Here is a 144179-nt window from a genome sequence, read left to right as displayed (position 1 = left end):
ATTTTAAGCACCGCTTTTGTATATATGAAGTTTTACAGTTCAAAATTGCTTGGAGGATCTTCAAGAAGGGAAGGGAAGATGAACTGTAGATTTTAATAAACTGGTGTGTTTTTGGTTTCTGCCTCTATCTTATTTGGTTGCTAAGTATATGGCGAGAATAAATGAAGATAGATAACCTAGGGGAAAAATAATTGCATTGCAAAAACAGTTCAGCCAAGCTTTATTTTTCAATTGGCTAAAGAAGCTGCTTAAACTTAACGTGACCTAGAAACTGCACATTCTCCAACGGTCCCAGCAGCCCTAATTAGTTGAAGAAACTGAAGCGTTTTACCACATAACCTTCAAATCATCTCTTTGAATTCATTCTTTGCCTCTAAATCTCACTGGTTTCCCAAGTGTTTCCTTGTCTCATTTCATACAACTAATGAAACAACTCAATCAAGGAGCAGGTTTTCATATGTGAGCAGATTCTGTCTGCATTCTAAAGGTCTGAAATTTGAAAGAAGTTACCACTCTTTGTTTGTTCCTTAAAGCAAAATGAGTGTCAGCATCACATCCTCTTTCTGACCCACAAATGGTTTGTCAAGTACTTCACCTCCCTCTTTACTCAGAATACTTTCACATCCCAGGAGAAGAGTTTGGGCACAGGAATCCAAAATGCTGTGTTTCTCATGTACAGCTGCTATTTGAGACATGTGACACCTCTAGAGCTTTACCTCTTGAGATTGGGTATTTTGCTCTGTACCTTGCAAAATATTTTGTTAACACAACACAATTCATACTTCTCAAGGCACTGATATTGCCAGACCTGGCACATACATATAGAAATAAAATTTTATTCAGGGCAGAGGGTCAAGGGGGCATCCTGTTCACCAAAGGCCTCTCTTCCTTTTTTTCCTTCCAACAGACATTCAGAAATTATTTGTATTTCAGTGACTCTTAGCCAACTTCCAGGAACAGACCCCTAGCCTAAGTCATCTAACGTAAATTGATGCAAGTAGTGTGATCCCATTCCAAGGTTTTGGAAATTGACCCCCACAGAGGAAGTCTGGAATTTGTGCAGCATTCCTAGAGCTTCTTCTGCCTTTCTCCTTGTTTTCTTTCACTCTCCTGTTTTCACTATGACTATGACAAATACAGTTAAAATTGCTATTAGGGTTATTGCCATTGGCAAATCCTCTACTAGGGGAAGAAACTGTTGGAGTTCAATCCATTTGAAACATCAGTCAATAGTATTAAGATGGTTAGAGTGTTCACATCCTATAGGTACCTTCACATCCTACAGGTACTTTCAAAATCTGGGGTCTAGTTGGCTCATACAGCTACCCAAGAATCCTCAATGTGGTCACTGTTAGCTTCTTTCACACTTAAAACTGACCCTAGTTAAAAAAAGGCACTTAGTCAAGAGATTTATAAGCTTATCTAATCAGTGTTTTGAGGACAGCTGGTAAGCAAAAGAAAAGGAAATCAACTAATACACAAAAGAATTTTTAATGCTACTTTCTTCTAAAAATATTCAACTAAAAGCTTGTTTAAAATATGAAAAAATATTACTGGATTTTCACTAAAACCCATAAATCTGTTCCTGCTAAAGTTGTGGGGTTTTTAGAATAACTGAAGAACATTGGGGGTGGGAAAGTTTTGGTGAAAAAAGTTTGGCCAGCCTCAACAGACTCCTAGAGAACTACTTCCTTTGTTGCTCATGCAGGAATAAGTACACAATGGGGTAAGGAAATTACTGATCAGCAAAGGCTCTTACCTGTCTGCTTTCTGAAACAAATATACATTCTATATTTGATGACTATAAAAACTATAGAATGAGAATGCAAGCCCACATTCTGCAGCATTATAACCCATTAATGCCAAGGCACAATGAAGAGAACAAAGGCAAACAAAAAGGGAAGAGATGAAAGAAAGCAGGGCATAAAAATCTCACCTCAAGAACCAGCCGGGATTTTTCCATCACAAGGATTCCCTGATGGAAAACAACTTCCACAAAAATTTAAATTGCATTTTTTATAGTAAATATTTCAACTCCATAGCAAGGGAAATTGCAATGGAGCTATGTGATTTCAACAATATTCAACATTTCCGATCCTACTTTAGGTCAAAGACAAATGCTCAAAGATTGGAATATCCCTTAGGAGAAAAAAAAAAAAGTCCAGATTTGCTCACTCACTTTGACCTTCCTGGGTAAGCTTTTCTTTGACAACCAAATTCCCATCAAATGGAAGCAAACCAATGGTTCAGTACCAGCTGAGATGCCGTTCAGCTCACCTCACAGCTTTGACAACTTCTGCTTTCCTGGATGTTCTTGGAGTAATGTTATTCAGAGCAAGTTTGCTTCAGATTGCAATTCCTTTTAGATGCGCTTCCTTTTCAGATTAACTGGGGACACAAACAGAAATCGACACTATCAATAAATAACCTATCCCTGTTCTTCTGTACCATATTCTCACTTCCCACAATTGGGTAACAGAGTAGGCTATTTGCTGGGCCTGTTCAGTATCACATAGACATATAATTCTTCTGCTACAACTGTTATTCCTTTCTTAAGGCTGCTCATTTTCTTCACGTGCAAAATTTCACAGCTGCTTGAAAATGTGCTTATGTTTCTGATGCTATTTTTGCCTAGTAAGAGATCCACTCACACAACTAACTCGGAACTTTGCGAAAAATGCAATGGATTCTGGTTTTGTGTCAAAGTTCAGGATTGCGCACCTTCCCCGATGATTATACTAAAGAATTAGAAATAGCAACACTTAGAATTATCAGACACTTCATTTACGTATGTAAGAACTGAACTCTGCTGGAAACCTAGCTCTGTGATGCTGAATTGATGTTCTACCAGATGGTTAATTAACAGAGCACAAGACAGTTCTGCAGGCCAATGAACTTGTTATGCAACTCCAGCGCTCACCCTTCTGTTACCTGGTACCGGTATGTTTAAGCAAACCAAAAAGATTTCTTTAAACACTGTTTCACCATGAGAAAAATTTACACTGCAGAAACTTTCTAACCCATTTAAAATGCATCTGAAGTGTAAAGCATGACTAGTTCAAGGGCGCCCAGAAATGCAGCTCTGTTTCTTTCTCATTCTAACTCAAACCAGTTCGGCTTTGCCTACCTGGGCTTTTGCAAACTGAACCGGGCTTGTCCTCACCCCAAGGTTTCCAGCCCAGGGACAGGAGTTAGAAGTTGGTATTCCTCCAAGCTGGAAGAGCAGTGCTGGAGCTGGTGGACTGCTTGCACCACCTAGTGATGCCTGCGGGCTTGCACAGCCCCTCCTTCCTGCCTAAAGCACAAGTGAATGCTGGCTGAGGATGCTCATCATCTCTGGAGGTAAAAAGGGGAAAACAACACTTAAAACACAAATATTGAGACGAGAGCTAGTGTTCTCTCCTCAACGTCACCATTTTAACTGGCTTTTCCCGTGACACACCATGTAACACTAAGTTAAGTACATCTGCATCACATTTGTATGGGTATCAGACGAACTACATAGGGCTTACAGGGCACAAGACAGTGGTACTGGACTGAACTGGAGAAAGCAGGATGCAATGGGGACGGTCAACAACATTGCCACGTGCATTTTTCTGTTAATCCAAAGTTTTCAGGCAAAAAATACTAGAGGGTCATTTATATTCCCCAGAAACAACTTTCTATATTAAAGAGACTTTTCTGTGCAAAAACATTTTCACCACTTTCTTCACGCTTGTCTATTAAGTGACCTTTCTCCAGAGATTTTCCAGGATCCAGCTCATTGCAAGGTGGGAGCCATGTCTACATGGATATGAGACTTTGCAAAGAGCTAAAGTGCACTGGTGTCTAGGGGATAAAAGGCTGTCCCCGTTGAAGCAATAACTTAGTTTGGCCCAGGAATTCACGCTTACATTGCTACACACTTTGGTGGGAACAGCAGTATGTTATAAAAGGCAGAGATTTCTTTGATTGTTTTTTTAATTAGAAGTGAGACACAGGAGTCCTAAGTCTCAGGATCTGTGCTGTAAGTTACTAAGCACTTATTTTAACTTGAATTGTATTGCCTGTCTCAGTTGACCATTACATAAAACAAGTGTAATTCTTACCTTTATTGCCACAGTATTTCCAGGCTTTGCTGTCTCATGCTTGAAAAAGGCATAGAAATCTTTGAATTGAAAATTCTGTAACACAGAAATTCAGGGGATCAGAATTAAAACAGAACAAGAGCAAGGGCAATTTGTGCAAAAAACCCCATTTCTCTAGTTTTGCCATGGGGAGTAGGGAAGCTTTTCACCTAAAAATGAGCTTATAAGCTACTGGTAACTTCATGGCGATTCTCCTTTCTGTCGAGTTTGAGAGCAGGGAAGATGGGAAAGGATGTGACCAGAAGTGAGGTGCACGCCATTTTTTCCTGGTACCATGTTAAAACCCAGGTTGAATTTGTGTTCCCAAAGATTAACTCAAGTACCAACTCACAGTCCAATCTTTTATTACAATTATCCAAAGAGGTTTCACCTGAAGAGTTAAGTTGCCCAGTGACATCTATATATGAGCTGATATGCACTTTTGGAGTCAGCATTGGTCTAGTAAAGAGCCACGGGAGCTTTTTCATTGCACTGTGGGCTATGAAGATACACACTGCCTTTTCTCTTCCTGAGCATTTCTCTGATGACTAGTCACTTAATTCCATTAGCAATTAATATTAAGCATTCTCCCATCTGTGGCTGCAAAAATGAAAATGCTATTACTTCAGGCAAGCCATAGGTAATTGTGCCTGAATAGCAACGGGGGGAGGGTGTGTGTGTGTGGGAGTGGATTTTCTGGTCTTTGTTTTACTTGATGGTCTTTTCTGCTCTTAATTTCTTTGGTTCTGGCATTTAAAAGGGCAAGCCAGTTGAGCTTTAAATTAATCCTTTTTTATTATTAACTTGCAAATCCATTAAGAATTTCCTATGTTATTTGCTTTTCAGGGAGGGCATTATTAAGAATTAAACTTATGCCTAAATAGAGCAGACTTTTCAGGATCCTCCAGCAAACACAAAACCAGACAATATTAACACTACTCTGCTTCTCTTAATACAAAGCCATTCTATTGCTGTGTTTCAAACTAATTGAATGTTTATCTGAAAGCCTTCATTATGCTAATATTGATAGGATCCATCTCGATGCCAGCTTCTACTGAGATGACTCATTTTAATCTACATTGTTGCAGAGCTCCATTGCACAGTAATATGAATTTAATGACAGAAGGGCCTCAATTAAATCTCTGAGGTTTCCAGGAACATCTTCAGCTCTTCAAAAAGTTATTATCTCCCAGACACATTGATTGGCCACAGATATTTTAAAGGCAACCTCCTCCCCCACCTCATTACGAAGGCTCAAGTAAAACTGACATCCAAACAAATGGTGGTTGGTGAATCAGCCTTTTTGTAACGATAGCAAGAGTTAATGGAGTTTGGACATCTTGATTTTAGCATGTCCTTTGAGATTCATCTTCCTTTTTCTCCTGGCTTTGCCACTTTGATGTTGACCTTCCCTTGCTGTCATTGTATCATTCAACCTCATGGGTGTTCCCATGAAGCACGTACTTCTCACTGGTGTACGTCCTAAGAAGATTTTGTGCATTTGTGTAACTGCCTGAGTGGGGTCTCCAGTTACAAAAGGGAATCCTTGACCCCACTCTTCTTGAGCTCCAGAGTCTGATTACTAAAGCCTCCAGCTCTTAATGCTTACCCCTCTGATTCATTGGAACAAGTGGGGGACCTCAAGACCTATCTTCTGCTAGCATAGCTCTTGTGAAGACAGTGGATCTGTGCCAGAAGAAAATTCCAGAAGTGTTAAATATCAGGGACAATTAGGTCCTTTCATTTGACCTCCTTTACCAAACTCAAGGACAGAAAAGAGCCCAAATATTCCCATTATTTAAGAACACAATGCTCAGATACACATCTGATCTGAGGCCATCAAGTAATGGAGAAACCCAACAAAGATTCTCATACATTTTTAGTTGTTAATTGGCCTCACTATTAATAGCTGACCCTCATTTTTACATTGGTTTTTTTTTTAATGCAAAAGTACAGTGTCTTCCTAACCTAAATCAAAGTTCTTCACCCCCACCCCAGTTATTTCTACATTATTGCCAAATCACACCTCAATCAGCTTCATCCTTAGCAGAATAAATTGTCTCCCACTTCAATGCCTATGGATATAATTATAACATGCAAAAATAGTATTCATTGTTAACATTTCTGCGTCAATAAAACATGGGTCTGCTTGACAACTACTGTAATTTCACATCAAGGATCTGAAACTTGCCCTGAGACTGCTATACTTGAAGATGAAGTCAGGTACAGTTTCCTCTCAACATAAATGGGATTTGTCTTGAAGATGAAAAATTCCCAGACAAGCTCTGCTGTCTGTCACTCCTTGCCCCACACACCTTCTAATGCAACTGCCTGCATTCAAACACCAAATCCCTTACTACTGTGCTTCACAACCGGTGGCAGATGAGAAATTCCATGTCAGTCAAGAGAAATATGAATAAATGCCTTGTCACCACTGAAAGCAAAGCCTGATGCATTCAAATTCTTTTACAAAGGCCAGAGTCATGTATGAATCAAACTGAATGAAAGATTTATCATCTCTATCTGCATTATATACACATCTTCCAGGAGTTATACTCCTTTAAACATATCTGTCACGGTATTTCTGTCATATGCAGGAATTTTATATCAGTAGTGACATCTGAGTACCTTCAGAATACCACCAAACACTTTCAAACCCGTGCATTTTTATTTGACATTGCCAGAAATAACTTGGTTTCCAAAGACATTGCAAGAATGTAATTTTCTTTAGGTAGCTGAGTGGATTTAGCCATCCTCAGAATCAAGCTCCGCATGAATACAGATGCAGCACCTAGAGAGAGACACGATGGGCTTGGCTTCTGTTCAGTCCTTGGGTGGAAACTTGCACAGACACTTCAGGTTGTATCTACACACGTTTACCCAGAACCTGAGTGGTCCCAGCTCTTTCAGTTACTGCCACAGTTCAACAGCTGTTAGATAAAGATGTCCCTGCTTATTGCAGGGCGGTTGGACTAGATGACCTTTAAAGGTCCCTTATAACCCAATCAAAATTTATTTTAACTGCAATCTGCATTTCCTATACATAGGCAGCAAGTGTCTTCAGAGCTACCGGGGTTTGTATGAGTGACAGTATTGTAAAGCAGCAGAAGCAGGACTAGTGCTGAGTGTAGATTTAGTGGTGCTTATTACCAGTAAGTCCAAGTCATGACCCAGTAGCAACTGCTCAGTCTGTACAGAAACATTATGTCCACATCTCTTCTTTGTCTGCCAATTGGTTTGCTTTAATGTGTGGAAGAAGTGGTCCTCAACCCAAAAGGTATGCGAGCAGTCCAGCAGCAATTCTCAGTAGGCATCTTTTGAAGAAGCACTGGTGATCTCTTTTTGCCTTTATGAATTGGACTGGCATGGACCTGAGCATGCAGCAGACCCTGTTTCTAAAGTTGGTTTGAAAATGGCTGTGAACAGTTTCAGGACCCTCAAGAGCTTTGGAAGTTTCCAAATCTGTGCCTCTGGAATATTTCAAATTACAAGCAGTAACAGCCCTAAAAATTTCTCAGGCCAAACAGCTGCTAGCTGTCATGTTTGCATATTTTTAAAATGGTTCTGGGGACCACTTATGACCAGTGCCTTGCAGTCTGGCATGGAAAGCAGACAGGGAGCTACTGCACCTATGCCAGCAGGCATCGGCTGGTTGCTCCATTATTTCAGCACAGACACTCTTGTTGAACTGAAGAGCTTAACAGGGACAGAAAGCACAATATCATTGTGCTACCCACAGAGATGATTGATACCTTCGAGAGAATGATAACTCAATCTCCCCTTATCCGTTGGAAAAGCCATGCTGGAATGCCATCCATCTGTTTTGCTAGCAATTTAAAACCGACTCTGCATAGGCATAAACAACTTAATAAGCTATGAAAGGACAACATTAGAGTAAGACTGGAGATTTTTTGTTATGCAGTTAAAGATTCTTGGCAGCTTTTATGCTTTTACATCTCTTACTTATACATACCAAGACTTTTACATCTACTTGAAGTATTCAGTATTTTTCTGTGCTGCCTTAAATTCTACTGTTACTTACTTACTTACATCGCTTCCACAGGTGGAGATATCAGGCACCCTGTGGTACAGAACAAAAAATTCCTGCCCAACAAGCTCAGAAAGGCCTAAATTTCTAGAAGAGTCACTAAGAAAATAAGAGCCCTCCACAGTGACCAAAACTCTGCAGCCCAAAGCAAGCAGCCTTTCCACAACACTGTCTGCAACTTTGAGACAGCAGCAGATGCCTTCATCAACCCGTCTTTCAAGAGCCACTGTACTGCCAGGGCAATGGGAGTATTACTGGCGCAGTTAGTGGAACTTCTCTCTTGCAGAAAACAAACTAGTAGTTGTGCCCTGTGGGCTGTCCATTTTACAACTGATGCACCGCTGAACTAAACGGGGCCAGATCCATCCTTATCCATGCCTTTCCATAGGCACTTATGACCATGGTCACAGGAGCTTCCCTCTGTGTCTGCAAGTAGCAGTAAATAAAGTCACTCTCAGTGACTGCAACTGCTACGCTGTAGTTGGAGGCACAGAAAAATGAGGTCACACAAAAGGTTCAAAGGCTGAGTCAGGCCACCAGAGCTGCTATTTTCCAACTCTCAGTCCAGCAGCACAATTTACCATGTCACACAACTGATCAGGTGAAACTGAGTGCTGGGGAAAACCCACCTGCTCTGACAAAACACCCATCCAAGTAGATTTCTTGGAGAAACTCTGAATCATCACTAGTGTGGTTTCTCCAGACCCCTGCAAGGCTCCCCTGTGGGTTACATTCCTGCACTCCACAATTCAGACTGGGACCTCAATCTTTTCATCCTGGATAAGTACCCTGAGCCAATCTGAGGCTGATCTCTTACCCTCTCCCCCAAGAGTTGCATCACAAAGCATACAAAAAAGAGATTTAAGCCTGAGACGTCACAGCACAGTTTTGGATCTCTTAGCACAGCAAGTCACCAGCCTCAGCAGGTGCATTTTATGACACCCGCATCAAAAGAACAGCCAGTTACACCAGTCACCCTGCAAAGCGTGCCCATGCGTGCTGGCCACATCTGCCTGGGTTGCAGCCTGGATCCCACCGGCAGAGCAAGACCTACCCGATCATCAACACAGCAACTGACGATATTGCCAAATATCACAATTTTATTACACATATTATGGATTCTCCCACTCCTCTCTCCAGAAGACAACATCTGATTTTATGAAAAGCAGTTAGGTGGCTAATCATCATCACTAACAGGAAGAAAAGTCACTCAATCCTGTGCAGGTTTCATGCAAAGTTTCAGCTTTCTTTAAAACCCCCACCTCTTTTGAGCACTTAGCTGCAGAAAGATGCTTCCAAGTGGCATGTGTTTACACTTAATAGTCAATAAAAAGAAACACTGGAGTTTCCTTTGTCAGACAAAGCCCCCAGTCTCATTACCGGGTGATGATTTTCAAACAGCTAGGCTGCATGACTTCTGGGGGTGGTACTGCTGCACTACCAGCCTTCAGAACAAGGAAAATGGGAGCACACCAACATCCTGAAATGGCTGTGCAAACGCTAGACCAGTGACCGCACTAGTTACAGCCTCTTCCCTTCTGAGGTGCTTGGATGGCTGAGTAGGCCGAACAGCAGGCACATGTTAATTGCTGATCAGCAATTGCTATGCACAAAAAAAGTCTGTTTTGGAGGTGATATTCTTATGCATTAAGCTACTATTTGGCACACATTACACCTTATGCAGCAAGACCTGTCTATATACTGCTTTATTCTATAGGGTATTATAATCCTTTTAATCTGATTTTTTTTCAATGCCTCTTCCTCATGCTTAAAGGCAGGTGACTGTATGTACATTTCAGCGTTTTAGATCCTCTGTCATTTCCCCTCCTGAAATATATTCGTTACAGTCAACACCTGCAAGCCAAACAGGGAAGCAGCATTTGATCTTTTTATAAAGCAGCTGGGATTTTCTCCATTTGCTTTCTTGATGTCACATCAGCCAACCCCCTGCTAGAATTCAGAATAAACGCAGGCTGCCGAGTCAGTTGAGATGAAGGCAGCAAACATCTCTAGGGAAGGAATTTTGGGTACCTTGTTACCTAAATTTTGATAGCATCCATTCCTTTTTAAGAGTACAGTATTTGCAAAATAATTTCAAGCCTAGGAAGCATTCGCATGAATGCCTGCAGTATTTTTACAATTGTCTGTTAGACTGTATCACAGCCTTATACACCTTTTCCTCATAGAATCTTTATGATTGGAAAAGACCTTTAATATCATTGAGTCTAACAGTTAACCTTGCACTGCCAAGTCTACCACTAAATCATGTCCCTCAGCACCACATCTACACATCTTTTAAATACCTCCAGGGATGGTGACTCAACCACTCCCCTGGGCAGACTGTTCCAATGCTTGATAACCCTTTCAGTGAAGAAATCGTTCCTAATAACCATCCTAAACCTCCTCTGGTGCAGCTTGAGGCTGTTTCCTCTTGTCCTATCGCTGGTTACTTGGGAGAAGAGACCGACCCCCACCTCGCTACACCCTCATTTCAGGTAATTGTAGAGAGCAATAAGGTCTCCCCTCAGCGTCCTTTTCTCCAGGCTACGCAACCCCAGCTCCCTCAGCCGCTCCTCATAAGACTTGTGCTCTAGACCCCTCACCAGCTTTGTTGCCCTTCTTTGGACATCCTCCAGCACCTCAATGTCTTTCTTGTAGTGAGGGGCCCAAAACTGGACGCGGTATTCGAGGTGTGTCCTCACCAGTGCCGAGTACAGGGGACGTTCACTGCCCTAGTCACAAAGGCCATACAAGTAGTTCGGTTACTTGACTGTGGTCAGATAGCAGATCTGTATCCGACATGGGAATGGAGATTCAGCAGTCCTTGTAGGAAGGCATTGATGTTTTCTTCTGCCAGCTTTCCATACGGAAATAAAGCCTCCGTCCATGCTGGCTGTTTTTTGCCTTTCATGAAAAAACCCACAAACATCACATGGGAAATGGAAGTGTTTCAAAAACATTTACTCAGAAGCAGGCACTCTGGATCAAAGCCTGCACCAGGCCCCTTCTGGGCACGACGACACCCCCACCTCCTGCCAGCCACTGGGAAGGCGGGAGGGGCGGCGGGGCCCTGCCGCCATTACAGCTGCACCACACGGACACCTCCCCCCGCCGCCCCTCAGGGTTGCGGCCGCCCCTGGCGGGGCTGGGGCCACCTTGCTCCCGCGGCTCCCCTTGGCACGGCGGGACGGCTCTCCACACGCAGCCTGGGCTACTGGCTCTGTGAGGTGCTTCTCCTCCTTCCGCCCCGCGGTTTTATTCCCACGACGTTATTTGTCGCCCGGGCTGTAGCAGAGGTGCGTTCCCCGGCTGCCGCCCGCGGACGCTAGAGGTCACTCCCGCCCCACGAGAGGAGCGCGGTGGTGGGGGCCGGGCAGGCCGGTGGAGCGGCGGTCGCTCCGTGTTCTGGCCCCGAGGGCCATAGGGGAGGCCGTGGAGGGGGCTCGGATGGCGGGGTTGCCCGGGCCCAGCGCCGGGGAGGAGCGGGTGAGGATGCCGGGCTAGCACGGTCCGGCCAGAGGAAGCTGGGGCTCCTTCAGAAAGGGCCTTTCCGCCTCCATCGCTCCTTCAGTGCAAGGGCTACCACCGCCCTGAGAGAGCTCAGTGAATTTGTGCCCCTGCTGCATGCAGAGGTTGGCCGGCTACTGCCAACGGGAGAGCCAGCACCTCCCTGTGCGTAGCACCTACAGGCCTTTTGCGTATCTGAAGGCCATTTGTTTTGCAGTGGACTGTAAAGTGAAAGGAAGGTTGGTAACTAGATTTAAAAAAAAAAAAAAAAAAAAAAAAAGGTGAGACCCCCTGATCCATTATCATTTCTTCTCATTCAACAGGGAATTCTCAGTACCAACTGCTACTACATCTTATCTTGATGTGATTAAGGTAAGATATTGTATGCTTAGGATGAAAGTGACTAAACTAACAAAGTGTCTTGCTGGTGTAGCAGTAAGAGGTCAGATTTTGATCTTATAAATACCAGAATAGATCCAGAATGACTTCAGTGGAGGGCCCCAGACTTCATAGGTGGAAAGGACAACAGAATTTGGCTACATAGTTTAATTTCAGTTCCCCATCAAAAGCTGCTAAGGATTTATGAGCAAATCCATTAACCGTAGGGAATGCATTATACTTCTCTCTTTTCTTCTCACTAGTAAGTCAAAGCATTGAGCAATGCTCAGAGGAAGCCATGGGAAGAACAACTGTACTTTGGCAGGTTGGGTGCAAGGGAAGCAAGTTTGACAACAAACCATCAAGAAGAATCCCTCTTCTTAAAGAGAACATTGATGCAGCTTCATTTTACAAACAGAAAATAGCCTTCCAAGCTTTCCAACTAGTCAGGATGATGGATGTTTTAACATTACTCACAAATAACTGTAGGCCATCTGTTTCCAATGTTTTGCCTCTCAAACAGCCATAAAAATAAAGATAGCCAATCATAGAAACTGCCATATAACTCTGAACAATTTTTCCAGTTCAGTGTCTTCACCTTCCTCCGAGTGGCTCATGATAAAGTAGAGTTGAAAACAGCAGCAGAAAAGGTAGACGCGCAGGACTGACCATAATTCAAAAGATGTCACTGATCATAGACATAGGGCACACTCTCAAATGAGACAAAGTGGCAAGAACTACCATTTATGGTTCCTTGGTTCTCTATATGAAACATTAGTGTACTCTGGATCAGTAGAGATATTGCAAATGAAGAGAGAAGACAAAAGAATGAAGCATGGAGAATCAAGAACTATCGAGGCCAACGCCATTAAAAGTAAAATTGTTCCTCCTTTTGTACTTGCACTTTCAGAACATTAGCTATTGCCATTAATTCAATCTAAAATGACGTGGTGCTTCACATCAACCTAAGGATCTGTCTAATCAAATAGCAATATGGAAGAAGACCGAAACATGATTTGGTCTCAGAGGTGCTCTAGGAATGCAAGTACAGAACAGGTGCAGAAACAATGCATTATAAGAGGAGTTTGTCTACAAAAGGAAGAGCAGAAAGAATGATTTAATAATGTAGCTGATGAGCAACAGGGTATAGTATGTAGAACTGTCAACTGATTTGGTATAGCTGAGCTGATAAGCCTGTGTGATGAGAGGATAATACTTTTATTTTAACTTGATTCCATTTCAGGAGTGTTTTACAATGGTGCATTAACATGCACCAAAAAGCCTTATCCAGTTTCTGAAGCTAGAAAGCTGCTGGGGAGGTGCTAATTAACAGAGAAAAAGCAGCTAGTCTACTGCAGGTCTCCAAGACCTTTTAAGTGCCTGTTCACTCTTTTCTGCAGGGTGCTATAATCTTGACTGTTACAAAAAAACCAGGAGCCACCATCTTAGGTTATGGGATGTTTTATGGCTCATGGGTAGTGTTTGAAATACATGAAAGGGATGATCTACAGATCTTTCAGCATTAATAGGCTGTTGCATGCTGGCCTGTAATGGCAGAGAACTGGAGTCAGTAGCCAACGTGGCCCCTCCTGGTCCTTTTTTGCTGGCAGTGATCCACACACCCAGTTCCCTCTCCTGTGCTGTGTTAGGACATGCTGGTAACTGAACTTCTGCCATATTTTCAAGGGGGAAAAAGGGTTGGAGAATGGAGATATTAAGAATTAGGGTTACACCTGTAAAGAAGTGTAGAAAACTTACTACACTGAATGACCCTGCCAGAGGGAGGTTGGATTGCTGGCTGTGACATTCCCTACAGCTTCCTTAAGCTGAATACCAATACTGACGTCAAGGGACCATTGCATCAGCCTGGAAGTGTCATGCAAATTTCAAATCCATTTTCACTTTTTTCTAAAGGAGACTTCAAGAGCTTTTGAGTCTCTAATCAATGCAGTAATTTTATTCTACAACACATTTCAAAAACCTATGAGGTCTGTGAAAGGGAATATGATCCTAACATTTGTGTTTCAAATATTCGGTTCAAGTGAAGAACAGTTCTGTAATATCCACAGCAATGCCTTGTTGTTAAATTCATTGAGTGTGGATACATTTTAGATCTGTAGATATTTGCATAATTAGCGTACTTGATAAATAATTACTAAGTTACAGTTAATGGTCCAATTAATTATGAGAAAATAAATTTGAAAATTGGAGAAGCATTACAAGTTGCAATAAGAAGACTGAAGAGCAGATGAAAGGAAAAGGTAGATTCGATTAAAATGTCATCTAAGTCAACTCCATCATGTTTAAGACAGTGAAGAGAGGTGGGCAATTTCCATCCTACTGCTGTGCGATGCCACTTCTCTGCCACTGAGATTGCTGACACCATTAGCTCTGATCCTCTGAACCTTTGCAGGGTAGCTCAACCTATGACATAGAGACCATTAGTCTCACTGAGCTCTGGGTCCGCTTTCCCTGAGGAAGGTTTACACACAGAGATGCTTGAAAGCTCCTTGGTTTAATAATACATTACTGGGAAGTAGCTTGCTATGATTCGGAGTCTTTTCATTAATTTTTGCAAGCTCAGCATAAGGCTTATAGCAAATAAAGCTAGATCAGGAGTATGTATGCAATGCTGCCTCTAACACAGCCTTCAGCTTTGGTGACCCTTCTTTGATAGAGCTGTTAGCAGCAACTTCAGACCAGCTTCTACAGAACGCAGAGCCTGGGCCACGCTGGGTGTACAGGACTGTGCATCACATTATCTACACTGAGGGGGCGCAGAGAAGCTCATTTAAGGTTTGCTTTTTAAAGAGGAAAGAAAGAAGTCAGGGTGTTAGAAGAGAAAAGCTGAAGAACAGAGGGTAAATTGCCCTTTCTGTGAGCATTGCAGTCACTCGAGCCTGACAAGACAGAAGGACTGCTCACCGCGGCAGGGGGAGGCAGCAACTTGGAAGAGGCAGGGAAGTTCTGATGGTCACTTTCTTTGACCACCTTAAAGCACAGCCTCTGCTTTTCACATGTTACTTCCCAAGCCTCCCATGTCTTAGCTGGGCTTTCACCCACCAGCAGGTTTACTTTTCCAACAGCATTTGAAGTGAGGAGACAACAACTGCAGTTTTAATAATGACTTCTTTTAGATGCGTATTTATTTTTAGTGAACACTCTGTTCTTCCCTCCTTTCCTTGCTTTCCCAGGTAATTGGGTACACAGCTCCTACTAAATTACCTGTTGTTCTTTGCCGTTGTTCTCTGATGAACTTTTCCCCGTCACTCTCACCTCCTTGGTAGTTTAGAAAGTCCGCCAGTATGTTTTACTGTTTGTTTTATGATACTAATACTGAAACTCACTTGTTTGGTTTTTCCTTTCCCCCAGTTTTCCTGGTTTACAAATTACATACCATGCAAATCCAGTCGCTTCAAATCTTTGCAAAGTCTCATTTTTTCCTGTAGCCCTTCAACTATTGGAAGCAATGCCCCCATATTTGACATATAGTGTATGGACATTTCCTCTCTTCCTCTGCTTTCCTACCTCCTCTATCTCCAGCTCCGTGTAAATACTGGTAATAAAGACAATGCAGGCCCCGGCTATTTCAGCATGCCGGTGTTACACGTGCTCCCCAAGAGGTAAATGAGGGCCCCCTTTATGCTCCTGTGACTTTTTTGCCAGGGGAGGTTGCCTGTGGGTGGGAACACAAATACAGACAGATATCCCAGCTCAGCTGACCACGGACAACTGTATCGAGTGCAAGTCTTCCCAATTAGTGAAAAAGAGGAAAGCTGGACGTTTCCTGATGCTTTTGACAATGAGAACAAGCTGCTTTGGAAAGGCGGTTTGTTTTGTTCGCTTTTAGGAAATAAATGATTGTGGTCCTGATTCAAACATCTCTGTGTTGCTAACCACAAATTACTGATGCTCTCCAAACAGTCCTTCAGTTATTGCTCATATTATTCTTTTTCCTTGACATTTTCCTATTGTGTTATTTCAAACAGCTGTGATTGATTGCCTGCTGACCACACGCTGTTTGATTTAGGGAGTTGCACTCAACACAACTGCATTACCTTTTTTCAAAGGAAGCAGGCAGTGTTGAGATGTGTTTAACATCAGGCAATATCCAGGGAAAAATTTGCTTAAGAGTGAAGTTCAAGGTCGCCATAAGAGACATTGAGCCTGGTTTTGCAAGGTAACTTTGTCTCAATAATTTTAAAGAATCTTTACCAGAACGTTAGCCAAGCAGAATGTTACTGTTATTCATGGTGTAGGACTGTATCAAAATGCTGAACACCTGCTCTATCTCAGTTTGTCCTCTTTCACTCAGCAAATATTGGAAAGTTCTAATTAAGATGGAGAAAAAAGAAATCAATGGAAATTGTGCAGCTGAGATGAATGCAGCATCAAGCAAACTCTGAAAATCTGGAACAAGTGCATTCGCCAGAAGTAGTTCTGCATAGGGTAATATCTGCTGCTCAGCTCCACCAGAGTGGAAAATGCTCTGGTAACACATAAGTGCTATATATATACACACACATATGAGATAGAAGCAAATATATGCCAGGCTAGTCTGAAAACTAGCAGATCTGCATTATTATGCTCTTGGTCTTACCATCCACTACACCTGGGGCTGGGGAAACAGTGGGTTTGTACAAAGTATGTACTTGTATGCTCTGCGGCTAATTGCCTAGTACTATATTTGTAAAGGTATTTAGGGGCAGTTAACTTCTAGTGATTTTACTGAGTATGGGCACCTTAGCAGCTCTTGAAGTATGACCTTTCCCTTGTATGTGCTCAAAATACCTGGATGTGAAAAAAAAAAAAAGCAGTAAAACATTTCCTCATAGTAACATAGGGTTTGACATATTCAGGTTTGAGATACTGAAGTAGTTTGATGACGGAACGGGTGTGAATCCCTCAGAAATCCCCAAGGAGGATTCTTTATGTACCTAAATTAATCCCTTCATATCCCTGACCCCAATCAGACATTTCTGAGCCAAACTCATTAGCTCCAGCACAGCTGGAAGTAATGCAAGGTGGAGAATGGAGGATCTCCTGGTGTCCCCATGTAGGCTTACAGGTCTTTCACCAACAAGGCACTACCAGCAGGTCCCAGACGACAGTGGCAGTTTCCCTTCCGGGCTGCACCAAAATCAGCATCATCTGTCTGAACAAGCCATGCTGCTCATCAGCTCCTCAGAAGGGTCATTTAAGAGCTGCTTTGTTCTGTTCCGTGGGACATACACCACGCTGTAAGATAATTAGGGCCTTTGGCAGTCTTTAAAAAGGTAAGATTTTTATATAAGCCTGTTCTAAGAACCTCAAAGCCTGTGGAATTAATAGACATTCGCCCCTGTAGTTCTGTGCCCAGCAACCCCAGCCATAGAGCTCTTTCCCACCTAGTGTTATGGTGGCACGTCAATATTTGTCACTAGTTATTTATGGATAAAGTGGCATTTCAGGGCACACGAGGTCTCCTGCATTTAATAGGCTTAAGCTAGAGGATCAGTTCTTTGCCAAGCTCTTTCTTGCTGTACCGCTTGATGGCACACTTGCATTAGCAACTGCAGGCTGAAGGCAGGACAAATCGACAAGCAAATCCTGTCCAAAGTTGTTCCACTTAATTTGTTTTGCATCACGAATGTACCTGTTTAATTGATTAAAGGAATCTTACACTGTAGTAGTGAGTAGGAATAAGCAGAGCATACAAAATAATTACTCCAAGAGAGCCCTATGTTTTGCAATTTTAATCCCAGGTATTGCCTGGATAATTCATTACTCCTTCATTCTTTCAATAAGTTTGTCAAGAAACTTGCTATTGTTTTACTGAGCCTTTTCTTCCAAGGGTGGCAAATTTTCCTTGTCCAGTATTTTCTTTTCTCTATCAGAAGGTTTCAAGCAGGTTTGTTCATTGCATGTGTTCATGCATGATTCAGGGTTTTCTTTTGTCCTTTCAGGTAAAAAGCAGCAATTAATTGCTACTGAAACTAAACAACAATACCTTCTGTTTGGCTAGATAGTAAATCAAAATTAATTTATGTCCTCTGAGTAATAAAATTGTGATCCAACTTTGTATCAAAGGAACATTCTCCAGTGGGCTATATGAGGGTATGAACTGTTATCACATGTACCACTTGTCTCTGGATGGTTATAAAGACATCAGTGAATGGTGCAGATGGTTACAGGCCACAGGTAGAAACAACTTGCTGGTCTGTTGGATTTTATGACTTCGTGAAGAATGTATTAAAGCATTTATTAGCTCTTTATACACAGAATTTTAATGGCAAATGTAAGTGACCAGGGTCTGAAGTTAAAATGTTTCAGGGACTGGGGTGAAATCTTCAGAGGGTGGCTGACTGTCATATGAGCATCTTCTGTTCAATGGCTGGGATCCAAGTTCTGAATAAGAACCTCAAGGGGAAAACTGGAAGCACCTCAGTACAAATGACTGAGTGCCAGATGACCCTTGGATTTACCAAGGCCTAAATCAAATCTCACAATCTTTAAAAAAAAAAAAAAAACAAAACAAAACCAAACCCAAAACTTTACCTGGTCCACAATGGAGTTGCTAACAATCTTTCCTGCCCATGATTTTAACTGTCTGATTTCTTACTTTGACACTTCATCAGCTCCCCTGAGGGCTAAATTAGTGAGTGCAGACTTCTTGCCTTTGTTCTGTAGTTACCCTTGTTTAACTTTTTGAATTTGTTCTCCCCCTCCCCAGTGCTTCTTCAAATGCATGGGTAAAACATGGGCTAGTGGTTTAAACCAGGGAGAGCTCATGCTTTTTATTCTGCCTGGAACAACGGAGGAACAGAGCAGGAGCCTCACAAATAAGCATCATGGGTAGGTAGCACATGAGAGGTTTTGAAGCATACACTGTCCTGACTTCCTCCATTACCCACTGAATTGCATTGGCAGCAATAATTGCAGCTCCAGGAGAAGTAACTGCTAAACAATGATAGCAGTAAAGCCCTGCAGCCTTTCTCAATTAAATTAAGTGGAAATTTAGTCCTTGAGTACTACTCCTGAAACTGGCTGAGCAGAATAAGAGGAAGCACCCTGATGTGTTGGAGGATAGTTCAGGGCAGGAGAAAAACTGCTCTCTTTGCTCTGTGACCATCATTCTTATGGCCCCCATCTGAAAAGTCAGTGGCCACCTCTGCCCTTTCTCTACTGTTGGCACAGGAATAAAAGCAACAGATTGCAAGTTGAATCTACTTTAGCAGAGGCCGCGTAAGCTGGTGAATTTCGGGGAGAGCCATTGTCATCTTTGTAGCCATCGTTTCTCTTCTGTTCTGCATCAGCAGCTTGTACTTCCACCATTATTCATCTGTCTGTGCTGCGACCTCTTGATCTTGGAAGGCTATTTTGGTATTGTTAGTATGTCCTTTCTACCTCATTTATTTCTACCCTTTCTGCTTATCCTGGTACTTGTGGTTTTTATCAACGCCATCTGCAAACATCTCACATTTGTTAACATGTCTTACAAACTTTAGTCATACAAAATAGATCTTTTTGTCTCTATACACTCCTGTGTGAAGGGGAATTGGAGTAATTTTTTGTAACAAAGGAAATATTTTTTACACTGATTTGATGTAAACTACCCAAAATGAAAGAATGAAGCAAACAAGAAGTCTTTGTCATAATACTCAGTGAATCCAGGAGATTTTTTGCAAATGATATCTAAGAGCATTTACTTCAGCCTTCCTATAGGAAGGGGAACTCTGCCTTAATGAACATTATTTGGGATAAAGATGGGATGGGAAAGATAAGTTTTTATGGAAGACAACAGCCTGCAAATTGATATAGCCTTTTAACCTCTTACCTCTTTAACCTCTTTCTGCAGTGCTTAGAAACAAGCCAAATCAGTAGAAAGGTTTTTAGCCAACCTTTACGTAATGCAACTCTTTTAAGGAGTGCTGTCTCAGTGATGCTGTCACTTTAGTACCTATTAAATGAAGACCATGCAAAAAAATAAAGGTGAGGTGAATTTAATGTTTTCTATTGCAACTGAAATAAGGCTTTCTGCAGCTTAGAATATTCAGTTGTCTGTACAGTATGCAAGATAGCATGTGGTTTGCATTCAGATTTTGAGGTTATTTGTATCAATGCAAATACCTGGAGGGAAAACAGCAGCATGCGAGTTGGTAGGATAGGCAGCAGTGGTATAGCAGAATAACAGTGACTTCTGAAGAGTCTGCTCAGCATGCTGGAGACAGAATTTATTCAGGTCAGTCTCCAGGGGACATCTAACTAGTGCTGTGGAAAGCTGGCTAATTTCTCCCCTCCACTTCCTTGTGGCATACCTTGGTTAAGGGTCCCTACCCGTGGCACAGAGGCTGTCTGCAATGGCAAGTCAGGAGGTTTTATCCTAATAGCATTTTTGTCAGGGGACAGTATTAGCATCCCAACTCACATGCATCAACCCTTCCACAAAGCACAGAACTGGTTGGATGCATGCATCTCTGCTGCTCAGTGCAAGAGTGGGGGGATGAGGACACGGCCTTACACTGTCTCCCTTAGGTCAAGCAATTCTTATTCACTACAGTGCAGTTCTTACGTGAAATATCCGGGCACAGATTTTCTGTATCCAATTTGCTCACAGTGCTTAGAGAAAAGCTATCTAAAACTTTGGAAAGCAGGTAGACACAGCACATGGCTGTGACCTAAGAAAACTGGGTGCATTCACCTTGTCTACCATCCAAAGCTTGTCCACTGAATTGAGTTTGTGCAGTTCTCCCCATAAGGTGACCAAGCTCTTCACAGTGCTTGGGTCTAACCTGAAGTTTCCTTTCTCTCTTTCATCATAATTTCTTGTGCCAGTCCCCCATTGCTTTTGGTGTATTTTGAGCAGCACTTAACCCCAGCACTCTGTGACAGGCACTTTATCAGTGTAACAAAGCATCTCTGGTCTTTTGGGAAACATAAGTCATCATCTGTCTGGAAGCGGCCAAGACTTACTACAGGTTGTCATGCAGAGTCAGAGGCTGAGAAGAGCGAACTTGTCAGCTTTACTTTGATAAGCCCATGAGTGTGAAAGACATGCCACATGCAATTTCCATTACAGAGATCACCAGGAATCCATGAGAAGCATGAATGAGCCAGAGGAGTCAGGCATGTGGAAAATTATTCGAACTAGAAACCTTGGGCAGTTCCAGGTGCATCTGTTTTCCCAAGAAATCAAGAGGCTTCTCAAAATTGTTTTACAAGATCAAGAGGAGATCATTCATTACAAAGTACACCAAGATAGCAAGATAACATTTTCAGATTAACCTTCCTATATTTTTTTCCCCACCTTAAGCAAAAAAGGTGATAAATTCTCTCCCAGGAGGAAAGCAGTCTTAGTATCATCCAAAAATGTTTTAGTGCTTTTTCACTTAGTTAGGACCATCTTACTGGTTTCACTTAAGAGCAGCATACTATGTCTTCCTTGTCTTTCCCTGACACCAGCAACTTCATCCGCAGGTATGAGCATCCTCTCCCTTTGTGTTGGAGGAGGGATATGGACTGTTGGTGGAGTGGGATTTCAGGGGCTGAAAACCCCAGGTAACTTTACAATGAGAGATCAGAAATGAGGATCCTGTTCTTTAGCAGCATCTCAAATTTTGTAGCTGCGTGAGCAACTCACAGCAAAGGAATTGGCATGCACTATACATGGAAGATTCCATCCAGGAGCTCACTGCAACTTGGCAATGAAGAGGACTGGCCATCAGCTGGACCCCTACCACTCCTTCTTCTCCCTCCAAAGCACAGCAATGAATAATGATCTACAGCAAATACTTGCACTGTGGCACCATTGCCAAGCAGTAGCAGATGTCACATGCTTGAGCTTGGGATTTCTATCAGATGAGACGTCATGATTTGCAGCATGTATTTGTACAGCAGTCTAATTCCTTCTTGCACCAGCCCACAGTGGAAGAGATCACGGAAGGAAAGACCCCAAAGGAAGTCAGGCCAGTCAGTGGGCTAAATCAGGTGTTGTCCCCCGCATACACTATACACATGCCCCACAGCTGGCCTTTAGTATCTTTGCAGCTCAGCAGCCTTCTTGCAGCTGAGATGGGTCCAGCCAGGAGATTAAGGCTCATCTTCCTGAAGTTGTCTGTTTGCTGTCAGCTGGGGAAATGCAAGGAGCCATGCAACTCAAACACATCTTTGTGCTTGGTTTCCAGGCACCAACTTTGTTTTAAAAGCTGATTACAGTTAAGGAAGGAAACAAGCTTTTGTTACTTGCATTCACCCCCTCACATAAAAAGCTTTTGCACACCTGGAAAGTAGTGACCGCACAGCATATTTGTACAAGTGAAAAATACTGTTTCACTTATGAAAAATAATGCCCTTTTGAAGACCACAGTAAGTTGAAAAGCAATGTAATATGCATATAAGCTCTTTCAGACCAATGTTACCTCTGGACAAAGTGCTGCTTCATCAATACAATGCAAAAATTCAGCAGCCTAGTTTCAAGAACTAAAGTCAGATAATGGTTACTTTTGCAAGACAAGTAGAAGCAAAGTCTGCTTGTGTCAATCAGTATGAAAATGTAATTTAATTCAGTGCAACAGAAATCAATTTTTCTCCTAGGATCTAAGATAACCAAATATCACACAGTCAGCTTAATTAGTTTCTGATATTTGTACAACTTCACCTTTAAACTCTGGAAAAAGCACAGTTCATGTGTTTGTTCTTTATAATTCCTTTCTGTTCTGCTTTACTGCTTAGAAGAAGGCAGCTTACAAAGCTTCACAGTAGCAATAAAATCTTACTCCAATTCAGACTTTCTTTTGGTGACCATGAGATGGAATCAATGCTCCATCAGATCCATGAGGCCAGCTCACTTGTATCACTAAAGCGCACTCAACAAGAGGAAGAACACAAAACCAGAGGTCCTTAAACCCTTCAAAAAGCCTTTTTCTCATCAGTTGACTTCCCTAGAGAAGCAGCAGCACATAAACTGCACAAAACCCTCATTCAAGCAATTGTCTGTTCCCCAAAAAACGTATCTGTCCAAGTATTTTTCAGTATCAGTGGCTTCTCTTAAAAAACCCTGCTCTGCCACCTTGCAGGCCAGCGGCACCCAGGTGGGAGCTCTTGCAAAGTAACCCAAGTTTCTCTACTGCAAAGAAACTAAGGGTCCTGTGCCTTCATGTTGCCCTGCCCACACATTCCCGAGCTGCATTTTCTGGTCCCTCACACCACACAAGGTCCTGCAAGGAGCATTACATTACCAACACAAGTTTTAGTACCTGTGTCATGGGCAGACCTCCTGCCCCAGGGGGTGCTCAGCCAGTCTCTAGTGCACAGGGCACTTACCTCGGGGGTAGGAGACCAGCAGCAGTTGCAGGAAGAGCAGGGCTGCTCTGATGAGGAGGACAAACCAGGACACACAGGGTTCCATGCCACAGCAGCTTCACTAGTGACGGACACAGTGCCAGGCAGCACAAGCAGAGCAGGGTTGGTGGCAATAACAAGTCCCAGCAACAGCCTAGTCAGACAAACATGCAAGGATAAAGCAAGTCCCAGGGCAAGCTAGGAAAGCTGGCTTGCTTATGAGATTCAGATCAGGCTCAGCAGAGAATAAGGCTAGGACAAAACCCCCTCTAAAACACAGCGCGTAAGAAGAATGGGGGAGATGAGACCTGAGCTTATATAGAGCTTCTGGGCTATGGGTGGAGGCTGGAGGTGCTAGGAGAGGTTGATGAGGGTAATTAGAGCCTATTAGCACCCTCATGCCCTGTCAGCTGGCTCTTCTCAGGCTGGTTTGAGTCAAGAATTTTACCACTGCTCCATGAGCCACAGTAGACACTTTGATTTCCAAAATTCAGACTGCAGTTCCTCAGTTAAAAGAGTTTTACTTGTTATAAATGTTTTAAGCAGACTCCTGCACTCATCCCTCATCCAGGATGAGGTTTGTAATGGTTGAACTAAATTGGCTCTTGCATTTAGGTTTGCACCTCTAAGCTCAAGAAAAGGGTGATTTCTGAGACCCTTGCGGCCTCTCTTTTCCAGTTTGCCGTGAAACACTATGCTTTTCCCTCCTACACCCTTCTGGCTCTGTAGTCCTTCTCCATACTTATACACTTGCCATGAGCACTGTCCTTGAAGAACAAAGCCAGGTCTGTGAATTTCACAGGCATTTGGAACAGGCATGGTCCTGCTGTGCCCATAACTCAACCTGAATGGCCCAAGGTCACACAGGTAGTAGAGGATGAAGCACAGATTTCAAACCCCCCCCATATGATTAATGTCATGTTCTTTAGACCACAATAAGCACTTTTATAAAGCTATGCTCACTGAAGGGGGCTTCACAGTATACTGTAGCTATCCAAAATTTTCTTGGCGACTTGGTTGGAAAGAGAGAGGATGGTTGCTTTAGCAGAGCTATGTGCTCCTTTAAGTGCAAAATCATGATGTGATAAAATGAAAGATGGAAATCTGCATGGCTGTGCAACGTGCAGTGATAAAGATGATTATAACCTCCAGTTCTCTTTAAACTTACCAAGGGCAATGGGGTGAGAGCTTAGTTAATCAATCCTGAGGAATCCTTTCCTGCTATCTTTTCCATCAGTGAAGGAATGAAAGCACAAATGATGAAGATGATTCATGCCCAGCAAACAAAGGCATAAGAAGCTCAAAGTGCAGTTGGCTCAACACAGCTTAATTAAAACAGGCATTGTAGGAGACTGGATAATGCCCTCTCAAATATCTTCTTTTTGAAGTGGCTGCATCCCAATTAGATAAGGTCTTGAGGTAAAACTGCTCTAAAACGGAAAGCAAATAGTGTGTCACTGTTTGTCCTACCCCAACGCTTAGAAACATTGGGGCAGAAGGCAGCACTAGTATTCCAGGCAGGGTACATATGTCAAAGTTGTATTGGGATCACTGTGGTTTTGCCACACATGCAGCCGCTTGAGGCTTTCAGAGGGCTTACCTGAGTGAGAAGCGGGTTAGTGGCAAAAGCTGAGGAACAGTATAAAAACCACAATCCTGCCTTCAGAAGTTCACAAGTCAGAGTTTCATTGACTCTTGGATTAGTTATAGGATTGCAGAGGTAAAGATGTTGAAAAAAAAGTACATGCATTGTGTGTGTGCATGGACTGATTGTAGAGGGAAAGTGAAAAGCATGAACATATAAAAATTCAGATTGGCAGGGGAAGCAAGTTGGGGTGATGCCAAGCCTCTGCAGAACGTTTAATTGCCAGTGATGGCAAGAATTCTGTGTGTGGTTCAAAATCCTCACCTTCATATTCCCATTGGGGTTGATCATAACAGCTAAAATGTAAAAAAAAAAAAAAAACACCTTTCTAGAATCAGGGCTCCAGTTGTTCGCTGCTAAGGCAGACACTGCCCTACCAACACAGACATTAAAAACATCACACATGAGGCATCAAAGATGAGAAGCCTAACTTTTTGTTTATAAAAGCTGATACTGTAGCATAACCACTTTACTCCAAGAGGTGGATTTTTCCAGGAAACCTCAAACACCTCAAAACTTGTAAGGTTCAGGCTTAAATCTCTGCAGATCTGATTTACAGCACAGGATGATTTTGGAGAAAAAAACAATCATGTAGCCATAATGGTCCTTATTATTGTGAGCAACAGAATTAAAACAGGTTAAGTGATGAAAAACAAAGGAAAGATCCCCCTTAGGAAGACTTCTGTAATAGAAAACATACTTCATTTTGCCTGTATTTCATTAGTTTAAAGGTTGGCTAGTTTCAAACTGCAGCCTTTAAAGTCCAGAATAATTTGCAGTGCAGTGCACCAGCTTGTCAGAACTTCTGATGAGAGCTCGACTCAGGTCTAGGTTTGTCTTTTCAGCCTTACTTGCAACTTTCTCTTCCTGTAAATTGCTGGTCCAACTACTCAAATTTCAACTTTTTCCTGTATTGACTTGGCTCTTATCCTCTTATATCATTAATTTTTCACATTTACTGGGAACTCGGCTGGACTCTGCTACATACAGCCTCCTTTACGCTACTCAAGGAGCCTGAATTCAAATCACAACTTCCATGTGGATTATCCTTGGATTAGAAAGACATCCAAAGGTTTTGCACATTTCTCAGATGGAGAAGAATAAGATTTATGTGGGATTGGGAGATGTTCATGTCAAGAGTTACTAACAGCATGAATTTCTGGATCGCAGTAGCTGTACCCATGTTTGGCATAGATCAGGGCCAACCGTTTAGTGTCTGAGAGCAGAATTGGCCTTTGAGACCGTTACTAGAACAAATATTAGCACCCATTGTAATATTACTTGCATCTAATAATGATGCAGAAAAAATATGCAGCCCATATAGAAGGAAGGTACACATCATATCTGTCTGGGACCTGCTGGTTTTCTGCACTGGTGCTGTCTATGTTAAGATCCCATATATATGCTACAGCCCCAGAGCAGCTTTAAATGATATCGTGGACAGGTTCCGCACTTGAGAATCATTGCATCGGGAACAGCTTTCTCATAGTCTGCTGTTTCTAATGTGTTAATCAGTCTGCCTGAAGAAGCTGACAGTGTTCAGTCTGCTGTATTTGAAGGTAAAGAACAGGATTTTCAAAGCTGTCATGCTTACTTTTGGTTATTTAATAAAACATAGCAAGGAGTTGTCTAATTAATAAATATTGCCTGATACAAATTGTCCAATACCAAACCTCTGAGCCCCTGTCTTTAGGTAGCATGAAGGGCTGTGCTATTTCCAGTGTGTCTGAGAAGACAGTTTTTATTTCATTAACCCGCACATAGGTAATTCTCAGATAGCCGTCCTGTTGTTCCCCTGTGGGGTAGATGTATATAGTTTATGGAATACAAAAGGTGTTCAATTTTAGTGTGGAATGGCTTCTCACCCTTCAGAACTACAAACACCCTTCAAACCACAGTCGCCTTTCTAGAAGCTGGCAGTCACGCCACTGTCCCTTATGTTGCTGTTCTGAGAGAATGGGTAGGAGGTAATTCCGTTAATCTCGCACAGAAACTACTTGGCCATGTTGACATTTGCAGCCCTCTGGGATAGCCCCAGCTACTGACCTGTTTGCTAAACACTAGTTCAGCTGTGTCAGTTCTGTCAAAAACTATTTCTTGGCATTTGTGTTCAGCTCACACTATTTTGCAGTACCCCAGCCATGATTGTTTCCTTTCTTGAGGAAAATAACCTCTCTACTTAGGCCATTGAAAACCTGGGTGTTAAATGCCTTTCACGTCTTTTATCAGCACTGCGTGCCCGCCTTTTCTGTTGTGAGAAGTCATAGCATGTCCATTTGTCATGCTTCGTGTCTGCCGACTGTTAGCGGGGTTGTCGCTGAGAAGCTGCATTGCACAGAATGACCTCTGGATAGTCTGGACTGTGCAACTGCATTTATGCTTAGAAGCAAAACTCAGGAGCACCGTCCCTCACGCAGCAGAAACAGCAACATCTGCCTTGGGCTGGGAGGGAAGCTGAGTCCTCAGAGGCACAAAAGCCTAAAGCTATTTCCTTCTGTCAGTTATTCAACTGAAATCATTGGGAAATTACTGAGGACAACACATCTAATTAGAGAGATCAGTTCTGCACATCATGACAGCTCTACGCAGTATGCATAGTTCCTTCAGTAGCAAGCAATGAAAGTTACTCACGGGGATGCCTGCAATTCTTTGAACATACTCACACTGCAAGCAGCATAGACAAGGACTAGCTTTCTGTTTGCATAGCGGTTAGATAATAATTAAAACTGGAGGACAGCACTTCGACTTCCTTCCTCCAGCTCTGTACTGTAGACATCTGTAAGCTCCACAGATGTTCCCCACATCTCTCCTAGTGAGCGGGTTTGAATAGGTATTATGCCATCGCATCCCATACGCTTAACTGGCTCACGCTCCAACAAGATTCATTTGGGGCTTATGTTTTAATCAATGAGACAAACAGACCTGAGATTCTGTGATTCAACAAGAGAGAGAAATGTGCTGGAGCAGGAAAAAACTACAAAACTATACATGGAAATGAGTTAAGTTGTATTAAATTATACCTTTTTCCAATTATTTTACTGAAAACATCCACATGTATGCAGCACAGGAAGAAAATATTGAAGGAGACAGAGAGTCTGATAGTAGACCAGAATCAGAAATTGGTTTGCAACCCATTTAGAAAAAGCCAGTGGCAATCTAGGCTGCCTTTACAAAAGTACTCCAGTGCACTCATTTCTTGAATGTCGTGCTGAGTCTGGGTATTGTGTTATCAGTATTAGGGAGAGGTCAGACCTGAAAGAGAAAAAATTGATGAGCAGATCGTTGACTTGGAATGAGCGACTTGTACAGTATGAGAAAGATTAAAAGTACTAAAGTGATTTATGCCAGCTGAGGATCTGAGCTGGCTAGTTTAGTTTTGGCTACTAGCCAACCTAAAGGGTGAGAATGGAGCTCAGCAGTCTGCAAATAGCTGAAGGCTGTTAAATACCAAGGAGGAAATGAGATGATTTAATGAAGCACACAAAGGTGTAACTAGAAGTAGTTGGACTTAATTAAGGAAGGGAAAATTGTAAATGAGTATCCAGAAAGCTTCTTGCTAATGAAATAGGATAGTCTGCAAAATCACCTTCGCCTGAGACTTTTACAACTGGGTGTGACAGAATACAAATGTCTTGCAGGTCGAGGAAGATTGTGTGCTTATCGCATAATAATTTATAGTTACCATGGGGCTAAGCTAGCTGAGGCTTCGCAATCTTGGGCTCATCATATTTAAAACTTTCTAACAGACACACCAAATAATATGCGCATCTGACCTGTTGTACATCATCATGTACGTTTGAGAGTCATAAACACATACCCAGTATATTTTTTTGCTCCCTTTAATGTGTGTCTGCTTTTCTCACTTCTAAAAAAAAGCACCCAAACCCTAGCATGCTTAGTAGTGAACCGGTTTTATAGTTAAAGGGAGAAAAGTGATGATATGATAACTATGTGGAAGAGTAGCCAGGATAGCCCTCGCTAAAGTTCTTGGATCAAAAGATGTTTTCTGAGCTGTCTCAAAATTCTTAGAAAATGTCCACCCTGCCCTGAAGGCACTGCAAAGGGGCTGCCTGTGCAGTCCCAGGCAGGAGAGAAACTTGAGCTCAGCTGGAGCATTTAGGTACCTCTATGATGCAAAGAAGAGGTATAGAATTGTTACTGCTCCCTTGACATTAAAACCAGTAGCAACAGAGTGGGGGAGTGACACTTCCATTTGTGAACAAACTGTGAATCATTAGCTCAGATATTTGAGAGATGGAGATTATTCTGAATTTGCTAAAATGGCCACATCTGAATTTATTTCACAGCTCATTAGGGAGCTGCGTATAATAAATTACCCAGCATGTTATGTTCAGCTAACCTGCCAGCTCCCTGGTTTGTTTTATGCTGTGGGTTGCTGAATGTGAATAAGCGAATAGTGCCTATCCGACCAGTGTTTCATTGTGGAAATGACAGAGACAGTGACTTGACAGCTTTTTTTTCTTTCCATCAAATCAAAAATGGTTTCTCACAAACCTAGAGGTGATTTCCTGCACTCTACATACATGAGGGCTGTTTCCAGTTGATAAGAAAGGACCCATTAGCAGAAGGACAGAGCCACCTAAGGGCAGGAGGGTCTATTTTTCTTTCCTAATTGGCACCCACAAGGATGGTTCCTCTCTGCCGGTAATTTCCACTGCCCGGTGGGCAGGATTTCCAGACAGGCTTGAGATGTCTTGTAGAGCTCAAGGACATGCTGTACACAGGCTCAGCCTCGCTGTTTTGTTATTCACTTTGGGCTGTGGTTTCATGTGGCTGCTGCACAGCATTGGGCATAGGGAAAAGGCTTCACTTCAGTTTCCATCTATGTGGGGTTTTTTTTGTACTTGACTACGCAGTCCCAATTTGCTTTGTGGTCCCCGCTTACCATCTCTAGAGTTATGAGAAGCCGCAGCTACTGATGTGGGGGAGAGTGGCAAAGCAGAAAGAATTCCTGTGTGTATTTTTTTTAAACAATTCAGCTTTTCAAAGAGGAGGGGCTTTTATTTTTTAATTTTTTTTTTTTCCAGAATTTGAACCCTTTTGGCAAGATTTTCTTATTTTTACTTAATTTTTTTTCCTTTTCTGTGTTACAGTTTTTACCTAAAATAGGTCTCTACAGAGTGAGAAAATGTTTCATTAATTTCTTTGGTGCTTCCAAGGAAAGAATAGTTCATTACTGGAACTAGTAAAATATATATATATATGTATGTATGTATAATAGTATTTATGCTTTCTCATAGCAAAAGCTTTTGATGATGAACAGGGAGCTTTTATGAGATGTTTCACTGTGGAGTGTTTCCATTTTCTGTCAGCACCATTCATCGATGGGATTGATTTTTTTCACAGACCGGCTGTTCCAGGCCATAATGCTGGCTGTATGAGACTGTGTGGGGACAATTCCTGTTTCCTAGTCTCTGGCATGTTTGCATTAAATCTGGTCTAAACACAAAAACTGTACTGACTGTCTATGCAGATTTCCCAGTTGATGTCATTAAATCAGCAACATCCATGACTTTGATATGTATTTTAGATTGGAGAGTGCTTTATTCAGTGTTCTGTGACTTCTTAAAAGGAAAAAATCACCCAGACAAGCACTGAATGCTCTTATCTCATATAAAGAGTGCCATGTGGAAGAAAAGTGTTTTTACCAAATCAGATTTCAAACAGATACATGAAGATTGGTGCTTAGAGGGACTCAGATTCTTCCACAAAGTAAGTCACAATCTAGACTTTAATTTACAGGCTGGTGTTAAGGGATCAGTAACATTCACAGGTACATGACAGCAATACACAGGTGTTAAGGCACCTGAAACCAGTGGCCGCATTTTTAAAACCAGACACTTCCATCTGCTGGGCTGAGACCAAGGTTTTGTCCACTCCTGTGATTGCGCGGCTGACCAGTTCTTGCACTGAGCTGGTGTTTGAGAACTGCAGGCGCCTCACAGCAGGCAGTAGCTGCGAGCGTAACTGGGGGCAGACTGTGCCATGCCTCTGTTTCGCCAGCTGCAGACAAGGAAAAAAGCGCACTCACTTCTTTACATGTGCTTTGATGACAAGTGCTCTGTTAGAGTCAGGTACTAGGGCTAAGAAACTGTCTTTATTCCCCTATGCAACAGGTAACACTAAACATCCACCTCCTTCACACACACATACACCTGAATAGCTCTGCAAACTTCTGATGTTTTCTGACACTGACCTAAATAGGGGATGGAAACAACCTGCTCTGTGCAACAAATCTGAGGGATTTCCATTTTCTCCAAATCATACAGTCTAGCTTAATTGCTTTCCTGTAATAATATAGTGATACGCTGTTGGCTCTGTATGCATAATTCAGGGCACTAAAATGATAAAGTTATCAACAAGAGATGGCTTACAGTGATTATTTAATGCACTTCATAGATATTTCAAAGACAAAAAGATATACCTGCAGGTGGAATGTGAAATACTACATTGAGAATGCGTACAAATGTATTAACTGTTACTGGGGTAGAGGAAAAATAAGAGTCAGATGAAGATAGTGAATAAAACATTTTTATATTCCCTGAATGTATGCTATCTTCTTCTATTAAATAATGAACAAAAGATCTTTGCAAAATTCAGATAATCTCTTGTGCAATAGGTACACTTTAATTTATGAAAAGGAACGGGAAGACTTCAAGAAGATACAGGACTGTCTTCTAGTGGGCTGGTTAATAAATGTTGCACTATGTATGCAGCAGCAATATATAAGGGGGCAGATTTTGTGTGGACTACACATATCAGAGGGTGCTAGGGCTTTACATTAGAAAACATGACCTGCACGCAAAAGTTCTTCTTTCTTTGTCCCCCTCACTCCCCAAGTCTCCAGGCACTGCATGGTGTGGGAGTAGTGACCCATAGTAGTAACTGAAGGCAGGTTAAAAAATGAAGATGAAATGTTGGAGCTCCAAGCTCTCAGGCTGCAGTAGTGTTTTGTGCTGCCTCTCTGGTTCTGGTTCAAGCTAGTGCTAGAACCGAAGGAACTGAGGGAAGCAGCTTTTCAGAGCAAAACCCAGTGGCTACTAAAACCTGCCAATGGCTTTAGCTGTGCTAACAAAGGTGAGTGATGGTGTGAAGAGCAGGCCACCTTTCCGTAGGTCCCCAGTTCCCAGAGTGGAGCGAGCCTGTGTGTTTTGCTGCCTGCTCGGAGGATGGGGAAGGAGAGGAGCCTCCTCAAAATGCATACCAGGATGGCCATCTCGTGTGCTGCTCTTGCAAGCCAGCCACCAGGCAAACAGACAAAAAAAGATGTTTTATCTGGGAATCGTCCTGCATGCCGAGTCCTCACGTCTGCACCACCCCCTCAAGGAAGGTGATTTTCCCTTTCAGTGTCCTGATATAAGCATTTGGAGAAGCAGGGAATGCATGGTTGCACATTTGGAGAATTGCCTGAGGCTCTTGGCAGTTTGCATCTTCAACCGCTGTCTCTGCTGTGGAGGCTCAAAGCACTGCGGTGTATCCATCACTGCCCCGTACCGCCCCCTCGGGAAGCTGTATGGGCACAACCAGCCTGCTTAAGAGAGCTGCAGGCTTTGCAGCCTAGACCTTGAGAACTACTTGACTAAAGACCACTGCTTATCAGCTGCTGTGGAGAACAAAGACTGTAAAGGTGGAGGCTTTGCGTTTTTAGGGACAAGTCTCAAGTCACTTTTAAGTTTGGACCACAGTTTTCTTTATTGTAAATCATTTATCCATGCAGTAAGGTTCCTTGTGTCCATTTACCCTTGAGAAGTGCAAGCACCACTAGAGATCTGCCCCTGAAATAAGCTTTCAGATTTCTCTTGCATTAAGTAAATTGCCTTGTTAAATACATCTTCCTTTTTTTTTTACATTCCTCCTGATTTAAAGCAAGTTAAAGAGGCGTCTCCACTCTTCGGTATCTGAAAAAAAAAAAAAAGTCTTGACTTAATTGTCTTTTTTCTTTTTCCTCCCCATTCTATTACCCTTTACACTTTTCATTTACCTGTTCACTATTAAAATAACTATCTGATGGTGGCATTACTTGGTGAAATGATACAGATATGCTAAGTGGAGTGTGACAGATGAATTCCATAATTTGAAAACCTGCTAGCTACGAGGTGGCAAGCATTGCCTTTTTCTGTCTTTATTGACTATTAAAGCTCCATTTTGCAGCACATACTGTTCCAGTGACATGGTTTTCCATGCAAAAAGTCTTGATTTTTTTTTCTGAAACGAAAAATCTTCCCTTCTGAGTTCGGGTGAGCTGTGTAATATTGGGGTCATTTATTCAGGCCAGAGAAAATACTTTGTTTTGTTAATAAAATGGCTTTTCATTAGCTTCCTAGAGTGTACTTTGTTCTAATAGGTAAATTAAAACCTTGCTTATTAGTTGCAGAGCATGCAAGTGCCATTGGCATTCTTTCAGTATACCCGTGCCAAAGCTGCTGCTGCCCAGGATGTGACAAGGCAAAGGGAGAGATCTGAGGTTGTATGAATCCATCTGGTCTGAGTGATCCTGATGGGAGATCTATCCACAAATCCCTCTTAATTCCTTTCTGTGGTTGCTTTCTGCTCTAATTGCTTTGTGAAAAGACAGAATGATTGTCTTTTTGATAAGATGACATACTTTTTCAATTGAAACTGTAAAGTGTTTTCCTTCAGTGCAGGCATCCACTTTAATGGGCTAGGAGTGCTTACAAACTCTGTTAGCTTATCTCATTGTGGCTCAGTTCAGTTCAGCAACGAACAGCTGAGGAGTAACTTCATTAAACGTGTGCTGTGTGGCAGGGGAACACTGCTTTGCCAAAATCTATACTTATTGTGAAGTATGTTATTTTAAAAAGGGAAAGCTAGGATTTCATTATACATTTATTCCCATAGTAAAGATAATTGTATTTGTCTCTCATACAGCAACTTTCATGCACTTCAATAAACATGAATTAAACCTAACCATACCATTTACTCTGCAAACAAAATGATAAACCTCCATCTTTAAAAATCAGCTTTGAAAATAGGCTTTTATTTTATGTATATATCTGTTGTTATTCGGACTGCGTGCTGAAAATGAAAGGCCAGATCTTGATCTTGCTTACCCACAAAGGAATGACAGTGAACGTGCTGGGGCTAACAGGTTCATGCAGATGTTTTCATCGTACAAAGCTTGTCTGCAAGTGTTAACGTTGGAATGGTGGCCTTGCCCTTCACTCTCTGGTGGCATGTGTGCTCTGAGCACTCTCTGGTGCTCTGAGAATGTGGTAGTAACTTGTCTTACTCCTAGTGAGAGTCCTGTGCTACTGGAAGGCTTTTTTGTAGCTGATATCTAAAGTGCAGTTTCTAAATACCTGCAGCTTGACTGGATCCGTGCGTACCTTATCTGAGAAGTCTGCTAATCCCAAAATTTTAGGCCACACAATGACAAAAGCAGATCAGAAAGCAGAGCTTTCATCCCTTGTGAGTTTCTGATGGTGGACATCTAGAAGGATATTCAGAGGGTCCAACCTGCGTCACACAACTCCATGGAAAAGGGAGTGGGTTTTTTCCCAGGCTTGAGTTAGGTGCCTTAATTTACCTTCTGTCCACTGACTACGTATGTAGGAAAGGTATAAAAAGCAGTTTCCTGTGCTGGATGATGTGAATAGCTGCATTTTATCATTCTAAAATCATTCTATGATTTTATTCATTTCTAGGCTAAAATCATCTGAATGAGACAACGACTAAACTGAAATCTCTTTAAACCTTTTATCCCATAAAATGTTACTATCTTGCTTAGTTTTCAAAATATTTCATTTTTTTAAGTGCTTCATTGAGATACTTTTAAGCAAGGACACAAACATGCTGGTGTTATTCAACCAAAACCAAAGAGTTTTATTTTGGTTTGTGTTATTTCTGAGCTCAGCCTCCAGGTCACTGTCCACTGAGCCCCCTGAGACCTGCAGTTTTTTGGAAGCTCCCTCTGGCCAAATGCCCAATCCGTGCTAATGCACTTGCTGTGATTTTCAAAATTCTGCCCAGATGGTCTTTTCCTCTGGAATAGTTTGCGATGCTCAATCTCCCATTTTCCTCAGGGGAGAAATATGTAATTTAATTTGTGGGTTTCAGTAGTCTTACTAATGACTTTCTGCTTGTTCTGTTGTTTTTAAGTAGTTACAGATGCTTCACTGGCACTTTTATATTGTCCTGTATTGTTTCCATCAGTTGTTGGATTTCAGGAGGGAGAGATGTAAACTGTACTTCAGTTTCTTTGAGACAAAGCTGACAGAGCTATTAAAAATGAAGCACGTGCTGCTGCTGAAGATTTTGTCTTTTTGGGTTGCATTTTGCAAGAGAGCTGGAAAAGCAGATCCATGTGAGAAACTACTCATACTGAAATGCTTGTCTCTCAAAGTCTAAAGTGCATCAAGTAGGAAACCATTAACTTTTGGCTCACAACTTGCCCTTTAGCAATACACAGAACATTATTAAAACAACCTTTAAGGATTTTGCTGCTGAAGATGTCTGACTACTACTTTATCGGCATGTCAGCAGTGCTAACTTGAGGCGTGGGCCTGAGGAGCTCAGCCTGTCTCCTGATCTGACGGGTTCACAGGTCTGCACGGTGCCCCACCGGCAATGAGTCCAGCCTGCACCTCCTCTACAGCTGGGGACCTGCTGGGCTGCCTGTGTAGTATTCCTGGGGCCTCTACTGTTCTTAAAAAAACCTCTCACTTTGTTTAGGAGTGTTTTAAAATGGTGTGCTGCAGTAGTTAGCATATAATGACAAAATTTATACAAGCAGAACAAGCAGAAATTATTTCATCCTTACCTTCTGGTAATCTGTGCAAAAGTAAGATGGAAGATTGGTATGTTCATGTTCTGGCAGATTTTTTTTTACCCTTGAGTGCTACAGCTAGCTGAAAACAGAAATGTTTTCTGGGAGAAACTTTGAGAGACACTTCTTTTTTGGCCCTGTTCATTAAAGCTGGCTTTTTATTCTGGCTGAAGAACCATTAATTCAAGTTTAAATGGGTGTTAGCCTGCTAAGGAAGTGCTCTGAAAGAAATATTCCAAGGTGGAGTTTATGGTTCCCTCTACATGGGTAGCTCTGTGCTTAGCTTACACCAGTGGTCAACACCACCACCAGTGGTCAGCCTGCTTTGTTCTATGTGCCATGAATTCAGGGAAAAGCTACGAATTCAAATATTCATTAGAAACCTGAGGCTTTGCGATATGGCCATTTTTTTTAATACTAAAACTGTATATACCAACAGTTCACATTGCAGCTGGGTGCTCTAATAGCTAAACCTAGAATGAAAAACTGCAACAGACAGTGATTAAGTTTCTTTTACTATTTTCCATGCCTGTTCTTGACTGTTGTGCTTTGGCATGTAAAATCAGCTTTTTTGAGAACAGAATGAAACTCCCAAATACCCCTGTATTAACAGCAGCAATGGCAAAGCAGGTTCTTTATCTGTGAAGAGGCTTGCAGGCACAGCCAATTCCTCTTGGGCTGACATGACGCCAAGAGCTCTGGCACAAAGACCGCTAAACTGGGTGTACTCAGATACAGCATCTGCGGTACTTGTGCATGGTTTGCTCGCAGTGGAAAGTCGCAGCAGAAAGCAAGGTGAAGCAGGGTCTTTTTATGGCAGTGATAACCACAGTTGTCTGCAGCTCTGGAGAGAGAGAAAAAGAGACAGAGGCTGTGAAGCTACAGCATGGCTGTCAGGCATGCAGAGCAAGTAACCCTGGTCAACTCACACCTCCCAGTCAGCAGCAGACAAGGATTATTTCTAAGTACATCTGCAGCATTACATGGGTTGCCAAATGTCTGACAGCTTGAGGTGCCAGGCGTATGGAAAAATAGCTGATGATCAGGAAAGAAAAAGCCAAGCTGTACCTCGTTGCTCTTCAGACAGGACACTGGACCAACTATTTATTAAGGCTGTATAGGATGTCTAGCAACCTGGCTGATGACAGTGGTCCTTTCAGATGCAGACAGATACTCCAGTCTCCTCCAGTAAGATAGCATAGGTAAAGCAGGGTTCTCGGAGAGTTTCCCTATTTGTAAAAAAAAAATAAAAAAGAATTTATGTATCTCGTCAGCTTGTGCAAATAGCGATAACTGCACCAAGTACCACTAGGCAACTGTGGATTTTCCCTTTCCGCTGGTAAATTTCTAGCCCTGGAAGATTGCAGATATGATGCAGATAACGATTGCAGATATGATCTTCCTTCATTTCACCCTTATAAATGAGCAGCACCTTCAGCCTTTTAGAGTACTTCCTACAGTTGGGTATAGAGGAAGGACATTGTTTCTACTCAGGAGATTTATTTTACAGCATTTTTAAAGCTGAGTTGCTTTCTGCTACAGGAAGTCCTGGTGAAGCATGCTGATATCTTACCTGTAATCCTGCGGCGTTGCTTCCCAGACTGTTAAATGCCACGTCTCTCCTGTCAAATCTATCTGTATGACCTTGCCCCCAGGATGGCTATGGAAATTGCAGGAATGCTTTATGGAGACAGTTGTCAGCCTACAAACAGCATCAGCTTTTTTTTTTTTTTTTAAAGCAAAGATAATTCTGACAGCTGGATGTAACCACACGGTGGTTGTCCTGACATTGTTTGCAAGCTGGTCACAGTCATTCCTGAGTAGGAGTTGTTAAACTGGAACTCAGACTCCAGAGGTGTTGAGTGACATGCTGTTGTCCTAATGCGTCAAGCAACAAGTGCTGTCTTTTGGCAGCCAGAGTTTACATATCGGCTCCTGTCAAGGTTTTAGAGTCTACTGCGGCAACCGTCTGCTTTGGCTTTGCTTGTCCTCAGAGCCAAACTACTTACTGCTGAGTTGTCACATGCTAACTAATATAAGCAGCAAGCCTCTCTCATTCCTGATTTGCTACAGGACAAGGGAAGTCTGCACGTTGCAAACTTCACACAAATTAGTACACTATTCCCTGCCAACAGTGCTGTAACAGAAGCAAATTTTTTGATTTAAAATGCTTCTGTGACAATGTTGGTGTGATAAAACAAAGCATGAATAAATTAGGATATGCTAGCAACAGAACGCCAGGTGGAAAATGCTTTCTTCACTCGGAATGCAAGAGTTTCACAAGGAGCCACAAAAGCATTTCTGGAGCTAACAGTACAATTTTTCTTTGAAGCTCAAGTTTAAAACCCTGTTCTTCTCAACTCGTTCCAGGCTGCTGTATGGTGTAATACCATTACATAGATGAAATGCACACTTGCTTGTGCCTGTATTTCTTTGTGGTGGTTAACAATGGAAGTGAGGGGAGGCCTGGAGCTCACTTGGGCTCCATCCTCTCATGTGTGGCAGGATGCCCTGACGCTCTACTGAGATTCACTGACTTCCCCTACAGGTCAGTTCTGCTTTCTCCTCAGAGTACAAACTCGTGGCATGCAGCATGAGAGCACAGGCCAGGTCCTAAAAGGGACCCTAGTGCTACAGCACTCTGCTCTGAGGCAGGCGGGTCCTGGAGAGGTGTTCAGAGTCCAGTGTTGAGCTGCCAGGGCACCCTGTACCTATGTAGGGGGGGCAGGTGTCTCAGCATGGGGAACCTATCTGGATCTCGTCCTTTGGAGGGATCTACAGACTACAAGAATCTGATCTGCTGGGCGTTCTCCAAGAAGAGAGAGGCAGTCAGGAGGCACGCCTTTCTCTGCCTGATTTCTGGAGCCTTATCATGCTTAGGCATGAGCAAAAGGGACAGGTTGCTCAACTAGCGTGAGAGAAAGCCAGCTCTCATGATTCAGTGTAGCACATGTGGATGTGCCACGGGGCTCCCCATGGAGCTACTGCTTACTGTGATTCTATCGGTATCCTCCAGTCTGGCTGGATTTCCCGATGAAAGGCAGGTTTTATTTCAGGGTATGTGGCGGCTAGAGGTATGAGGATGGCAGGTTTGATGAGGTGGTGATCTTGAGCGCACGATCCTGCTAAATTGGAGGTAGTACATCAGTGACATTTTCACCTAAACCTGCTGCAAGCAGAACTGGCTGGCTGAGCACTGCTTTCCATGCCGGACCAGGCCCCAGCCCTGGCAGAAAAATGGTCTGATCTCAGGTGAAACCTCTTTCTGCTTCTGTAGTATAAATAAAGAGTGGATTTCGTGTAGTGCTTTAAATATGATAGATTTTCTGTACTGTTTTAAACAACACCAGTGAGGAGACCCAGGTCTCTGATGCAGCCTTGGCAGAAACAATGGCCAAAACATGAAACAGAAGGCACTATCCCAGAACAATACCCAAACTGGGGTAGGATCACTTCTTCATTGGGGTCATTACTGAGAATGGTAGTAGTCTGGGGGGAGATGATTTAGCTCTATAGGTAGAAAAGTCTAAACAGGAGAAAAAAAACTATGAAAAAAAAAGAGTATTTCAATCTGATGAGCATGCTTGCCTTTGTTTTTTAATTTTGCTGCATGGAAGTATTTTTCCACACATTTCAAGCTTGAAAAAACCTGGCACTGAACAACAGCTCTAGTGAAATAAATAAAATCCTCTTTTGTTTGCCTGTCTAATTCCAAGTTTTCAGGAATTCTGCTGTTTCTCAAAACCATACTGCTTTGAGAGAAAAATGTCACAAGAATACTTTTTAGTCACAAAATGAATGTAAAAAAAGACTGATCATTTTTCTTTTAGCTCGAGAATAATTTTTGGGCTCAGACTGAATATTAAAAATGTCATACTAAATAGCAACTTTTCTGAAAACTTGAAAGTTTGTGAAAGAAGGAGGTTATGCTGACAGATGTTTCAGAAACCTAATTAATGAAGCCCTGAAATGAAAAAGACTGAGAGCAATTTGACTTCTTGTATGAGAAGAAATAACACATAACATTTCAAAAGTAATAAAAGACCAATCACCCCAAGAACTTCAGACAAAAAAGAAGTATTGTAAAACAGGAGTTAGGCTTCTTTTTGTCTTTCTTTTTTAAACTTTTTAAACACATCTCTGGGTAGAACTGTCTGAAAGACCACGATTATATTTTGTGACAATTATTGAGGTTTCAGGATTTTTGTACACTCTACATTAGCAAACAAAACCTTTTGAATATTTTTATGTTGAAATAACTCCATTAGGAATCTGTAGGTGTTCTAGTCAAGGTTGTTCTTCCCTCCTACTGGTGTCAGAAATTATTAGAGAGACCAGAGTGTTCTGAACCTCAGAATCTTTTCATCCAGATGAGTAAATCTTTAGAAGTGCTTCAGCGTCAATGAAAACTTCATCTTTGAACAACATTTTGTTTTCCTGAAACTATTCCAAGTGACTCCAGCTTCATCTTGCACGTAATAGTTTTGCACAAAAGAAAGATGTGTTTAATCTCAGCTGTAAGAGCATTTACCAGTTCTGTACTGCTGCTGTTTGTGAAAAATGGCTTTGCCTTACTGTATTTCTTTTCATCATCCTTACTTAGTGGCTGATCAGCTTCCGATAATGTAGTTACTCGATCTTACCCTGTGAAATTGCAATCCATTATCTCGTCAGGATATGTTCTAGGAGGGGGATTAAAAAAATGCTGTGAGTAATACACATACTCAGTTGAAATTAAGTGAAGACATGAAGTCAGCTTACACCGCTGCAAAGCACAGGGTATCTGCACCTGTCCTTCATTAATCTGCCCAGTCCTCCCTCTCTACACTGTGAAGTGGCATTATAACATAAAGCCATGATGAAATACATGGAAACTTTTTGTCTGTCCATGCTTTGAGGGCTCACATCCACCTGGATGCTGCCTTGTTGCTTGCTTTGCTGCTGGGCATGATTATGGGTGCTGAGATTGACAGGGAGCTCGTCACAGGGGCTTTCCTCAAGTAAGCAATGGCACATTAGAGTGCACAAAGCCTATTGTGAAATCCTGAAATGAAGCCAAACATTTGGAAGCAAGTTTCTAACCTTTGTTAACCGAGCTGCTATTTTATTAGGCAGAATTGATGATGCAGCAAGGAGACCTCACACCATATTAAACAAATGTATGGAAATACTTGTTGCCATTGAAAGGCAAAGGCTGGTTAAGGAGATACTAAAGGGTGAGTGTAATGCTACAGGGAAAATTCTGCAAGTAAAGGTCAGTGGAATTTTCCTTAAAAGTAGTTCTTCGAATAGTTTGGGCGTCATTTCTTTGTCTGCTTTCTAATACTGCTTTCTAATCTTTTCCTCAAAGAAACAGTGGGGTACAAAGCGTATTGTCTATGTAAGGACTTAAACATGAACAGTGTTGATCTCCGTGTCTGACTATCTGCAAAATGCCAATACTGGCTTAAAAATCAGAGATTTTGTTTTGGGAAAAAAAAGAAAATTATCTTTGTTTCTAGACCTTTTGAGGTCAAGTTTTCAGACATTCCTGTATGTTTCTAAGGGCTACACACTTACCTAAATGAAAAAGAATAACAAAATATAAAAGTAAAAAAAAAAAAAAAAGACATTTCACATAGTCACAGACTTCCAAATGCCATGTATTTAGGGGAAAAGACCATCACATGCCTCAAATAATGAGAGCAAATAACATCAGGAATAGCACAGTTTGCCCTGATTTAATTTAAACAAGAACGGAAAATTCTCAGCTGCACATCTGTAAATATACTATTTATTGTCAATAACATTAAAAGATTAATCTAGCAGGTCACCTACAATGGTGTCTTTGGGCCTCTTCATCACCAGGAGTATTTCCTCAGGCTTCTTCTATGCTGCAGTCCAACAGCTGTTTCTTACAATATATCATGACTGTCATCAGATTTGAGCTCTGTATCACACTGCACTTATTTTGGTAGAGAAGTAGGTGTGTATTTGTGTGCAACAGGGGCTGGGGATGGAGGTTTCACTTTGTACTTCTTGCAGATAGAATTACTGTGCCAGTCTGTTGGCTTTACTTATTTCTCTAGCGTCTCTCATGGATATCCGTGGGGGATAAAATAAGCCCCGGCTTTGGATTTGATTTGCACTGTGAATTTGCTTCTAATTGGCATCACCCACATCAAAGTTTAAAGTCAACATTTTCAGTTTTCAAAGCCAGAAGGATAAAGCCAGGTTACTACAGTGAGATTTTAAACAGCTGGCAAAACTCCATTGCTGCGATGGTCAGTGGTAAAAACGTCTCCTGCGGGGACAAGGTGGTCACTGGAGATGTCTGGGCCCTGCTCGCAAGCTGTTCCCTGGACTGTCCCTTCTCAGAGCCTCTGAAGGATGTGTCCCAACGCTTGTAGTTTTTGGCCGTGTAGTGTTTCCATTGCACAGCTCACAGGGTCAGAAAGGCTGGTCATCCTTTGCTGAGGAGCCCTGCCAGTTTAGCTGAAGGGGAGGGACCTGGGTGTATATCACTTTTGCCCTGTCCCTTAGCACCAACAAGGTCTAGTTCTGACTTCAGCATTATTTAAAATAGCTTTAGGATTGTTTCGTGTTACAGAGTGACTGCACTGTCCTTCTGTGTCTTTCCGTCCTGTCCATTACATATTTGTCAAGAGATTTAGCTTCAAGAGAGAAAATTAAACTACCAAGTAGTGTTAGTAGTAACACTGTGGAGCTGCTTCTAAGTTGCTTTTTTTTGTGTGTGTATGCACATGTAGATAAAATGCTTTAAATTGATTTTGAGGCTGCTGAGGTAGGCATGTGCAGGCAAAGAAATGCCAGAGGTTCATGCAGAGTTTGTTTCTTTATTTGTTTGTTTGTTTTTGCAGGCTTTATAAACAGTATTTGGGAATAATGGTATCAAATTTCACATAGTATCCACTGCAATCTTAGCTCTACGTTCTTAATTTCTAACAGCTGGGCTCACATGCTTAAATTTCTACTGTGCTTCAGAAATGCATTCTAGTTGTTACTAATATGATATGGATAACAGAATCAAACAAAATATTTAAAAGCATTAGCCCCAAAAATAGTCTGGTAAACCTATTCCTAAACTCTCATCCAGATGAAGCCAGGAGCCAGACAAACAAATTATTGTTAGTGCTTTTCCAAATGAGTACTTTGTATCAGGTTCTTAAATCCTTCCTTGGACAGCTCAGTGAAAAGAGCCTGAAAGCACAGCTCCGCTCCTGCCTGGCTCTGAAAAATCCAAGATTGAAATGGGGAGCCGCGGAGCAGCGCTGATTAGATGAGGCGCAGCACCAGCTGTCTGGGCGGCACAGCTCCGAAACAAGGGTGGTGAGAACACAGGGCATGGTGCTACCACCGGAACCTATTGCTTCAAACCTCCTTTAGCAAGGGGATCTCACAGTCGAGCACTTGGTCCCAGCCACTCCTTCCCCAGCAAAATGAATGGCAGAATCTCCAAAAATGCAACACTGACGTGAATATGTGTGACCTTGGGAATCCACTTTGCTTTAGGCTGCATGACCTGCAGTATGGAACCCCACTTACTTTGGGCTCTGGAGTCTTGTGTCTTGGGGCCACTGTTCAGTTCTTTGGCATCACAAAGCCGGTGGGAAAGGAATAACCCTGCTTGCACCAAGCATTTGAAGTGCATGCGATAAAAAAAGCGATGTGTGAGGTGCTGCTGACAAGCATCTGGACTGACAGAGATGACCCTCTGCTGCTGACTTAACAGGCGACATACTGCAGAGTGAAAGGAGATGACCAGCTCTCTGGGGAAGGAGGAGTACAAAACACGACCAAAGATGAAAAGGAACTTCAGAAGCGCCTTAAGGCCCCAGCTGAGATCTTGTGAAATCCCTTTGTGCCAGGCTGTCTGCAAAATGCACAGTGCAAGAGAGCCTCACGCAGAGAAGGCACGTGGAATGGGAAGGGAAAAGCAGGAAAAACAGCAGTTCCCTAACACCTCACAGGAAATCAGTGCCATAAGCAGAAACTGAATGCTAAGTCTTCGTCCGTGCCCAGCACTTCATTACCTGTTTTGTCATGACATGCACAGGTTGATGCTTATTTCAAGATACTGTATTAGAAGTACGCATAAAGTCCACTACAGGTGTCGCTTTAGTTGTGAAAATACCAGCATTTCGGTTAACCAGAAATGATGGCCCTGCTGCATGCTTTCGGGGCAGGCATTCCCTCCCTCCTGGAAAAAGTGCCTTTCAGAAGGATGGCTTAACAAAATGCCTGCCTGTCTGCAAAACAGCTCATGTCAGCCAAGTGCCAAGTGAGGAGAGGAGGTAGAGCCACAGTTTGAGAAGAGTTATGCCCATCCTCGTGGCCCCTCAAAAATACCGGCCCCTTATATGGCTGGAAATCCAGTGCGAGTTGACGCTGTCAGAGATGATTTAATTCTTGCTGAGTGCTCTTTGACTCCTCTTAGAGTCCCAGAATGAAGCTGAGGTCAGGGACTCGGTAACTGCTGGCTACTAGCCCTGCCACAGCTCCGGGAACAGCAGCTCATACCCATGTAATGGGGGTTGATAAATTTCGCCACAGGACTGATCGCTTGTCCCCATGTGCTGGGACTCCCCATCTCCAGTGCCGGGGACTGAGATGAGGTACATATAACTGCATTGAAAGGGAAGATGTGTCTTTTGTCCAGTAGTTAATGTTTCCCTTCTATGTGCGCTTCTACATAGAATGGGCTGAATTACTTCACATTGAGCCAGAACATCCAAACCCATTTATGATGTTTCAGGCAAGTGCAGCACTTGTCACATTAATGGCAAAGTTCCCAATGCTTTTATGCATCTCCCTTTTAGAGCTCAGGTTATCAGTGGTAATGCTATCCCTGATTATTTTTGGTAGAGTAGCTCTCACCCACCTTATATGCAAGTAATATGTTTGCGGTAGACCTGGTGCTGCAGTGTAATCCTAGATCCATAATTTAACACAGTGAGCAAAGGGCCAGTCATCTTCAGGGAAGCCCTACTAGTTTATGTCAGCAAAGTATTTGGCTCTGTAAAGATTGGTGTTTATCAAAGTGTTGAAATTGCATATGATTAGCTTAGATTGAACAAATAAAAATACATTTTTGTAAGCATTTTCCTGTAATTGGTTCAGATACTCAAGTACTCATCAGTTAGTAATAAAATTCTGATCATTTAAATGTCTGCAGTAAATCAAAAGCTTTTTTTCAGAAGCAGCGGCTCAAATATTATAATTTTAAATAATGTTATAAATATACCCACAGTAATGACTGCAACACCAGTTCCTTATTTACACAGAAATTAGCCATGATGATCAATATTATTCTTTACTGCTTTTGAATTGAAATAAATTTAGAAATTTATTAATATATGCTATTACAGCTCACTGATTCATAGATTTTATGGCTAAAAGGGGATATTATATGAGCTTGTCTCGTCTCTTGTAAAGCAGCTTAGACTGTTCAAAGAAGTGTATCTCACACTTGGAATTTAGGAGCAGTGGTTCTGTGGTCTTTACCTGGCTGTTTTTAGCAAACCCCTTACAGTTAGCCAATAATTTGTCACTCTCCATGTTCTGACTAGCTTATACCAAAACTTCTGCTTGCTATATTGACTCCACCAAGGAGTTCTTTGCATACCTTTCATCTAAACTGGGAGATGGGTGTGCTTCTTTGATAACAATATAATCTTGTTCAAGTCTAGCAATTTTTTTCTTTAGATGCTGGCTTGTTTTGCTTCAATGGCAAGACACTAAATAATTTCAGTATAGCCAAAATTTAATCCTTGTTTGTGTTAGGTGACGAATATTGTTACACACTTGCATTCCCACAGTCAGGATTTTCCACTAACAAAGCCAGTGAGAGCATTCAAAGGCTGCATGACTGCATCAACAAGTAACAGGGACATTTTTCTCAGACCTCAGCTACACAGAAGTTTGTCATGTCACATGAACACAAAGCATCTTGGTTATGAGTTGGAGTTAGCCTCTTTAGTCAGAACAACTGGCTAAAGAATCCTAAATAAATTAGACTAGCACGTGCTGTTGCAAGTATTTTGTCATTTCAGATGCCCAGTCCTGTTACCGCTGAGCTCAGACCTGCTCATGAGTTCATCCCCTGCTAATTCGCTGTTTCCTTCTCCTGTGTCTTTTCCATATGTCTACGAGCAGGACACATTTCATGTATGCAGGCTTGATACTCCAGAATTTAATCACATATACAACTTGATGTAGCATGGATTATTGCATCAACAGCAACTAGATAACTCATATATGTGAAGATGAACATGTGAATATTGTCAGGAGAGGAGCTTTAGTTTGGAAATTGCCTTTCTTTGGGGGTCCCTCTCATTCTTATTTTTAATCCTTGTAACAACTCATCAATTAGTTTCTCCATAGAGTTTCTTGTCACGTGTCACTCGACAAGGTGGGATGACCACTAAATTTTCTGTAAGTTATAGCAGAATCTAAGAAAAGAGACCTGTTCTGTTCCCACTTTCCCTCCCAGAGCTATGAGTTGTGTGGTCAGTTTTGTCCACACAACAAAAGGTTGTTTTTCACTAAAAAAAAGGTTTTTTTCACTAAATTAAATTTCCTTAGTGTAACAAGCCTATATGATTTTTCTAATAGTGACCGTAGTTTCCCTGAGGTTTTACCATGTAGAAATGTATTCAGAACTTACCAAGTGTCTCCCCTGGAAAGAGCTGTCTGCAGAAATCCACGGTGCCCTTCTAACACTGTAACCCTAGGCAGCCCAGGGAAATTTAGGAAGAATCTCAGGATGGAAAAGTGCTGGTAGTTCTATTAAATCCTATAAAAAAGTCATGCAAGGAAAGAAGAAGTTTAAACAAGGCTTGGGGAGCCCATTTAGAGAAAATTTGTCGTTTTAAGTAATCCTTATTTTTACCATTAAGGCTACTTTTGTTTTGCTGCAGACTTGCATTGTGAAAATTAATTGTCAGGAAAGAATAAGAAAATAGTAAAATGATCCAAGCCCTGAATTAATGCCTTTATGGTTATAATTTCGTTTACTTCTGTTGAGTTTCCCTGGCAGGCTGCAAGGAAAGCTCTACCCCATTAAATATCAGAGAGAGTCCATAGCAGTAAATACAAGCAGGTACGAGATCCTCTCTATATTTGCAAGTAATCTCTAAATTTTGCTGATGAACTGCTGGAATTTTGTTAGTAAATATTTCTATAATAGATGATATCTGACATAATTTTATAGATACATTTATGTGTGCACATAGACACACATATAACGTGTACATATATATATAAAATATACACACACGTATCTATACATATGCATATATGTGGACACTTCTAAACATCTGTCTCAGTAGATAACAGCGGAATTTGCTGCTGCATTCATTCCTAATTCCTTTGGAGCTCTGGAATTTCAGGAGCTGACTTCTAATAGGGAATCTCTAGATGTGTTGTTTCAAATGCTGGTTTAAATAAAAAGAAAAAAAAAAGCAGCAGCAATACAGCACATCACAATAGCAGGTCAAATATAGACATGGATTACAGGGCCATTGTTTTCACTCCTGCTAAATAAGACAGTACTCTTAAAATGGAACGCCACTTGACCTTTCGTGTTTCATCAGTCTGTGATTGTATTTAACTGATACAGGGAGGAAACATTTTCCCCCTGTAACTGTCCCCTGTTGATATGACGATCACTACTGCTGGGTCACACCATGCACAGGAGGCAGAAACCCAGTGCTCCAGAACACAAGAGGGATCTTGCAGCACATGGAGGAGCTCTATCCATGTCCCACAATGACACACGCTCTTTTTTCAACTTCTCTCAGCTCGTGCTCTCTGCTGGCCATCTCAAATCATCACCAGTGCTCAAACATTCAAAAATCACTTACTTCGAAGTGGAAATTCTTGATGTGCAAAGCAAGAAGCAGATCTGCATTGTGGACAAGGTAAGTGTATTACTTCAGCACACCGGGGATGTGCCTGGCTCATGCTGTGACAGTTCAGGGACTCAGTTTTCACTCTGTTGTGGTCTTATTCTGTAACAGAAATACTTTCGTTCTTTCCCCTGGGAGATACTCAGAACTCCTCGTCAGTCACAATCCTTGGCTGTTTTTCTCCATCATTTTTACAAATAATCCCAACACTGGTTTCTTTTAGACCTCCTGGCTGCTCTGTGGACTCAAGACATGTCCTTAGGCTGTCTCTTGACACTTAGATTACAGTGTTTATTTCAGAGCATGATACTTAAACGTCTGCTTCAGAATGGATATTCACTTTTAATACATTTGTAAAGCTTAGCATCTCTGCAATGCTAAACATACTCAGCTGCGCCCTACCCATCATATTGGGCAGGAACCTGGCAATTTTTAAAAAATTTCATTTGTAAACAGAGGGTCTTAGCTAAAAGAGGTGGGTGGGTTTTTTTGTTTGTTTGGTGTTTGTTTTTGTTTTTAGTTTTAATAAGGTGAATCAAAAAATATCAACTACAGTCAAATTGTGTAAGTAATATGAGAGGACTGGGTAAGGAAGGAAGTTTACAACACAGTAAACAACAGCTAAAAAATGCTTCATAAATATTTTCATCACAGTTTTTGTGATTCATTGTCCCTCAGCAGAAGAGCTGGTCTCTTGCGTGCCATTAAAATGGGAATCCTAATCTATTTAGAGTATATTAGAGTATAGCATTTTTCAATAGCATAGCAGAGTTATGAGACTTACTGTTTTGCTAGAAGAAAAAAATAAAAATAAAAAATTCCCTTATCCTCACTGGCAACAGATGGAACTGGTGGATAAGTTTGCTTCAAATGTTTAATTTAATGCCTTGGAAATATGCAGGGTGGAACGCTTCTAGTGCTCTTGATCATTTAAAGGGTGTTTTCACAATTTGTATGCCTAGTTAAAGGTAGATGTCTCATTTGTTCATTCTTAATGAGGCAAAATATTTTTTGAGATTTTTTTAAATCTAGCCAAAGGGGAAACATGTACAAAATAGTAATATTAATACTAGTTCTAATGTTAGTATTTGCATTATTTCATTTACCTAGTGATATTTACACCATTATTAAAAAGGGTTATCTAATACTATACTGAATAAAGTTTCAATCCAAAAAAAGACTGAGTCTTTTCTTATCTTAAGCTTTCCTATAGTGTCATTAAAAAAATATATTAACAGATACAGAATTAAGTGTAGAGCCACATTTCAGGAATCCTTCCATGGAAGAACTATAGTCTGCTGGGACAATAGCAAACCTGCATTTTAATCTTTATTCTGAATTTTGGTGAGCCTGTACATTTTCTACACCTTCTCCAAACCATGGACTCTGCCCCTGTAGTGGCGGAGAGTTATGAGTCGTGATTGGGCAGTACTCCCTCTATGGAGATAAAATACACACAGAGGAGCAATAACAACTATAAAGTGAAAGCATCTGCTCAGGAATCTATGTTCAATTTACATGGCCATGGCCAGCAGCGTGGACCTTTTTTAATTTTTTATTATTTTTTGGCACAGTACCAAGGTATTGGTGCAAGTATAGTGCAAGGCTGAGCTTTCTAAGACTGCCTAAAGAATTTGGATTTTGAATGCACGTTTACCTGGCTGTTTAAATCCCTTAATTTGCTGAGATAATCCCTTCTTAAGGCAACCCTGAAAGTACAGAAGTTGAGTTCCTTACTTCTGTGAACACCTGTTAGTATTGTTGAACTTCATTTCAGTTGGTTATTAGAGCAAACAAGAGACCATTTTACTGGATTATGCATAATCTTCTGCTTAATTAAATATAACATTGATATAGACCCAACATGACACTTCTAATGCCTGTTTTGTGTTTCTAAGATAATTACGATTAGCTTCATTTCTCAGGGTTGCATGTAATTATTACTTGTCAGGATTTATAATAGGAGAGAATAGGTACCATAGATTTTAAAATGTATGTATTTACACTCTTATTGCATATTGTTAGTAGCTCAGACTATTATGATTTAGCAAATACATTTGTAATATTCCCAGATTAATAAATCTAAAAGGACAAACACTATTATAATGGCAGAGAGAAGACTCCTTTCTTTCTACACCTAATAGAAACTCAGGCAGAGTGATTAATGGTATGTGGTTAAATACCAGTCACTGCTTCCAGAGGGTTCGTTTCTATGAGACTCTTGTGTATGCACATGAATCCTATTCAGATTAGTGGGAGCTCTGAAAGTCTGAAAAATGATGATACATCTAACTAGTTTTGGTATTTAGAAAGAAAAGATGTCTTGTGCTCAATGCAGTGTCAGGGATTTAGCAGAGGTGTGTTCAGCTGTGTGATCTCAAGCAATCAATTGAAATCAGTGTGCTTTGGATCCAGCATAAGTAACTGTGAATTAATTCTCCATCTGTAAAATGGAAAGAACATTATTTCCTTTGGCTTTCTTACCCATCTTATACTTTGGGGAAGGATCAGTCACTTATATTAAGTGAACTGAGTGGTTGCTGTAAGGTCTTGATCGTCTTTAAGATTGGCTTAAAAGAACAGAATAAATACATGTTTGCCTGATTTTTAAGCCTGTAAGATACATTCACATCATAATACAGGCTTTTCCACAGTCAGGAAAGGCAGAAAAAAAATACTGAAAGAAAGCGGTAGAAGAGGAAATCCACAGACATTTTGTCTCATAGTCATCCCCTCCAGGAACTGGGTCTTGAAGAAAAATACCTAGTCTTGCAAAACTTGAATTAAATTCACAAGAGTCAGCAACACTGGCAGTTCATTTTGCACATGCATACTTTGAACATAACGAACATAACATTCTTTATAGTAGCATTATTTCTTTTACTTAGTGTTGTCAACATGCTTTGGGGACTTCCTCTGCTATGGATATGACATTATGCAAGTAGTTTGGTGCCCACAAGCTTTTCCAGCGAGTTAGTTACGTAAAGAATTTAAAAGTCTGAGATCTTTTTCCCCAGATTTGCTCTTGGTACAGAAATCAATACTGAGGTGAAATGTCATAGAGAAGAAGCTTCGGATTTTGGGGATGGGGAGAGAAGGGAGGAAACACAAATCTGTCTCAATTTTTTTTCCCCAGTTATTCTACAAAATGTCCCCAAACTAATTCTGGCAGGATGGCAAGCACCAGAAATTTATAGATAAAAGGGGGTACCTTTGACAGTTGGAAAAAGGCTTCAAAAAGGAGTTAGTAGGGAAAGCTAATTTAAACCTAGGCTACAACCCCATCTGCCTCTCCTTAAAAGCAGTATATAAATGCTCAGAGGACGTACCCTGGGACTGTACTCATGTGAGCAGAGGTACCTGCACTCTGACGTGATGGCAGCAGGGGGACAAAAGGCACTGAGGTTTTGAGGAGATGTCCGAGCGACCTCCTGCTATGCACACTGCCCATGAGAGGGCAAGAACCCAGGTCTGAGTGAATGACAGAGTCCTGGGTCTTCCTTCCTTCCCTGCTCCCCAGGGAGGCAGGCTGGTGTCCTCCTGCACAGCATGGCTTGGGGGTACGCAGAGAATCTTGCCTGACGTGCGATCCCTCCATGGCCCAGGAGAGGATTCCTCACAACAGGAAGGTGTTTACCCAAGCAGGCAAAGGCCTTACGAGAGGTGGTGGATAAAGGCCACAGTTAGGCAAATTTAGCCAAGAAATTTGGCCCATATTTTGACAGTCAATCAAGGAGTAACAGTTGGACATCTCATGGGTAAACCTTCAGTCTCTCAACATACAAATCAATACTGCATTTTTTCAGGATGTTCCGTAGTTGAAACATGAGTCGTACAGGTTTCTTGGTCAAGGACTGAAAGAAATATTCAGCAAGGAATAAATCTCTTCTTTGGCCAGTGTAGAACAACAGGTGAGCCTAGATGATCACAAGTCCCTTTTTTCCTCACAATTTATTGATTTCTATGGATGAAATTCCCTGTCTGTAAAGGGGAGAGGGCGTCTAATTAATGATTCCGTGTTAGAAATATTTTCAATGAAAAAGAGTCCCATAATGTCTAAGGATTTTGGCTCCCATATTACATCCAAAAAGCTATAGAAAACAACAGAACATGCAGAATTCATCAAGTCTTAAAAATGAAAGAAAATAATTCCTTTTTGTATTTTTTAACAAATAATCCACATTTTTCGTCAGCCACAACTTATGAAAAATACATAGCTACTCAAAAACTGTTTTACTTGTACATTATTCCAAAAGCCTGATGTAGGTTAGTTTTAAAGTTATCGATGTGCAGTGATTCGATTTATAAATGCTGTTAAGGCAACTCATAACTGTTTCTGTTATAGCATTCATTGTATAATATTTTTTTCTTCAAATTAACCTGTAGTAAAATGTGTTTTCCCACAAACATAGTGCAATGTAATTAATTTTGCATGAGCTGCTTTTAAGGCAGAAAGTGTTACACAATATAGTTTTTACCGAATAAATCACCTTTGGGGAAACCAGCAAAGAAAGCTTTTTCCCATCTAAAGCCTCACAGCTCAGTAGTTTTGGGCTATATGGTTTTGCAAGTTAAGCTAAAAGCAGAGGAGCAAACTCAGGTTTTGTCTGCTACACAGTGGCCCTCCTTTCCAGAAAACTTCTTAGGGCTTACAGAAAAGAGCTTGTTCCTAAGAGTGCAGGAAAGTGTCTCTTTTCTTGGTGTGCTGCAAAGATGATGGAAGCTACTTTCCTACTGTTCCTAAAACCAGCCCTCCATTCATTCAGTGCCCTCTCCCACTGAAATCTCTTTGGAAAACCCAGTTGCTGATTGTTAAATGTTTGTGGTTAATGATATATACCGTAGGAACTTTATGTTTATGAGTGCAGACATGCCATGCAATGCCTACAATGAAAGTCACCTGAACATTGTTATTTTTCTTTAATTAAAGGACGCTTGCATAGGGCCTATCCTATGGCTTAACAATGTATTTACACTGGCATGACAGCAAAATCAGCTACATGCAGAAATGGTATCTCCAGTATCAGCAATCTATTATTTTCGCCTGTGGGTTGCAGTTCTGTCACAGAAAGTGAACAGCCAAGAAGAACAGTCATCACCAGCTCTCTTTTGTGTAGTCATCCCTAGCAAATAAAAATAACTTCTCACATCATGACTTGGAGGTTAGACATACCACATTCATTTTAGGTGAGCAAATGCAATCATTAAAGTAGGCAATGAAACTCTGCAAAGGAACTCTTTGCAGTACCAGGACATTGCTTTTACATCAGACTGTCCTCATTTGTTTCATTCTAGAGAAGTATAGTAAAGAAGTCCTTTCCCAGGAAAGAGATTAGTATTTTCATTGCCTTGTATAGTCTTTTTCCCTAAGTTTTGCAATTACAACATTTCACTTCATAGAACTCTATATTCTTCATTGTGGAGAATGAGCAGACCCTGTGCACTTCCACAGCGGCCTCATTTCATGCATAGGATTTTTAAGTTCATCATCTTTCTTGTTCAAGCAATCTATTATTAGAGGTGTCCTGCCTCTGATGACAAAGATGCCCAAAGGAACTGAATAACCAGCTATGTCAGAGGAGGGGGTTCCATGGTAAGAGCATATGTTGATGCTGAGTCCAACAAACTAGGGATTCCCACAGCAATACGGGTGAAGGAACACAGACACAAAACTGGCTGGACGTAGGCCTATTGCTGACGGAGTCCTCTTTGTAACTTCCTTTTGGAAAGAGGATTTCATGGCGTCTTGTGTTTTATACTGTATGTTTTCACAGCATCCAGCACAACAGGGATCTGGTCCCTGCTGGGAGGCACTGCAAGAAAATACATTACATTTACAAACATGTTACAAAGTCTATGTGTGTTCTTGCCCGTAAGAATTGAATCTTATGCCTACCCCCCAGTGCTGGAGGTGATGACTGTAGTATTTTCTTCCTCAGTTATTAGTTACATGTGGTAAAGTAGGTAAACATATTCAAATTCTGTTGAAGCAATGCATTACACTAATTTCTTCCTGCTCTACTAGAAATTCACATCATTTTAATGTCAATGTAGCTGCAGATAGTTTCAGATGAAAAGAGGCAACTAGACATATTAATTTCTGCTTGCTCTTTGCTGTCACCATTCTTGTTTCAATATGGCTTTTTACATGGAATACCTGGAGAAATGGACTTTGATTTATCTAGAAGAGAGAGACCGGGGAGGGGAGAAGCTGGTAACTTTCGGGCATTTAGCATTTATAAAGGGATAATTTAAAGAATTACAGAAACTACTACAAAAGACTAATGCTTCAGCTGATACTAATTTTCAAAGCTTAGGAGTGCCTGTAAATGACAGGTTTTATACATCTCTTATTTTAGATAGAAAAGTCTAAGCCTGGGAGGGAAGAAAGAAAGAGTGAAATAATAAATGAACCAAAAAATTAAAGCATGATTCAAAGTTCAGCGAAAACAAGAGAATGAATTCTTTAGACACCAGTGGTGCTTCATGAACATAAGCCATTCTGGCCAACAGTAAAAGCCAGCTATGCTACCAGAGCAGTGAATATTGCCAAAAGTGTATCTGTAGAGACAGATTCCCAGCCAGTGTGAAAATGTCCTTTTTCCCAACAAAGTTGTGACATTTTACCCCAGCTGCACATTTGCCTTACTGCATCAAAGATAATTCACAGATTATTGCAAATTATGAATGTACTGGAGCAATATAAGACCACAGGGAGCTGTAGGTGTTTTATTAGTCTAATAGTTAATCGGCACAACCCATGATGGAAATTTAGGTATATAATGGCATCTCATATAGGCATTATTGTAAGATTAAAATACGCCTGCCCATGATTTATTGGTCCATCAGAACATGCTTCAGGTTCCTTCTGAAATCAGACCTGTGAATCTTCACAAAATACCTGAGCCATGTAGTAATAGATCTATAAATACCTAGCTATAATGCTTATCATTATAACATATCTGTCTACGTTTAAACAGTTTTGGATTTTAAAAAATCCTTAAAATGCAGCTTTCCTGTACTAATATATACAGCTCTTGTGCTACAAGAGAACAAATTGTGACAGTCAGAGAATCTGTATCAGAAGTACAGCAAGCATCTCTTCATTGCACTTGGTATTGTGAAAAGTACTTAAATTTCTAACTGACCTGATGATGTCTAATTGTTCTCATGTGACACTGCTGTTTCCCATTCCTTTCTGCTTCTCAGCTTCATACTTCCCCTCATGAACCACAGGGGGCTTGCTGTCTCTCCATCTTTCCCTGCCTTCTCTCCTCAACAAAACTTTGGACCTACTGGCCAAATTTAAATACATCTGAAAGAGAGAGAAAAAAAAAAAAGGCTCAAAAGATGAGGTAGTTGCTGTTGGTCTAATGGCAGCTGGTGGCCGGGTAGCACAGAGTTTCAGAGTGGAGAGCGCAGGCGGAGTGCAGCCTTCACCCCTGCTGCACGCCAGTAGCCAGCTGTCTGCTGGATGTGCGCATCCCGACTGGGCCATCAACAAGTGCAGGGCAGCAAAACAGACCCCATTTCTTGCCCCATGGAAGTGTCATAGGAGACAGGGAAGGGATATGAGGCAGCTGGAAAAGGCTTTGAAGTTCTTTATTAGTAGAAAGTAAGGCTTTATTAGCCCTGCTACTTACAGAACCCCTTGTTTTGCTAATACGTGTTCTCCTGGGAATTTTCTTTTGAGTTGGTTAATCTCACTCTTGCTTTTTGTTTTCGTACAGTCCCCCAAATAGTTTTTGACCATCCTGTGCTAAGAATTGGTTGAGTTTCTTGGGTGCATGCCTTGATTTTAAATGTTAGCAGTCTGCATAGGTATAAAAAAACAAACATAAACCTCTACAGCTATTTCATGGAAAAGGGAAGACAAATTCAGAGAGATTTCACATCTAAGCTATATGTTTAATCTGTGCTAGGACTGGCAATCAAAATCCAAACAAAACCCCAAACCTCACTTTCTTCCTGAGAAGAACTGGTAAAAATGAGTTGTTTGGGGTTTTTTTTTAAGTGCATATCCCAAATGTTTTCTTTTCAAATTACACTGGAAAAAAATGAGTCTTGAATTTTTGATGAGGTAGAATTTGTGAAAGACTGCATTATAAATTAATTTTGGAATATTTCAATCCTCTATGACACAATAAATATTGCATTTCAAGTGCAATTTATTTTACAATTTAATATGCATTTATTTGAATATTATTTCCTATTCGGTTGTTTTCCATGGCATGAGAGCCATGTGTTACATTATTTTACACTATCATGACTGATGTGTCATAAAATAATGCAAAAGTAATGAAAGTTCCATACCGATGAGAAATAAAAAGAAATGAAAATAACACAATGAAATGAATTTTCAGCATGTTCCTGAAGAGGAGTTAAAAAAAACCAAAACATTTTCTATTTAATTTTTAAAATTTGAAGTCAATACAAATTTACAGATCCAGAGTTTTGCCAGAACAATTCCCTTTCCCTGGCAGAAAAGTGTTGCGACAGAGGCTTCCTGACTGGTTCTGCTGTTAAGCTCTCAAGGTGAATACAGCAACCTTACTCAGTTCCCTTTAATCAAAGGTCAGAAGGCACGGAGGCATACCAGTTCTAGTCAGATTTGCACAGAAATAGGTGAACGTGGTGAATTCGGTAAATTGAGGGATGGCCTCTGTTCTGTCTGCTAATGGATTGCATTCTCTTTACTTCCACTCTCATCTTTAGCAGGGGGAGAAAAAGCTCTTTCTGGTGTCTGACGCTTTTTCAGAAAACTTCTTGCAAAGGGATAGTTTTTTTTAAATATAAGTACCCAGCTAGCAGTACAAAACCAATATAACATCTTCAGAGACAAACTTGGCAAGCGTAAATTGACATGACTGCACCCGGCAAGCATGTGGTTATGTGTATTCTTAGATAATTTGCCCCATAGTCACTGGAAATATTAGTCAGTTGGATTATCTCATATGCTAAAGTTCATGTGACCACATAATAATCTCAGAGTACACTGGAACTGACGTGAGCTAAAACCATAGTTCTGAGTATCTCCAGTTTCTGCAAAGACTGGCTTGAGATCAGAGCTAGCTGTTTGGTAGGCAGTTCACTGCAGTCTACTGAGTAAAATATTAAATTCCATATAAAGCCTTTGTGTAGTTGCTGACACCACTCGTCTATATGTAGCTACTTCTATGTCATTTCCATGGTGGGGTCATCTATTTATATTTCTTTGGACATGACCGGCATACTGGTTCACCAGGCTAACAAGACAGCAGCGTGGGACACACTGAGGGAGGTTACAGTAAATCAGTATCCAATTTTTAATGCTGTCTTTGAAAAATAACAATTAAAAAAAAGTAATCTGATCTAGAAGCCAAACACAAAACACAGAGATCAATTAGAACAGGTGTTTTCCTGATTAACTTTCTGTGAAATACCACTGATTTCTAATGATATAGCATGGTCCGAAAGCAAGGGCAGGGTGCAAAAGCAATGATGATGAAGTATTTGTTGATTGTTGAATTAGGAAATTACCTGGCTTTCCCATTAGCTGGTTATCTGTTTTGGGGTCAGATTCTCAGCTGAAATAAGCCGATGTCACCCTTTTGAACAAAGGTACCCTGTCTGAACATGGGGCCGTGTGTGGTTAGTGAGCAGCTGGAGTGGCAGAATTTCTGAATTTCTGCAATTATGGAAAATGTCTGCCTATTGGAAAGTAGGTGACTCAGCAGCACAGTGGTACTGACATGTCACAAAGAGAAAAAACATTCAAAGGGAAATGTTGAACGAAAGATCACTTATTTGCTAAAATTCTACTATTCAAATTCCTATTGATATTCTGCTAACCTCTAACCCCTGAAATAATTCTTTAGTGCAAGAACTGCGTGATGCAATTACATACAGATCGCTAGATTTGTTATAATTCCTTGACTTATAAATGTGAGAGGTATGAAAGTGGATAACTATCTGATTAGCTTGCACTCACAAAAGGCAGTATTAAGTTCCCATAATATCTTCCACTTAGTGCTGTTCCTTGAGTCATAGCCTAAGTTACTAATATGGTATTTTAAATCTTAAAAAGAAATGTGATGCTTTGTGCATTGGTGCATAAAGGAAGGATAGAACTGGAATGGGTGACCCAGAAGGTCCTTTCAGTCTTGAATTCCTGAAAAATGAAAAGTTGTCTCGAATGGAAAAGTAAAAGTATTTTTGCAAGGAAGGTATAGGAAAAATAGGACTTGAGGATTTTAAATCATCCTTTTCTGAATGAAAAGTGTAATGAATGCAACCCGCACCTGTAAAATCTGCATTTCTTCATAACTTTTTTTTGTGAAGAAGAAGTAGTCTTGAACCTTACACATGATAGCAACTTACTAGAAAGTTAACTATATTTAAAATCTGGAGTTAGACTACAAGTTAAGAAGTTCGAGGGAAAACTGGCTTGACCATCAGTCATAGAAGATGTGGGCCAAGTAAGAGGTGTTTTCACAATGAAATTAATCTTATTTTAAATAAAATCAAGGGTGGTCTTTCACTCTGCTTTCCCTTTGCACATTTGAAAAGTGCTGAAATAGTGGAAAAGGAAGGTTATAACACCTTCAGAAATAATTTAAAAGAGTAAGCCTAATAATTACAATGAAATGTTCCAGGGTGTTTTATTCAGTTAGCACAAAGGGTAATAAGAGCAGATGCTGTTCCAGTCCTTACAATTCTTTAGCTTATATTGATGTACAATGAAAAGAACAAAAGATAATTAATGGTCTACAAAGAGGACACTCTTAGTAGTAAGCTGATGTCTCAGCATCCATCTTCACACTGATCAATATTTGAATCTATAACTTTGCCAGTTGTTTTATGAGGTCTTTAACAAAAAGGACACAGAATTATCAAGATCATAAAAAAATGTATTTCATTCTTTTGTGGCTATGGCCCCGTTATTCTGCCTGGGATAGGACACTGTCATTCCTCTATGTTATAGCCCATTCGGAAGACGATGGTATTTGTGTTATTTTTCAACTCGCAATCTGTGTAGTTTGTCTCAAGTGGAAGGGTCCTTCTCGAAGCCAGCTGGCCCATAAAACCAAAGTCTTCCTGCCCTCCTGGCTGGATGTGTGCTCCAGGCCTTCCCTGGGCACTTGCAGCCCGTAGAGTGTGGTGCCACGCAGAGCCGCCAGACCGCGACTAACCAACCAAGTACACACTCTGCCTAGGCCTGAGCTGGCAGGAATTTAACCAGCTCTAGCCTAAAGCAGCTTGGATGTGCTCAGGCACAGCAGTGATCTTGCTAATGAGCTCTGCCTCTCTCAGAGGTGTCGTATAGAGCACAGTCCCTCCCAGCTGCAGCTACGCTGTTCAGGCACCAGCTTTGGCTGTAGGGGAAGTGGTATGTGATGGTTCACATCACACCACGTGGATACACTCACTGGTTCCTCTGCTGCAGCAGGCCATTGCAAGCACAAAACCTGGCAGGTACTTTGTAACTTTTAAACACCTGAAGCACGTGAATGGTTCTATAGGTAGAACACAAGCTTAGGCTAATTTTTTGATAGCTAAAGTTAGGTGGTATGAATCCCATGGCTGGCATAGCAGGATGTGGAGGGGAGAAAGCACTGAAAGCCTCAGGTGGAAAACTGGGAGAGGGATGGAAAGGTAGAGTTGCTAAGAAGGGATGGACTATAAATTTTGCACTGTGTGAAAGCAGTGCTGCCCCGAAGCTGACACATACTCAGGAGCGCAGATGGAGACCATGGGCTCTGTTTTGAGCTAGTGCTGCTCTGTGAGCGTGTTCAGCTTGTCTTTCAGCTTCCCTTGACTTAATCAGATGATCAGCTCTCTGGAGCACGGGTTGGCCCTGGCTACTCTTTCCCAGAACCTGTCACGGTGAGATGCTGATCTCCTGTAGGGATGCAGGCCCTGCTGTAAGGTGGTTTATACTGTGTTTAGAAAGCCAGATGATCATCCATCACATTGAAAAAGACCATCCCCGTCCTTGAGCTGGCAATGCTAACTCTGAAAACCTGCACACCTGCCCTGCACTAAGATACATGACAGATTTTGGTCTGCAGTTTTGTGTGCCACGTGGTTGTTGCCAGCTAACAGCACCTGCATCCATATCTGATGGATTCTGGGCTCCAGATCCGACAGGTGTGAGATTACAAGGTGTAAGAAAACAATTTCAGATATTTTTAGAGGTTTTGAAAATATGTGCCCTCCCCCATCTCCCATATTCAAGTCCACAGTGGTTGTACACGTTACAAAAAAGGCCCCTGTAGACTATGGGAGGTGTGCTGTTCTGTTGGATGTTGCGTGGAATGACTTAAGTGTAATGAATACAGATAAAATGTTTTCTTTCCTTTTTGAATTTAGAAAGTTAAGATGGCTTCTTCTGTTGTTCCCTGTAGCTGGGAAGAAAAGGGACCCCGTCTGGCTTCAGGAACTCTAAGGGCAATGTCCCTCTCCTGGCCCAGTACTGGTCAACGTGGTTTGGGTACCACACGACCTTGGTGATGCGGGGAGGGAGAAAGGGTACGTCCTTGGTCTCAAGGAGTCCGGCCCCTGATTTGGGTGGAGTTGACTTCGCTTAGCAGGTGCATCAGAGAGAAAAGTCAGCGTTTATGTAGCGGTTCACTTAGAGCAGTTTCTGCAAACAAGGACTTTTCCAGTCCCCAGTAAAACCCTTTGTAACTGGGGAAAAGAAAGTGTTCTCATCTAAAGCCAAAGAAAAAGCTAGGAAAAATCTGAACTTTACATACCATTTAGCACAGGTATTGTTTTACAGTGTTAGATCATTGAAATCTGTATTAAGCGCTCTGCCTGTTCATATTATTACCGGAAACAAGTTGGCTTACTCCTAAGCACTAACGGCACATATATTGTGTATTTGCATGGGGTGTCAAATTATATCAGAGCAAAACTTTCCTTTCTGTACTGATTTGTTGCTTTTGAGTCAGAAATTTTATTTTCTTACGTATTTCTCCAGACTCAGTCTTTTCAGCAAAACGACCTATGTTAAGGTGCTGAATGATCTCTACTAGCACAATTTCTTACTCTCTCTATTTTTTATGCATGGCTATTGTCACAATTCATTAATATCACTAATAAGTAAAATACATAGATAGATAAATATCACTAACCACCTTTGGAAGAAGTGGGAATACAGTCTAAGTGTGGTGCAAGGCTCAGTAAGTCGATTAATGCTTAAGTGTGTGAGTTCCACGTAATGCAATGAAAGTGGAATTGGATTGCCCAGAAAACCCCGTAGAAATCTTTAGGTGGGAAGAGACAGGCAAGCTTCTGCAGAGAAGAATTGTTGGGTTCCTATGTAACTGCCTAGGAGGCTATGTCAGGAAACTGCCACATTCTGGTTAGTCTGCGGGAAGCTGGAGATGGAGTGAACCAGGTGATGGGTGCCCAGCCAGGGAAAATGGTACCATGGCTGTTTCTCTACCCCAGCCCAAAGAAATTCTGCTGCTCCTCAAGATTTCGCTGTATGTCACCACCACATCATACTGGTATTACCCTATGCTGTGCAGGTGCCTAAAGTCTCCAGGGAAGGTGGTTTTCTGCGTTCTGCTGTCTGACTGCAGCAAAGAGGTCTCTCACTAGAGCCAAAGCAGATCCCCATGGTTAAGACAGTTCAATTTACTTCTCAGTCTCTGTGCTTAAATAAACAATACAGAATATTAAATCAGCGTCAACTACAAAGGTATGGTCTTGTTAAGACCAGACCCTTGCCTCTTGCCACCTCTATCAACCTGAGCTTCAGCTCAACATACTACTTCCTCAAGTGTTCCATTGCCTCTCCTTGTAAGTACAAGGTACTTCTAAGTCTTTTGCTCTAGTAAATGCTGTGTTTCTCAGATACTTTGTACAAAGTGTATTAAGAAATCAATATACATAATAAAATAGAGCCTAAAAGGCCTCCAGACTGCCATCTAACACTGTGACACCTGAATTGCTTCAGTGCACATGAACGGCAGCATGCAGAAGGAAACTCATTTTAGGCAGAAAGGACAGAAGCTGCCACCTTTATTACTGGCCCCTCAGAAAAACCCTTTCATGTGTCTAAGAGCCAGGCCCCAGAATGCTTGAACGTAACTCTAAAGCTAACCCTTCAAGTTTTCCCACTGGTTTGATCTTGAGGGCAGTTAGTGCCTCAAGCAGGGCCAGCAGTTTTCCCTCTTGACCATTGGGATTTTACCCCTCCATTGGCCAAGCAGAGATGGCCCAGGTAATGTGTAAATCAAATGTGGACAATCCTTAATAACATGTGAACATGTCAGAGCAAATTTGCTGATTTGATTCATTATTGCTTCATATTCACCTCTTCATAAGAGGAGGGGAGAAGAGATCCCAGAGTAAAGAAGACAGAAAAATTAATCTGCATGCATTTTGTTTTCTTTTCCAGATACCTCCATCATCTACCCTTCTTGATGTGAAACACAAATTTCACAAAGCATGTAAGTACTATGGCTAGCAGGCTGGAGGCACGGTTAGAGGCCTTCCAGCTTGGAGAAATTTTCAGATTTATTTTTCATGAAATCTCACATTAAAGCTGAGACTCGCTTGACAGCTTCAGTGCTAAATAAGAGCAGTGTTTGGACTAAGGTTCTACTGTAGCTATTGCAGATATGAGAGGCTGGAAGAAGAGTAATGCATAATTTATCACTGCCAGCCCATGAGGGGCAATACTTTTCTATCTTCTTTTTAACATTACACAGTGTCAGTTCAAGACACAACTGCATTTGCCCTCACAGTGTTATATTAGATAAGCTTCGATAACATTAGACTGCTTCAAGCTGGACATAAACAGACCATGTAGACCAAATAACTACTGTAGTGGGGAATTCAAGTGCAGAGTGATTAAATGACTTATCTGAGATCGTGCAGGCAGTCTGACAGACTTCTCAACTGACTCAGCCATGTTCAGTTCCTTAATGGTCAGGGCAACCTCCCTTTCTTCTCATACTGCTTTTTTTTTGTTTTCTATATCCATGAGGAGGGGAGAAAATAGGGGGGGAGAGGCTAATTTTTGCACATACAGACTGCAGATATGGACCTGGTACATGAGAAGAGATGAGAGCAATCATACTCTGAAAACACTCTTTTCTTCCTGCCAGAGAACAGAGCAGTTTCGCTGGATGCTTCTTTTCTGCCTCCTCCTAACTACACACCTCCAGCCCTTACTAGAGGAAGGTGGTTTTAAAGGTGGAATAAAGAGAAATGAAAGTAGCCAAGCACCAAAGTTTGTTGGCATTTACCATTATCCACTGAATTGCTGGTCAGGATCGTGGGGAGTGGGCCCAAATGTACCTGAAACCTACAGGATGTATATGTGTGTATAGTGTGCCTTGAGTTCGGAAATGCTAAAATACTGCTGTATCTGTGTTTGTAGAGATCCTAACTGTGCCACCATTGCTCCTAGACTGAGAAATGTTTCTCTTACTCCTGCTTGTGAGAAGTAAAGTGCTACTTGTGATGAGAACTGGTAACCTTGAGTGTCACCCGCATTTGAGACATGCAGGTCTATTCAAGGCCTGGTAACTTGAACTGGACTTCTTAGAACTGCAAAGGTATTTAGTTGAGTAGAAAGATGCAAGAAGGATTGAGAGTTGGAAGTGAAAGCCAGAGAAACTCAAAATTTTTAATGAGGTCTTTGATTCCAAGAGGCAGGATGGTTTACTGTTGGGGTAAGCACCTGAGATGATGGGCTTTCATTATTTTTATAAAAATAGCATATTCAACTAAAAGCTAGATGCCTTTTGCAAAAACAGCTTTAGTCAGACACTAATACTGAGTTCAAAGTAGGGTAAGTAGAAGAAATGTTATGTTTCTCCTCTGTCCTTAGAATTTCATAAAACACTAAAGCTGAAGGCTTCTGGGGTTGCACAAAGGTTCAGTTGATGAATCATAGAATCTTCATGGTTGGAAAGGACCTTTGAGATCATCAAGTCCAACCATACACACACACAAAAAAACAACCAACAACCTACAATCTCTGCCCTTCAGAGCATGCCCTGAAGTGCCACATCTAGACGTTTCTTAAACACCTCCAGGGATGGTGACTCAACCACCTCCCTGGGCAGGCTGTTCCAGTGCCTGACCACTCTTTCAGTAAAGTAATTCTTCCTAATATCTAATGTAAACCTCCCCTGCTGCAACTTCAGACCATTTCCTCTGGTCCTGTCATTATTCACTTGGGAGAAGAGGCCAACACCCACCTCTCTCCAACCTCCTTTCAGGTAGTTGCAGAGGGCAATGAGGTCTCCCCTCAGCCTCCTCTTCTCCAAGCTAAACATGCCCAGCTCCCTCAGCCTCTGCTCATATGACCTGGTCTCCAGACCCCTCACCAGCCTGGTAGCTCTCCTCTGGACACGCTCCAGCACTTCTATGTCCCTCTTGTACAGAGGGGCCCAGAACTGAACACAGTATTCGAGGTGAGGCCTCACCAGTGACAGGTTCAGGGGGACAATCACTGCCCTAGTCCTGCTGGCCACACTATTCCTGATACAAGCCAGAATGCTGTTGGCCTTCTTGGCCACCTGGGCACACTGCTGGCTCATGTTAAGCTGGCCGTCCACCAGCACCCCCAGGTCCTTTTCTTGACTGCTCCAAAACTACTTGTTTTCACTGCCTGTAAGGCCTTGTAAAATGCAAAATGGTAAAAGTTCAAAAACCCCACAGCTGAATACGAAAAGACGGAGTGCACAAGTTTTACTAATTCAATAAGAGTATGTCTTCCCATCAGTTCGTGAAAGGCAGTGCATTTCTGCCTACACTCTCTTAAATCAATTGAAACTAGATTTATATTGATGCAGCTTAAATCAGCTGAAGATCACTGGCACAGAGGTTTATGCCAATTTAAATGTAATGAGGTTTTTAATGGATTTGGGCTAAAATAGTAAAAGTCTGTGTATAAGCCATTTTAATGGCATCTGTTTTCATATTTAGAGGTACCCTACTCCTCAAATACTCCCAATGATGTAGGTGGAGATGAGTATAAAGGAAGACAGTAAGGAATACAACAAAGCATGGAAGGGCTGGCACATGCCTTCAATGCTTTTTCAGTTTATAATTTTTTAGTTCAGTTCCTACCATTCCCAGGAGTACGCTGTGTCAGTGTCCTGTCTCCTTTCTTCCCATTCCAGCTGATTGCTTTGATCTCTCTTTTCTAGTTCAGCCTGGATGTTGTCTCATGAGGTTCCCCCCTCCTCCTCCTTTCCCACTTGCAACGAACAAACCTTTCCTTTTTTCTCTTTGTATAGTTTGGAGGATGGCAGCTTATAGGCTACAGTTCTTTTAGGCAAGAGCTGAGAAGGGGCTGAGGCTGATCTGTGGATGCCTTTGGTTAGCGTGCTATTTTGTACTAGCTCATGCATTCATTTCTGTCTGTGTGCCAGACTCATGTGTTCCCCTATAATCTCTTGCTAAAACACACTCCTACGCACACCCCCTTACAGTCTCCCTGTCTTCATACGTTCTCCTTTGATCACCCATGCAATTAAGCTTTCTCCTCAGCTGGTATCTTGTCAGCCCTTCAGTGAGAGGAACCCCTGTGCAGCAATTTCACAAGCATCATCTCTGTCACTGATCAGTTTTCACTGCCTGATTCAAGACAGGAAGAAAAAGACTGAATTATGAATTGCAGCACAGGAGGCTGTTAATCATTAAAATTAGAGATGCAAGTGACACATAACATCTTACTGCTCAGTAGTTTCTAAGTCAGTCAAACATTAGTTTGTATATGTCTTGATAAAAAAGGCAGAATATGGACTTAGAAGTCCAGGAACAAATACTCCTCAGCTCTCACTTCAGCAAAACTGTCTCTTACTGAAACAAACGTGGCAAAGCCTAACCCTGTGCTTTCTGTGACAGAGTTGAGGGGGCCAATCCCGGTTTTATCACAGGAGATTCAGGAATATATGAGCTCTTAGTGGAGAATAACCAATTAAGGCAAACTGCCATTTCCACCGGAATTCAAAGGCGTCTTCCAGACTGGAGGCCACTGTTTTGTATCAGCCCCTGGTTGCTGTAGCCACTGCCCCTGGCAGGGACTGGCAGCACCAACCAGGGTCAGCACAGAACAGCAGTTTCCCTGTTGCAGCCTTCCAGCCGTCAGTTCTACAGGGGCTTTCTGTAACAGATGTTAGATCCAGGCTGTCACGCTTAATAGCAAATATCACACCTGCCCACCATGAATCTGTCTAATCCTTTTTAAACCTACTTACAGTTTTGACCTCAGCAAAATCCTCTGGGAAGGAGTTCCACAATATATGTGTGGTGAGGACAAAAATACATCTTCTATAGTGGCATTATACAAATGTCTACACTTCTACAGCTTGATGTTTTCTGCCTGAAATTGAGTGGCAGCTGAGTGCCTGGGTGTTACTGGCCATCACGCTGTACTAAGGATAGTCAAAGAAGCCTCAATCAAATAGGTGGTGTACACTAGGTGACTTTACTACTATTTTCCTTATTCCTTCGGCTAGGTGGCAGGGGTGAAACGAAGCCAAAAACTAAGTGTATAAGAAGGAAGCCTTTTGTCCCATTTTCTCGGTTGCTTATAATGAGTTAGGTGCCTGGCATTTTCTGTATCTATAAAGATTATGTTTTCAATGGTGAAAGAAATACCTTGTAGGCTAAACTTCGCGAGCTCTTGTCCTTGGCCATAACTCTTCACCTTTAATTTATTTTTATCTTTGCAAAACGTATTGGACTGGTGGGGGAGGAAATCTTACAGATAGAAAATGAAAAACTGTAATAATAATGCTAATTCAAGTATCACATAACTAAAATAAAATACCTCTAGGACAGGTAATATAGTGGAATCGGTGATCATTAAATATTTTCAAGGTTACTGCACAAAAGTTGCTGAAAAAGCTCTTGAAAGAAGAGGAAGAACAGAAAGGAGAGGGGGAAATAAGATCTCAGCAATACTGTAACAAACTCATGGATGCAACCTCCTGCAGAAGGAGGTAGCACAAGTAGAGCTACTCTTTGAAGTCAGAAGAGTGAGCCAGAAATTGCCCTCTAGGTAGAAGGAGCAGGCAGGGAAGGAAGGGCAGATGGGAGGAAGCCTGATGATGGGTGGAAGGAAAAAGGGAAGTTGAAGAGAGAACTGAAAACATCATGTGCAGAATACCCCAATCTGCAGTGGGAATGAGGTGCTCAAGGAATAAGGAACATTACAAGCTGCCAGCTGTACCAATAAAATATTAACTCCTAATTCTTCAGCTCCAAAATTGCAGCCCCCGCCCCCCGCCATCGAAGCTAACGGAGCTAGGGTATTTAAAATAAGCAATGTTAATGAGAGTAAATCATTAAGAAAGAAATTGTCAGTAGATGGCACTCAAGAATAAATAGCATCATTTCTGGACACTATGAAACTTTAGAATTCTGCCACACAATCTTCCAGCTGCTTCTTGCAGGTATTTCTATAGTGATCCTAAGCTGTATGTTCCCTGGAAAACCACTAAAATAATTTCTGTTGCTTTCCTCTAGAGAGAGGACAAGGAGAAAGACAGTGCAACTCCTTCTTCATGGTGGGGACCAATCTCTCTTCTAGCCTTCTCCTACAGCCTCCTCCATAGGCTGCTGCAGGGCAATGTGTTAGGATGCATTCATCTGCCAGGTTTTACCTACTGCTATCGTCCTGCATGTTCCCCAGAAGCCACAGGAGAACAGGCAGCCCCATAGATGTCATCACCCTCCAGACCACCTGGTGAGAACATACCCCGTCTGACTCCCTGCACAAAAGCAAGATCAGAGGCTCCTGTGCAGGCCCTTCCAACACACCATTTCACTGAGTTGATCGGACATTCCCACTGACTTCCAAGTGCCTTGAGTAAGATCTTTATTGCCTAATGCAAGGAGATACCTAACCATCTCAGAGGACAAACATAAGCAGAAGTACCATATCACACAATTCTTTTCCGTCTGCATGGGAGGCCTCTGCATATTCTCCCTCCTTTGCTTCTCAGAATTAGCTGTGACTGCCTCCGGTTCACTTCTCCCCCCAGTTGCCTGTCAGTAGTGCTCAGCTCAGCCAGTACTGAGCAGCTGGAAGGAGAGCAGCATTTTAAAACCAACAGGTTATTGTTCACCCAAAACCCCGAAGCAGATCTTCAAAACACAGAACAGTGGAAGCCAAGCTGGCCTGGTGAAGAGCAAGGAGGAGAATCTCTCATTGCTTAGAAATCACAAGGCAAGCCTTGTGAGAGGAGCTTAAGGCACATGAGGTACTAAAACCAATCCTTTAGCAGAGGAAGTGGGCTTCCTTTTCTCCTTTCCCAAAAGTTTGCTAAGGGTTTTCATACTCTGAATCTGCAGCATTCCTGTTTTTAATGACATCTGAGAGCTAGTAGCATGATTCCAAGAGCAAGGGCAAGCTCCACATTTTGCCAGGCCTGTGCTAAAATGCAGGAGCTGGATGCAGAGCTGTTGCTAGAAAGGATGACTGTTCGTACTGCATCAGGTAATTCCATTCTAGAGGCTGGCTGCGACGTTAAACTGCAAGGCTCAGAGAGGTGAGAAAGGATGCTGTGGGGATTAGTCATTAAGAGCTGTACCAGGGAGAACGGTGACTGCTAAGCCAGTGCCTTGCCTACCGGCTCTGTATAATCAGGACTGTCTGATAACACAGTCTTGCTGAGAACCTGTGGTTCCTCTGATTTCTCCACACTGTCTATTACAGCTGGATTCTCAGGTTGAAGAAAGTTAATGAAATCTGTCAATTTTGATGCCTGCGGAGGCTCATGTGCCCGATGAATACACCTGCTGGGGACTCAGAGAAGCTGAATTATGCTATTTATGGCTCTCCCAAGCTGACTTCATAGTCTTGGCCTGTCAATCAACCAGGAGCCCTTCATGTGTCTCACAAACTGAAGAGACCCAAATAAGTTATATCTAGGGCACAGAGCCTTCCAGAGGGATCTTTCTTCTGCCCTATAATAGGAGATCAGGCTTTGAAGAAGCCAAAATTTTGGAAAGAAGGCAACAATCTGATCCTCCCATGAGTTGTCTTGAGCTGGATGCACTTCCCAGGCAGAAAGGCATCTGTAAAGTCCGTGGCTTTTAACAAATCTCAGACTCCTTCCTCCCTGTTTTTATCCTAAGTAGTTCACGCTATCCCAGAGCCACAGCTCAAATCCATATATGAATGAGTTTTCAAAGGGACAGGCAATATCCTGCTGTGCAAGCTATCTGACTGCAGAGCTAATAGGCCCAGCATTACGTCCCCAGCGCAGGTTTGCAGAGCACATTGGGCTGGCAGTTACATCCAACTATTGTTTTCAATAAATTTTCCCCTCTCTGCATTCATAACAACTCAATTGGAAATTAACAATGAAGGCGAATCACTAGGGATGGGCAGTTATTGCAAATGGGCACTAAGAAGTACAGAGATTTCATCTGAGTAAATTGCTCATTCATCTGTGTGGACTTTGTAAATGAAAATGACTAGATTAGGAGGAAACATGATGATATTTATTTCATATTATATTTATAATTTATTTTTCTTTTGTCTTAGTCACACAGTAAATAGCAATACAAGTTTACGATGAATTTCAATATCCCTCAAATGACATAATCCTAGACTCTTTTTACTTCTCTATGCCTGTCAACACATCTCAGTTTACTAGAAACTCCTTGAAATTCTTTTTACTGCCACAGTGAGGTTTGTATATACTTAAACTCTGTACTTTTTGTTTTGCAAGGCTAAGCACAAAGTAAGCAACAGCTCCTGCCACAAAACTCAAACCAGTTGCTACCATCTTCCTCCCCATCTCCCAATCAAAGATCTAATCCCTGAGTAAATTGCTTCCTGCCTCTGCAGTGCGTGCATGTCAGAACAGAGCCCTAAATTCTTGCCTTGGCGTGCTGCTTCAGCCACCAGCCCAGCCTGTGCAGTAGGCTTCATTTCTGATCTGTGCAGGAACAAGTATCAGGAGGACAGCCTCCTCTCAGCTTATTTGTGGCATATCTGTGCAAATCTCTCTATACAAAATACAAGCGTCTGTCTGATCGTACAGATTTGCGTAGCTTGAATTTATGCCTTAGCTGTCAAAATAATTGAAGCACACCTGTGAAAGCTGGAAATACTTTTACTTCTTTTGTTAATAACCAGTCAGGAAATGAGAATGGCATCATTGACCTAACACAGTTAGAAGAAAGAAGGCAGCAAACTGAATTGGCCTCATGATTTTCATCTTCAAAATGACTAAAAATTTACATTATACTTAGATGCCAAAGTCTCTCTTTTTTTTTCCTCCCACATTCTGTGTTGGAATTACAGAAATCCAATTCTGGCCTATTTTCAAGAGACAGCCAATGCATGGAGTGCTCCAGCTGCAATCACAGTGGTGTAGCCATCGGGTAGCTCTCCAGAAGGTGCCATGCACTTCACAGACACCATTTTGCATCCTGAGCTGTGGTCATAACTCTCCCATTCGACCCCTGACTCATGTGCCTCTTGCTGACACTGCTAAAGCCCAGAAGTTGCATTTGGACATTTCTAGTTGGGATGCTGACTTCTGACTTCTTGTTCCTAAATGTCAGACTTAATAATGAGAGCAAGCAGCAGACTATGCACCTGCAGTTCACTTTTGATGAGCATTTGAGTCTCATTATAAGCTGTGGAGGAAGAACTATGAAATCTGAAAAGCATCTGATTAGATATCCCTGGAGTTTTGCTTTGCTTTCCGAAATGTACATGTGGTTACAACGAATATTTTCATTATGTACTGAATTAGGAAACTATGGTTGAGGTTTGGCTCACCCAGCTGGTTTAGAAGCAGTGCACTTAGTAACATAGGACCTTAAGCAAGACTTTTAGGGTCAGATTTTCAAAGCATTTTGGTCTTCTACAGATAACAATAAAAGCCAGAGGGCCAACTGGAATTTTTGAAGTCTCATGATTCACACTGAAATTAACGTGATGTTTAAAACTTAGGTCTTTAAGACTTGATTCAAAACCAGTGGCAGTCATGCTATTGACTGGGGTGAGTTGTGTGCTAGACACTTTCTCCCTGTCGAGCTTCATTTTCTCATCTATAAAATAAGAATAATTAACCTGCCTTTCATCCACCTTGGGATCTTTTGTCTGTTTTGGCTGTGATCCTGTAAGAAACATTTGGGACAAAGAATGACTTAAATATATGCCTAATGACCTATTGAACCAGAGGGAGTAAGGTGTCTAAAACACAAAAGCCAGGCTATCCATTAATGCTCATAGAAATAAGATGACCTTCAGAAAAACCAGCAATATTTAAACTAGCAACAGAAAAAGTGAAGATCAACTAAAAACTTTAATGGAAATGCACATTATTTCTCCTTTTTTTGGCAGCTGCTGCATCTGATGTTATTGCATTTCATTAGCAGGATTACAGATATAATTTCAGATGAGTAATATAATAAAAGAAAAGGCAGTGATTCTATTGAGATGTAGCTTGAAGCAGAACTGGCCCTCTTTGCTCTCTGGGATATTGTTCCCAGCTGAGATTTACAGGGCTCTAACAATGCATCACAAATGACATCCTATGTAAACAATCGGAGAACAAATGTGAGATGCTATTTAAATGCCTCATTAAGAAAAGGAAATTTCGTAGCTAGATTCTTTGCTTTTCTTGCCTTTGCAGTAGATTTAATTGACAGATCTAGATGACAAACAACAAAACTTGTTTATCAGAATTGCCTATTAGTTACAACGTGTCTTATATTAGTGCTTGTGGCTCAACTGAGAAAAGGACAGAGCAAGACCCTATAGAAATAATCCAGAGAATGTCTAGTCTCAGGTAAAATGAAGAGTGAAAGCTTACTGAACTGTTAATAGAAGATGCCAAGGTAGTTTTTGTTTTTAAACAGCTCCTACATAAATTTAAACTTGGGTATTACATTTTTGTCTGAAGAACAGATAGACTTCCAACGTTAACCTGGTGAGCACCAGCAGATTCATATGGAGTTATTGTTCATTCAAGGAATTCAGGATAGTAAAAGCCAAAGCGGGTCTTCATGGCTGTGAAAAGAATCTCATGTCCATTAATAAGACAGATGCCTGTTGATTATGGCAGGATCAAGATCACTTCAGGCTTTTAAACATGCTCTGCATCTACATCAGGTTTTTTGTAGACGTCCCTGTGCTTTTGGACAGCAGATTTGGGCAGATGGCTTTACAGAAAGATCCAACAGTTTCTATTATGGGGAGCTGTATGGAATGGATTTGCATGAAAAGTCACAGGGAATTCTTCCGAAACAGAGCCAACAGGAACTGGATAACAGAACAGGAAGTGAATCTCCCATGAGTGGAACCTCCCTCCTTCTTGGAAAACTCTGGGAGAGCATGAGAAGAAAATGATAAGGCCCGTGGTGTCATCTCTGCTAGAGAGGTTAGAGAAGAGGCAGCAGCTTCAGCTGCTAAGTTCAGACTTTCCCCAAGGTCTTCTCTGCCTCCTGGCTTCCCCGGCTGTGCTTTTGCAGCCCCCAGCTTCCACAGGGCAAGAGGAGGTGGGACATAACAAGTAGCTGCAATTCTGGGGGTAGGGTGAGCTGAGCAGGACAAGAGCAAGGGAGGCTGTTCAGACCTGAATGTGAAGGATGTCATCCTGTGATAGTGACTTGTTTTGCATTTGTTATATGCGCACTCTCTCTCGTGCTCTCTCTCATTTTTGTAGTCTGTTTATTTATTTATTTTCCTGTTTGTATGGGGGGGGGAACCCCAAGAACAAGGAAAATAAGAAATCTTTCAAAATCGTGCATGCAAGCAAAGCAAAACAAGGAATTCATTCACTGCTTGCTATTGGCAAGTAGGTGTTCAGCCATTTCCAGGAAAGCAGGACTCCATCATGCGTAAGGGTTACTTGGGAAGACAAACACCGTAACTCCAATCATCCCCCCCCTTCCTCCTTCTTCTCCCAGCTTTATATGCTGAGCATGGTGTCATATGGCATGGAATATCCCTTTGGTCAGTTGTCAGTTGAGGTCAGCCGTCCCGGCTGTGTCCCCTCCCCACTTCTTGTGCACTCCCAGCCTACCCACTGGCAGGGCAGCATGAGGAACATAAAAGGCCTTGACTGCTTCGCAACAACCAAAACCATCAGTGTGCTGTCAACAATAGTCCCATCCCAAACCCAAAACAGCACTATACAGCTCACAGGAAGAAAGTCAACTCCATCCCAGACAAAACCAAGACAGGTTGTTAGGTGCCTTTGCGCATTTACCTCTGTATTCCAGTCTTGCATTTAGTTATTTCCAGTCCTCCAATCATGCTTTACCAACCGACATTAGATGGAAACTAATTCCTATCCCCACCAATTAGTCTCAAAGTTTTCAATGAAAGACCCAGACACCTCATCTCATATCTGGAGAAACGGAGGCACAGGCACCTCTAGATCCCTCAAAAGACTCTGGAAAGAAAAGGCAGTCTCTGAGGCTATGTGGTGTCTCACCTACTACCTTCCCTTTCAAATTATTTTCATCTCTTTTTTCAATGTTTGCAAACAGGCAAATGCATACACAAATAGATGGGGCCTCTGAAAGTGTGGAAAACTTAGCACCTAGCTAAGAGCAGATGGGGACTTCTCTGGAATATGCTTATCTTTAGGAGAGCAATCTAGTTTTTCCTGGAGTATATAATAACCCCAATATCCATTAGGTAAGAGCAGTGGGTGCTGTATTCCCATGTAGAAAGGTGGCAACACATCGTTTAGTTTGACCACTGCCAAGGGCTGTCTTAATTTATGCTGAAATGACTGCATGGCAGCACCTTTGTTGAAGGAATATTTCTGATCCTTAAAACACCCCAACACTATTCATGAGGTTCTGAAGGTCTGTCATAAACTTTCCATTTCGAACCGAGTAGCTTTGTGAGTCCAAATGCACTGGATTCACTACTGGCAAGATGCCTTGATACAAGGCAAGCTTCAAATGTGGCAAACTATAGCCACATTTCCTGTCTGATTCAAACAAGATTTACCACATAAAGGTACAAGCATTTGAGCCCAGGGGAAAGGTGGGTGCTTTTGTATATACTTTGCTCCATTTTGGTTTTAGATAAACTTTTTAATTATTTAGCATACACTTTGGAAAGTCTTAACTTTTCCTTTACCTCTTTTGTTGTTGCTGTTGTGATGACTTATATTGGATGTGGGTTTAAGGCTGGAGCCTAGGCACTAGCCTGTTTTCAATGCACACTTACATTTTGTCTTGTTTTTTGGGTAATATGGCTCATACTTTTGATTTCCCATCAAAATGAGTATAGGAGGTCCCACATTTTCCAATTAATATTTCCAACTCAGAAAGCTAAGTCATGTCTAGCATCACTTAATGAGACTGTATTTTCTTCTTAAGGCAGGCAAGCTTAACTTCATAGCCTACCAACCAGAAGTTATCAAAACTTCAGACAAAGAAAAGAAAGTTTATAGTCTAAATTATTCCATAAATGGGGTTAGAAAGGAAATGTGGAGGTAGAAAAAGTAAAAAGAGAACTGTACATGGAAAATCAGAGTGTGAAAAAGAACCAGTAAGCCTGTCACTAAAAACAAGTTGAGTTTTTTTTTTTCTGGGTTTGAATATACAACCTCAATTTGTCCATAAACAACTCTGAATTCTGAAAACAAAAGACATGTTTCTACAGCATCAAAAATGTTTTTGAAAAATTTCAAGTAATTCTGCCTGCAAATAAGAAGGCCAGCTCCAAAAATTGTTACCAAATGGCACAGAAATAGAACAAACAGAAGGTTATGCCAGTGGTTTATTTGCTTTAAACAACATCTTTTGCTCTAGTTCAAATAAATACTAACAGGAAGGGATTTTTTTTTTAATATTCTGCCATTAGAGTGCAAGTTCAGCGTTCACAAACAGTTTAGATGAGTTGTGGCTGTAACATTTACAGAGGAAAATCAGTAGAGGTGTTCAAAGACCATTAAGCGTTTGCTGTATAGATTGGGATGAAATGTTATCTCTCGAGTATGAGCATGAATAGACTCACCAAGCAGTATCACCATGATCAAGTCCCTCATGGACCATGTCTGTATAACTGGAGAAGCAGCTTGCTGATCAGTTTTAAGCATCTTGCACTTCTTTAGAATCATAGACTCACCTAGGTTGACAGGCACCTTTCAGATCATCTAGTCCAACCATCAACCTAACTCTGACAAAAACCATCACTAAACCATATCTCTAAGCACTATGTCTACCTGTCTTTGATGTGCAGACAGCCTGCCTGGGCTCTTTTCCTGATGGAGGAGCTTGGGATGACGGGTCCTGTGCTCTCCATGTGGCCTAGAGTATCGCTCACAGCACGCATGGGAGGTGACGTAGAATCAACCATGTTTGCTGTTTGTCCTCACGACTATATTCGCTGGAAAGGTACTGTAGGCTCATTTCACAGCAGGGGAACCGCAGTATGCAGAGGGAAAATTATTTGTCCTCTGTCGTAGAGCTGAGATGGGAAGACCGGTTTCCTAAGCTTCATGGCAGTGCTTCTGAGGCACTGAAGCCTCTGCTCAACCTAATTAAGGTGGTGGGAAGGGGAAATTAAACCAGCCAAAATAAACTTCTCCCAGGAAGGACATGGGAATATGACTGAGTCTCTGGCTCACATGCTGGTGTCTGATCTGCTGCCAATGCAGGGCAGATCTGTGCTGCCTTTTCCTCATCGTTCATGGAGAAACTACAATTTAGCCCTGTTATTAGTAACGATTAATTTTCAGTGTGGTGAATTTACCAATGAGTTTATGAGAAATTAATTTGCACCAAGGAAGAAAACATGTCAGTTCAAATGTGTTCAGTTAATTGTTGATAGCATTGGTGTGGCCATTAGATACAAAAACCGCCTTGCTATTAGGGGTTAGCAAGGGAACGCATCCTCATTAGATAAGAGACTGGAGAGAGCGCTATCCCCTGGACAGTCAAATATTGAAAGAAAATTATAATTCATTAGCATACTTTATTAGCTAATTGACTTAGGAATGCATTTAAAGAAACATAGCTAGAGCCTGGGGTAGGACGCTCCTCTGCCCAGTACTTCTAAGGTAGAGGCAAAAATGAGCTTTTGAGCCATCTTTGCTGTATCAGCTGTGATTGTTGGACCACTGGGCACTTTCTGATGCCGGAACATAAATCAGCAGGGCCCCAAGCCTGCTGTAGCGTGCACCAGTGCCATACTGCATTCAGACACTGTGCAAGCAGCACGGGGTAAAATAGTGACCTCGCCAGTTCTCTGCTCTCTGCCCCTCGTGCAGCTCTGTGGAGAGCTGCTTCCTAAATGTACTTAGCAGCCGTGCTGATTGCGGCAATGTCCAAACCCGAGCTTCCTGAAGTGAGGAGGCAGTGACCTGTGTTATCAGTGTCCTGAAACAGAGAGTGTCTGTAACACTGCAAGGCACAGCACTGTTTGTTCTCTCAGAAACTGGCAGAGGCTGAACATGAACAAAGGTTTTAAAAGAAACAGCATTTTAAAACAGGCCTTTATATCTTATTGCTCGTGTTTTCTGAGACCACAAGGACGGTCAGATACCTGTGTTTAAACGCTCTGCTTTACTGCCTATGAAACCCTTGGCTGGGTTGGCTACTGCCACACCAGTAAAGGTATTTGAGCAGTTAAGGATTCAGATAGACGGCAACTGATTTCGTAAACCACCAAACATTAAGCTGCATTTTTAAAAATCCCAGGTTAGAATATGGACAGGCAGACAGAGAAGGAAGGATAAGGATATCTTTAGTCCCTGAAACACATACTTAGTTTGGCAAATGTATGTTCCTTACCGTGCAGTTTCTCATGTTTGGGTCACCCTTTGTATGAAGGCTTCACTGACAGAGTTTATATTTAGGAAGAGAATCCTGATCGATTTCTCACATCCCTCTGATACCTCAACAATTATCTTTGCTACCGTTTCCAAACTTGTAGAGACAGGAGACTCAAAGACAAAGATAACTGCCAGAATACAGATCCTCAGTCGGCATAAATTATGCATCTCTCTCTTAATTGGGGTTGGCATTTCAGAGCCAGAACACAACTGTCTGCAAATACAAAGCAAACTCAGTGCTGTTTCAGTGCACGGATCACAGGGCGCAGTCCTCCCTGGGGGTCCCTGGTCAAAACACTCCCCAAACCGATTACGCCGAGTCCAGCTTCACTGACCAACCTGCCCACCACCCCCCTGCAGCGACAGTGCGTGCCCCTGTGCAGTGGCCGTGTGTCACACAGGCAGCGAAGGCAGCACGAAGCCCACGCCAGGGGAACCAGCCCTGCAGGGACGCTGCTCCGGGACGGGCAGAGCGCGTGTGTCACACTGCTCAGCTGGGCACTGCCACCCCACTGTGTCCTGCTGTCCCCACTGTGCCCCGCTGCAGCGCGGGGCGTTCAGCACCCCTCACCTCCTGGCACTGGTTAAGGTGACCTTGCTCAAGCTCCAGGCTTGTCAGAGTATCTGTTTCCTTGTTTCGCTGCATTCTCTTCTGTGGTTGTTACTAATGAAATGAAAGCTGAGCTTCATCCCCTTTCCCTTCCCTTGCCCACGCACATTAATTTAAATGCAAATCCACACAGAAAGATCAAAATTAATTATACTTTCTGCAGCAGGCTACACGGAAAATTGAAATGCACAGGGCTGGATTTTCTTTTTCATTTTCTCTTTTTTCTTTCAGAAGTGGAAAGGAGAAACAATGTAGCAAAAATATTAAAACACGCCTCTAAATGTTGCATACTTGCTTGCTTTTAGTTTCTGATGTTTTTTTCTTGTCTAAATTTCCACAGCTGCTTTCAGCGTCAAGCTGTTTCAGAAGGAAAATTGAAAGCTTAATCTGCTAGTGACATAAATTGACCTCTAAATGACAAATAATATTCTGTTTACCACTAATAACAATCGATCTTCATTAAGAAAAACTATGCTGACTCTTAAGGAATTTGTCCATTATTGCCTGATCAGAATATAGATACAGTGTGAGGTGTTTTTTTTCAGGGAAAAAAGAAAAGGTGGAGGGGAGAGGAGTGTTCTGTTCCTCAACGAGGCCAGGCATGTATATAAGTTTTTTTCAATGAAAATGCAATCAGGTGAATATGTGACCCAAGGTGCAGTGCAGAGTCCCACGGGCTGGAATTCCAAATCTTGGCACAGTCAGAGTGGATTAACTGCTCGCAGGAACCAGCGTATGGACAGGACTACCCTGATTGCCAGATCCTGGGGAAGAAAAGCAAAATTCTGACGCTGTTTAAGGGGAATGGCTGCAGGCATTGTATGCAACATAATACTCTTTGGTATAGAGACGTTAGGCATGCTCTGAAAAACCTTCTGGATTAGGCTCTGTGGGGCTTCAGTGAAGGTGCCAGGGTGACAGTTACATGGCTTTTTGTAGGAAAAATGGATGCTCACAGATTTTAAGCATTTAAGGACAATGGGAACAATCAAATGAGCATCTAAAAATGAAGCAGGTAGCCAGACACTTTGTCAGGCTGGGACTTACTTGATTATTAGTCCATGGGAAGTGTGTGTTGTTCTGCCCCTAGGCCAGACCCTGTCCTTAGCACTGTTGGTTTTAGCCAATGTCTGGAGACATCGATTCAGCCAGTCCACTGCTTGCTCTCCATGTATTACGTTATACATTCACGTATTACAAAAACCAGAAGAAAGAAATGGATGCTTATGATCCAATAGCTCCTCTTTCAAATTCCACGTGTCGTTAAGAAAGTGGTTACTTGTGTCCCCACAGCAACTAGAGGTCAAGATGCCTTTGGGCCTTGGAAGCCTTTGGAAAGCTTACAAATTAAACAAATCAGAAAAAATACTCAGAGAAAAAAGCTGACAAAGAAAAGGGATTTATCCCTGGGTAGGGAGACATTAAAAACAACATCCTTTTCAGTATCCTGCTGAGATTTTACTGATCAGAACACACTGGATCTGCTCTTCCTGCTGACTTCCCATACAAACATGGATGTTCAAGACCTTGCTCCTGCTCTTTAAATATTCTGATATACCATATCAAAGACCCTTCTGTAAGGAAAACACAGCCTGGCTGACTGATCCCATATCCAGCAGGTGCCTTCCCAAGGCCAGCCCTGTGCCCTAAAGACTTAGTGAGAGGTAGAAGCAGCGTACAGTTGGTAGCCTGGCCCCTGCAAGCTCAGCTGTGCTCAGGAGCCCAGTACGGTGCCAGGCCAGTACAGCTGGGCAGTACCTGGAAGGGGCCTGGCTAGAGCTGGTCTCTCTGCACTAGCCCTGAAAAAAAAAGACCCAGATGATTGCGCTGGCATTTAGCAGGTCAAAGCAGCAAAACATCTTTTGCTCTGTGGCCAAAGAGGGCGTTTTGAGTGGGGCCCCGTGAAGAGACACTGGGGCCTTGCTTGCCCCAGGCTTGCTGCTGAGAGCTGCAATTGCTCAAGTGGACTGGTCATTCGTATTGCAGTACTCAGCAGCTGTCGTTTATTACAGTGAAGGCAAACATAGTAAGTAATAGCTTCAGATACATTCTCTCTTGGTCTTCTGGTCCCACTTAGTTTTACTGTGGTTTCTTAGGTGTGCTTTGCTTACTGCCATCATGCTCAGGAATCACTCAAGTGCAATGTCAGCACAATAAATCCCACAGCCTTTTCTTCCAAATAAAAGCAGAAAGCAACAGCTTCAAGTCATTTCAGCATCCCACTTCCCTGCTGTCAGCTCAGTGAAGCAAGGGTATGCAAACTTCAGTCCAGTGAAGGCTGCAACTGTCAGCATGTTGATATCTCCATCTATTCCTGTTTTCTCAGAAGCGTTCCTGAGAACGCTCAAACACATCTGCTGCAACCAAGAGAAACAACACTTAGGACCGTTGCTGTTTAAGGTCGCTGTCATGGGTTAACCCTGGCCGGCAATTGAGCGCCACGCAGCCAATCGCTCGCTTCCCCCAGTTGCGATGGGGGAGAGAACCAGAAAAGTAAAAGTGAGAAAACTCGTGGGTTGAGATAAAGACGGTTTAGTAGGCAGAGCAAAAGCCGCGCACACAAGGAAAGCAAACCAAGGAATTCATTCATCACTTCCCATTGGCAAGCAGGTGTCCAGCCATCTCCAGCAAAGCAGAGCTCCATCACACATAATGGTTACTTGGGAAGATAAAAAGTCATCACTCGAACATTGCCCCCCCCTCCTTCTTCCCCCAGCTTTTTATTGCTGAGCATAATGTCATATGGTATGGAATATCCCTTTGGTCAGTTGGGGTCAGCTTCTTGTGCACCCCCAGCTGGCGGGGTGGTGTGAGGAGCAGAAAAGGCCTTGACTCTGTGTAAGCATCGCTCAGCAGTAACAAAAACATCCCTGTATTATCAACACTATTTTCAGCATAAATCCAAAACACAGTTGCATACAAGCTAAAAAATTAACTCTATCCCAGTCAAAACTGTATTAGTTCCCCATTTACTTGTCAAGGAAAGACCTCGGCAAGTTTTCTGATAATCTGTGTGTTGGTATGTCTGTCCATCTCTATATATTATGCACAAAAGCACCATCCCCACACATATTAATACGTGAGCCTTTCCTAGCAATCTCTTATTGCTATGTAGATATCAAAATTGCCATCTGGTTAAGGCGGTGGAATGCATTTCAGCTGTGCTCAGTTCACGTGAGCAAGTGCTGTTACATTTCTCAGCTAATGTGTAACATTCTGTGATCATATAAGGGATATCGGTGCCACAGTGGTCCCCAGAATTTCTTGTATTTCTGCAAATTTAAACATGCTGCTGCTGATTGATTATAGTAATTTTCATTATCATTAGTTCATATCATCCTATTCATATCACAGCAGGTATTGCTGGTAATTATTAAGGCTATTTGTTATTAGAGATGCATGGGTGGTGACATACAATGAGAAGCAAACAATTTAACTGATAATAAAATTAGCTGATCATGGAAAGTCAGTCTGCTAATTATCTCCAAACTGTGTCTGTCAGCTCTGGTTTGCATTTCTTAGGCTCCTTGCTTCCCAGAGGAATAGCTTTAGCAGGGCTGCGTTCTAAGGAACACACTGAATTTCCCAGCAAGAGAGGTCTTCATCATCATGTTACGCCTTTGCTCTCAAACAGGTTCGCCTGACTTCAAAAATACTTTGTGACAAATAGGCATTTGATTGTGTAATTTACTACAGAACAGGCAGCAAACTAAAGAATTTATATGGAAGTTTATGAAAATTAGTAAAAATTAGACTGACCCCTTAAATTTCATAACTATTGGAAAGAACCTAGTACTTAGATTTTTTAGTTGTTATATTTTCAAAACCTCTTCTGATATTTAAGTAGTGGAGCACACGCTAAGGTCAATTTTAGTCATGTGGATAGAGAGTACCTTTGGACGCTTTTAAAACTGCATATGGGCTTTTAAAACTCAGTTCCTGTGATTGTCAGCCGATTCATTTGCTGAAATTCTAGTCTAGATGCAGTGAAAAAACAAACTGCATTTTGGTTTTCTGTGCATCTTTGCATAGTGGTATTGGCAGCTGGGCATGGTACTGAGGCAAGCCATGATTCATTTTAGCAAGCATTTGGATGGTTATTTAATAGCACTACATCTGCTTTTTATATCCCGTATTAATAAGTGTTTTTATAGTTGGATGTGGTCAAATTAAAGGTGGCTGTCAGTTTTTATATATCCAGTCAGTTTGCTTATGTTTTCATTTTTTGTTTTAAGTACTGGCAGGTACAAAAAATAACCCATCAAAAATTTAATGTTTTTCCTCACGTCTATTTTTAAAAACAGACTATTAAAAGTAAACATTGAGTTGCTTTCCAAGAAAATACCATCCTGTGTTGAAAAACTATGGTGCTTTAAAGGTAATAGCATTAAAATATTTTAAGTATTCCTAAATAAATGTATGGATTTTTTCCACAAAGTTGTATCAGATTCCTGACAGAGAAGAGGGAATAAGGTGAAAGGCTTAAGACTTATAATTAATTGATTACCCTCCCAGACTAAAGGAAGCCTGTACACATAGAAGGAACATTGAATTATAACAGGATAGGATGAATCATAGAATTGTAAACCAGTTTGAGTTGGAAGGGACATTCGAAGATCATTCAATCCAGCGCCTCTGCCATGGGCAGGGACGTCTTTCATTAGACCAGGTTGCTCAGTGAAGAAGAATGATGTTGATGACATTTACAATCAATGAGTTTGTGAATAACTTTTCAGCTGCGGAATGGGCAAATCTGTCAGGTACCTATGTACATGCAGTTGGCGGGGTGACTGTATTAAAGTCTGAGACAAACATCCTTCAATGGAAGGATAGGTCGGGAGGGTAGAAATAACCAAACAGGAGATGGAAAACCAGGCAGACGTTTCAATAGCTGTTCAGATGTGCTGCAAAAAAATGAACCAAAAGTGTTCCACACAAATGTAAGAAATGTGGAGGAACCACAATATTGGATGAATATCAGAGCATATAATATTGGCTAAATAGGCCTGTAGTTTGAACCATGATGGCCATTCTTATTTTCTGGTCAGCCTAGATCTGCTTTTTCCAGTCAATAGTGGTCTGGGATATAAGTGGGCTGAAATGTTATTTTTACAACTTTGTTCCAAGTGTGAAATGCACAGCCAAAACCATAACCCTGCGCAAGTGAGCTGAATAGCTCTGCTGATGACAAGGAATATACAGGGACTGTGACCTACTGAGTACCATGTGGCTGAGCTCTGATGCACTATCACAATGTCAGAAAGTAAATAATAATACATGCCTGATCTTAGATGCAACAGGAATTATAAGATAAACACAGTCACCCATGCTCTTGGATTGCCATTAATCTCTGCAGGAAGCACCAATGGAAAGTGTTCATAAGAATAAACTGGAAAGTAAACTCTACTAAAAAAAAAAAAAAAAACCAACCCTGGAAAAGAGAAACCCTCCAGCTTTAGACTGAAGCAAGCTTTGCCAGGTGTGGGAGTACAGAGAGGGCTTTGAGTGCTGCAGAGCTGCAGCTGCGTCTTTGTCTTCAGTGAGTGCTTGTTTACTCTGTCTGGGAGAATGCACTCTCCACATGCACTTCTGAACTCCTGCTGATGGCAGGTGAAGCTTATCTGCCAGATAGTACTGGCTTTAGGTATCCAAGAGATCCATCAACCCCCTATTCCGACAGGCAGTAGCAAGAATTAATACAGGTGATAATTAGTCACTGCATTTGGCTTCTTTTCACTATTAAAAGAAAGAAGAGCTCTTCTGCTATAGGAGTGACATGAATGTGTGTTTGCCAGAGCCAGGATAGACTGGAATTGGCGTCCTGCATTGCCAAATAGAAATCTGGAGCTGTCCTAGTGAGAGCTCTGGAAGATCCCTGCAGAAAACAGTCACAGGAAGAAAGAAGGTAAATGGTGACAAGTGGGGCCAAGGTCCCCTTGGCTGACTGCTACCACATGGGGAACAAGCAAATATCTGAAGCCCAGGAATGTGTGAGCTTTCCTCTCTCTGAAATGAGTCTCCTCAGGCTGGGAGAGCAGACCAGCCAGACCTCTGAGACCTCCAGAGGAATAAAGTGGGGTCACACATCTCTCCAGAAAGCAACGCTGTTTTTTGCACGTCCTCAGGCAGTAAAGACTTGGGAGCAGCCTTGCTAAAGTCTGCTGCCAGTAAAGACTAAAAGTGGGAAACTTTCATGTTCAGACTAAAACCAGCATACTTACAAATAGAGATGTGTTCGGACTTTGTCCCCCACTCCATTTGCATAGCATTTCCACTTAACATTAGCTAGTGGCCCCCCACCAGTACTAAGAGCTGGGAAGGAACATCCCAACAGCTAATTCCAGGTCTCTCCAGCTAAATACACACAGCACCCCAAGGATGGTCTGGAAACTAGAGAGACACAGCGGTGTGATAACAAGGTCACTGCAGACAAGCAGCAGCAAAGGCACACTTCCATCTGTCTAAATCTTTGAGTATGTTTGAACATAATGGTGTACTGAGGCTAAAGGACTGGAAATGTAGGATGACGTGCTTAAACGCACAACCTCTGTTTGCCCTTGTGAGGATTATGAGCCATACCTAAAAGTGCACTGCCACAGGATGAGGTAAATTGGCTTTTATTGAAACATACTGTAATATGAAGGAGGGGGGCTTGGGGGAAGATTCCAATTTAACACGAGTACATTGCATTTCAGGCTCCCAAATAACTATTGATATCTGCTGTCCTGGAGCAAATCACATCTTTCTTGACAAGTCAGACAGCTGCTCTTTCTCTATCTTCCTTTTGTTATCTTTAATAGCCATGGATTGTTGTGGTACCTTGAAAAAAATGTTTGCAACTTACTTGATGGATGTTTCACCTTCTGCTATTAGCCCTGGTTCACGGGTTCATCTAATGCCTGTTCCTGCCTGCAAAACTCAGACCAAGTGCATTTGAAATGAGAGTGATCCGGGTGCCACTGCACAGTGGGTGCAGCACACACTGTGTACAGCTCCCCTTCCCCCCCAGCTGGCAGCCGGTGTGGTGAACAAGCTCTCTTGATCATTCTGAAACACAATTAAGGTAGAAGCAGTCTATGGACCTCATCTGGTCCAGGCTCCTGCTCAGAGCAGGGCCGACTTTCAAGTCCTATGAGATTACTCGGGGACTTCCCCAGCCGAGGCCTGACTATCTCCAGGGAAGTAGATCCCACAGCTTCTTGGGGCAAATGTTCCTATGTTGGATCACAATCATTGTGGGGAATTTTTTTCCATTTCTTTAGGATATGGGAATACTGGTATCTTAAATTCAGGAATACTAACAATTCTAAGATAACACTAAAGAAAACCATGGCTATATTTGACCAATTTAACACAGACTTTGAATGGAAAAGACAAAGCAAATCTCTTTCAGGCTATCAGCTGTCCTAAAGAGTGTCACAGGAAAAAAAGGCAAATGCGGTAGAAAAGGCTGGGGGTGGTGATAGTGCAGCTATTCCCTCACTTTCCTCTGTCAGATTTTCTTGTCCCCAAATCTCAGTCAACACCATGGGCTGCATAAGGTCTCTCCAGGCTGCTCCAGGTCAGCCTTAAAATACGTCAGGTCAGCCCTAAAAACTTTCAACAGCAAACTGAAGTGTGTGTGTGGATAAGCTGAGTTGTGTGTCTTTGTGGTGCAAGGGAGGAGGTGCTTATGTTGACCATTCAGCTGTAGGGGCACGGCCTTCTGCATGCAGGCACTACAAAGAGCTGGACCAGTTAACAATTCAAACAGCCACGATCCCTTGGGCAGTCTGTCTGTGGCACTTACCCACTTGCCCTGACACTGAGAGAAACAAATGCAGCTGGAGACCTGTACCTGTTTGAACAAACTCTCCAAAATCATCAAAGGGCAACTAATAACAACTGCCAACTGCTGTCGTGCATTTAGGAGCAACCTTTAAACTAGAGCATTTAAAAATCTGCTTCCAGGGAACATCCTTGAGTTGATGGGTATCATGGAAGTCATACGTAACCCAGCATTAGCTACCCAAGTGCTTCTGCTTTTTGTGTCTCTATTTGCCTGATTAATCCGTGATTAAGAACTAATGCTAGCTGCATGTCCCTAGTAAGGTTTTATATTCCCGAATGGGAAAAAACAACACCTTCGGACCAGACTTTAGAACAAGCATCATTTTGGAGGGAGGGGCAAGACTGATACATTTAGTATGGAGTTTTGGCAAATACAGTAATAAACAGGGTCCTCTTTATACTTTGCAGTGGTGTGCACACATGCCCATTTTTCATGAGCCAGTGGAGCATTCAGCATTGAGATTGGCCCTTCCAACACTCAAGTGGGGAGAAGGGATTTAATTTCTGCTCTAATGTGTGCATTGTGTGCTCCTCCTAGCTGTCTTGTATTCTGCTTGTATAGCTGAGACCAAAAGAGAGGATTTTTTTTTTTTAATCTCACATTTTTAGCTATCAGCTAAAAAGAACACTAACAGAAAGGAAAATTTAGATCCTCCACCATGAAATTAACAGCCATGCTTTGTGATTTGAATAGGTCCCCAGTGGTACCCTTCCCGTGTTGGCCTGCAACTAGAACGCAGTAAGTATTCCTATGGTTGAATACAGCCACCTAACGTATTACTAATTCTCTGGCAAGTTCTCCTCCTAACAGTATTTCTCTCTTTATATTTGTTATTGGGTGAACTGTAAGCACTTTTTCATTAATTGATATCAATGATTAACTTATTAGCTTTCTCATTAATAAAGGAATCTAATGGTTTTCATAACCCCTGAGTAAAAATGTTTCAGAATACAATATATGATCAAATAATGAAGACAAAGCAGTTTTAAAACCATTCACTCACTTCCCTCACTAGCACTGCATTATCCATTTTAGTACTTGCTCACAGCCTCATCAGAAGATGCAATTTTTGTGCCAGTACACCAGTTCTTGGTGGTCACGGCAGTGGGAGATGAAGCTGCCACAGGCCGTGTGGCATTTGGTCTGTGGACTTGTAGCATTGCAGAGCCCTAGAAAATGAGGGCTCAGCACCTGGTGGAATTTAGCACCCTCATTCACTTAAACGGCCAACAAACATATATCGAAAGGGAGACACAATACAGAAATTGGAAAAGAGAAGTGTTGCAGCCATGGCAACACCCCATGCCAGTGGCTGTTGGGGTTTCCTAATATCCAACTCACTGCCTCTATTAAAAAAAAAAAAAAAGAACCAGATATTGCCATTTTATGTCTCTACCTGTACACTCCAGGTCCATCAGGACTGGAAGCAGATGCCTCAGAATACTGTGAAAAGTAATATAAAGCTCAGATACACTTGGTCTGCCCTGGTCAGACAGCTCACAAAGAAATCTTGGACTGTGGGCTTTTGCCCAAGAAGTTGCATTCATCATGATGGTGCCACCTATTGTAAAATAACCTGAGAATGCAAACGCTTCAGCAAAAGATATCAGTGAGGGAGACACAGCATAACATTGACTTTCCCATTAATCTTGCAAGACAGAACACAAAGTGCTCTATGAAATTCCGTGTGATTGCATGGCATGTCTCTAGTGGTCTAGATTAACAGAGATAGCATCGTAACAATTGCTAGGCACTGCTGCCCAGTGTCATGTCAGCCTAATGCTTTTGTTAAAATGAGAGGAGAATAACTCTCATAGAAATGCTCTAAGTTGTTAACCTGGAGAAATAGTACCAAGTCACCAAAATAAATCAGAATACGGGTTAGGCCTACACCTTGACCGTTAGCAGGGCAGCCTACTAATGCTGAGTCTCTGAGAGGATGCCTGCTGTCCGTGCCATCTCCTCTCCCCTTTCTGTCATTACAGATGGGCCCTATTTGAAGGATTCCATTAACATTCAAAGCCTTGCCGTTTCCTCCATCATCACACTGTATTTTACAGACCTGGGTCAGCAGGTCAGTTGGACCACAGTAAGTATGTCCTTGTAACAATCAACAGGATACATCTTAATGTACAATGCGTTTTAGCATCAAATCACTCCAACTTCCTCAGCCTGCCCTTCCCTTTGTCAAATGGTGTAATTATCAGCAGTCAAAACAGAAATAAATGGATAGTGAGCCAAGTTATCAATGTGCTAACTCTGACATCCAATTAAAGATTAGAAGGTGGACATAACAATATTGCCTGAGGGAAAAAAAATCAATTTTTAAAAACAGTTTTAGCTTATCTAGGGTTTATATGCCTGTGCAGGACCTGTAGCCAAATACATCCATTTGCTGCAAGGCTCCTCTGCTTTGAAAGTGGAAGCATATTAAAAGGAAAAAATGGATTTCTGGTAATCCTGTTATTAATGTGGGAAAATTACTGGATGGGAATGTCTTACTCTTTGTGCACTTGAGGAACAGTTCCGAGAGAGTGGTGAGGTCAAGGATTCCAGGCCAGGATTCCCAGCCAGGCCCAGGAGTCACAAAACTTCTGAATCTCTTTGTAAAACAAAAGCATTTGCCATGAGCAACAATACCTGTACTATGCTGTGGGTAGAAGCATGGTCTGTTTTCACTTCTGGTGTCAGTTTGACTTCAGTTACTTTCCTGTAAGCAGCTGTTGGAAGGTCAGGGTGGCAGGAGAGAGGCAACACGTTCCGCCCAAACGGGGCTGTGGGGAACTCTAACCTTATGGGCTCATCTCTGCAAGGAGGAAGTGAAAGGTTCAATTCTTTCACAGCCCAAAGACGGAAGACAGCAGAAGGGTTTGAAAGGACAGTGAAGGAACATGAGATTAAGAGACCTTTACAACGTCCTTCAGCAGCCATATGTGGTGGAGCTGCAAGCAGTCTCACTACTAGACTGACATAGCTTTTGCTATAGTTTGCATGTACTGTGTTAGCTGGAGTAACACACAGGCCACATCTGTATGTTGGGTAACAAGATTCCCCATTTCTGCAGTGAGAAACTTAAGTAAGATAGAACCACAGTTTCTGAAAGCCATAAAAGCCATGATGAGACGATTCATAGCAATGGAAAAGAAACCACCAATTGCTTGCAATTCCTTTAATGAAGCAACTGAGTTTTTGCTAACTGGCATTATGGCCGCTGGCCAAATTATTAGATTCTTACCTCAGGCAGCCCACAGATTCCACCCTGCTCATGTGGGGTGACCACAAGGCCCACTGACAAGCCACTGTCCTTCCTTGGCTGTGCCTATATTGTGATGGAGCTTGTGAGTGTCAAGTCTTTAAGCAGCTTGCAGACCATAGTACCGGTTCCTCTCTCCAGTAGGTCACTATGGGCTAGGAAGCATTACTACAAGATGCTTAGAACGGACGTGCTATTTCATAACTCCTTGTCCATTAAACCGTACACTCAAGGTCAATGTTACTGCCGGAACTGCCCTTGACTTTGAGAAGAGTCAGCTTCTGGATTACCACTGTAAGGTCACATATCCATCTCACCTGCTCAAGCTCACGTGCATTTCTCTCTCGCCAGGGAAGCAGATAGCCCCTAGCAGCACAAATTCTGGGGCATTTTAGCCCATATGAAGAAGAACATGACCTATATCTCTCCTTCCCAGTTCTAACAACAGGACCCAAATCCCCAGGTGCTGACAAGCAGTTTACTTCAGTGGAATTAGGGTAGTTCACACTGTGTGACCTACCCGTTTCAGTAGGGGTCTGTGAGTTTACCAAGGCTGAGGCTTTACCCCACTGATTCCCATACTGATTAATGACCTACTAGAACATACTGATTAATGCTACTTGGGGTCCCGTTTCCCCGGCAACCCATCCCACCACCTCTCAACTGTGGAATTTCCTTGCAAAGCAAAATTGTGAGTCGTGCAGTCTCCTGTTTGCTACAACTAAGTAATCTGCAAGAACCTTATTTATTCTCTCCTTTCCTGGTGGTTTATGTAGCCTAAGACAGTAACATAACTAAAGCTTAATATCCCATTATAAATAGTGCAGTTATGACTAGGCGTTGATACTGCAGGCAGTAGCATTTTTTTATGATTTAATCTGTGTGTGCAGAAAGTTGACTCCATGAGTTTCTGGATATTCATCTTATCCCATTCTGTTCCATATTCTAAATTGTCTCTATTCTTAGTGGGAGAAATCTTATTCCTAGCCACGTCATTTAAACAGTCAAGAGATTTTTATATTATAGCTAGTCTATAGCAATAGAGAGAAAGTTCATAGAAGATTGTATTCTGACAATAGCAATTAAGAATGTATTTGTAGACAGGATGTATAGTTTTATTGCCATTTTTACTGTGCTTAGAGCTCCCATTTCCCCATCTCCCTTGATGCTCTATCAGATTTATGCACACAGTGAGGGATGCTTCTGATTGAAAGGGCTGACATTTAAATAAACAAGGCACAGAATAAAAATATTCTTATCTCGTCAGCAAAATGATAGTTGAGGTACAAAAGGCCACACGAAGGTCTGGACTCCAAAATAGACACAGAAGCACATGGAAGTATACTGGTGCTTCAGAGGTTGATGCATTGGGCATGGATCTGTCTAGGGTAAAAATAAGCACACAAGTGGGTCTTCTGGGGCTTTGTCACCACACTGGAGATCACACTTGAAATGCCCACCTGAGGATCAAGAACACTAAGACCCCCAATGCTGGCGATTTACACCAAGACAATGAGCTTGTGCTTTTTAAAAGGAGAAAGTGGTATCCACCTCCACCACATGGGAGCAGTAGCCTCTCCAGGCATGTTGTAAAATAAGACATGATGCTGTTGTCTGTTCCCAAACAAATAGTTTGGGTCCCTAAGTCTAGGAGCGTATTTCTGAATCAAGAAACCTCAGCTTCCCTTTTGGAGCATGATTGGACTCTGATTTACAGTCCTTGTCACACTCCATCGTGGTGGCCCAAGAGTTTGTCATTCTCCTGTTGTTTACTCATTCCCTCTGTAAGAGGCTGCCACTTTGCAGGAAGGATGTTTCCTTCTCATCCTCAACCTTCTTAAAACACGGTTGCACAGGGATCAAAATATTTTTGGTGTTTTGTGCTGTGAAAGGCCAGACATCCCCTGGGCTCAGTTTACACCACAGCTCTGAGATTGGTTGATCAGATTTCAGAGTCATAGAATCATAAAACTGTCTTGGTTGGAAGAGACCTTTAAGATGATCAAGTCCAACCATTATCCTTGCACTGCCAAGTTACCACTAAACCATATCCCTCAGCACTATATCTACATGTCTTTTACATACCTCCAGGGATGATGACTCCAACACTTCCCTGGGCAGCCTGTTCCAATGCTTAATAACCCTTTCAGTGAAGAAATGATTCTTAATATCGAATCTAAACCTCCCCCCGCACAACTTGAGGCTGTTTCCTCTTGTCCTATCACCAGTTATTTGGGAGAAGGGACTGACCTCCACCTTGCTACACCCTCCTTTCAGGTAGTTGTAAAAAGCGATGTGGACTCCCCTCAGCCTCCTTTTCTCTAGGCTAAACAAACCCAGCTCCCTTAGCTGCTCCTCATAAGACTTGTTCTCCAGACCCCTCACCAGCTTCGTTGCCCTTCTCTGGACACCCTCCAGCACCACAATGTCTTTCTTGTAGTGAGGCGCCCAGAACTGGACACAGTATTCGAGGTGATGCCTCACCAGTGCCAAGTACAGGGGGACAATCACTGCCCTAGTCCTGCTGGCCACACTATTTCGGATACAGGCCAGGATGCTGTTGGCCTTCTTGGCCACCTGGGCACACTGCTGGCTCATATTCAGCCGACAGTTGACCAACACCCCCAGGTCCTTTTCTGCCAGGCAGCTTTCCAGCCACTCTTCCCCAAGCCTGTAGCACTGCATGGGGTTGTTGCGACCCAAGTGCAGGACGCGGCACTTGGCCCTGTTGAACCTCATACCATTGGCCTTGTTCCATCGATCCAGCCTGTCCAGATCCCTCTGTAGAGCCTTGCTACCCTCAAGCAGATCAACACTCCTGCCCAACCTGGTGTCATCTGCAAACTTACTGAGGGTGCGCTTGATCCCCTCGTCTAGATCATTGCTAAAGATATTAAACAGAACCAGCCCCAATACCGAGCCCTGCAGAACACCACTTGTGACTGGCCGCCAACTGGGTTTAACTCCATTCACCAGAACTCTTTAGGCTCGGCCATCCAGCCAGTTTTTAACCCAGCGAAGTGTACGCCCATCCAAGCCATGAACAGTCAGTTTCTCCAGGAGAATGGTGTGGGAATTGGGTCAAAAGCTTTACTAAAGTCTAGGAAGAAAACATCCCCAGCCTTTCCCTTGTTCGCTAAGCGGGTCACCTTGTCATAGAAGGAGATCAGGTTAGTCAAGCAGGACCTGCCTTTCATGAACCCATGCTGACTGTGCCTGATCTCCTGGTTGTCCTGTATGTACCACGTGATGGCCCTCAAGACGATCTGCTCCATAACCTTCCCCGGCACCAAGGTCAGACTGACAGGCCTGTAATTCCCCGGATCCTCCTTCCGACCCTTCTTGTGGATGGGCACCACATTTGCTAACTTACAGTCAACTGGGTTCTTCCCAGTTTGCTGGGACTGCTCATAAATGATGGCAAGTGGCTCGGTGAGCACATGCGCCACCTCCCTCAGTACACTTGGGTGGATCCCCTCTGGCCCCATAGACTTGTGTGCGTGTAAGTGGTGTAGTAGCTCACTAAACATTTCCTCTTGGATTATGTGAGGTTCATTCTGCTCCGCATCTCTGTCGTCCAGATCAGGGGGATGGGTACCCAGACAACAACTGGTCTTACTCTTAAAGACTGAGGCAAAGAAGGCATTAAGTACCTCAGCCTTGGTCATTATGTTTCCCTGCATCCAATAAAGGATGGAGATTCTCCCTAGCCCTTCTTTTGTTGTTAATGTATTTATAGAATCATTTTTATTGTCTTTTATGGCAGTAGCCAGATTAAGTTCTAGTTGGGCTTCTAATTTTCTCCCTACATAGCCTCACAAAATCTTTGTAGTCTTCCTGAGTGGCCTGCCCCTTCTTCCACAGGACACAAACTTTCCTTTTGCTCCTGAGGTCCAGCCAAAGCTCTCGGTTTAGCCAGGCCAGTCTTCTTCCCCACTATCTGATCTTTCAGCACAGGGGGATGGCCTTGCCCCTGATTCTTACCCATAAACACTCAACCCTATTGCTACCATCATTAAGCTCAAGACAATCAAAACATTCTCTAACAAACAGGGCTGCCCCACCACCTCTCCTTCCTGGCCTATCCCTTCTGAAGAGTATATAGCCATCCAATGCAGCACTCCAGTTGTGCATATCATCCCACTATGTTTCTATGACGGCGACTATATCACAGTTTTCCTGTTGCACTATGGCTTTGAGCTCCTCCTGTTTGTTGCCCACGCTGTGTGCACTGGTGTAGATGCACTTCAGTTGTGCTACTGATCCCACCACCTTTTTAGGAGTGAAACCCTAATTCCTACCTGACTATTCCTGACTATTTCTAGCCCATCAATATCCCTTGTGTCTTTGCTATCGCATGACACTCTATCCCCTGCCTTCACTGGGCTGGTAGAACAAAGGACCTCAATAGCATGCCATCCCACAATCATTGATGTGCTGCCCCAGGCTTGTCTCTAGTAAGCCTGGGTTTATCCCTTTCCTCCTTCAAATCTAGTTTAAAGCCCTTTTGATGAGCCCTGCCAACTCCTGTGGAAAAATCTTTTTCCCCCTTTGAGACAGGTGTACGCTGTCTGTTGCTCGCGGGCCTGGTGTCGTGTAAACTGACCCATCATCAAAAAAACCAAAGTCCTGCCAGTGACACCAGCCTTGGAGCCAGGTATTGATCTGTTGGGTCTTCCTGTTTCTTCCTCATCATTCCCTGCAACGGGAGGGAGAGAGGAGAACACTACCTGTGCTCCTGATCCCTTAACCAGTCGTCCCAAGGCCCTGAAGTCTCTCTTGATTGCCTTCAGATTTCTTGTTGCAATTTCATTGCTGCCTATCTGAAAAATCAATAATGGATAATGATCTGGACGTACCAGGGTGGGAAGCTTTCTCGCCACATCTTTAACCCGGGCCCCAGGGAGGCAGCAGACTTCCCTAAGACGTGGGTCTGGTCTGCATATCGGGCCTTCCGTTCCCTTCAGAAGGGAGTCACCTATGGCAATGACCTGTCTTTTTGTCTTTGTGGGAGTAGTTTTGATGCAGGGCATAGGCCAACTTAACCTCAGTGACACTTCCAAGCTAGACGAACCATCATCCTCATTACTGTTAGGTTCCACTTACAGAGCCTCGTACCTGTTATGCAAGGGGAAGGTAGGGCTGCTGCTGAGGAGAGGTGCCTGCTGCACCAGGCAGGAGCTTGTCGCCATTGCCCCCTCTCCTTCAGGTTACTATGTTCAGTCAGGTGGAGAGAGGGTAGGGAATCCTCCGTATTATGTATCTTCTCTTCCTGTTGGGCCTGTCTCAGGAGGTAGGATGTGATTCCAGCGGTCAGTCTCTCTCTCAACAAGTTCTAGAGGCTGGGTTGCTGTGAGGGAGGACAAACTGGGGTGAGGGATCTGCAGTTCTCCTCTACTGGAGCAATAACTTGTCAATCTCTTATGAGAATGAGGCCCTTTCCTGGGATAATGTGGGTAGAAATCCAACCTCAGCTGGCTCTTTTAGAAGAATGGAGGCCCTCAAGACTCACCTTCAGAAAGAAATTCAGGGAAAAAACAAAACCTGTATCTCAGTATCATGGATATTGTTAGAACTCTCTCTCTACTCTGCCTTCCTTTTATAAAACAAATATTATCCGAAACACATAATTTACTTCTGCACAAGATTTATCAAGCCCTTTACTCTACCTGGAAGGGATAGTTGAGGTTTGGTGACTGATGCTGCAGAGATACTAACAGGACCTGAGTTTACAGATCTTTTCTATATGTCTCTTGCAAAGACTGTACCCCCAGGGGTATTCGAAATTCCCACCACTGGAAAGATGGGTTTTATTTTTAATGTCTGTCCAATTTTGGGCCTAAGCATGTTTGACAGGGATCTCTTTTTACATATTGCAATGCGGCATGTGACTTTTTAAAACATGGCTCGCATTTTGCTGCTAAGAATGCATACTGCTGCTGTAGTCAAAAGGAAAAAGAAAACCATTCTTTCTGCTCAAATTGAGACTTCCATTAAAGCTTTCCTCGTTTGAGCAGTGATTGCAATTTCTGATTTATCAGCTTCTGTTGTCTAGTTGCTACCCAGGCAGGCTACCAGAAGGATCAAAATAGAACTGAGAAAAAACAGCATAGAACTGTGAAAAATAAATTTTACCTCCAAGTCTGTGATTAACCCTGAAATAGAGTACTTCAGTAAATATTTTTTGTAACTGTGATTTAAAATTAGGGATTGCTTAAATACTTTGACTCCTGAAAGCCTTAAAATACTGAGGCTGGCAGCAGAACTCCATCATTTGCTTAGATTATAGTTCCTTAGTTTGTGCATTTTTTTGAGTTGTGTTGGTACAGTCCCCCCCACTCACCCTCCCTGTATGACTCTGATTCCACACAGCTCTACGATACAAATAATCACACAGAGAAAACCGTTGATTCTCACTGATCTGAGTTACCACTTCAATAGACTTCTGCTGGTGTAAAACAGAGCTGGCTGAAAAATGGAAGTGTATTTAATAGGTTTAAGATTATATCATACATCACTTTTCTGGACTAATTTCAAATTTTTCAATGAAAAAAAGATTCAGCTCAATTTAGAAACGTAGAGACTAATACTTATTTAAAACTGAGAACATCTTTGAAATCTGGAAATCTACGCTTTCACTAATTGGTCTGTTCCCTTCTGGCTGGCAAGCAAAATTATCACCGAGTTAGACATTGTGGAAAATGAGCAAGAAACCAAGAGTGTATCTTTGAAGGTCTGTGGTTATGTATAGCAGGTGTACGCAGTGGGGAAGTGCATGGTGTACTGAATAATGAGGTGCGCCTGTTCCCTCGGGAGGAAGGCAGTGTTTTGGTCAGTGTGGTTCTCTCCGCTTACTCGCACAGTGCACGTTTACCAAAGTTTTTCTCTCCTGTAGGTGTGGGTGGGTGGTGAATAGGGGAGGAGCAGTTTGCTCTGACTGGGGCTGGCAGAGCTCGCTCAGTTGGTCCTGTAAATGTGGAACAATCACATGAAGTCGGTGGGACGAGTACGATGCAAAGAGATTTATGAGTATTGATGGGTTTCAGAAAGAGGCACCCAAACTGCTGCAGATTCACTTTCTCCACCTTCTCTACCCTGAGGTCAGCTTTGGGCTTCCCATGGGGAACAACTTACAATGTTTTCCCTCAACTGGAAATGAAAGAATAGACTTTAATAAAGGCTTATAACCTTTCAATGGGATGTAGAAGTACAGACAATTATAATAGAAGAAAAAAGACAGAATCTGAGGAATTTGAAGGAGTGGTAGGGCTGGGAGTCCCAGCAAACTAGTGGACCAGTGTGAAGAAGATAAATGTAAGAAAACTCATATGATCATTGCTTCGGAAGGAACTTGAGATCAAGGTAAGAGAAAGAGCTGAGGATGTATCAGTGGAGAATGTCACTGAATATATTTGTCAGCAGATACATATCAGAGCTTGCATATTTTGTGGCCCATTCAAACAGAGTTAGTTGTGGGACAAGACCCTAGAAATTGAATTACACTTTCAGGGAATTGTGGTTACCTGGAAAACGTAGCAGCATTGCCAAGTAAACAGAATGTGTGTGTCATGGTTTCAGATGGGATAGAGTTAACTTGCTAGCAACTGGTGTAGTGCTATGCTTTCGATTTGGGATGAGAAGTAGTGTTGATAGCACACCGGTGTTTTTGGTTGCTGCTAAGCAGTCAAGGCCTTTGATCCTCACACCACCCTGCCAGCAAGTAGGCAGCGAGTGGGGAGGAGACACAGCTGGGACAGCTGACGCCAACTGACCAAAGGGATATTCCATACCATATGACATCATGCTCGTTATATAAAGCCGGGGAAAGAAGAAAAGGGGGGATGTTCAGAGTTATGGCGTTTGTCTTCCCAAATAACCATTACGCGCGATGGAGCCCTGCTTTCCTGGAGATGGCTGAACACCTGCCTGCCAATGGGTGAAAGAATTCCTTGTTTTGCTTTGCTTTCTGAGCAGCTTTTGCTTTACCTATTACACTGTCATTTTCTCAACGCACGAGTTCTTTCACTTTTACTCTTCTGATTCTCTCCCCATCCCAACCTGGAGGCGTGAGCAAGCAAGTGCATGGTCCTAGCTGCTGGCTGGGGTTAAACCACAACAGTGCGATTCTATGTAAATCTTTAGGCGGCTTAAGAATCACTATAAGAAAGTGCCAAAGAGAGAGAATTCCCCAAATGGTTTTTCATTGCTAAACCTCCTGGATCAATAGATAATTTGATCGCAGACGATGATCTCCAGGAAAAAAAGAAGCCACTATTTCCTCTACAGTCTGTTTTCCAACTACAATTGTTTGTAATGCAAAGCACCTCCATTTTACAGCTAGCAGTTTGTACTTGGCAGAGGTTTCTGCTTGAACACACAGAAAGTGCTGCTCTACCTTGGTACAGCTGGCCAAGTCTTGAGCTGATCCCAGTCAAATGCTATGAACATTCAAAACATTGTAACCTTTCACAAAGGCAAACTACACACAAGATTGGACTTATTTTTCATTTAATTAAGTCTAATAGTTTTCAACCTCTGGGGTTATCAGGAGAGAACAGCTTGCATTTGCCCAATTTCTTGCCATGGTTTTATACTGTTTGTGCCTTTCCTTGGGCCACATATGCTTTTGGCTCTTTTTTACTGCCCAGTGGCAGCATGAAGCCAACTGATAAGTGAAGAGGAGACCTCTGAAACCGCCCAGCTGGCTGATTGGGATTCCTCAGATGCTGCTTCTAATAAGGCAAGAAGCGTTGCAATCATTTCTCTTGGTCTCAGCAACAAATGCCACAAGCTCACAATGAACCCTGCCAGCACGTGAAATTTTCAGGTGCCAAAAGGGAGTTGGGGAGCTACTAGGAAAATTAATTCTGAGGGGTGAACATTTTGGTTGCTGTTGAGCACAGTACAGGCTGAAGAACCTATACATCAGTGTTTATAGTAATACCCTTGAGTTTTTACCACTTCAAACACAAAAAGAAGGTAGAGGGAATTCAGGAAGCATAAACAGAACAAGCTGTTTCTTTCAGTTATACACAACTTTATGCTAAAACCATTCCTGCTACTTAAGGAACAAAGAGCTACTTGATGTATGATGGTGATAAGTGCAGACTCTTTCCTATTTGTATTCAGAGTAACTGGGGAGGTTGACAATTTGTCAATCTATGCAAATTTGAGAAGTTTTAGTTCCTCCAGAATGCGTAAGCCTGGCAAAATTATTTTGTATGGGGAATTTTTGCCCAACCCCATACCAGGGGGTAAGGAGAGCACAAAGAAGAGAGCGAACCAGAGAGTGAACCAGTGTTTGGAAGGACCAGGTACCCCTTTGTCAGTCTGTGCCCACCTTGTGTGGTGACCTCAACAAGTCACTGAACTACTCTGTATCTTAGTTTCCAGATCGGCGGCAAGAAAACAACAGTATTTTCCTCTTTGCAAAGTGCTTTGCAGCTTCTAGATGAAAAGCACTGTAGAAGAGCTAGCTGAGACTATTACTAATAGCCAGGTGTTAGAAAGCACTATTTCATTTAGGTATCTACATAGCAGACGACAGATACAAATTTTAAAATGATACACATTATATGCCAGATTTCAAAATGCTGTCAAAGCCCTGTAAAGATTTGGCAGCAAATCTGAACTCACGTTGGTGTTTGGTTACAAACATAACTTGAGTGCTTCACTGAATATGTGTAGGTACAAACATATATAACATGCATATATGTGTGTGTGTAATACTGTTAATTTGCAGTAATTTTCCATTTTGAGAAAAAAAACATGTAAAGGCTTGTGCTCTCAGGGAAGAATCCTGATGGTGAATGAAGTGGTCTGACGCCAAACCAGTGGTTTCAGACAGCTGTTTTAGAAGAGACAGGAGGAAACTGGGATGTCACCTCCATTTCCTACAGACGGAGGACAGGTCTGGCTCAGGGAGAAACAGCATCCGTCACTGTTCAGTCCCCAGCTCCTAAAGCTGGCCTGAGTCAGCTGCAATTTGCCTATAAAATCCTACAGCAAATCCATCCCTATCTCTGATATTTGCAGTAAATACTGAGCTACAGCCTGAAACATTCTTGGACACCGAGCTACTGCAAAATCTGCCCAGACAAGGGAAGTTTCAGGTGCCCCTGCGTGCGCTATTTAAGTTTGTAGAATAGATTAGACAGTTCCATGAGAATTTGAACAAAAAACATTGAATATTCTAGCAGCCCTTAAGAATTGTACTACCTGATGCAAAACTGCTGCTGGTGCAGATTTTTTGCAAACATGAAAATACAAAAATTTTAAAAAGGTGAAGATATAGAGATGCTGCTAAAATTATGCCATTATCGTCCCCAGGTAACTATATGGCCTTTAATGAGGTAGCAAAGCATATGAAGTAGAAATTAGTCCAGAAATTAATAAAATTTCTTAATGATCATTAGCTCAAGAGTACTTAGGGCTGGCATTGTAAAACAAGTCTAAAGTAGTTAGATGCTAAGTTTAATGTGATTTGGGGACTTGTGGAGGTTCAACTGCTTGTTTCTCTGGGGTTTCTCAGAAATCCCAGCTGTTCTCTGTAAACTCTCACGTAGTAATGGTCTGTCTGTCTGACAGCAGTAGATCCTCCTCTTTATGCGGTATGTACCATCTCAGTCTGACCCTGGCTCAGACCTGCAACTAGTGCCTTTGGCTCATATTTATCAGAGAAACTAAGCTCTGTCCATTAGATAATTTATATACTGCAGCTGCTTTTCCATCAAAGTTACCCAGGACACGCTTGAGCTATTTTGTATCTCTTTCTGTGCCCAGAGTTTCAGGCAATGACCCAAAGTCATTGTCCTGGCTGCAGGTATTATCCTCATACCATGCCACCCGCTTCCCCTGCTTGAACCCAGACATCCTGTTGTCAGTGGAAGAGAAAACATCGTGACCAGCACTGGTGAACTGGGAAGCTGCCCCTACATGGCATGGAAAGAGCTGCGGGAAGGGATTAGTATGGAAAAGGCTGTATGGCCTTTCCTCAGCTCTGCTCTGCAGCTTGTCATAAATAAGATAATGTGAGACTATGCCAAAAGGCAACATGATACAAGACAGGGTGTGTTTTGTGGTATTACAGAAAGGGCATGTCATAAACATTATAGAGAGGAATTAGCTGATGCCCTCGTGTGAAGATTGCTAATCCGTGGGCTGTTCATCTAAAAAGATTCTGTTGGACTTTTTTCAGACTCCCTACATTCCACCCTCTCTGTTTATAGCTTCCTTTTGTCCTTTTCTGCCTTCTCCCAACCAGTACACATGGTACTATAAACTCACATCAAAAACCTTTCCATTCCCTGTAGCAGACCTGTTGGGATGGTGTCGGGCACTATGCCAGCTGCCCCTACCAGCAAGAAAATTCACCTCACATTCCCTCAAATAACTTTAAAGAGCTCCTTTCACCTCTGCTGTGTTCCTATCTCCCTAAACGTACCCTCTGCCTCATAAGGTCTGGGATTATGATTCCTGACCTGGTTGTTACTCAGTTCAGCAAGGTGTTACTGGCACGATATCGGGACAGAGATAAAAGAAGCTGGCTCATGCAAGATGAAATGCCTTGCTGGTTTGCAAATAAGATATCCTGTACTGTTTTCCCATTTGTCTCATCGTCTCTTCAATGATGTAGACTCCTACATTGGCTCCCTTTTGACATATTTCAGATCTCCATTCTGTTGTTTGTATAGTTGATGTTTCCAGTTTAGGTACTACTGAATCGAGTCCCCCAGGACAGTTAAAGAAGCTTGAGTTTAGCACCCTGTATGGAGCTCATGCCTGGGAGAGGTTTGATACAAGAGTGGTTCATTCACTTGATTTAAGAGTGGCTGGAGAGGTGCCCAGCAGAAAAGGACCTGGGGGTGTTGGTCAACTGTTGGCTGAATATGAGCCAGCAGTGTGCCCAGGTGGCCAAGGCGGCCAACAGCATCCTGGCCTGTATCCGAAATAGCGTGGCCAGCAGGACTAGGGCAGTGATTGTCCCCCTGTACTTGGCACTGGTGAGGCGCCACCCTGAATACTGTGTCCAGTTCTGGGCACCTCACTACAAGAAAGACATTGAGGTGCTGGAGGGTGTCCAGAGAAGGGCAACGAAGCTGGTGAGGGGTCTGGAGAACAAGTCTTGTGAGGAGCAGCTGAGGGAACTGGGTTTGTTTAGCCTGGAGAAAAGGAGGCTGAGGGGAGACCTTATCGCTTTTTACAACTACCTGAAAGGAGGCTGTAGAGAGGTGGAGGTCAGTCCCTTCTCCCTAGTAACTGGTGATAGAACAAGAGGAAACAGCCTCAAGCTGCACTAGGGGAGGTTTAGACTGGATATTAGGACAAAATTTTACACTGAAAGGGTTATTAAGCATTGGAACAGGCTGCCCAGGGAAGTGGTTGAGGCACCATCCCTGGAGGTATGTAAAAGATGGGTAGACATGGTGCTTAGAGATGTGGTTAATGATGTTTTTTGTCAGTGTTAGGTTGACGGTTGGACTAGATTGAAAGGTCCCTTCCAACCTAGGCAATTCTATGATTCTGGGATTCAAGAACAGCACTTTCTCTATGCCACTGAGAATAGTAGCTATATAGAGTATATAATGCCAGACACTGTAGAGGGGAGAAGGAAGGTAAGAGAACTGGACGCTGTGCAAGATACGAAAAAGAGTGTACGGATCTGGAAAAGAGGGGCAATTTCCTGTTTTCTTTTTTCAGGGAACTAATGATGAGCTCAACAGTTAAGTTCTGTTGAGCTATGCACATTGTAATAGAGATGTAATGCTCCTCCAGGAAAAGATCTTTCTGTTTATTATGGAACACCATATTTGGCTACACAAAATAGATCAAAATAATCTAGGCAGGCCCACAAGATGGTAAAGAAAAAGTAATTTTCTTCTAAATATTGGATTTTCTTTACATTTCTGCAGGAGAAAAGTGCTCTGTGTTTTTAAATTACCACTTTTTTGGTTTTTACAAAATGATATTTCTTTTGTCTAGAAATGACAAGGTATGATGTTATTATTTTCAAGGTTTTGTTTAACATTTGATTATTATTTTTGCAGGATGTGTCAGCAGAAACTAATATCTTAGCAATTTTGTAGCTTTTTGGAGCATCTGTAAAAATGATAGGTTGAAGTGATCCTTAACACAACTAATAACTCCCCAAGCTCAGCAATTAGTCAACTATAGGATAAGCATGAAAATACTAGGTAGGCTTAATCGCATATATTCATTGAGAATCAATAGTAAAAGAATGGTGCTTGCCTTTGATTGCCAATGGTTAGAACTGATTGTGATTTTGTGTTAATTTAAAATTACTTTCCCTTCCACCTGCTCGAACTTGTGGGATTTTTAGCAGTTTCTCTGTCTGCCTTTCTGGAACTCACTTTTAATTTCTGATGAATTTAAAATCAGTGGGCCGGAGAAAGAGAGCAGAGGTTGCAGCATGGGAGACGCAACAGAGGAAAACAGACTGAAACTCACACAAAATGTTAAAAAGAACCCCTCAAAACACTGCAGGAAATTGAACCTCATTCTCTAACACAGAATACTGCTGATCTTAACTATGTTCCGTCAGTGTGACGCAGTTATGGCAAATAAGGCAAATACAGTCCTACCTGCCAGATAATACCTACTTTGATTGAAAAATCTCACAGTTGACCTCAGACTGCCTGCCTCTGCATGGTCGATTAACGCTTTGTGTTGGATACGACTGACACACAGCTAAGCTGGGACCTTGTCCCCAGCCTGTAAAGCCCCCTGAGTATGCTGATGCTGCTCACCTCCACAAACCCCAACTCAAGAGCTGCTGTTGGTGCTCTCAGCTGCTTCTCTGAATTGCACTGATGGGAGGCTTTGCATCACCATTCCTACATCAAAAACACCTCCTCACCCAGTCACAGGAATTCAGGTATCATGTGGCTGGTAGCTTTGTCTGTTAAATAGAGACTGTTTTTTTTTACTAAATCCTGAACTTTCAGCACATGAAATCAGCCAGGGGTAAGGGGGGAACACTTGGTGCTGTGACAAGTAACCCCAACTTGGTGCTAAATCCTGCCAAACTTTTCCTGGCAGCTTTGTAATATGCTCATGCCAAACAGATGATAAAAGCTGGCAGTTAGGGGTGTATTTTGTGGTGTAACTCATAGACGAGAGGAAAAACTACACTGAAGAAACGAGCTCATTCCAAGCTCTTACACTGACTTGCCCGCACCATATTATCTGCACCTCTGTCTCCTATACCACCACTGTCTATATTTAGTGTATTAGGTTTCAATAGTGGAGACTATTAATGTTTGCAGAGTGCCTAACAGGATGGGCTCACAGTTAGGAATAGACACATCCAACTGCTATTAGGACAAAACTCTAATAAGCTCTTGGCTGTGCTGTGTTCCACAACAACGTGGGCTCTTAGAGACTCCTCGATTAAATGTTTTCATACACACATACGCACCCGCTCTTGGGACCATGCAGAGTCTAAATAGAGCACAGAAATCACGGTGTCACGTGGAACAAAAGAGAATTTGACATTTTCCTGGTAGAGAACACTTAAGTTTGTTACTTTTGGAGACAGTCCTGCTACAAAAGTCTGAAATTTCAATAAGTTTCCCTCTGTAATAGAGAAAAAGAAACGGTAGTACTGGGGGTCCCAAATGAGAGACACCTAATTGCAGAATATTTCTGCAGGAAAACCTTTCTGTTTCAAAGCTCTTCTGAAGATTGATTAGAAGAACAGCCCACTGGGGGTCGGACTTCCTACCAAATACTCCTGTAGAGAAAGGCAGTCTAAATTCAGTGTTGCTTCCTTAAGCCACAATCCATTACAATTCTGTAGCAGTACAAACAGCTACCTTAAAGCTAAATGGCCCATTAGTTATGAATCTGTATCCCTTAAGCAATACTATTCATTTGAGTTATGATTTGCCAGTTGCTGGCCCTCGTAAACACATAGGACTACGCTATTTCCATTTTATTCTGAGATTCGTTCCAGTGGGGACAGATGATCAAATCACATCACTCTAACCACATTTTACTTCCTCCAGCTGTTTGTAGCTTTAGCGTGTGCCCTGACAAAAGGCAACACAGGCTGTACCAAACAAAGCCAGAACCTAAAACTGAGGGTGGCTCATGGCAGCGCTACATTCTGCCTTCTCTCCCTACCCCCGTATCTCTTCTCGGCTCTCTGTGGCTAGCAGGAGTGACACTGGGGAGACGAAATTATTTATTTCTGTTTTACAGGGTAACTTACTTGGCCAGCCTGCCAACCGCAGGCTACTTCTGCTGATGCCTGCACAGGGAGGAGTCCCACTCAGTCACTGAACAAAGGCTCCAAGTGCCATACACCAGACAGGCAGGTCTTGCTCTTCCACCCGCCACCAAATTTCAAGCAATGATCCCTCCCTTCCAGATGATTCTGCTAGCAACCAAGATTCAAATCTATGTTTGTTTCTGTCGTGCTTGGTTGGCTTTTGATTGATATTATCACTTAATTGCAAAAAACACTGGCAGAAAACAAGCTGCCTTCAGCTTTTGGGCCTTGATTTTCAGTGTTATTTAGATTCCAAGTAGGCATCAGATGACACAGCCAAAAGTATAATGAGGAGATGACTGTGATTTTGATCACCTTCCATGAAGCCTTCCCGACTGGGTTAATGTTCTGCACAGAAACCTCTCTTGTATTTCCTAGATTAATTTTATTCCTTTGCTAAAGAGACAACAGAAAAAAACCTATGTGTCATTTAGGTCCTCAAAATGAAGACAAAATGACATTTGAAGGATGAATAGGCGTTGTGGATAAGGGTATTCTTTTTCGCATACCTGTATTGGTAAAATTTCCTACTCTGATACAGCTATTTTCTTTTTCATTTCTAGTTTTTTCTAACGGAATACACCGGTCCTCTTCTAATATATCTGCTCTTTTACATTCGTCTCTCAACTATTTATGATCAAGTGGAAAGTACGAAGAACTTCCGCCACCCAGTGGTTCAGTAAGTGACACTTAGGTGAACTATTTTCCTGGAGAACAGGGAGCCAGAGGGATGGAGACTACATTTCCAGGGCTGAGGACATTACAGGGGGTGTGAGGCTGCATGCCTGGTCTCAGAGTCAGTGGGATTTTCAGATTGATCTTACCAACAACGGTTTGGCATTTTAGCAGCACTCATAAGCCTGACCAGAAATGGGATCCTAGTTGCAATGGTCACTGCACCTGGTCACAATGGGAGATGCAGCATTTTCCCCAGATAGTTTGCACTCTAGACACACAGCTTGAATGGAAGGTGAAATAATAAACCACAGCAGGTAGTAACCCAAAGTCATGCTTGACAGAGAAGAGAGGACAAGACTTCAGATGTCCCACTCTCTTTACAGCATATTCCCACTCATAAGATCAGTAGCGTCAGCATCCAGCACAAAAGATAACTACCCCGATGTCAGCTCTCACCCAGGCACAGCAAGGAGGAGTTTTGAGAGGTTTGCATGGCATGAGTCAGGTCAAGAACAACTCAGAAACTCAAAAGAAGCACCACAGGAATTCAGAACTGGTACTCTGATTTTTGACACTAACCTCTTCAAACTGTAATTGGTCGCCAGGGCCATACACAACATATTTGACTTCTGAAAGACTTTTAAGAAATAAAACACTTAAGTGACAAACAGAAATAAGAGCTTAGCCACTGTTACAGAACAGTGAAGAGCACAGGTTTTATCTAGCTGTACAGAAACAAATCAGAGGAGCTCATATATAAGCATAAACCAGATAGCTTTGCTTCTCCCCATCACTGGAGCATCAATGCTACCAAGGAAAATTAAACAGCTCTGATTACAGCTCTGAAACAATACAGCAGGAGCTGACCACAAGGAACCACAACCTGCTTACTCTGCTAGAACTCAAGAGCATGCCAAAAAGCAATGAAGAGAGGACAGCCAACCAAGAGAGCTCTTTATGGCCTTTGACAGCCCCTGCCATTCCCAAGCCTTTTGAAGGACTCTGGAAGAAACAAAGCAGACCTGAACAATGGAAGGGATTAAGAACTGTTATAGACAAGAAAGTGGCAAGCAGCTATACACGATAACTGCCAGGGAGGCGCAAGGCACTGCCACCACCAACTGCACCCCTCTGCAGGATGGTGGTTAATGCACCAGGTTGGGAACTTTCACACTTAAGGAACTGCTCTTCAGTGTGTTGTTCCCATTCTGGGGGATTAGTGCCTGGCAGAGGGTGGAATGTGATCAAGGAAAGCCTGTCGGCTGTGTAAATTGGAGCACTGGAAGTGGGAGGGCACACAGGGAATTAGGAGCCTCAAGGAACATTACAACTTTCACACAGCACTTTTTCCACCCTATGATTGCAGAATCGAGGGAGCTGGTATACAGCAGAGAAACACAGTGAGTAATAATACCATTTTCAGATGGAGGAACAGAGACTTGGAGAGACATTAAGGGAGTTAGTGGAGCTGGGAATGAGAACACAGAATAGTTGAATTCAAATCCAGAGCTGCAAGACGCTTGCCTTCCTTCTTTTGCTCATACACTTAAAAGGAGAATGTTTCTGATAGCACAGAAGAGCCGGCAATACCTTCACCTTCTTTTAAGTGGGCAAGGGGTATGCAGAATCCTTCCAGTGACCACTCCTTAATGGGTTCATCTGAGGTCCCCATCCTAAGCCAAATTAATTTTAAAATTCCCAGCAAAGCTAGAAGTTTGCTCCACACTTTGGATAAGTCATTAATTGTTTGAAATTTTCTTAGCTCAACTCTCTCTGGTTTAATTACTTTCAAAATTGTTTAATCTTTGACTCTGGCTACCATACAAGATGCATAATAAAAGTATTTGAGATTTCACATGCTGAAAATCACTTTTCATTTATGTTTTATAATTGGTTTGCAGTGAGACAGGCTCTGGTTGTACGGTAAATGTAACCAAGATAAAATGCCACCAGGAATCACTCTTGACATTTGTTTCTGAAACTCAATCTCTGTGAGCTGCAACTCATTCTCGGAAGCAAATCAGCAACGCCTGTTATTGTTTCATAATCTTCCTCAAAAGAGAATCAGTATAATAATTTCTACAACAATTACCTCATTTCTTTGTAACGGGCAACAAAAAAGCCATCAGAATGGATTAACTTTGCAACAAAATCTCATTTTGCGTCCACAAGGAAATGAAATACAAACTACCTTCATGCAGCTACTTGAGTTGGCAAAGGACAAGGAAACCATTCAGAAGACATTCAGAATGTTTTTAAATGTCAGACACATCCTACAGGAGCATTAAGGTGGCCTTAAAACGTAGGAGACGTCTTTTGGAAAAACGCAGCAGACGCCTGCTTGTATACACAGCTGTCCTTTTTTAATGTCTTGGCAGGGCTATGTATCACATTCAGAGCTTCAGGAGCTCTTTTTAATTCAAGGCTAGTAAAAATAAGTTGCTTCCCTGCAAAATGAAAGCAACTTTGTATAACACTGAAAATGATTCCATTAATCTTTGGTTCCAGATGCTTCAATTAAGACAACATCTTAAATCCCACGATTTTGGTGTGACTCTGCAGTTTTGGAATATTAGTCCTTATTCCTTTTGTGACATTAAAGTGTGAAGTAATAAAAAGCAATCTTTCACTTACCTAAATTTCCTTTTTTTTTCTCTTCCTTCCAGCTTGGCCTGCTTCTGCCATTGTTTACACTACATCAGGCATCTTTTGGAGACGTTATTTGTTCACAAGTTTTCGGGAGGGCACACTCCTCTGAAAAATATGATAAAGGTGACAATATCTTTATCATTTTGTGTAAGAGAGAATATCCTTATATCAATGCAGTCCTTGAAAGAAGACAGGAAAATAAAAATAATTTATTTTCTAGCTCCAGGAATTATGATTAGTCAAAATACAAATATAGGAACAATTTCAGGGCCGTGTCCCCAGGGACATGAACTGAAATCAATGTCCATTTTAGCTCCTGAATGTCAGTGTCCACTTTGACTCATCCACCCAAGGGGCTGATTGTCATGTCCAGGCTATTTTTCAGACTGAACGCTATTTTATTATGAGATATGCTGCTGCAACATCTAGCAATGCTGACAGAAATCACACTTCACTTCCTCAGTGCAATATAAATATAGAGCAAGAGACAGGCCTTGCATTAGGAAGCGAAAATCAAATTACAAGTAAGAAAAAAAATAATTCTCCTTCTGTACTTGGAGGCCTCAGGAAGGAAGATACTGAGCTGGCCTAAAGTCTTCTGTCTCCCAAAGACTCATGAATTCCAACTGTGTGTCATTACTCATAAGCTCTCCTATCTTTTATTTCACATACTCAATCTTGGTCATTTTGTATCACCCCACCCACCATCCCATTCAGTGTGATGTAAAGACCCTCCCTTTAAAAGTTTTGCAATACATTTAAGATTTTAGTGAAGGAGATAAACGTATGGCCATGACAGAGGGCTTGATTCCAGTCAGAAAGGAGGTAATGAGATGCACAGCTAGAGATATTTTACAATACACTGTGTTTAAATAAAAAATAAAAAAAGGAATATAAGCTAAACAGCTTTAGAACCAGAGTACCAGTTCCAAAGTAATTCATGCATGTGGGTTAAAGACCCACAGATACTGTTGTCCCCTCGTGTCTGTGGTACACGTACGGCATTGACATTGCATAAAAAGATTAAAAAGAGAAAGCCTGACGTGCAGCCCTGCTTATGGGATGGAGCTGTAGCCAGGCCCAGCGCACTGCTCTTCCCAAAAACGTACTGAGCATGGGACCCTTGACTTAGACATGTAGAGAGGCTTTATTCAGTCTCCAGGGTGGCTTCAGTTGTTCGGCTGGTGGGTTTTGTTTTTCCCTTGTGCACAGGATGGGAATGGTGAACCCTACACAAGGCAAGAACATGAACACACTATCTCTGCTTGGGCTTTCCCAAGCTCACGGCTTCAGTCACCAAGCAAAGGCAGCTGGGGTGCTGCTTTTCAACAAGAGGATGAAGCGGGGCTGAATCCATCGGAGTAGATGGAGCGTGTAGCTCAAATATCTTTATAGGAACTTTTTTTTGGCCAGGGTTAAACCAGGCCTATTCAGTTTTACTCTTTATTATCTCAGCTGGTTTAGCATTCTGTTTGGCTAGCTCTGTCTTGCTTGGAAATGCTGAGTTTAAGGTATAGTAACAGCTCAGCTGTTTTAACCGCCCCTAGACTTTTAATGGTACAACGCAGAGAAATATGCCCTTCAACAGTAGAATCAAATGAGGAGAAAACAAACGTCAATCCCCACAACAGGCATAAAACACATTCAACACAATCCAAAAAATCTACAAAGTCTTTCAGTGGTCATCTGGGTTTTCAACTTACCAGAACTTACATTTATAAAGTTATAGTTTGTACTTGCTTATTGCCCTTTCTAACAAAATAAAGTATCTTTTGTCCATTCTAGGGCTGTGCCTTTTACTGGGGATTCACATCCTGGATTGCATACTACATCAACCATCCACGATATACGCCACCATGTAGGTATAAGTAGAACACAAAACTGACCTTGGTTTTAAAAAGTTTTTGGTACGCAACCTTAAGTCCTCCAAAATCAGTAGGTGGACCCCACATGAGATCCTATGACTAATCCAGATTAGCCTTTCCTCCCTGTCAGGAGGAGGACTGTCATGCGAGAGGTACTCCTGCTGTGCCACTGAATGTACGTTCCTGTTCAGCAATGGTCAATCGCTGTCCGGTTTTATGAACTGGAAATATTGGCCAAGTGGAGAAAACACAAAGATCAATACATTTTGCTTATCTTCACAATATTTGTATTAAGACTGCAGGACAGAACTAGAGCTGGCTGCATTTTCTTGGAGGAGATATTTATTTGCTAAAGATACATCCTTTTCATGAAAATTAAGAATTTTTTTATGAGACCAGTAAAAGTCAATCAGATACTGCTGATAAAAATGAAAAAAAAATCCTATGGTTTTTGCTTCAATTCGTCATTTTTCCCCCTCATTGTATTTTACTGTTGCACTGCTGTTTCTTCATGATTTTTTCTTTTTGTTTGCCCTTCGAAATTTTGCTTCTCTTGAGCATAATTGCCATAAGTTTTGCTTCCTGCTACTTTACTTTCCTTGTTACACCTTAATCAGTCTTTTCCTCTGTATCTTATATCTCTGAGCTTCGGGAACAAAGCTTTGACGTTTTTATTTACACTCAGTTAAATTACTAATTTTTTTCAAAATAACACAAAAGTTATGTTTAAAAATGATGTGATTCTTTGAAAGCCAATTGAACTTGGTGTGGCTTTAACAGCGATGCTACAAACAATGTTGAAAGCTCCCTAGACACAGTTTTTATCAGTCTGGGCCATCAGATGAGTAAGTGCAGCTTCTTTAATGAGGAAACCATCTGTTCAAGACATAGCTTTCAAACAGAGAACGCATTTGGAAGAAGTACTTCTGCCTTAAAATTACAGTTATAGGTATGTGGGTCTAATGCTGGAGATCACCAGCTCTCTGGCATAGTTAGCTGGATCAGTAAAACGTTGATGGTTTAGTTTGGATGCAGGAGCAGGTGACCTCCACAGCCATATCCAGAGATGGCTGGTTTGGGGACAGGTAAAGAAAGGCAAGCAAGTCGTTGCAGAATGCTACGCGGGAGTGGTAAATGAAACCAGGAGGACAAAGGGCCCATGAAGAACATCTGCTTAGCAGCTACATACTTACACGTTGACATGTGCTGGTTGTTCTGAGAAGGAGTTTTAGTGCATGTCCTTGGTACCACAAAGGAGTTGTGCGCCAGCCAAAGAAACAGGGTTCTCAAAAGCAAAGGCTTGATGAGACTTGGTTAGGAAAGTGATGTTTGTGTCCCTCAGCCATGACCAAGGTTTACTTGAGAACTGTAAACATTTGGAGATGAACATGATACAGCACTACAGGGACAACAGCAAAAAGGGGAGGGCAGGCAAAGGGCAGGTAAAAATTGCAAAGGCTAAATGTATTTCTTGCATGGTGAGACTGTGGAGCAGATAGTGGCTGCATAGTAATGGATAGGTTATGTCTTGGGTTCTCTGCTCATGGAGGTAGAAGGGCCTACGGGTAAGGCTGTGATTCCCGGCCTGGTTCTGCCACTGACCTTCACTTCATCCCTCCCCTTGCCTTTCCAAGGAATTTAACACCACCAGCTGCTTTGACAAAGCACTTGGATATATCAAGCTGACAAATACTAGAAAAAGTTAGGTGAAAACTACCTTGGTGAAGAGACTGGCATTTCTAGAGTGCTGTTGCTATTTGCATTATCTTCATATTCTGTGTGATAATATCCATTCTTTCTGCAGAGCCTGTCAGGAAAGAAGCATTTCTGCTCCTCAGCACTAGATTAATTTCACCCATAGCAAACCATGTGCATACCGTAAAATGCAATTTATAATTTCATTCTGTTTTCTAGCATTTGGCCACAGACAAGTTTCTTTTGCTGCCCTTGCTTTTCTGGTACGTACAAAAATAAAGTTTTATTAATGATTGCGGAATAGGAGTAACTCACGATTTCACAAAATGCAGTTATACTGCTATGCATTTGTGTATTTATATATGTCCATGCTCACAGCCTTGTGTCCTTTGACTGGATTTAGTGATAATCTATTGAGGTTTCTAAGACAGGAAATCTCCTGGTACTATTCACCTGTACAGACCTTACTGTGAAGTACTGTATCTGAGAACCATGAGAACATCATCAGCATTATTACTGCTCATAACTGTGTAAAAAACCTAATATTTAGACAGATTGGAACTTGCCATTTTTAAAACACTGAAGAATTACATCCTAAGCAGTAGTAGCAATACTACTCTGTACCCTGAATAATTGAATCTCAACAGCTATTAAAAACAATAAAACCAATCCCTGACAAAGTGGGTTAAGCCAAGGGAATGCGCAGGTGATGAAGGAAGGCTGAGACTACTGAACCTGATGTTGGAATGAACATAACCACATAGTGAAACAGAGGCTCAGGAAGAAATTCTCACATGGAAATGTGTATTCTCTTCTGGCCTCTGTGGGCATTGCACTTGGAAATGCTGAGTGTTGACTCATCCAAGCAAGCATGGGTCAGTAGCCAAAACAGACAACCTCTTTGAAAACCAGATAGAGATCAGTTTCCAGAAATACAACAGGAAGAGGGGACAGTAATGTGTCTAGGCTCTTCCAAGCAAATGCTATTCAAGCAATTCCTTAGCAATATTTAAATGCTTTCGTAAATCGGGACCCTTAAAGATCACTGTTTTGGCAGTGTTTGTCTCTGGGGTTGGCCATGCCGTTCTCGGCTTTTCCTGCCCTAATAAGGTATAGCAAACACAAGTAAAATATGCATATGACGAAGTTCACGCACTCAATGAAGCTTTACAGCCAAAAGCAATAATCCCATGCTGCAGAGACAGGAGGTTGTGGCAGCAGTAGGCAGTGGTGTGCCCAGACCATTACTGCCTGTGCCGTTCCTTCCCAGGCTCAGGGGTTACTTGAAACCAAGCAAACTGCTTGCCTGAATATTCAGTGCTGCCTGTAAAACTAGTCCTTGTCAAAATCTCTGCCTAGAGAAAGCTCCCTTTTGTAACGAAACTTCCTTCCTCTTCTCAGTGTAACACGCCTTGCTTTAGCTTTTATGGAAAATGCTGCCACCAAGCAAAGACATGAGTCCTTTTGGGGGTATTTGCTATGAAATATGGCCATCCCCTTCAGATCTGCATCAGCACCAGATCTGTGGTCTGAATTTTTGCGGCTCTTCTGAGAACTTCCTACCCATGGAAACGCAAAACCTTTCCCTTTCAGACCTTGTTCTGGCAGTTTCCCATACAATGAATTTAAAACAGCAACACACAAATAAAGTAATTTTAAGCTGTTTTCACAGGTATCTAAAACATATGAATAAAATATTTGGAAGATTTCTTTTTTATCCACTATTTAAGGCTTGCCTTTATTGCATATCCTGATTTAAGTGTATACATCTGCAGTTGCTGTAAACAACAGTACGGAGTAATTTGAAGAGTGTCAGCAGGCCCTTCTGAAAGATTCTCATATTTAGAGAAATTACTCTAAGCTTTTCAGGGATGTTTTTCTCATAGGGTACATATAGAATACAAAAAGGGGGAACAGTACGTAGACTTCAATATTTTATCATCATAACTATGTTAAGCCTTTTTTCCGCTGTTCCTCACTGCCCCATTTTGTATATCTGAGACACTGACTAAGGACTAGCTTACATTTACCAGTATTTCTCGATACAGAGCATTAGCAGCCACATTTCTAAAGAGGGACATAAGAGCTAATTACAGCAGAATGCAGCTGCAGAGTCAAAGGTAAGGCAATAAAAATCCCTGCAGAAATGCCCTTTGCTTGTTTTACTTAGAATTGATTATGGAATTAGTAGGTGTTAACTGTAGCGTGTGAATCTCTCTTGCTGCACAATAGTATGGGCATCGCACATTTCCATATGTATAGTGTTTCACAAAAACCTTTTTAACTTTGAAACTTTTTTCTTTAAAATAATAGTAATCAGAAACAATCATGTTCCTAGCTCATAATTGGAAATCTGTAAATTAAAATTACTTCTATTGCTAGAATTATAGCTTCTGATATGGTATTTTATAACAGAATTTCCTTTTCTGGCTATTTAGTGTTTTACATCTGGTGTTTATGATAGATGACAGCCAACTAGTTGTAATTAAAAAACATAAAAGGACTGCAGGATTTGACCCATGACTACATACCCATGCAGAATAACAGCTTTGCTAATAGAACTGATGTAAACCTTCCTAAAAACACCCACAGAAATCTCTCTGCCAAAAAGGGGAAAATTCTTCAGCAATGCTGTCTACGATGTTCTTTCAGATAATGGCACGTTTCAATATAAAATGAAGTTACGTATTCCTTTCAATTAGTTTTAATTGAAGTTTGTTATGGGTGACTTTCATATTTCTTTTTTTCTGAATTAATTTTGTGACTTTACACATTTCTTGTCTCTAGGTTTTAGCACTCTTTATTTTTATTTTAATTTCTTATTTTTTTCCAGCCTTGCAAAATTTAGAATGGCAAATGATATAAGAAAACATATCTTTTTAACACTGCATTTTTTCAATTTGAGAGAAGAAATCAGTCTTTTAACCCAGAAATTAATAAAAAATTTCAATTCAGTCCGAGATAGAAATGTATACAGCATTTTGGTTTTCTTCATAAAATGGGAAAAATGAAAAACATAAAATTAGATTGTTGTACTGACAAGTTTTCTTTTTCAGGAATTGAAACTGGTTTTTCTACCAGTTCCCACTTTGAATACGGGTAGTAATTGGCTTTGATTCTACAGTAGTTGTAATTGATGAAGTACTGAAAGCCACAAGCAAATCTGAAATCCCCTTGTATTCCACGCTGTATAACCAAGTGGGGAGACACGGTAACTCTTCCAAAGATTTATATCACCTAAATATTAAAGACCAAGTTCGAGAAGTTGGTTGGGGCTGGAAATGACATAACCAGGGAGCAGCGGAACTAGCGATAATACTGTCTCCCTTCAATTATCAGTTCCTGACGGCTATCCATTCAACCCGTCTGCCCTGCAGAGAACCGCTGCCTGTTCGGTCCCCCAGCTTTAGCTTGCTCCAAGGCTTAGCGAGAACTGGTTACTGCGCTCTGTAACCAGCGTAACAAAGGTGTTAGGCTGAATGCCTCTGACAGTGCGTGTAGGAAGAGGGTAGGCACGTTAACTCATGACATCTTTACAAAACCAGTGGTCAACTTTTCACCTGCTTATTTGCCGGCTGGATTAAATCCAAACCCTGACAATGAAGTTCAGTTCAGAGAAGTATCTTGCTAAATTCCTTAGACCCCAGGAAGCCTCTCTGATCTCCCCAGACCAAAGCACGTTGCGCATACTGGGCAAGGGAAACACACCGAAGGCCCGTCTGAGCTCTACGGAGCTGGAACATGGGCTTTCACCCCAGGCTGCGCCCACAGCGCTCACTAGGCACGCGTGCGTTTGACAAAGACGACAGAATGTATTTCCTGTGGGAGAGTCATTTCAGAGTACATATTTTCTGGATACAGAGACTAAGCTGTAACGGGGGGATTCTGGTTATGCAGTGCAACGCATTCACCGCAACATTTTAGGCATACAACTGAAAATATGTTTTTAATGTCTTGCAGATGTGTGAAGCTGGAAATCACTTTATCAACGTAACTTTAGCTCACCAAAATCATTCAGGTCTGTCTTTGTTTCCTGTTTGTCTATTTAAGACTGAAGTGTGCTTAACCTATCCATCTTCTGCTGGTGTACAGTAATTTATGTATCTACATCCACAGAATAAAGCAAGATGAAGTAAGTACCATGCCATCAGCTTAACGTCTTCAAAATAAATGCGATGACAAGGAAATATTAGCAACACTGTTGTTGTTATGAAGCTTAGAGCAAATTTATCTTAATTTTACACAACTGCAATTTAAATATGGATTTAAGCATGGAAGTTCTCTAAAGCATCCTGTTGACTGACAACAAAGGATTCTACTTTAAAATAGTTTCAAAAACTTTTAAACTAGATTGCAGAGTTCTTAGATACGTGCATCTCATACAAAGATATACACACACACATATAAAAATACACAGACATACTCATGAATACCTACACAGGCATCAATGTATATGTGTTCTTTTAAAAGGCTACTCCGAGCATGGGGTTTCAGAGTCTTTTGTACCATGAGAATAAAAGTTATACTCCATATAGCAGAAAGTAAAATATATTTTCAGATAATAATAGTATAATTTTGCACTATAACAGCCTATTCAAGAAAATACTTCACTGCGGTATGATCAGCTTCACACGCTGAAGTCAGTTTCTATTCCAGAAAGCTTTTGATATGCTGTGCTTCGGCAGGTGATTATGTTGTTTGTTGCAAGGGGCCTAATTCAGTTTCAAAGCAGCAAGAGCCAAACAATTCATCAGCGCCTACAAGTATTAAAGATACCATTGTTGCTAGAACTTAAAAATGAAGCGTTACATATGTGGCACATCGTGTGAGCATTACCAGTGGCTGTAGAGAGTCATGCTGTTAGCTCTGGAGCTGTTTTCCTGTTCTGCCCTGGGATGAAGGATGAGGATGCGAGAGGGGACAGGTTCGCATTCCTGAGTCAGGCTGAATGAGATACAGCCGCATCCTTTATATCCCAGAAGAGTGCCCTCAGCCCTCGCCTGCCGGCTAGTCTGCGTTAAACGACTTGTCTCTCTCTTCCTCTGAACAAAGGTTGCATCCTTTGGACATGCCAGACCTTTCCTGTAAAATCTGATACATGGCTCGCTAAGCAGCATTCTCACTAGGATAAATACAGCTTTTGCTGTCTCAAAAGGTTTCATTGAAACTTTTTTAACAAGTTGTACTCTGGGAGCGTTGGCCAAGGGGATGGTTGGTACATAGCGAAGTTGTGATAAGGCTCAGTTCCCCTCCCTGTATTGAAACTGGTTTTGTCCGTTTGATTTTCTTTTTTTCCTTCTTTTTTCCCCCTTCTTTTTTTTTCCCCCTTCATAAAGGAAGTAAAGCCTGTTTTCCAAGTCCAACCTACAACCCCTTCACGTGGCTCTTCTTGCTGGTATCCTGTCCCAACTATACATATGAGGTACGTGACTTTCTTCTGCTTATATGCAAAGGGTAGGTGGTTACTGTGTTTCAGCCTTTGCCTGCAGAAAATCTGCTACGCCTCCACGCGGTTCCCTCTGCACATCAGTCATTATGTTCTGTATGTCCAGAGTCTCCTTGCTCCCACAAATGTCTCTCCACGAGACCCTTCTCTTCCCTCACATCAATATCATGAATTTTGTGTGTATTCCCCTCCATTACAGACTCCCCACTGATCCAAAGATTTACCACCTATCTCTTCACCCCCATCCAGCACACTGGGGAGTTCCTTTCTAGTTATTTTTCCTCTCCCCTTTCCAGTATGAGTATCACGCTCTTCTTCCCGGGGGAGCTTTTGGAGAAGCGGTCACTTTTGAAAACTTGCCCTTTTGCTTTACATAAAGTGTACAACTAACAATGCCTTTGTTTTTGCAACAGGTTGGGTCTTGGATAAGTTTCACAGTGATGACACAAACCCTTCCAGGTAAGTTTGAAACAGAATGAAAAGAGCCTCTAAACTGTTGTTTGCAGAAGTGAATTCTGGAAATCTAAAATTGCCAAAAATATGTATGGCATATGAAATATTGCCCTCAAATCCCTCTTGTGACGTGACTGCATAAACCTTCAAAATGCTACCCTCAGAAAGCTGCAGAGAGCACAAGCACTACTGCACGAGCACAAACACCTTCTTTTGATCAAAACCAGCTCTCTGCTTCTCATGAAATATTCTTATTTCTTCTGTTTCCACAGTGAAAACAGACTTTGAAATTTATATATAAAGAGAAGTCAGTATTCTTCATTTACAGTCAATCACTTTTGATGTAGGAAAATTTCTTTGCATTGTAAACCTGGAATAATACTTCTAATAGGGAGAGGAAAAGAGATGTACTTGGTATTTCAAAAGAGGAGAGACACACACAGTCCTCAAAGCGTTTCCCTGTTCGCTTGTATCAGGCACCCAGCTCGGAACAGCAGCCTGCTTAATAGCGTTTGCAACTCTTGCTCAATACTTTCCTGCATCCTTAGAGACCTAACTACCCATACAAGTATGGTCCCTGGGACTAAGCTCTCCAAAACATTCACTTTTTAATTATTTTTCCGTTCCAAAAGAGAAACCTATAAAAGCTACTTGCAAAAAGTAGCCCCACGTGGTTTACAAATGAAAAAGAAAGGATTTTCAAAAGTGGATTAAACTGCATTGTGCAAAAATTAAACTTTTAATTTTGTTTGAAAAGATACAACATTTTTTGCTTTAGACTCTGATACAGAAATGACCTGAAAGTTTGGGGACGTTGTAGGGCCGCATTTACGAGGGCAGGGAGCAGCAACATATGCAGCACACTCATCCTTGCTGTAATTGTCCCAGATATAACTTGACCGGATGCCAAATGAACGTTTCTGGTCCACCAGCTCATTTTAAGGATGAAAGGATAATAAATTTGCAAAAAGTACCTGTAAAAGCATTCCCCATTTGGTGCCGCTCAGGCCAAAGGGCTTGGTACCCAGGAGACCACCTAATGGCTCCTGACAAGCACAGCAGGGGCCTGGCCATCTGTAGCTGTTGGGCTTTGTGAGACCTCACCGCCAGGCAGATAAAGCTGTCGGTGCACCTACTTGCTCCAGGGACGAGCTCTCCCTCCATGCGATAGGAAGTTATAGCACAGCTGCCCGTTGTGGTTGAGAGCCAGAGGTAAAAACAAAGCAGTGTTATAGGCCAAAAGCAAACCCAAAAAACAGTTGAGAGAGGCCATGTGTAATTCCGTGTTGAGACGGCACCATGCCCCAGGGGGCCTTGTGACTTATGGTGGAGTCATGGGTGATGCAGGGTGTGTCGAATAGACGTGACCATCACCTGTGTGATTTCTGTTGTGGAGACCGAGCCTCAGGCTGTGGTACATCAGCAAATGCGAGGCTGAGAGCAAGGGCAGAGTTACCATGTCTCTGCCCAGAGAACAGACTGCAGACTTTTCAGTAAACACTCTTGTACTCACAGACAGACATTAAAAATGATCCTTTTTTTTGTTTTGTTTTTTCCTCTTTTTTCCTTGGTAGTTGGCATTTTTGCTTTCCTGATGGTCATCCAGATGTCTCTGTGGGCCCAGAAGAAACACAAGCTGTACCTGAAGAGATTTTATCCAGAGGTGCGGAGAAAAGCAGCTATGATTCCGATCATCTTCTGAGCTCTTCACGAGAGTTGACGCCTAATTGTACGGTTCAAGAGCTAACTCAGAGTAAATGAGCCGTTTCATTCAGTAACCAAAGTGGATCAGAGGAAGAACTACTGGATATCTTTTTCAGAAAATTAACAGTTCAAGACGAAGAGCTTTTAATTAAGTGAAAAAACGTAGCTCTTGAATTCTTGGTTCCTGCTAAAAGATATGATTTAATTAGATTTTCTGTAATGGAGCTAATTGGGAAGGGACAAGAAAATTGCTTATATTGAATGTTAGGGTAGATATTTAGCTGGTGTAAATGGGCACAGATGCTGTTAAAATTAAAAAATACAGCTCATTTGCACACATTCAGGTCTGGTGATTTTAAGGTTCAGTGTTAGATGTTGACAAGAGTCTTGGATTTTTGCATCAGAGGATGTTTCACAGCCTTATTTTTATTAAACTGCACAGAAACAGCACGTTCTGCCTCAGCTCCTCTAAAGCATCACATCAAAGAACAACCGCTATGCTGTTAACACGGTTTAGTCCAGCTTTACAAGGTTTTTCTTTTTTTTTTTTTCCCCTCTTTTTTTAATTGAATCTCATAGCAAATTGTTCAATACAAATTGGCTTAAATTGATGACTGCAGAGAGGTCTGGCTTTCTTTTATTTTCAGGTAGGCAGATCAGGCCCACGATCCCAGGAGGGCACTGTTTGTGAGGTACTTCCCATCTTGCTACTAATTTGCAGCATGACCTTGGGTACATCATTTCAGTCCATCCCCCGTTCTCACATTGAACGGCTCTGGAAATAGCAGAAGACTCTCTCGACTAACAAGTTTGTGTTAAGATCCCCTTGTTCCGTGCCTGACTGCATCCGGATACCATTCACCTTATTTGTATGGAGTGCTGTGAAATCCTTGGGCACAAGGTGAACCACAGCACAGCTCGTTATGGAAAAGGAAAGGGATCCTACCAAATGCATTTCAGTCCATACCTGAACTGCCTCATACGGACAGTACTGAAAGGCTTCAGCTCCCCTTCAATTTGGTCAGTCTCTATCTGCTACTTTTCTTTCCAGGACATTATTTTTTTAAGGGATTCTCCGGGCTTGCTATTCAAGTCCTGAAGACTCTGTTTAGCTCCATTTGCAAATCGTGGCATCCATGTCATGCAGAAGCACAATTTTAGTTACAGAGAGCAAACGAACCAGAACTGCTTCAACAAGTATTAAGATGTGGAGAGTTAGGGCATTATGTCCAGTTTTCATTCTATTTCTGTTGCACATTTATCAATGTCTTTTGGCTCCCTCAGGCTGGTGAAAAAGCTTGCCTAAGGACTCTAATGATTAGAGAAACACCGGAGCACACAAGCAAGGCAGGCAGTTTGTCTCCTAAAGGCGCTGGTATCTTTGCACCAGCTCAAGTGTTGTAACAAAGTTAATTTGCCCAGTAAATTGGGTTCATATCCCTCTTCTCATGTCTAACTTGCAACACTTACCCTATTAGCCACTGTAACTCAATTTCATCATGGTAATGTAAGTAAATCACTTTCCATATTTTTTAACTTGTAACCTGTGAACACCTAGAATTTTTTATTCCTCTCAATGGAAAACCCGAGTCACAGTGAACATCCAGTTGTCTAACCCAGACTGCTAATAAAGACCTATTTTTGAAAAATTATTTTCTGTAGTCTTTAGTCACTTACACCTAACAACAATACTTTTGAAACCCATTCTTTTCCAACCAGTGTTAGATGTGTGAGTCAAGACTGTTGTCTTTTTTTTCTTTAAATCCAGCTACTGGGTTTGTTTTCATTTCATGTTTATTAAATGCCTCATTTAAGCAATCTGCAAGTTTAAAATAGTTCACGTGGGAGGGTAACTTGCCAAAATTACTTACTTATCTGTTAGTCTCTTGATTACAATGGCTGCAGCTTTATGTCTGTTCAAGGCATGTTTCCAGAGTGATTCCAATTGCTCGGAGCGTGGCTCCTATTCAGCTGTTAGCTTAGGCAAAGGAAGTACTTCAGGAATTTTTTACCTCTCTGCTTACTAGTTGGTCGTTCAGTACACGGGGTGGAGGGGAAAAGGGTTTTGGCTCCAGTAGTAAATGACTAAAGTTTTAAAAGAGAGGTAAGAACAAGCACTAGGTAAGAACAAATGAAGATGTGTTAAGAAGGCTGTCTCAGATAAACATGGCAGCTATTTTGAGACTCACCACTGGAGCGTTGACCAGCTAAAATTGCTCCGAACAGCGTTAAATGGCTTCACAAATAGCAATAAATCCAACTTCCTGCACCTTCATAGATCTTTCTGGATTACTCTGCCCTCTCTGATTTTCAGGGCAAGTTCCGTATGATTAGAACAGGTAAGCTTACTTCCTGGCATGGGGGAGCATGTTTTGCTTTAAACCAAAAGTATATAAAAACGTTCAGTCTTTGTTTTGTTAAATGTTTTGGGGGCCTTGCTTTTCAAAAAAAAAAAAAAAAAAAACCAAAAGAAACCAAACCCAAAAAAGCCCAAGCGAAAAAAAAAAAAAAAAAACAACAAAAAAAACCCACAGTCAAAGAATAAGTATCACTATTTCCAAAACTGCAATGGACAGTGATTTTAGCCACAAGGGCCCATACACTTTTTGAACCAAAACAATTGTCTCCACACAAACATTTTCATGGGAAAGTTTTTCATGTCTGTGCTGATTACCTGCGGGGAAAAGAAGCCTTATTGAGCTCTAAATATACTGGTATTTCTTGTGTTGGGGGCTGATGAGGAGGGAAATTATTTAACTGCGGTATTTTCTTTTAAGAGAAAAAGAAAGAACAGACCTAACTGTTTCAGAGCCATCCGTAGAAGGAAGGCACGGGCAAGGCCACACCACTACCAGAATGTCATCATGGTTCAGGGTCAAAGGGAAGGAGACAACTTCCAGCATGAGCCATCAGATGCAGCTCAGGTAGTTGCTCCCCACTTTGGCCACTCTTAATATGGAGCCGCTTCACAGGCATCGCTAGGATGTCACCATTCCAGTGCATTGGGTGCACTGGTGTCCATGGAAAAGGGAAAATAACCAGGACAACATGAATTACATTTTGCAATCCTGCTTCTCGGTGAGGGCCATGAAATACACTACCTGCAACAAAAACCAATGTGTCTCTTTGAGCTAAATCCCTTTCTGATGCTGTTTTCCTCAATTTTTTGCATCTGGAAAGGTAACAGACTGCAGGACAGTGAATCCACTCCCCGTGGTGCCCTGCCCTTGCCTTTGCGCCCAGGGCCAGCCCCCTGCCGCTTCTGTAGGGCCCAAAGCTTTCCTAACAACTCGAGGAGGCAAGTTACGGCATTTATCACAAAAGGCAGGAGGCAGCAGCACCACACAGCAGAAAAATTGAGTGGTTGAAGTTGGAGACACATTGTGGTTAGATATGAGGAGCCCCTGCAGTCATTGGCACAGTTAGGCACCCATACGGGGGGAATTACCGCTCAACGCTCCTCAGAAGCTGAGACACCTAAGCCAAAAGACCACAAATAAAGCAAGATACAGAGACATTGGGCCTACTAGACAACAGTTTTGGCAGGGACTGTGTAAAAATAAATCAGATGAAGTACTAATGGGTCCTTCCTGGCCTGCTGTCATGGTTTCAGCTGGGATGGAGATAACGTTCTGGCTAGCAGCTGGTGTACTGCTATGTTTTGGATTCGGGATGAGAAACAGTGATGATAGCACACTAATGTTTTTGGCTGTTGTTAAACACTCAAGGCCTCTTCTGCTCCTCACACGGCCCTGCCAACAAACACAAAAAGTTGGGAGGAGACACAGCCAGGACAGCTGACCCCAACTGACCAAAGGGATATTCCATGTGCTATGACGTCATGCTTAGCGTATAAAACCAGGGGAAGAAGAAAGAAGGGGGCGATATTCAGAGTGATGGCATTTGTCTTCCCAAGTAATCGTTACACATGATGGAGCCCTGCTTTCCTGGAGATGGCTGAACACCTGCCTGCCGACGGGAAGCAGTGAATGAATTCCTTGTTTTGCTTTGCTTGTTCACGGCTTTTGCTCTACCTACTAATCTGTTTTTATCTCAACCCATGAGTGTTTTTTTCCTCACTTTTACTCTTCCAATTCTCTCCCCCATCCAGACTGGGGGGGTGCGTGAATGGCTGTGTGGTCCTAGTTGCCATCTGGGGTTAAACCATGACACTTGTGCAGCAAGGACTGTGCAAACAGCACTGCTCAGCCTGTGTGGTCAAAGCGTATCTCAAAATAGTTGCTTCCTGGTCCATCTGGAGAGACTGCTCAACATCCAGGTCCCTCCATGTTCACCCTGCAGCTTGCGACTGGGTTTCTGCTGTGATCCTCCAGATGGGCGAGTCTCATCTTTCCCAAAGTATTCACAAGACTTTCAAATTCAGCAGCCTCAAGTTAAGCCTTCAGATATCCATCTTTGCCGTGAAATGCCAACCTGGAAAAGAGCAGGCACCAGCTCAGGCTCCCTGGTGGTGCAAGGAGACGTTGTGATGGGGAACCGAAATGGCAGATGCTCCTGTGCACAACTTGGCAGCCTGTATTTGGATCCCCAGTTTGAAAAAGCCCTTAAGACCCAGCCATATGCTTCTCTTACAAGATGGTTACCACATCTTTGCGGCTGACAGGACTGAAAATGATCTCAGCAATTTCATCTCTCCATAGGGAAAGTAGAGCTTGAAAGGACACTGAAAGCGGGAGAAGTGAATAAAGGCAGATGGTCATCCTTCTTTAAAGATGCTATTATCATCAAAATATCTTGTACTTTCAATTGTTTTGTATAAAGAAAGTGACTCTAAATTGGCTTTTATCACACTAGGAACTGAGATAAAGCAGCCTGATATCAAAGTAGTTCTCTGAAAGAGAGCCTGTAGTGATAGCTAAATATAATAAAATAAAAATCACTGAATGTGAAGACTTCTAAAGCGTACTATAAGAGAAAGAAAGCTATAGGAAAGCAAGAGACTATTTATCTATTTATAGTTTTAACAAGTGCTGCTGAACTAAAAATTAATTCAAACCATAAAGAGTTTTCCAGCAAGCTAATATTTTCCACATGATGCTTTATTGGCTTCCCTTTTCTGTATTTTCCTAGGCATGAGTTTTGTCTTCAAGCAATATTCCCTGCCATTAACATTCATGAAAGCTTTGAGAGAAACACACTGTATGCCTGTGCCAGCGTTCCGCAGATAAACGTAAATGAAGTGTTGTGCTGTCACTGCACACAGATTAATATCTACACAAATAATATTTTATTATGAAAAGCCTGGTTTATCATAGGTGAGTGTATAAAGGCTGCTGTGCAGCTACGATTAAAGGCGATTTTCACATCACACATGTTTAGCATCACAGAAGAATGGTCTCTGCACTTCTTCAGCCACACGTGACTCAAACATACAACTCTTCCTGAAGCATCAGAACCAAGGGCCCAGCTGTCCCGAGCCTTTATCACGGTTCTGGTGTTCGCTTATTTATTTGTCTAGCACACCAGAGCCCGGCTCTCACCCGGCTCTGCCCTGGGAAAGCATCTGAGAAAACATTTCCTTGTCCATCTCGTCCAACTGGACCAGCAGTTGTCCAGGTGAGGAGTGTCAGACACTGCGTGACTGAAGTAATGCACACTGAATTTCCCTGCAATGTAATAGTCAATCAAAAACCTCTTTACCAAAGGAAAAGACAAGTTAATGGGTCCTGAAATACGTGCGCTTAGATTAAAAAAACATCTACCACATATTAACACCTCCACAATACCCAGGCTTCTAACGTATACCTGCTTTTATCTAACTTCTAAAGCTTTTGAAGACTGAGGAACCAAGTAAGAGGAAATCATTTATAGTTAAAAGAAATACGATAAGAGTATTCAATAATATTAATGCATTCCTTATTTAAAAAGCAAACTTCACATCTTTTGTCAAAGAATTCTGATTGTTAGCCAGCTTCCTCCTAATACACAGTGCTATTCCTGTGAAAAAGTAATATAGCTCTACCAGTGACCCCTTTTATTGTTCTGAGTGCCCGGCCATCCTCAATAAGGAAGGCTTTTGTTTTAAAATTACAGGTTTCACCATTTGGGGCCTCTTTTAAAGCACTACAGAACAGGCTCCAAAGAAAACAGACCACATCAAACATTCATCGTATTCAGACTGAAAAGTTGATGAGTTTTCAGTCGACTGGTGAAACTCTGTGACACTGTTACAAAACAAACAAATATTTAAAAAGGTGTCCCTCTCCTCAAGGCGAGAATATAAAAAAAAGGTTCTTTTTGTCTTTTCTATTAATAATATGAGGCCGTTTCCCAGGTTCAAGGGCATCCTTGCAGAAGGAAACATTGATGAGAGAGCTGCAAGGACCAGAATGTGGTCGCAGTGTGCTTTTGGGGATTAGCAACTATGTCTTTTTGGAAAGAAATTTCACACTTTCTGACAACTGAGCTTGACACAAATGGATTAAAGATGATACATCTCCAATATCGTATCTAATGAAAAACAAAGTACCTATTCTTAAACCAACAGGGAATATTTGTCACATATAAAAACACTGTATCCTTCCAGCCTCTGGCTTACATCATCTCTTTGCAGAAGGTGCTTTGCATTTGGACTTGTACGTCTTTCATTCTAAGTCTTACTCGTTTTCCTATTAGAGCTTTGATATACGCGCTGATGTCACAGGAAAACCACCTGTTGATTTCAAAACACTAAGGATGAAGAATCTATTTGTACACTGTTAACCCATTTCAGCCCCGTTGCCCCGCACATACGTGATTATTTTGCTGCCATTTTTAGGTATCCTTGCAATATCCATGTGAAACATGATTTCAGAGACTTGCCAAACATCCCACCTTAATTCCAGTTGCCGAGCACAGAGTTAAACCTTGAAGCAGTGAATTGCAATACTCTGCACTACCCGAGTCCTAACTTCAAAACAACTCTCCTTGCTTCCTTTGCTCCTTACCTCTGCAGGGTTGAAGCTATTCAGGGATTTCTCTCCGCAAAAGTACAGTTGTAATGCTTCCAGATTTGCAACAGTATTTCACCAGTAAACTATAAATCTGTACCAACAGAAGCTGCAACGCTCTCAGGCACATGTTTGACATGTTTTCTTATTCAGAGGGCCCTAGCAGGTAAAAGGAAGATGGATATTGTGCTAAAATGGACACAGGGACAAAGGGAACAGGGCTGTAGTAATACGAGAGCTGGTGTCTACTCAGGGGCTCAGCACCTTGGGCACCTATCCCAGGAGAGGGCAGTGCAATAGAAATTCACTGCCGTCTAATGAAGGCAACGCTGATCTTGATTATGGACCCGAAATTAAATACACAGGTAATCTATTTTGATCACATGCAAACATTTGCTGGAAGCTGTAACTCAAACATTTTTTGCATTTGGTTTGACAACACCAATTTTAGAACAATTCTTACTCACACTATAAGCACGTGATGCACTTGCAGGGAGTAATGCAAGTTACACGGGGAATCACTGCACGCCCTGGTATTATATATAGTTATATGTCTTCATTTTTTCTCAGGGAAATTAAGTGCTTTTCCTACCAGAGAAGTGGTGGCAAGTTTTCCTGCCCTTACGAACTGCAATACCAAATCCCAAGGGAGACACAAGACTGAGCGTGTCAAAGTGTGTGAGCTTCACTGAGGCAGTTCAGGAGTCATTCACAGACAGGACGTAACAGTCTCCACGGGCTGCCCTGCTCCAGTGCTGATGGGCCTGAGCCCACGATGGACCAAAGCCCACCTCAACCACCTCTTCCCCCTCTCAGAGTCCCTTTGCCCACAGGCCACGGCCCCAGCCCCCAGTTTCAGGGCACAAGTCCTCTTTGAAGTGCTGAAGAGCTGAAGTGCCACAAGCCGGCCACCGCTGTGCTAGGAGATGGGCTGCAGGTGCAAGGGCAGGATGCTGAAGCCAGATGTAAGATGGGCTCAGACATCTAAACAAGCAGCCAACCAAACCATTTTTCATCCTTGAGCAAGTCACTGATGTTTGCTTCTCATCCCTTGGGCAACTCTTGTGGTCCTTCCCAGCCCGTGCTTCATTAAGGCACACATCCGACTCGCTCTCAGCGGCAGAGGACTGCCCAGACCAACGAGCACAGCAGCCGTTGCCATCAAACACTTAGAAAAATGACTGCTTTTATTTACTGGCAAACGGTTTATATAAGAGCACTAAATCTGGGTACGCGCAACGGGCAATATGGGGCAATCCTGCACTTCTGAGGCCTCGGGACTGCAGATGCATATTTCATCCAAAACAAATATCTAAGCAAGCAAAAGGAAATACCTCATGTAATCACATTGTCATGTTGTAATTATATGCGAATAACGCATTATAAAACATGTTGACAAGATCTCTACTTCTCAGCAGCCCTTCGAGCACTCACTTTTCAGATATAATTGAGCAAACAGGAATAAAATCAAATCCTTCAGCGCCCACAAATGTGCAGTTGACATACATAATCAACAGGCAGTTTCAAAGAGAGAAAAACTGCAGGAGTTTTCTTACAGGAGATAAGGAGTGGGGGTGAGAAACTTTGTTTCAATCCCCCCCCACCTTCAGCAGAGAAAATAAAATTGATTCATTGGTTACAGTGCAAGGAGATGAGCACCTCTGGCAGAAATTAAGGGCACAAACAAGGTCACGATACATAAAATTTTCAAGCAGCAGCAGACAGGACTGGCTCAACTGACTGCCATTTCAACGGCAATTGTCAATAAAACGGTCACATTAAGAGGCAGCTGAAGGATGGTTAAAAGGTTAAGCCAGGCAGTCTTGTAGAGAAAACATAAAAAACGTCCCCTACTACAACAAATGTCTGCAGATGGGGCTTCTCCTGCTGCTGTCCTGATGGGGAGAAGGATGGAAAACTCTGGGCAAGTAGGGGTCCTGATGCCTTGATCTCAGGCAAGCCGGGTAGGACTTGCCAGTTGAAGACACCAAAGTTAGTGGCACCAAAAAGATTTCTATTACTTCTAGAGCATCTAATGAATTTCCCTGCAATGCTTTCTCTCCATCTCAATTTCCTTCATCCCCAGAGGATATACTATATGCCTTTATATTGCAGCAAAATATTCTACAGCCGCAAGAAATGAAAGCCATCTGTTCTTTGAAAGTAAAGTGTCTCAGCTAGGATTTTTTTGGTTTAGGGTTTGCTTTGTTTGTTTTTGGGTTTTTTTTCCTTTTTTCTAATTAATACAACTAATATATCAGCTTGCTTGCATTTCGCACACAGCTGAAATACTAAGCATTTCAGCATAAGCCTGGAGAGAAAAAATTCAATCAATACAAAATCACTGGGTTTTTTCCTTCCAATTTTTGACTTACAGAAAGCGTTGAATATTTATGTTTACATGAGGAATCAAAATGTACTACTTCCCACTGGGGAACCCCCTCTCCAAATCTCCTTTTTTAGGAGCCAGTCGCTCACAGTGCTTCCTTCCCTCAAACCAAGCATCACTTCATTACTAATTACTGTAAATTACAAGTGCTAGGGAGAGCACTCCCTTGTTTTCAGAGAAAGCACCGTCTGGGCTGAACGCTGCAAACTGGAAAACACAGTGTTTGATTTCCCCAGCAGAAACACCCACTGACCGCTCTGTACATCAGAGTCTGACATAGCTTGAACTGTGAGTGAAGCAAACCTGATGCTTCAGACCACTGAAAAGTGACAAGCAGCAGCAGGAAGATTCAGCGTGCTGCCAAAGGCGGGGACAAATGTGGCCGGAAAGCTCTCACCTTTTCTTTAACAAACGCAGCATGGGGTAAGAGTATGATGGGAAAAGACTATACCATAACTGAGACTCACTGTACACCCATCTTTTTGCTCTGAAGATGGGCTATCCTCATACTTGAAATGGGAGTGCAGACATGGGGCCAGTGTCCAGGTTGTTCCATCCACGGGATGGATGTGGGAGAGAAACGGGTGAGAAACAGGCTGCCTCTCTCCTTACCCCTGGCTGATGCGATGGAGTTTGCCATTAGCCGGGGCTCACTGTCCGGGGGCCAGGAGGAAGCGGGGGGTCTGATGGAGCAGAGGGCCTCTGAGACCCACTGGGTCCCAGGGATAACCACGTGGTGTGATGGATCACGCAATGCCCCATGTCTTGCTTGGGGCTCCAGCCCCAAGAGGCTTCTCGTAGCGTCACCAGTCTGAACGGCTCCAAAGCAACCTCAGGGCAAGACGGGCCGAAGTCACCAGAGACACCAAAGTCTCCCTTTATCAGGCTCTTAGCAAGCCTTATTGCTCTGAAGGAGCTAATATCCTTGAAGCCCTGCCCTGTCCCTCACGTTCCCCTGCCTTCAGTGGTGCCATAGTGCATTCCTCCAAAACAAAAGCTACCCACAGTTGCAGATGGCCATTGTAATCTCCCTGAGTGACATAAATAAAATAGATGGATGCAAGCAGACTAATGATCTACTCTAGGACGCTTGGTTATGATGCATTGAAAAGAACAGCTGGTTGTCAGCAACATATTTACCAGGAATTTAAAAGACAACAACAGCCATATAATCCAGAGGATTTAATGACAGAGTGGAATGAATGCTGAATAAATGCTCCTTTTGATACACTCACAAACATTTGGGGGATGCAACAGTGATTTATATTCTTCTGGGAGAAATAAACAAATTAAGGATTTCATGGCCTTGTGGAGACCAGATTTTGTAAATGTGAATTTCTGTGTACTTTCAGATTAACCTTTTCTCTCTTGGTATTAGAGGGAAACAAAACATGGAATTTTCAACTCGCAGGAAGCTCCAGACTTTTGGTATTCATTTTGCTTGTTATTCTGCCTCCCCTAAATCAAGTGAGAAAAATCTGTTGCACGCTCAAAATGTAATGTGGAACAGAATTTTGAATCTGGTCTATGGTGAGGCCACAAAATGACCATACCAAAATTTTACCTTTGTGGATGTCAAAAATGTTTGAGTAAAATGTTTAGTTTTCATAGTGTCAAAATGTTTCCTTGCAACATGGCAGAATCACTGCAATTCACAGCGCAGAGTATGACAGTTGCATTTAAAAATGACTTATCATCCAGGCTAATACAAATAGGCAGTACTATTGACGGGTAAAATGAAACTATTAAAAAAAAAAAAAGTGCTCTGTCTGAATTCGGGATACCTTCCTACAGACGTAAGATGATCTTCCTACATCTTCCTTTCAGCTGTCAACAACAGAGCATTTTCCAACAAAAATCATCCCAGAAAATGGCTTTGGCCAGCTCCAAGGAACGTGCTGGTAAGTGAAGGTACAAAGTACATGAGTCTCTGGCCCTACCTTCTCTCAAGTGTCGGACCTGCTGCATCCATTCTCCCCAGTTCTCACATTCCCATGCTCTCCAAAGACATGGCGACAGGCAGCACAACACGGCCTCTCCTGGCAGCAGCGCTGTCAGTTCTCAGCTCGTTAAACCCAAGCATGCAGAAGTTGATCCCCTCCACGTGCACCCTCCAGTAACACAAACCATGAAGTTGGAGGCTGGAAAGCAGCACCTTGGTGAGTCAGCAGGTAGGGAGCGAGTAACGCATTGTGTGTCGCAGCCATCACGTTCAGCATATCAGATGCCTCCAACCCAGAAGTAAAAGATCTCTCTGCTGTCTCACCCTGCGGGTGCTGGCAGGGTTTGAAGCACATCCCATAGGGATCCCCTCACCAGATCAGGCTCGTGGGAGGATTTCGCCTCCTGCACGTGTGACTTGGTGTGGGGGACGACACTGCCTGGGTGGCTCTGAGGGGCCTGTTCTGGGGCAGGAAGCCCTGGGTACATAGCACCACAAATCAGACCTTGCCAAAATGCTGGCAGGACATTCAAACATGGTCAAGAGATAGAGGATCCTGCTCTTTACTGAAAAAAAAAATCTTTTCCTTCCTTCTTAGCATAAGAAGATGTTGCTGTCTTTTGCTGAAGTCCTTCCTGAAATGCAATTCCTTTCATCCTGCCTCATCAAACCCTCAGATGTAAACATGCAGCGTTTCTACTGTGCTGTCATTGCTACCACTGTGCTGCAGGTAGTTATTCTGTACCCTGACTAACTGCTACCAGCATTGGTATTAATCTGCATGGCATGAGCGTTCAGAGCTCTCTGGCTGCTATCCTGAGCCAGGACACCTCCACACACTTAACCCCAAGTAGACTGTGAGCCCCACACAAATCAATGGGCCGAGACTTCTGGAGCGCTCAGCACCTGACGTATAACACTGAAGGCAGTATTAAAACGCTTCCCCTGCCCAGTGTATTCAGCTATGTGAAAAGGCCATTCTTTTAGCGTTGGCAAAAAGTTCATGAACTCATCAGGGGAACAGTGCTGGAAGTTCACCAGGGTGCCTATGTCTCTCTGTTGGATGCTGAAGGAAGCAATGATCCTTATTTCCCACCACGTGCTCCGTTCCCCCAGACAGCTCCCAGCCTCCTCCTGTTTCCCATACTTGGACCCGTTGTTGCTTATTAGTTGCTACATTAGCACCTGAAGTAAAGATCAAGACATCATTGTGCTAGATGCTGCAAGCAAAAATAAGAAGGAAAACAATCCCTACTCCCATCTGAGTATGAGGGGAGGCAACAAAAACAAGGTATGAGAGCGATAAGTCTTGAGTTATGGAGGAAAAAACCCTTCTAGATTTTCATTACCAAACTCATTTGAGATAAACTGGAAGACCAATAATTTCTTGGAGGGGAAACAAACTTCATACAGTCAAGTCTGTGCTGCCAAAAGCAAAAGATAAGAATGACCTTTGCTTTTAATGTATTTGTCTTTCCATATCCATTCATAGACAGTGAACCCAGCCTATTAGCACCGTTGGTCTAACACTGAAAGTCAATTTGATTTAGCCATACTAGCTGGCACTGCAAACTGCCTGACTATCACTCAATTAGAAAAGAGACATTAGCTCAGGTGTTGCCTAGAATCTAGCTGCTCCCTTGCCCTTGTAATGGACCCAAGATCCTGATTTAATTCAGTGTTCTGCAATCACCTGGGTTTATATCAATCCAGGGTTGTCAAAAGCATATGGGATCAAATGAAAATGTGAAATTTAAAATACAAATAACCACCGAAGGTAGATTTTTACTGCTAACGCTGTGTCATTACGGCAAACTTGATGTCATTTACAGCAACATTAAAGCAAGTGTTATTAAGAGAAAATGAGGCATTTGTCAATGAGCGTTTTTAGTGTCATTGAAGGTCTCAGAATTAACACACTTGCAATATTTTGACTAAAACAAGCTCATTCAAAGGCTCTTTCTAGCACATTAGCATCTCGTTAGACTTTGAGGATGTTTCAGATCTTTATTCCTTAACTAGTAAAGGAAGAAATCAAATTCCAGTAAGAACAGTACAAAAATGTGCAAGTGTATTATTTGCTGTTGCATGTACACTTTGAGATAAAAGTACTCAGAATAGAAAGATCAGCTTTTTTGCCAGAACGTATAAAACTTAATTTCCATGGTCCCAAAAGGAAATATGAGCCAAGTTCTGATATCCCCAGCCATTACTGAAGAATTTTTGATTATATTAATTACCCATTACCTTTTATAGGGCTATTTCTTCACTGAGAATGCACCCGCTGAGATTAGAGGTCTGTCTCCAGCACCATAAAGTTAAAACAAGCTGCTAGTGAACATCACAGATGGGTATATGTTTATTGTGGGAGCATTTTTTCGCATATTCAATTGCAGGAGGAAACTTCGGAAAACCAATCTGAGTTGTGTGCAGAGTTCTTAAAAAACGTATTCGTCTGTGCGCAGACAGGCTCAGTGTACAATCCAGAGAGATAAAGCCAAAATATTCCTGGGGCAGAAAACACTTAACAATAGCACATATGCCCAGGCAAACAGACCCTGCTTCAAAGATCTGCACCTTGCAGGCTGCAGCTGGCGTACATCCGCCCATTTCAGAGCACAGCAAGGGAAACAAACTGTTGCCTCATCTGGGGTCTTACACCTATCTACCTGGCATCAACCAAGATGTATACCCCTAACCATTGTACACGTTCAGTGCAATACAAAGCCCCCTCTCTACTACACTGAAATGTGCGAAGAGGAACTACAGGGTTCTTTCCCATATGGCTTGCGCTCATGCTAAGTTATATTTACAGGTCCTAAGCGGCTCGTGCCAAGTAGATGGGGCTAGCACCCATATTTTCTGAAGTCCACATGTGATGAGATACAGAGAGGCTACGAGAAGCTTACAGACAGGGTGAGCAAAAGAAAAATGCGCAAAGACTCGGTAATAAGAACAAATGCTTTAAGTTACAGAAGACTGCGATGTAAATACAATTGTGCTGAAACGTACACTGAGCAGGCCCTACCCTGCCACTGCGAGTGCCATCCCTTCCGGCTGAGGGAGGTCTGGCTCTGTGGCTTATTGCTCGATTATAAAGTTAATCAAAGAACTAATTGAGCTTGATCAGCTTGGTCTTTTGAGCCTTTTCTTATGGATTTACTTTTATTAGAGCTAACAGAGGGCACGAGGAAGGCTGTAAAGGGCAAGGAGATGATAAGTCTAGTGTGTGAGAGGAATGACAGCTGTATGGCATATCTGTGCAAACAAAATTGGGTTCTAGGAAGGAATATGAGAGAGCCATGTACCTTTTAAAGCCCTATAACGCACATGGCATTAGAAACCTTTCTTGCCGTGTTTTTCTTTCTCTACTGTTCGTTTCCCTAACTGTGTTTCTAGCTTTTCTAGCCTGTTTGAAATAAACCAGTGCCCCACTGGAATGAGACATTGTGTATGTCTGTAACTGAAACTAAAGACTATATGTCTTTTCTTAGAACAAAATGATGTCAAGGAGATAACAGAGGTATCCATATGATATTAAAAATCTGCATATATAATAGCATTTACATGAAGAAAAAATATGACAGAAAGAGCCCAGCAATAATAAAGGCTCTGCAGAAGAAGGGTGATTTATTAACGACATCGTTAAAAGTGAACTTGCATTATTGGATCAGGCCTTCAAAATTAAGGCACGTGATTAAGTTACATGGAAAACCAGCAACAAATGTAGAAAAACAGCAATAAGTCACAGTTCCTGACAATTTTGTGCTGTTTTTTCTCTGAGACTAATATGGAGAAAAAAAATATTCTATACTTCAGAGCAATTAGAATATTTTATCTTTTAAAATTGTTTTGGAGAGCACACATTCTGCAAATGTCTTAGTTCATACTGGATAATGATGAGCAAGCTAAACAGAATTTCACGCCTTCTAAAATGTAACTATAAGAAGGCGTTCTTTTCTCTTTCTGATGATCATTGTATGCTACAATTGCCTTCCTTTTGGCTGTCTAAATAATATTCCCTTGATGAAAAGGAAAGTGCTCATGGGAACTCCCATCACATAGTTACAGAGGAAGAAACTATCTTATTTAATGCACAGCAGCAAGGATTCAAAGGGAAAATATTGAAATTGAAGGTGCTCCCTGGCTATATGATTTTTGCTCATCTCTAGTGTAAGACCAGAGCTACTGACAGGGAAATACATAGCCAGTGTAAAGTTCAGAGTCAGGTGTTCGGGTACAGACACTTCTGAAGGCTGATGCAAAATAGTCCACTTCGGTGACCCCGATTCCCTCCTCTCAGGAGAGACGAGTATCATTTCCCACAGAAGACAACCTGGGGAGACCTTGACTGAAGTTCAGAGGACAGTTCTTGCCAGCTCTGTGCAAAAACCCAAAAGGGATAGCTGCAGGATGATCAAAGAAACAATGAGTTTGTCTCTCAAGAGTGAACTAAGAGTGTTTGTCTTAGCTTAGCAAAGCGGAGGCTGGGAGACATCTGATTGAGCTCTATAAATACATCGGGGTAAGCATCAGGGAGCCAGAAGAGCAATTTAAGCTAAAGAACAATGTTGGCACGAGAACAAATGAGCATTAATTGGCATGAATAAATTTTGGCTGGAAAGCTGAGGGTGATATCTAGCTATTCGAGGAGTGATTTCCTGCAACAGCCTTCTAGTGGGGGTAGAAAAAGCAAAAATAAACAAAAAAAGGCAACAAAAAGCAAACATCAAGGAGATTTAAGGTAGAAGTGGATGCATGCCTGCCTGGGATGAGACAGCAAGGCCATCTGTGATAGCAGCAGACAGAATTTAAGTGATCCTTTCCTGCCCTACTTTGCCATGTTCATTTTCTTGGTGCGATTACCATTTAGAGAAATCACTCCGCTTTGCAGCCTGGGATGCTACTGATGCTTTCAAAGAAATGTAAAGATGTTCTAGGAGTGCAGATGCTTGCCTTGGTGATACAAAGCCTCTGGATTTTGGACCAAATCGCATGCTTCTGCACAGTATGAGAGTACACTTGCCACAACCTAACATGATTCGCTTAAAGTTAAATCTCTGCACGGTACAAACCAGTGGTCCTAAGATGCTAATGTCATGAACAGATATATACAGCAGAAGGGACAGCCCTTTATTCTTTAATTAACTCATACAGTTCTTCAGCCATATCGTACATCAAGCCCGGCCATAAAAATGGCAATTTTATAGTGTGTAAAAAAAAGAATAAAATGATTCACAGAGATTGAAGGTCCATTTACAGAAAATGTATATGCCTTTCTGAGTACAACAGATTCCAAACAGATACATTACTATGACCCATAAAACTACTTTGATAACTTATTTACTGTAACTTTGGGTGACATTGTCACAGATTAATGGTTTTGTAAAGTGCACAGGTGCATTGAAGGGATTTTTTTGGTCAGATGGTGTGATGCTGGTGTGTAGCAAATGGCCAATGCAATTCCTTGATCTCCATTGTTTTGTCTACATATTGTTAGGATATAAAGTGAGTGGATGAACATCAGACTAATCTAGGCGATTTAAGGCAAACCTAATTAGAATATTTCTCGCCTAAACTTTTTTACCCTGAAAACTTGAAAGACAAGATTTAAATGTAACATAAATGTGACCAATTTAAAAAAAAAAAAAAAAAAAGATAAAATTTAAAATGAAGATGGGAATAGGAACTTAAATGCTGTAATCTCTGTAGAGAACCAGCAATCAAAGTCTAATATCCTCATATTGTGCCAGATAATGAAACATTAAGCTGGAGATAATAAGATTTCTTTCCACTGGATAGTCTTCAGCGTAGTTAAACCTATGAATGAACAGCTGAAGTGTTTTATATAAGCAAAAGGTTATATGTCAAGGATTCTGAGGGGTGAAAAAAAAAAAAAATCCCAGCCCATTTGCTACAAACTAGATAGAACTCACATCACTCATTCTCTTTTAAAATTGTGCCATAATTAAACGCCTTTTAAGAAAGACAGCTTCACACTATGCGACAATGGGGACTGACAATGCAGTGGACACTTATTACCTAGCTTCCCCAAGGAAACAAAGGCTAGGTAATCATGCTGTATGTATGCGTACATCTGCCCCTTCATCCTCCCCAGTAAACGCAAAGATTTCCATCAAATTTGACAAAAAGGCAGAGATCTTAAAGACAGTAGATTCCTAAAAACTTTCACAGAATTGGGAAAGCTAATAAAGAGAGATATATTAGCAGCCTCCCACTGAAGGAACAGATGGGGACGAGTCACCCGCATCAGCCTCTGAGAAGCCAACACTGGCACAAAAAGTCATAAGAATCCAAGCTAAATTCATCCCACCACCAATGGAGCTGCCAGCTCTTTAACATGCCAGTGAGGTGGAATAACACTGGCAAAATAATTACTGTCCTGACTGTCTACGGTACTGGAGTTCTGTGGTCATTCACCTGAGAGGTTTTGCATTTAGAGCTGCAAGAAGGAGGTGAGTCCGCCATACCCACTGCGGAGCAGAGAGAAAAAAATTAGCTTTACACTGTAAAGAGAAGTGGAGAAGAGAAATAATTCAGCTGGGAACTTACAAACCCTGTGGGACGGAGACAAGCACAACTCAAACACAGCTCCCTGCCTCCTTGAACTTCACGTGAAAATCCAAGACGATTATCTCAGTAAAAACTACAAAATGCAACACAGGAATTACATACACAGCCCCTGTGGATCAATTCAAATGTCCACAGTGTGAGTTTCTACCTCTGAGCTCGACAGGAAGAGGCCCTTGCAGAAGAACATAGAGGAGGACACATGCAGGGTACCCATTCTTCCACCATTCTCCCACCCTTTTGCAGCGACAACAGCCTACAAGTTGGCCCAACACGTAGTACCTACCAACAGGCGCCTCTCCTGTCATTGTCTTTAATCCCTTTTTCCCCCGATCCTTCTTTTTGACAGATGTTCTCTCACTTTTACAAAACCAGCATAGATGTTTTGCCGGTTTTCAAAAATGCCTTTGAAACAACAAATCATCGATGCTATAACACCATGCTCTACAACAGCAACCTACTGCACAGTGTACGAAAAAACAACAGTCCTTCACACTATTTTTCAAAGTGCATTAAATTGCTAAGACAATGAGATGAGCAGTGATTTCTCATGGAATAGTTTTTGAATGGATATTCCCTTTCATATGTTTATGAATGCCTATGCTTCCTTTAACTATCACAAATATTCACAGCACATCTCTGCTTCATCCCAAATTAAAAAAATCCCATCAATTAACCTCCTTCCTTCACCCGCATTTTTGCATGATGCCTTTTGTGGACAAATTGTGGAGAGGCAGACTTGGTCGCATAACCAACATCGAAGTCAGGAACAACGGGAGCTAGGTGGATTTGTATTTTTTAAGAAAACATGAGGATCGTACAAGCCGGATGGGGAGATATCACTGAAGTGAAGTTTGGGAATTAACCCACTGAACCACTGTAACATACGAGATCAGTCATGGAGCGTGGCAGCACTGAATGCAACACTGCGGTTAGAGCATGGGATGCCAACATAAGTAACATCGTACCACAGACAAGTAATATGCTATTCATGGATTGCTGTGTGGATTAACATAAAAGACAGATTTTTTTTCTTTTCTTCTTTTCTTTTTTCTTTTTTTTCCACTTCTGCTAAACTTTTTGTGAAGCAGAGTCTCACTGAAGTGCTGTTCCTTAACACATTAGCAAAACTGCTGTAGAAACGGGCACAGAGAATGTGAATTTACACTTGTAGCCGAACTACCTTTCCAGCAAAGGCAAAGCCAGGTTCTCTTGGGAGCATGTTTGGTCTTTGCAAAACAGCGAATATGTTAGGGTTTTTCTTCTCTTTCTAAAACAAACCGCAGTAATGCACAAAGAAGGTGGCAGATGGTTGCTTCCTAATCTGCACATGAAATATCTTCCAATTACAGAATTTGTTGCTTAATGTCTCAAAGTCCATATTAATTATACACACTAACAGAGGGGCAGTACTGAAAACGACTGGATCTGGTTGTGAGGCTGAACAGTCTTCAGCGTGGAATTTAATTGTTCTTCCTCATAAAGTAGGTGAAAAGCTCAGACAAAGAAATTTTGCCAGATGGCAGTTGATAACACAACATGTTGGGCTGCTTTTTCTACTGCAAACTGCCAAGGGAAAAGCAGTCCGCAAAATCTCCCGTGGGTTTGAGGATTTGGGATTTTTTTTAACAATGGGATAGAATTCATGCTTGCTTCCGAGGTGACAACAAGGTCTGGTAAGTACCTTGTGAGACTTCAAATTAAGCTATAGGCAGTATTTGAATGCCATACAGGCCCTGTCCTGATCTTCTAGGTTAAATACTCAACAGCTTACTATCAGTCACCGAACTGCAAGAAAATATATTTTTGATAGTCACATTAAGGAATCAGATTAATTACGCACCCACACCCTTGTGAAGCTGCAAACCTGCAACAGAGAAACCAGCTATTTTATGATGCTGAAAGGAAGAAAAATGCCATGGCAACTTTTCTGTGCTACTTAATCACATTTACTGAAATTTTATTAGGTGCTTTTGAAGTAAAATGGCAGGAAGTAATCTATAAAAAATAATGTACTTTTAAATACAAAGGCCTTGAATTTGAGTATAAAAAAGAAACCAAATCTCTAATTTAGTGGAACCAGTATGATTAAAAATAATTACATTTGTAAAGTGAACATTTGGAGAAAAAAAAAATGATTAATGTGCTTAGTAATAACATCCATCTAATTTGTATAATGAGTATTTTCATTTAAAGCCATGTTTCCATTCAAAATATGGAGATTAAAAAGAAATAACTCAGAGTCGTTAGCATCGTCTACCCATATTTACATCAGCATCCTGATTCTGAGTATGACATGGTTTTATGGCTCTGTTTGCCATTCAGTCTTTACAAAAAACCAGGAACGACAACTTCTAATTAAATTTTTTAATTTATAAACTCACATACATGCCATGAAACATTAATTGTGGCAAATCAAAAGAAATACTAAACATTTAAATACTGATTGCTCGCCATGTCAGCAAAACCACAGAAGTTAGCGATCTATATGGATATAAATTAATACTCATTAGAGTTCTATTAACTTTCCTCGATAACAACCTTGGAAAATATTATTTTGCCTTTCCGTGTGTGGTTATAACTTTAGATTATCAGTGTATTTTTTGATCCATCCCAGACTGCCCTTTTTTTCTTTTTTCTACAAAGGGCTTAGTCATTATTTTCCTTGCAATTGGTGGATGGTACTGGATCATGAACCCAACACTACAGCTCTTTGAGTTAGCCTCCTAACAGGTTTCAAAATGAGAAGTCATTTAATCTGAAGGAACAGAGATGTTATTGCTTAGAACATTCCTCAAAAAACCTGCAGGGTGTGAGACCTGCCGTCTCAGAGTCCGCTCCGCTCCTATGGCATGGCAGGAGCATCTCTCCCTCTCCAGGACTCCATCCCTTGGGTACTACAAAGAGATCAGCGTGGCCCGGCCAGTGGCTGGGCTAGCAAACCGAGCTCTGCAGCAGGACAGAAGACGTTGGCCAGCGCCACCCCAGAAAATGTGTTGCTACAATCCGAGGAATGCCCACATGCCCCTGCCAGGTGACTGATGCCATCTCCACCTCATGTGCCTGCACCCAAGTCCCATAATCTCAGTGCTCTATATCTCACACTAAAGACGAGTCCTGACTCTGCCTTAAAGACGAATAGCAAACCTGCTCCTAGAGAAGGCATTTCACTGTCTTTGGTCCTCTTTCAAATTAACAGGTTTCCACTAGCTTTATAAGTGACCTGAGAACACCGTACACTGCAAGGCACCTGCACTGAGGTGTCATTTCAAGGTCCACAGTGCGTAGAAAGCCCTAAGGGCCCCACAGGGGGCTAGGACAGACATCACCCAGCACAGACTCTGCAGAAGGTCTCAGAGCCTCCTTGCTTTCCTGATGAATCCCGAGATGCGCTGCTCATGGCACACCAGCCTCAGAAATACAGCGCCGTGCTTCACCCGAGAGCTTACTCATGCTTTACAGCCACCCTGTACCTACACCTCACCCTTCCTGCTGCAAACTGAGTAAGAAGTGTCTGAAGGAGTTTTTCCAGTAAAGCAGCCACTTAACTCACTGAAGTTTGCCCTCCCTGAAGTCTTAGGGCTTTATTAGGTCCCACGAGTTGCTTAAGTGAATAATTAACAACATCCACTGCACACTCCAAATTTATCCAAGTCTGGTGGGCAGGGAGGGAGGATGACCCAGAGAACAGGCACAGGTCAGCTCTAGCTCTAACTTTCACATTCCTTGCTGTTCCCTATCATTTAACTATTCCTATAAGTGTGTGCCTCATCTAGTTCATTGCATTTCAGGTCAAATTCAAGAGAAGTTCCACAGAAAAACTGAACCTCATTTATATTAATTCTCTAATGCAGTGGTTAGTTAGAATAACTTCATTCCCATGCACTCCCTAAAGGTTTGTCAAGCAAAATATGTTTTCCATTTGCTGGCTAAATGAACGGAGAGCAAAAGAAACCAGTTCACATTCAATCCAAATTACTGTAAGGCACCAAAAGTGAAAATTCTGTTCTCAGTTCTCACTTTTCAAGAAGACTTCAACAAGAATTTAAAAAAAAAAGAAAAGGTAATTCCCACAAACTTTCTCTAAGTGTGTCATGTTCTGTTTTCTGAATGTTTAATAACACTTTCAAGCTTGCAGACTTATTAAACAAGACAAGGACACTGAATTTCTCCTGCATCTCTAGCCTTGTCCACGCCAGAAAAGTTTAAGTGTTTTTTATGTTGGCTGACTGAGCTGGTTATAACCGTCTGTGCTCCCAGCACCGAAAGACTGAATGCGTACAAGAGAGTTGCAAAAACATAATCTGATAGTTTATGTGTTAGATGCCCAAGGTCAAGGGTGCAAATCCCTTAGTCTGAGTGGTGCATCAATGGAAAATTAATGGGGCCGTTAAATGTTAAGAGGAGCTTTAGTCACGTTATTGTGCTCAGTACCGGGGCACAGGGCTGAGATGCTATGGAGGGCAAAGCCGATGATCTAATGTGTCCTCCTGTCCTTAAAATTTATGAAAATGAATAAAGCCTGAACTTAAACTCTCATTTTGGTATAAAAGTGCCTTCTCCGGTTTGAATCAAATTGCGTGAAAATATTGCTAAACTTATCTGAAATAAAAAGGCCCCAATTTTCAGCTCTGCAATGTTTTAACCATATCTTACTGAGACAAACTTAGGAAACTTCTCACACATACAAACAAGTTAAATCTTTCCTTTAAAGAGTAGCCCTTTGCTGTTTGGGGTCTCTTCAGCAGGGGTCTGCCCCAGCTACATGAGACCCAGTTTAACCAGCTGAGCATTTTGGCAGATGAGCTGGGGTGCTCCTCACCAGTCCTGTGAGTTGTCACAGCCCGCGGTCCCCCCTGGGGTTTTGACACCACCCTCTCGCTTCCCATGGGATGATGACAAGTGGTGATCCTTGCTACCAGGACATTACCTCTGGCAGAGGTGGGAGGAGCAGCATCTCCAGTCACCAGGAGCCTGTGAGACCCTGCAGGGTGGAGGGGACAGATCCACTTCTAATGGTAGAGCTGATGGTACAAGTGCCCTCCCCTTCCTGCCAACCCCCTCTCCTCCACCCAGAAAGCACTGCTCTTAACTTGGACCATTTCTATGATCCCTTTTATAGAATAACCCAGCAAGGAGCTCTCCTGCCTCATCTAGGGGGCAACAATCTGCCACGGCTGAGGTGGAGGAACTCCTTCCACCAGCTCTGCCACAGCAGAGGCTATATCCTTCACATGCACCACAAGATAAACAGGGGTGCTTATTGCTGCAGTACCCACTAAAGCTTCTTCTCCTTTTCTTCCCACTATCCTTTCACAAGGAGAGAGGAAAAAACCCAACCCCCACTGATCTTAGCTTCTGCTGCTGTTTTGCAAGTCTAGCTCCCTTTAAGAAAAAAAAAGGTCAGCCAGGATAGGAAAGTAGACTGTCATTTCTAAGGTAAGACAAGGAAGAATCTGTCATGGCCATTATTCAACTAATCAGGGATAACGTCAACGACCTCATTCTGTCAGAAAATATGTACAACAATGACCTCTTCCTTTATCAGGAGCAATGGGATACGACAGCACAGCCATTATTTCTGTGTAGATAAGCAAGCATCCCCCCCACCACTCCCCTGAACAGTGATGCATGCCCGTAGCTTTTTCTAATGCCTCCCAGTTCTCATGTCTGGCATATTTTGATTCTGATGTTAATATTTTATTTGAATATGCTTGTAATAATTTACAGACATACCTACCTCACTAATGAATTGTTGATGGTGGGATATGGTGTTAATTTGGGGAGTACTGGCAGCCCCACTTACTTAGGAAAGGACAGATGGCAAGTGTGGCCTCGCTGCAGTTTGGCTGGGAAACCCGCACACATGGTAATTGAACCACCCCGTTGTACAAACTCCTCAGATAATTGGTAGTGGCTTCAAGCTTTATTATTCTAGTTCAGAGTCCATGACCTGCATTTCCAAAGTGATTAATAAATTTTAAGCCATTTTAATAAATTTGCAAGGACAGTTGTAATTTTACAGACTTATGCTCTGCCTAAAGCCGGGCCGAAGATCAATACCAAATAATCTCTGCATCGACCCCGTAATTCCTGACTGAGCACTAGCAGTTGCTTTAGAGAGGTGTCACAGGAAGAGATGGATCATTCAACCCAACTCGAGGTTAGTTGTTCCTTCCCTGTTAAACATTTCCACTTTATTCATAGACTCATTTTGGCCAGCTTCATTTTCCAGCCAATTATTTTCATGATGCCTTTTTTCTAGAGATTTCTAGTATCAAAAATCCCTGCTATGCTTCCCCTTAACTCTAACATCTTTTTGTGGTTCCTGTTTGTGAGAAGCTGAGTGGTGAAGATGTCATGTGAAATCAATGACGCCCAGAATTTGGGAAAATGAACCCCAAATTGCTGTTTGTTTTGTTTTGTTTTGTTTTTTGTTTGTTGTGTTTTGTGTTTTTTTTTTTTTTAAATCTTTAGTGGACAGGAAAAGAACTGGAAGACTGAGAAGCCGGAGGCATGTGCAAAGAATCCCTTCACAGTTTTTAAATTGAATTCCTTAATGCCATTCTCATTAAAAAGTTTTTTCCTGCCAAATACTGTTTGCTTATGCCTTCAAACTGTCTGCATTAATGATGAGTAACTCTTCTGCAAGGTATTTACATGCTGCCTTGTCACTGCCACAGACAGCAACTTTATAAAGTGTGAGAGAAAGAAAGAGGGAAAACCTGGGGAGCGAATTCACAAATTGGGCCTCTGTACTCACTGCAAATGACCATGTGATATCGCAGGACAAATGCTTTCAAGCACATGGATCAGTAAAGCATCCCTGTGGGCCTATTATAATGATTTGGCACAGGTAGGTTTTTGCAGAAGTTGTCAACTCACATTCTGTGGATTACTTCTCTTGCAACGCTCCACTCCTTTCCTGAGACACCATTTTCCGGGATACTCAACACCGTCTAGTTAGCGGGAACTACAGTGTGCGTTCCTGGATGCATAATCTTGCGTTGACTATGCTAAAGGGGTAGTTCAAATCAAGGAATGGCATCACACGATCTCGCTTGCCCCATGCAACTTGATTGTCCTCATTGCTATTTTTCACTCCACCAATTCTATTACTTTCAATTTTTCTTTTCCAGTGAAGGCTGGACAGTTTCATGCAGACCACAAGAACAGATAATGTAGACTAATCAGTCCAAACAGGTTCCTGAGGGACCCATCAGATACGTGACCATTTTGTTGCTGACTCCCTCTTTACTAATGCTTTTGGGTAACTACCAGAAAACACACTTGCAATTGGTTCAGTAACAGAGAGATGCAAGATGAATGAGATGAGTGTCAGCACTTTGCAGAAATCTACAGACATGCTGACATCAGGTATAACCCTGTTCAAGCTCACCGTTAAGGACAGACTCACACTTCTTCTAAATTCTAACAGTTTCTTTCAGCCCAAAATCCAAAGGTCTCTGAAGTGGGAGAGACCACTTGGGAGATCAAGGTCACACTGAGCTGGATGTGAGCAAGCAAGGGAAGAGCTCAGCTCACCGTACTTTGAACCACAACCTTGTTCAAACCAACAGTGTGAACAGCAGTGTAAAGCACGGGACTTCACGTGCTCGTGCCCACTTCCACACCTGCAGCCCCCCAGGCACCCACCTCCTTCATGTGCTCCTGCTTTCCCCAACCTCTCCTCCCTCCAGCATCTGCCATCCCAACTTCCAGCATTCCACAAAGGCACATGCAGGCATTTCCTTACGTTTCTACTTCTAAGAGACCTCATAAGACAACAAATGCTCACAAAGCACATCTACTGATCAGTTCAGGCCTTGACTGTCCCAAAAAAGCCTGCCCAGGGAGGATAAACTGTCAGTCGCTTGTGAAATGAAAGATGCAGATTCAGTCTTACCTGCTTATGCTCTAGCTGTACTTTATATTAAGTGTCTCCTGGACAAGCTACACAAAATTAAGCACTGCTTGGAAAACCACGTACAAACTGGAAAAAACAAAGCCACTTATAGATGCCAAAATCAGTTTCTTTCACACCAATTATAAAGCCCCATGCCAATGTGCAGTAACAACAGGCTGCCAATTACTCACATTTAAACACTGAGCAGGAACTGACGATATATTGCTGTTGCTGGCAGACTTTGTTTCAAGTAGTATATTAGATAAGTAATAGGTGTATTAATAGCAGTCACAGTGATCCCCGCTGACCTGAAAATCTGTGAGTCAATCAAACTGGACAGTGCTTCTTTGGTTGTTGCACCATGGGTGCAACTTCCGTGTAGTTTCTGGAAATTTCCTTGGCCAAGCAGAGACAGGAAGCAC

General features: G+C 42.1%; 1 protein-coding gene across 3 annotated transcripts; it reads left to right on the top strand.

Annotated features, from left to right (window-relative positions):
• Positions 1 to 47407: 47407 nt before the first annotated feature.
• Positions 47408 to 119631, top strand: TECRL (trans-2,3-enoyl-CoA reductase like). 3 transcript variants are annotated; one of them, XM_074589265.1, is made up of 13 exons: positions 47408 to 47731; positions 62112 to 62163; positions 85638 to 85682; positions 86930 to 87018; positions 104053 to 104168; positions 106834 to 106939; positions 108602 to 108674; positions 110596 to 110639; positions 114337 to 114394; positions 115713 to 115798; positions 116236 to 116281; positions 117850 to 117938; positions 118627 to 119631. In XM_074589265.1, the coding sequence occupies exons 1-13, from the start codon at positions 47498 to 47500 to the stop codon at positions 118762 to 118764; spliced, it is 1176 nt and encodes a 391-aa protein (XP_074445366.1). In that variant the 5' UTR covers positions 47408 to 47497; the 3' UTR covers positions 118765 to 119631. The 3 variants fall into 3 exon arrangements, with proteins under 3 accessions (XP_074445366.1, XP_074445367.1, XP_074445364.1); XM_074589263.1 differs by having other exon boundaries at positions 47421 to 47731; positions 86930 to 87033; XM_074589266.1 differs by having other exon boundaries at positions 117850 to 119631.
• The last annotated feature ends 24548 nt before the right edge of the window (positions 119632 to 144179 follow it).

This window comes from Larus michahellis, chromosome 5, assembly GCF_964199755.1.
Source record: "Larus michahellis chromosome 5, bLarMic1.1, whole genome shotgun sequence".
Classification (NCBI taxonomy): domain Eukaryota; kingdom Metazoa; phylum Chordata; class Aves; order Charadriiformes; family Laridae; genus Larus; species Larus michahellis.
This window is presented reverse-complemented; position numbering and strand designations above follow the sequence as displayed.

Coding starts and splice junctions, on each gene's coding strand:
- TECRL (XM_074589263.1), top strand. CDS start 47,498: ATGCACAGGAGGCAGAAACCCAGTGCTCCAGAACACAAGAGGGATCTT. Junction 106,940..108,601: donor CTCTGAAAAATATGATAAAG/GTGACAATATCT, acceptor TGTCCATTCTAG/GGCTGTGCCTTTTACTGGGG. Junction 110,640..114,336: donor TTGCTGCCCTTGCTTTTCTG/GTACGTACAAAA, acceptor AATGTCTTGCAG/ATGTGTGAAGCTGGAAATCA.